Below are 137,656 nucleotides of genomic sequence, written 5' to 3'. Positions count from 1 at the left end.
GCAAGAATTCTGACCCGTGGTCTGGAGGCTTTGCGTGCATCCAAAGCGCAGCGCCCAGAGGAGCTGTGTGCGCTTAGGAAACGGGCTAAGGATTAATGGGATCCTCCCAGCCCCTTGCCCCCCGCAGCACAGATGCTAAGTCAATAGCTGGCTTAACACCCTCTCGCCCTTTCCCTCAGAGCAGTGATGGTAGGCATCTCACTTCCTGTTAACTCAGAGAGTGTTTGTCAGGTGTGGGTTAAATATGCTACGCAAGTAGTTTTTATTCTTGGGTTTGGAAAATAACTGAGCCCCTTTGAGCCGATCTTGGGTGTTTTCAGAGATGCCGGAGATAGAATGTCTAGATTCTTACTTTCCAGGTTGGCTATCAGTTACATAAAGTTAAAATGCTGTCTTAGTGCTTAAATGCATAGAGAAAGGACTGGACAGGTAGACACCAAACTAAAAAGGGAGACATCTGGGGGAAGGGATTGGGGGTCGGGAAGAGCATGGAAAAGAGAATAGTTGTGTTTTCATGTCTATATTTTTTTTAATTTTTTTAAATATGTGTTTATTGATTTTTAGAGAGAGAGGAAGGGAGAAGGATAGAGAGATAGGAACATCAATGAGAGAAACATCACCAATTGGGTGCCTCCTGCATGCCCCCTACTGGGGATCGAGCCCGCAACCCAGGCATGTGCCCTGACCCGGAATCGAACCCGTGACCTCTTGAGTCACACCAGCTGGGCCACGCCTATATTCTGTATAATAAGAAGTTAAAACAAATTCTATTCTAGTCACAAGCATGTTTGCTGTTATTGCCCAAACAGCAGAAATAACCCAAATCCTTATGTTCACTTAGAGTTTGTCATACCCTGCCTTTTTAAAGCACTTTTCAATAGAAAACTTCTTGCAAGTGTATGTTAATTTCACTAATAACCTGCCTGCTTGCTGGTTTATAATGGCACAGTCCTTCCTGGCACCCTGAGTCCCATGGCCCATGTGTGGGCACACCTGTTCCCAGTGCTGCCAGGTTAGGAATCCTGGTAGTGTTTGGTGAATAGGGAGGCGTTTTCTGGATGAGGTTGGGAAGCATGAAGCACCCACACTCACTAGAGAGAGCCCCTCTAGAATGAGAAATGCCCGCGTCCCCACACATAGCCTCGTCCTGGTCAGCCCCGCCCAGTACCTTCTTGCCAGAATGACCATTCCACTTGCCGATTCACCAGATGACCGCCTCCGCTACCTTCCCTACCGAACCGGCTAAAGTCCAAAATTAACTCCAGGTCCTTGACTAAGGTTCAGTTTAGACCAAAAACAAACAACAACAACAAAAAAAAAGCCATTTAAAAGGGAATTCATCTTGATTTCACTTTTCTCTTGTTTTATTTGATAAACTAAATCGTTCCTTCTTCAGTGGCTAGGGACAGATGTTTTCCTGTGTTTTGTTGAGTATTAAACATTGCACAGAGCTTGACCTTCTTCCAGCTCAGAGACTTAGCTTGTTAACATTGGATACTGGCTCTGCCACAGAGTAAACTAAAATACTTCAGATCATTTTTGAAAATGAAGCAAGACCCAAAGGAAGAAATACTCTGAATCCAGAATGAGGTTGTCTGAAGATAGCTAGCGTGTTATTAATTCTTCATGACCTTTTTATCACAAGGTTAGAGTCAGCTACTGCAAAGACCTATAAGGAGATTTTCTGGCTAACGCGCAGCATGTGGGTTAAAGCAGAGAGGTAAAAATGCCACACGCCCTCAGTGTTACACCGCAGTGGGGCAGGCACTGGGCAGGGCGCTGAACCTGGACCCGTTTTATTTCTGTTTCCTATGCCTGGAGGGTACTTGGGGTTGCATTTTGCTGGTGGGTCTATAGTTTCCCTTCAAGTTTATGAACATTTCAATCACTAAAAAACAAATAAAAAATACTGTGGTTCCACTATAGCTCTGAAATATACTTATGTACCATAGTGAATCTCAGGCAAAATGTGATTCCAGGGAAATGAGCCTGCATAGTTAGAGTGGCTGTTATAATTAAACATTCATTTCTGTGTAGTCCATTTTAACAATAGCAATAACCATTATATATGTGCCAGGCAGAATGCAGGCATTTACCGCAGTTATAGCAGATAACCACAGCCTTTCATGATAGGTATTATCACCCCAGCTTACAGCCTGGAAAGAGACAGAGCTGATCGTCAAACCCAGGTTTATCTGGTTCCCAAGTCTCGGCCCTCATAATGGCCATTCAGACAATGGCACAGAATTTGGTAAAACTTCAGTTGCAAACTACAAAATTCCATGATGCACTGGACCAGGCATCTAAATGTTTGGCTTCAGGAAATTAACATGTGGAAAAAAAACAACAACTGTGGTACAGCTACACCATGGAATACTATGCTGCTGTAAAAAAGAAGGAATTCTTACCATTTGCAACAGCATGGATGGGACTGGAGAGCATTATGCTGAGCGAAATAAGCCAGTCAGAGAGAGATAAATACCACATGATCTCACTCATTTGTGGGATATAATGAACATCATAAACTGATGAACAAAAATAGATCCAGAGTCATAGAAGCATCAAACAGACTGTCCAAGCTATGAGGGAAGGCAGGGGGTGAGGGGGTAAGAGATCAACCACAGGACTTGTATGCATGCATATGAGTGTAACCAATGGACACAGACAGTAGGGGGGTGAGGGCATGTGCTGGGGGCTGGGGGTGGCCGGGGAGAGGTCAATGGGGGAAAAAGGGAGACTTGTGTAATACTTTAAACAATAAAGAATTTAAAATAAATAAATTGGTTTGGTTTCCTTTTTAACCTCATTAACATAGTACAATACAGTATTAAGAGGATGGGTGTGTCTTTTATATCAGGGTAATACTCATTAACATAGTACAATACGGCAATAAGAGGATGGGTTTGTCTTTTATATCAGGGTAATAATCATTTTTTTTTTCTTTAGCCACCAGCTAAATACCTCCTCCCCGAGGTGACGGTGCTTGACTATGGGAAGAAATGTGTGGTCATTGATTTAGATGAAACGTTGGTACACAGCTCATTCAAGGTGAGTCAACATAAAGACCACACGTATGGTGGTTAGTGTGTGACGTCATGTTCGTGAAGAAATCCCAAGAACAGTTGTTTATTAACTCAGGTGAACAGTAACTCAGGGAGTTGAATATTAACATCATTGGTGTGGCGGGGGGGATGCTGGGCTGCCAGGATCCCTGAGACCCATTCCTATGTATGAGATTGGACTTTCCAGCACTTGAACCCTCAGAAGTGCTTCTCAGGAGGCACAAGGCAGGCGGTGCACCGATGCCCCAGGACACTGCTGTGTATTTGTCAGGGTAACCAGAGGGCCATATGTGTTACCGGGAGGGGCAGGGCGGAGGGGGAGGGGGGCACGGTCCGAGCAACCTGCTCTCCTGGAAGCTTTCCCAGACCCGTGTTTGAAAGATGTCCAACGCTGAAGATGACTTCCAGAGTGACGGCATCTGAACAGATTCCGCCCTTTACCAGTATCTTGACCATTTTCATAACAAGAGGTTGCTAGGGATTTGAGAAGCTTCACAGCTAAATGAGTGTCCACCTGCATGACTTTTCCCCTGAAGGGCTCGAGGCTTCTGTGATGTCAAGGTGAGCATCAGATAGTCCATAATTTTAAAAATATATATATTTTTTTTTTTATTGATTTCAGAGAGGAAGGGAGAGGGAGAGAGAGATAGAAACATCAATGATGACAGAGAATCACTAATCGGCTGCCTCCTGCACTCCCCACGTTGGGGATCGAGCCTGCAATCCAGGAATATGCCCTGACCGGGAATTGAACTGTGACCTCCTGGTTCAAAGGCCGATGCTCATCCACAGAGCCACACCGGCCTGGCTGGTAGTCTACATCTTATCACCTCCCTCACTCCCTAGGTCCCCGTCAGAGTAAGAGCAAAACTTAATTACAGATTACCAGAGGACCTCCGTGCGGAGCAGCTGTAATTACACTATTGAGATAATTAACCATTTTCCATTTTTTTTAAAAAGGAATACATTATTTCAAAGAGGCCAATGATGAAAAGGTTTGGAAATAGGGGATTGGTGTGCTGGGGGAAAAAGCGGTGTTTAGGGTCCTGGTCCTGTTTGCCTTGGGGTATTTCTGGCATCGCTGGCCAGTTAGACCACGTTCCTCTATGTAGTGCATCCCAAGACGCCCCTACTTCCCATGGAGGCCCCATCCATGACGGGGCATGTGTCTCACGTGAACCAGCATTCCTTGATGGTGTGTGGGAAGCGGAAGAGCCATCAAATCTGCCTGCAGACCTTCATGCCAACATTTTTTTCCTTCGCCTGCTCTCACTAAACAGGCCTTCCTTGACAGGTCAAGGCCAGGTGCTCACCTTTGAGTCCTTTGGGAGAGCGGAGGAGAGGCACGCTTGCCTTTAGCACTGACACATGGCCGTCTGGCCACTGGGGCGGGTGGTACCACCCACAACCTCGAGGGCCCTCCCAGGATTGAACCAAGGGCTACCGTGGCCTGTGGCCCAGCTCAGCCCGGAATGGCACTGGCAGCCTTCGTCCCCTCCCCCACGAGCAAGTTGCTCAGAGCTTTTTCCAAGTCCCTCTGGAGAAAGGGAAGCCCTTTAGGGTAGGGGTCGGTAGCTGTCACAGCATAGACAGCTGCCCCCCAAGCAACTCTGGGAGTGCAGGCAACCCGGGCCAGACCGCTCAAGGTTGCTGGGGGCTCCTGGCTCCACAGGCGGGGCCTCCAGGGCCTGCTCGCAGGGCATTCATAGGCCACTGAATGGGGACAGCATCTTCTCATTTCTTCTTGCCTGGCCTGCCTACATTTGCAACAGAATCGTCTTTATTGTGTGGTGTTTTTACCATTCTGGGCATTTCAGAACCCTTTGAGAATTGGAAAGCTGTGAGCCTCTCTCCTTGAACATGTACAACACATAAGCGTGGCCTTGGCACCCATGGTCTCCTCCACACCATCATGTGCTGGGATCAAGGGCGGGTGCCTTCTCTGAGCTGGGGGATTTTTTTTTTCTTTCAGTATACTCTGTGGAATATGATTTCACCATCCAATGCCTTGTCAGGGTTTCTCTCCTCGGCCCCATTTTGCTTTTTAGCATGATTCCGTATTTTAGTAGCGAAATGATCTCAGTTGTGAACTCGTCCGTGGCCTCCCAGCCATAGGAGTGAATAAACTGTTATCTCAAGCCTCAGGTGCTCTGCAGCGTGCTTAGTAATGGTTGTATTTTCCACGTTTCTTCAGTTTACATAGCAAAGGAGAATGTGTACAGCAATGGCCTTCAAGGCAGACCCCAGGTCAGAGTCTGACCAGAGATTCTGTACCCAAACCCCTGCCCAGGGGCCACCCCGCCCCTTCTCCCTCCCTCCCTGACTCTCCTGCTCGTCCCAAGGGTTTGCTCCCTGATGATTCTCCTGGGCCTGTTCATTGGACTCGTTTTCCACCTGATTTGAGGATTTCCATTTAGAATTCTTTGTGAGTCCGTCGTTGGGAACATAGCGGCTAGCTGAAGAATCAGAGTTGAATGTTAAATGGCATTAATATTGGCAGCCTTATCTGAAATATCCCGCAGTTTGTGAGTGTGACCTAGACCAGAGCAGGCGAGGGTGGCCTGAAATCCCTGGTGCTCAGGACTGGATGGAGCCATGGACACTTGTCACAGTAGCTATGGAAGAGAGGGGGAACTGGGGTCCAGAGAGAGCCTGCCCGAGGTCGTGCTGTGTGGCCTCTAGCTTCACCCACACGAGTCCTTGGCCCTGCTTTGTGTCCATGGGCTGAGCATCTCCTGCCCGTCATTGGGCAGCTGGCCTTGTGGGCCCAGTATTCATTATCGCCCCCAAAGTAGCCCTGTCCTCTGGGACCATTGGAGTCTCATCGCCTCCCCCTGGTGGCCAACGGTGGTTCCCTATTATCCGGGCTTCAGACCAGAGCTGAGCTTCTGAGCCCCATTCCCTAACCAGGCTGCCCCACCCTTTGTGGTTGAGGCAAAGGCACGTGATGAAGAAGTTGGACCGAGATGCTGAAAATGTAACGATATTCTGGAAAAAAAATAATAATACGCTTTCCTGCTTGTGCTTACTTTAAGGAACCCAGGCGCGCTCCAACACCCTTCTGGACTGTTTTTCCCAATAATAAACACATGGGTCCAGGCAAGCGCTTTTCTCGCTAAAATTTTCCGTTTTATTTCGCCCTTTGAGACGTATTAATGGCGGTTTCTTTTCTCTCTAGCCTATTAGCAATGCTGATTTTATTGTTCCGGTTGAAATCGATGGAACGATACATCAGGTAAGAAATCAAAGCTAAAATCTGAGTTTCAATGAGCATGTTTTAGTAATTACATTTCTGCTGGACTTTCTTTAACGTCCCACTTCAGTGATAATCTTATTACTGAATCAGAAGGAAGCAAGCTTTGTAAAGTAGATACAATGGTATCCTGCTCTTCTTCTTTTCACTCATAAATGTGTTGTGTCCTGCGTTTGTAAGGGAAATTATAAATATTAGATGTGGTGGCAAGGTCAAATTGTTCTTTGATTTGATGCAGACATTTAGACGTTTCCGTGCCCCCCGCTCGTCTCGCTTGATCGTCTAATTAATTAACTTCCTCTTGTAATTGCTTTCTCTGGCTGAGTCTCCGTTTCCCCATGACTAGCAAGTGACAGGAAAAGGCCACACAGCAGCCACTTGCGGTGGATTCTCTGGAAAAGGTGTCCGTTTCCCATGCCGGCCATCCAGCCTGATCTTGTCGCTCCGACACCATGTTCTCCAGAATCTTTAGCAAAAACCCAACCCAAGAGAAAGGGCGAAGGGTGTGAGTTTGGGATCAGTGGGCGGCGTTGCATAGAGAGCCTAGTCCAGGCGTCCTCAAACTGCGGGCCACATGCGGCCCGCCGAGGACATTTATCCGGCCCGCCGGGTGCCGCTGCCTGTCCTGCTTAGCAGCCGACTCGTCCCGGGCCCGCAGTGCGCATAGGAATTTGTTCATAGTTTTTTTTTAAACTATAGTCCGGCCCTCCAACGGTCTGAGGGACAGTGAACTGGCCCCCTGTTTAAAAAGTTTGAGGACCCCTGGGTCAGTTGGCTTGCATCTTTGTCCTGATTTTTTCTCCTTATCTGCATGAAGCTCCTCCGGGAAAAGCTTCATTTATGAACATATTGGAAACATTGTAGGAAAAGTAGCTTGGAAGGCTGCAGAGCCTTTGTGGGGGTTCCCACAGGGGTGATCTGACCATCTATCTTCCTGTCATCCCTGCGGTCTTAAAGTGGGAGTTTCTGGCCTGATAGTTCACATCCCAGGAAGCGATATCTCCCTCCCCCCCCCCCACCCTCTCTCTCTCCCTCTCTCTCTCTCTCTCTCTCTCTCTCTCTCTCTCTCTCTCTCTCTCTCTCTCTTTAACCCATAACAGGACGTGTCTCCTTAGCAATGCCCGTAGTCTCTGGTCCTTGAGTGGAGGGTGTCGGAACTGCCAAGGCCCTGGGAATCCGCTGATCCAGCCACCACATGTCCAGATGGGGAAACCGAGCCTCAGCCAGAGAAAGTGTTGCCTCAAGGGCATACAACGTAAAGATTTAAAATGAGACTCTTCCCCTGACACTGCAGTCCCTTTCCTGCCTGCCAGGAGGCCCTGCCAGGAAGCCGCCCCGGGAGAAGGCAGCCTTGTCCCCAGCATCTCCACACTTCATGCTTTTAAAAGCCATCCGGGGAGCCAAAACAGCAGGCCCTTGGGCATTTAACATTTGCAAAAGCATCCACTGAATTAACTTAGCATCTGAGAAGCAGTTAAGGCTTCTGCACTTATTATCTTGGCTCATGTTACAAAGTAATGAGCCGAAGGTGAGGCTGCCCACTGGCATGGCAAGAATGAGGAGAGAAATTAATGCCTCGTGACTGTGAGCGTGACCCTCGGGGCCTGACCTGCTATGGCCAGACCCTTCTAGAAGGAGCCAGCCCAGCTCCCCCAGCCTCCCTCCAGACGGTTCTGAGACCCCAGGGCACCGGGACGGGGTTCAAACACTCTCTGTCCTGAGGGAAGGAAGCCACAGGCGCCAGGAGGAGGACCAAAGCCCGGGCGAGGCCGTGGCCTCGTTCAAGTAATCCAGGATAGGCTGTGCAGGTCCCGATGGGCCTATTCTCGGTTACTTGCACGGGGACGCGGGCCTGGACACCGGCATCCGGGCCCCGGACCCTCCTCTCTGCCGGAGGCACCAACACCAGAGTTCCCAAAGCAGTCTCCTGCCCTTTGCCGGTAGCGAAGCTTGCTTTCCAAGCGGCCTTCCCAGGGAGACTGAGGACCCCGGGCCACGCCATTCCCTGCACCAAGAGGCTCCGGGGCAAAGAGAGTCCCTGGAGCTGCTGCAGCCACTGGCTCCGCCCTCAGCCCCCACCCCCCCAGCCTCCCAGCTCCGCAGACCCCTCACCGCACCCTCGGCCACAGACCCATGCTCGCTTTACTCTTTCGATCGGCCACGAGTTTCCCACCAAGTCCTGGCTCTATAGAATTTCTGTGTGCCCCAGCCAGGGTGGCTCAGTGGTTGAGCGTCAACCTATGAACCAGGAGGTCATGGTTCGATTCCCAGTCGGGGGATATTCCCGGGTTGCAGGCTCGATCCCCAGTAGGGGGCGTGCAGGAGGCGGATGATCAGTTATTCTCTCTCATCATGGATGTTTCTATCTCCCTCTCCCTTCCTCTCTGAAAGCAATAAAAATATATTTTTTTAAAAAAGAATTCCTGTGTGGTACAGAGCCCCCTGTCTCCCCTCTGTTCCTCCTCTTGTAGGATGTCCAACCTGCTCCATCTGCCGAAATTCAGGGCCCCGCATACTCGCTCCCACCTGTCTCTCACACTTCGTCTTCGGCCACTTCTCCTAGCCCCCATCTCCCTTCTTTGATGGTTGTTGCTGGAGGCCTGGTCACGCAGGGCACTGGCCATTCTCTGACACCCCACATATTTCCAGCCCAGGTCTCATGCTTATTACTGTTTCCTCTGCTGGGAAGCTCGCTTTTCCTTGCTGGCCTGGTGAACTCCTATTCATCCGTCAAGGTCCAGGCCAAACATTACCTTTCTATGATTCCCTCCTCTTCAGAGGGCAACTGATTGTCCTTAATTTACGCCTCTGCTGTAACTCTTGTTGTGCATGCTTATCCTATCTAATAAAGAGGGAATATGCTAATTGACCCTCACGCCATCGCAAAGATGGTGGCACCCACAGCCAATAAGGAGGGGATATGCTAATTGACTGCCCCGCCCTCAAAGATGGCAGCACCCACAGCCAATAAGGAGGGAATATGCTAATTGACTGCTCCACCCTCAAAGATGGCAGTGCCCACAGCCAATAAGGAGGGAATACGCTAATTGACTGCCATGCCCTCAAAGATGGTAATGCCCACAGCCACAAGATGGTGGCGCCTAGTCCCCTCAGCCCCGCCAGGGCAGCAGGCGTGCGGCAAGGCCAGGCCAGCCCCCAGGCGGGCGTGGCCACTCCGCGCACCTGTCTCTGGAGTCCCCCAAACCCCTCAGCCCCACAGCTGCCCAGGGCCAGCCCGAGGCGCAGGCAAGCCTCAGATGGTGGCTGCCCAGCCGCCCAGGGCCGCCCGAGGCTCAGGAAACCAGGGCCGGCGAGGCTTGTGCTGCCGGCAGTGGCAGCAGCAGAAGTGTGATGGGGCGTCGCCTTCCCCTGATCGCCAGGTCACCTCCCGCCCCTGAGGGCTCCCAGACTGTGAGAGGGGGCAGGCTGGGCTAAGGAACGCCCCCCTCCAGTGCATGAATTTTCATGCACCGGGCCTCTAGTTTTGGTATATTTTTGTGTGTGTCTGCTCTAGACTGTGAGCTCTTTAAGGGCCAGGCCTGGGTGTTACTCATCTTTGTAACTGCTTCAGGCTGAGCACAGCACCGAGGCTCAGTGAACACAAGCTGAATTGAATTTTAACAAGTCTGATTTATTTTAGGGACGTGGCTAATTTCGAATGGAATTTATTCAGGTTTTAATTAGTTCTTCCCTCCTCCTACCTCCTCTATCTTTGCTCACCAGCGTTGCCTTCCCGACCATCTCCCTGTTTCCTCAGATTTGTTCAGGCCCCCAGTCAGGAGCACGGGGCCCCGCCCTTCTAGAAAACGCTTTGCTCCCTCTGCTGGGTGCCCCCCCCCCCCCCCCGATGGCCCGTGTCTGGGGCCTGGGATTTGGCTGCTTCACATCCCCCGAACCACTCATTTCTGTTCCAAGCCCAAGCGCAGGGCCTTTGTGGTGTCCACGGTGCCGTCCCAAGCCCACAGGGAAGGCACCTCCTTCACAGGCCTTCCCAGCGAGGAGGTGTTCCCATCGGAGGACCTGCTGGGCCAGGCCTGGACTCCAAAGGATGCCCCGCACCATGGCCTGGGTCCACACATAGGCTCACCCAGAGTGTGTGCCCAGAAACACAGTGAAATGAATGACTTGTTTCTCACAAACAGGGCATGGCCCTTCCATTCCCTGGGTCTGAAAATCCCAGGCCCTCGGGTCCCTGCTCAGCCTTCCTTTCCCCCTTGGGGGGTGTGGGACAGGGGGACGCCAGACTCAGACCCGGAGCCCAATCTGAGTGTGTGTCTGGCGTGAAGTGCCACACCAGAGTACGAGCCCCTCATAAGATCTGGACCTTCATCCGGCTCATAGACCCCGCAGGCAGGAGGCAGGTCATTTTAGGAACCCTCCCTGCACTGGCGTTTGGACCCGGGCCATCCCCAGTGCCTGCTCTAACGCCGCTCGCGGCTTCCTGCCGTTGCAGGTGTACGTGCTAAAGCGGCCGCACGTGGACGAGTTCCTCCAGAGGATGGGCCAGCTCTTCGAGTGCGTGCTCTTCACTGCCAGCCTGGCCAAGGTGCGTCCTGCCCCAGCCCTGAGCTCCCAGCCCCTCCACCCCTACCCCTGTCTATCCAACAGCCCTTTGGTAAGGTGGGGGAAACTGTTTCTATGGTGACACATTCCCACCCCACATGGGATGGATGCAGGCTCTGTGCACAGTGCCAGCCTGAAAGGCTTCTGGGTTACCATGGTGACAGGGAGCACTCAGAACAAATGCTCCATGAAGTTGCTGCACGCAGCCGCCTGCAGCTGGTTGTCCACAGAACAGGAAATCACAAATGTGTCCAGCGTAACCCAGAAGGGTGTCTGCATCTCACCTGTTCCCTGGCAACCACATGCTAAGGGCTCAGGCCTCTGTGCCCTCGGGTGAGTTGCACGGGTCGGGGGGAGAGGTCAGTGGCTGGCACCCGCATGCCTGGGCCCAGTGAGAGTTCTGACTACGCTCATGAGGACTGTGACCTCAGGCAAGTTACTTGGCTTCTCGCCTCGGTTTCTATCATCAGGGATAATTTCATCTGCCTCGTGGGGTGGATCAAAGGAAGGCACGTGAAGGGCTTGATTCATATCCAGCAAGTACTCACGGATACCTGCTGTGTTCGTATGCTCCGCTGGGCACTGTCACGTGGCACGTGCTCCGGTGTCATTGTTTGTTATCATATTTGTCATGATGATAAAGTAGTCCACATGTTTTGGCCCTGTAGCTTGGTATGCATCTCTGACCCAGCGTCTACATTGGCTCTGAGCAAACAGTGCTTTCTTTGCCCTCCCCCACTGTTCAAGGGGATTATCGGGTTCACGGGACCCTGAGATGGTTTAGTCTACCTTTTAGCAGGTGCGCTGAGGCGCCTGTGCTTGTGGGACAGACAGGCAGGCCCCCGCTCCTCAGAGAAGATCCTTCTGTGGCCATCTCTCAAACCTTGACTCTGGGCCAACACCATTCTTTTCTTAAATTATGTATATGTGTGTGTGTGTGAATATATATATTATTGATTTCAGAGAGAGGAAGGGAAAGAGGGAGAGAGACAGAAACATCAATGATGAGAGAGAATCCTGGATCAGTTGCCTTCTGCATGCCCCCTACTGGGGGTCAAGCCTGCAACCCAGGCATGTGCCCTGACCGGGAATCGAACTGTGACCTCCTGGTTCATAGGTTGATGCTCAACCACTGAGCCACACCGGCTGGGCAACACCATCCATTTCTTGGTGGCACCACCGGTGTCTCCATGGGCACCTCAGGGACCCCGAGTGGCCTCAAAGATGAGCTTTGTGGAGCCCAAGTTAGCCATGCGCCCATCTCAGACCAACTCTGAGGACTCACATGCAGTTGCCTCCCCAGGTCCTGCACCCGGATGGCTCCCTTCTCCGCAGGCTGGGGTCTCTGACTCCAGGTTCCCAGACGGGCTGCTTTGCCTGCCTGGGCGATCCTGGCTTGGGCCATCTCTCTGTCATGGCCAAGGTGAGAGAGAATCTTGCAGGCTTGTTGCCAGTCCTTAAAGCATGAGCCGGCAGAACCAGAATCCAAAATCTGGGCCTTACTCTTGTGCGCTGCACTGAGAACGTAGCCTCGGGAAGACGTCATCTTCCCAATGTGCACGCTTTCCGATGAATGCTACCGAGTCTGACTGTGGTACAGGCTCTCCTGCCAGGGCCCTGGGTGCTGAGGGCCCCCAGTGATAACCAAAGAAACAATGAACAGGAAGATGGCTCCGGTGACGGTGGACTGAGGGCTGCTTTTTCTTGGGCAAAATTGAAAGTGCTCCTCCTTGGCATTGTCCCCAGCACCCGCTTCCACATCCTTGTTTCGTCTCTTTTTCCTGGACAGCTCCCACCTGTCCCTCCATCTGTCTCTCCACCTTCTCCCGCTGCTACTCCAGCCTGGCGCGGCCTCCCAGCCTCTTTCCTCCCTGATGCCCAAGCTGTGCTGACAGGTGGACGCTCCCCAGCGCTTGGCTCTGGACTCAGCTCCCAGCCGACACCATTGGTGCAGTGACCTCCTGGCCTCCCGCCCGAGGGCCAACAGGAACCCTGAGCTGCCTGGCAGAGCCCTTCAGCGTCTGCATCCTCATCTTCGTTTCCTCCACTCGCTCAGTCCCCCTCCACTCACTCAGTCCCCCAACAAATATTTACGTAATACCTACTGTGTGCCCAGCACTGTAGTAGGCCCTGGGCGACAGCAGAGAGCTAGAGATGGCATCCCAGGCCTCAGAAAGCTTACCTTCCCCCAGCCCATCTCCAAGGCCTGAGGTCCTAGGCCTGGACACGCCCTTGAAAGGTGCATGCCGTGACCAGTGTCCGTGATTGTGAGGACGGCCATCATCTTCTCCACGTGGAGTGAGCTCCCTAGGACCCGCCCACGTGCCGCGTGGCTGCCTCCCAGCAGAAAGCCGCAGTGCCCTGAGCGCTCGCCCCCGTGTCAGCAGGAAGTGCAGCTGCTCCTGGACTCGGCCTCCCTCACGAGGTCCCTGGAGAGAGAGGCTGGTCACGGCATCGGAGCTGCTGCCTGTGGCCCTGCAGCGCTGCTGTTGGCTGCTCTGCACTCGGGCTGCGTGCCTTCCCTGCTGGCCTTCCCAGCACCGCCAGCCTCGGTTACTTTCTACCTCCGGGGCCGTCGCTGGGCCCCTGGTGACACCTGGCTGTGCCCCGCACCCGTGTCTGGTGCCGAGGCCTGGCCTCACATTGGGGTGGGAACTGCCACTCTTGCCTCCAGCTCCAGCCACTCCGTCTGGCCCAGTCTTTTAGATATCTCCACTTACGAAGATTTTCCCTCGGGGACGACCCCTTTATGTCTTGATCCATTTCAGCCAGTTGGGGAAAACTGCCCAGGCAGTGAGAGAGGGCCAGGCAAGGTGATCCCCAGCTGTGGGCGGGGCTCAGACTCCCTTCTATCAACTCCTGGTAAATGGAAGTGGGTGTTTGGGCCCCATCCTGAGACAGTCAGGGGCTGGGCAGGCCAATTGCCCAGAGCACCTCTAGGGGGCAGTGTGGCTTCATGCCACAAAAGCCCAATTAAAAGTCAGCTCAAAAATAAATAAATATATACACTGAGTGGCCAGATTATTAGGATCTCTGAACGCATAATAATCTGGCCACTCAGTATATATATATATATATATATATATATATATATATATATATATATATATATATATATATATATATATTAGAGTCCTGGTGCATGAATTCGTGCATGGGTGGGGTCTGGCCAGCCTGGTCAGTGGGAGGGGACATGGGCGGTTGGCCAGCCTGCCTGCTGGTCAAACTCCTGGTCGAGGGGACAATTTGCATATTAGCCTTTTATTATATAGGATATACACTGAGTGGCCAGATTATTATGCATTCAGAGATCATCATAATCTGGCCACTCAGTGTATACACTAGTACATACATACATCCATAAACGTCAGCTTATTCGTTGTTCACAGCTGAAACTAGTACTTACCGAGCCCCAGCCACGGGGTCGGCACTCTGCAAGGTGCAAGGTAAACACAACATTGAACAGAAAATAAAGCAATCCTACTGGTGATAAGCTCTGTGAGGAATAGAGCAGTATCTGCGAGGAAGATGCAGGAGGACCCTAAGGGGGTGGTGAGGGACGAGGCCTGAGAAACGAGGGTGCGGGAGAGGCTCCCGCAGAGAGCTGGGGAGAGACGGTTCCAGGCAGAGGGAGCACTGGTTCTGTGTTCAGTGATGCGAGGTGGGGCGGAGAGGTCGCAGAAGTCACGCAGCTGCAGGCTTGACGGGCCGGCGGTGAGGAGTGCGGGCCTTATTGCAAGTGGGTGGCTGGAAGGGAGGCCAAGGGGAAGAGGAGGCCACCCCAGGCGAGATTAGAGGACTGGGTGAGGGCCGTGACCCTGTAGTAGAAGGGCCGGGAGATTGACAAGAACTCCTGATGGAGTGGGTAAGGGAAGAACCCAGGGTGTCTTACACGCACCGAGGAAATAACCAGGATCCTGAAACTTACTGGTGTAAATCCCTCTGGAGAAAAGTAGGCTGCATCTCGCTGCGGTAGGTCAGGGTTTCTGGGCTCTCGGGCGCCAGCCTTCATTGCGACACCTGCCTTCCAGTATGCAGACCCCGTGGCTGACCTGCTGGACCGCTGGGGTGTGTTCCGGGCCCGGCTCTTCAGAGAATCCTGTGTTTTCCATCGAGGGAACTACGTGAAAGACCTGAGCCGCCTGGGACGGGAGCTGAGCAAAGTGATCATCGTGGACAATTCTCCAGCTTCGTACATCTTCCACCCTGAGAACGCAGTAAGTAGCTCCGGGAGGAAGGACGCAGGGCTCCGTCGGAGCTCTGTCTTTTTTTCTTTTTTTTTTCCTTTTTTATGTATTTTATTGATCGAGCCCGCAACCTGGCCATGTGCCCTGACCGGAATCGAACCGTGACCTCCTGGTTCAGAGGTCGATGCTTAACCACAATTGGCACAGCTGTCCCGTTCGGCTCCTATGCAAGGTCTCTTGGCCTTTCCCTTGGTGAAATCCCAACTCTGCCACTTAGCCACTGCATGACATTGACCCGGTGATTTAACCTCCATGGGGACGACAGGAATGCTGATCTCCTAGGATTATTGGAGGATTCATCGTGACAATACGTGCAAAGCACTTACCACGGTGCTGGCGATGGGTGAGCGCTCAGTGAGCCTGTATCTTAGCCTCTTTGGGACAGTTCCTGAGAAGGGCTCTGTCTGTCACGAACCTCCTGCAGCTGGCTGCTGCCTCGGACTTAGGGCCCCTGTAGACTCAGAAGGCCCGGGTGACATCTTCAACAGAAGTAGCTCTTAAACAGGAATGAATAAAACACCTTAATAAGGTCTCCCAAGGCTGCCAGGCTTTACTGCCTCGCAATGATGTGTAAAACGTGTACAATGGGAGCGTGTCCTACAGAAAACTCCCTGGAGCGTGCAGCTCTCCTGTGGACTCCCTCGGTGCAGCACGACTCTCAGAACAAGACACCTCCCAGGCCCTGCGTGTCCAGAGAGGAGAGGTCAGCCCGGCCTCTCAGACTCAACAGAACTTGGCTGCTCCGCTTATAATGTGAAAATGAGTTCAAACCAGATTCAGTTAGGGTGTAATCATCCTTTTAATCAACCTTCAAAACTTATTATATTTCGACATGTTCATTGTAATGAGTCAATCAAATTCAACATAATTCATTTTAGGCCTCTAACAGAGAAGGATCGCTTTTTAATGTAATCACCATTCAGTGATCCCATCTGACAAACTGAACAGTTTCTCCCACCTCATGTCCAGACTGCATCCATGGACTCCCAGTTATCTCGAAATGCTTTCTTAGGTTTGGTTTGAATCAGAATCCAAACAAGACATTTGCTTAGTAGGTCACTTCTTTTTTTTTTTTTTTTAATATATTTTATTGATTTTTTTACAGAGAGGAAGGGAGAGCGATAGAGAGTTAGAAACATCGATGAGAGAGAAACACCGATCAGCTGCCTCCTGCACACCTCCTACTGGGGATGTGCCCACAACCAAGGTACGTGCCCTTGACCGGAATCGAACCTGGGACCTTTCAGTCCACAGGCCGACGCTCTAGCCACTGAGCCAAACCGGTTAGGGCGCTTAGTAGGTCTCTTAATTCTTGCATAACCTTAACAGCATGTCTTCCCCTCCCCCTTCAATGTCTTCATGCCTTTAGTTTGTTGAGGAAATTCTGGCTACTTGTCTCGTAGAAATTTCCTACATTCTGGATTTGCCTGATTGCACCTCATGGTGGTGGTTGATAGGTTTTCGCAGCCGGTATCTTTTCTTTTCTTTCTTAATATGTTTTTAATGATTTCAGAGAGAGGAAGGGAGAGGGAGAGAGAGAGAAACATCAATGATAAGAGAGAATCATTGATCGGCTGCCTCCTGCACACCCCACACTGGGGATCCAGACGCAAGCAACCCGGGCATGTGCACTGACCAGGAATCAAACCGTGGCCTCTTAGTTCATAGGTCAGCGCTCAACCACTGAGCCACGCCAGCCGGGCAGTATATTTTCTTTAACACAAAGTTAGATCACTACTTCTTAATTAAACTCAGGTTCAATTTTCCTTTTCCCCCCAAGACTATGTCATAGGCGGTATTGTGTGCCTTTGGGGTATCACCTCAGGAGACATAGAATCTCAGGTTGTCCCACTTTTAAAGATTTTTAATTGATCTTTGGATTCAGGTGGTGTTCGCCGGATTTGTCCATTTTAAAATTCCCCAACAACCTTTTGTCCTAAAAATATAAGCAGCCGTTGATCACGGCCTACACCAGGGGTGGGCAAACTTTTTGACTCGAGGGCCACAATGGGTTCTTAAACTGGACCGGAGGGCCAGAACAAAAGCATGGATGGAGTGTTTGTGTGAACTAATATAAATTCAAAGTAAAGGAGCGGAGGGGAGAGCAAGAGAACCGGATAGAACAGCCGGATCCGGCCCGCGGGCCGTAGTTTGCCCGCGGCTGGCCTACACCCACTGCTTCATTAGGAATTGCAAAATGGGGATTTCTACACTTTATCATTCTTTCTGCATTTGTTGGCTGGGATTCTAATTTTTTTTTTAATTACACTTGCCCTTATTGACTGCTTCAGTACCCTAAAGTTCAGTTTGGATGTTTGGATAGGGAAGGCAGGCTAAAATCTTGGTGCTTTGTCTTTAAGTCTACAATTTCAGAATAATGAGTTGGAGCTCTAGCAACTTCCAAAAGTAGCCAAGGATTTTTTGGTGGTGGTGGTACCATCGTGAACTCGTGGATTTTTTTATTGTTACAGTTTAATCCACTTATCATTCTTTTGTATGTTAAAGTATTCAGCTTTGGCTGGTAGCCACCCCTTCAAGTAACAATGGTCTTTGATAGCTTCCTGCTTTCTGGTGCAGCAGGATGTTCCGCACTCATCTTATCCATTTCTTGCTTCAGCCCTGAAATCCGCCATTTTTCTCGGGAGCCTGGTTCCTGTTAGTGGAGAGGGTATTTGGAGACCACAATGTGGCGGGGAGGGGGGGTTCTCATTGTTACTGGAATGTCCTTTGCTTCTAGTCCTTTCTACTGGACAGAGCTAACATATACATATTTTTGAAGTGCAAACGAAATCATAAATTCACCTGCATTTTTCCCAGTGTTTTCACCTCATTTCCTTTTTTGGTTTTTGTATTTGTCTCCTCTTAGGCTAAAACTCTTGATTCCTAAAGATACCCACATCATTAATATTTTATTTAGTTTCTAGTATATCCCTAATAATTTCAAAAGAGCAGTACTGATGTCATTGCTAATAGTAAGACAATTGGATACCTTGAGGGTTTGGGGGAGAAATGTACAGACAACACTACCTTCTGAAATTACTGGAAATAATTCTCTGTGTGATTATGGCACCAACGTTATACACACGTAGCGCTGAGGTACCAGGAGTTGGCTTGATGGGAAGAGTAGCAGGTAGCAAGGCTAGTTCTCACATGTCCTACATTCCAGCCACCCTTTCTGCAGCAGGAAAACAAAACGGGCAAAGGCGTGCAAGCTGGGTCCCCGGAACCCGCCTTCCTGAGCCACTGCCCCAGCCAGGTGGCTTTGGGTGAGGGCCGGGGAACAAACCAAACGATGATGGTGGTGCTGATGGCTAGATACCTGGCCTCCTTACCGAAGAGAATGTTCTGTTCGTAAGAAAACGGGCACCCAGTCCGGCTGGGAGCCGCCAGCCCGCGTGCAGGCCTGCTGCCCCCCGCGCCCTGTCTTCTAGGTGCCTGTGCAGTCCTGGTTCGATGACATGACGGACACGGAGCTGCTGGACCTCATCCCGTTCTTCGAGGGCCTGAGCCGGGAGGACGACGTGTACAGCATGCTGCACAGGCTCTGCGATAGGTAGCCCCGGCCGCCGGCCGCCGCCCCTGCGCACTTGGACCCCAGCCCTGGGGACCCGCCCGGCCTCCGCTCCCCGGGAGCCGAAGTGAGGACACGCCGTGCTCCGGGCCACGGGGTGAATGTGGCCATACCTACCTGTTTTATTTTTTAAAAACAGAAACAACTATTTTAAAATGAACTCTTTTAACGACTTTCATAAAGGGACATGCATTTTACTGGATTTGCTTTTCTTAAAACATACCAAAAAGGGAAAAAAGGAGAAAAAAAAAAAAAAAAGCTTGATATCCCTCAGACTTCCTTTCAACTGTCTTCCCTTCCCCGCAGACAACCTGTCTCCTTCTACCCCAGCTCGGAGCGGATGACCAACTCAGACTCTCCTTCCCCCAGGATGAAGTGCCTTTTTGAATGTTATTTTAAGCTGAGAGTTAATTTTTCTATACAGCATATTTCCAGACATCTCTTAGTCTTTTCTTATCTCAGATTCTCTAACAAGATAAAGAGGACAATTTTCTAGAACCTGGGGGGCGGGGGGAGAGGAGGCGAGGTACGGGAGTGAGTCCGGGAGACTGTGTCCCAGCAGGTGGCACGTGGCAGGGCCAGGCTCCTGGTGGGAATTTGTGTGACCGTGTCAGCGTCTCCGTTCACGGCGGACCCCGTGGGGGACGGGTCTGCAACCGTGTGGCCCCACACTTTGGGGAGCAGTCGATTGTCTTATATGATGATGATTTTGGATGGTGACAGATGGGTCTTGGGGGTCACATTTTTCCCTTGAAAAAGGGGCATCGTGTCACTCCCGCTTTCACACGACTGCCATCCTTCTACGTGCTTTGTTTTGTGTTTGTGCTGTTGTTTGGGGGTAGAGCAGTTCCCAGAAACCTCAAACCCTCGCATCTAAGAAAGAAAAAAAAAAATCTGTTTATTGATTTTTAAATCTTTCCTTTCCAAAAGCTGGATACACATGGAGCTGTTGGGGAATGTTCTTTGCTGCTACCGCGCTGCCACCAAATGGAATTGACCAGCGGCTGTTCCACTGTTCTTTGCCACTGTGCCTATGCTCAGAACCCGCTCACTGCTACGCCGCGCACTCAGCAGGGTTAGGAGCAGGTGTCCCGCCCCGTGGCAGGCTGCACCCACTGCACCCCGCCCCCGGCACCGGCCATGGGGATTCGGAAGGGTACAGAGAGGGCCAGCACACCCCCCAAGGCGGTGCTCATTCATGTATAACTGCAGCCAACACCCGATCCTGTGATGGGTGCCTCCTCTCTCTCGAGAACCCGTGGCGTCAGCCATCCACCACGCTGATGTGGCCCAAGGCCATCTCTTGGTCTTCTCTTCCGAAGCACAGCCTATCTCTGAGCCGGGGGTTGGGAGAGCCTGTCCGGATGTGGGGCTCACTGTCCTGAGTCAGGGAGAGGAGGGCCCCCTCCTCGTGCCGGGGCTCCCCCCGCAGCCTTTCCCAGTGAGATGTGTCAAGCAGTGCTGTGTTCCTCGTTTGACAACGAGTCTGTAACGTATGGCTCTTACAAGTCCATTACGAAGAACCCTCGCACATCGGCACCACTGCCTTAGTCCTCTCTGTGGGTTGGGCCTCCGCCAGAGTTCTGGTGGGGGCGACGACCGGCACCAACAAGACTGGAAATGGGGTGTCAGAGTCAAATTTCTTTTTTGCTGCCATTCACAAAATAAGGAAGCCAGCTGCCAATCACGTCCTCCCGACAGCACTTGGGTCTGTGGACTGCCCGGCTTTCCGAAGTAAGTGTTCAGGGGTAACCAGGTCTCCCAACATCCTGAGTATCCCAAACCCAGGAGCCCACGTGCCAGTTCAAACAGAAACACCCCCTGGCTAGGCGTGGCCACCGATGAGGACAGGGCCGTGGCAGAGCTGCCGTGCCGTACACCTTGATTCGGGAAACTCTCATTAAATGAACCCGCTGCCTTAAATGTCTTGAATGTTTCCGTCCAGCGTCTGTCCTGTGTTGAAATCCACACAGAACGCGGTCCTGAGGAGAGCCTTAGACCCTCCCCCGCGCCCCTCCGTTGTTGAGCATCACAAGGTTCTTGTTTGGGGGGGGCAGAGAGGACAAATCCTAGAATATTCCAGGGGAATAGAACCTAGAAATAGTGCCAGATGGAGTGGGGACACTTGGCAGGCATGAGCCAGACACTTCACCCAGTGGTTCCTGGAACCGTGCGTGCCGTGCACTGGCCCAGGGCGGAGCTGCCGAGGGTGGAGCCGGCTCCTGCCACGCGGACCCAGAACGTCTCGGGAGGCCCAGTCCACCCTCCGCGGGTTCTGGATTCTGTGCACCTTATTGGACCACACTCCAGAATCCCACTTTTATTTTAATCCTTGATTCCGCTTTATGTACATAATCAAAATAAATATCTATATCTATATATATTTTTAATCATCTACCTGTAAATGAAGCAATAGATTTCTAACGTAAGGCCAAGAAATGAGATGAATGTTTGGGGTTTATGTTTTCTAAGGTAAATACGGGTATTGTTTTTAATTATTACCTTTTATTAAATTGTGGGCTTTAAAAACTGAATTGAAACCGATTCGCTATTTCTCTGTGCCATATACTTCCCATGGTACCAAAAGATCCCTGACTCTTTAGCCAAAAGAGAAACCTGACCTCCTGAGTTCCCATGATTCCTCTGTACCAGGTCAAAATATAGTCTTCTGGACAAGTATTTTTTACACTAGGATCTGGGCCTGGATACCTTAGGTGGAGAACTCTGGCCCCTGTGATGCCATCTCTCTGGCCGGGCCTTGCGTGGAGGTGCTCAGGCATGGCTGAGGTTGTAACTGCTCTGTCTTCCATTGCTCTGTGATCCTACGTGTTGGTCTGTGGTTTCTCCCATTCGCTGTTTGTCAACAGTCCGTTTGAATCCTGGGAAAGAACACCACCCATCATGGCGGATAGTTGGTGGGGAAGCTCTTTGGATGTGGTGCCATTTCGATGAGATGACTTTGGAGGTGACGGGGACGCCCTCGTGACACTGACTGGTCACGGTTGCAGCATTCGAACTTTGGGTACATAAAAAAAGAAATCTGTTAAGTCTACAACCTGGCAACATGTTACAGCAACCCTGCATTGTAAGGATGGCTTTCTAATAAAACCCAGAACCACACAGCCCCGTGGTCAAACACTCGTGACGTTGTGCCTCTGCTTTTCACGGTGCTGTGATGGACAGCGGCATGCCAGGGCTGGAGGCGTGGACAGCTCGAAGCGCTCGCAGTTAGCGACCTGGGCAAGACCCGCTGGCTGCCTCTGTCCCTATTGTACTGTAACTTGATGGTGTCTGTTCCCACTCCATCCTCCAGGGATCTTCTCTCAGACTAACATCCTCCCCCCAGTTAGTGGAGATGCTGGTGTCTGGGTGGCCATGGTTTCTGGTGGGCATTTGAATGTAATGAGCAATCCAGCATTACTCGGGGAATACTACATGTGGAATGTGCACGTTTCAGGGGTGAGCCTTGTTAGTCAAGAGATTTGCAATGATTTCCTTCCTGCCTGCCAAAAATAAACACATAAAACTGCGCCCTCTTGTGGATGAACTGCTTCTCTACTGGTAGCGCCTCTCGTCACTTCATTCTTGATTCTCTACCCTCTGCCCAGCCTATGCCAGCACCTTGGGTCTCCTGGAGTATGGGAGCAGGACTGCGCAATCTCAGGAGCCCCGGACCACAGGAGGAGCTAGAAACGCATTCCGCCCAATATTAGGCCCCCTGCTTGTCAGAAGCAGTCTGGCTCACCGTCCTCCCACAAGGATTCCAGCCCTTTCCAAATGCAGCCCCCACCCCACCCCATGAGAGCCACAGGCACTGTGTGTGCCTAAACCCATAGCCCTTGGGTATCCTGGCTGAGATGCTGTGATTTCCATGTTCTTCGGTCTCTGTTCCGTCTGTCACAGGGATAGAGTTCTACCAGGCAAGTTACTCATCCCAAACAGCACAGGACTGTGCGTGTGTCAGCCCAGGGAGAACGTAATAGTTACCCAGAGACAAAGCCAACCCCCCCCTACAGCTAGCCTGTGCTACTGTACCCCCAAGGTGCCCTCTCCACCGCTACCCTGCCAGAGAGGTCACCCCAGTTCCCTCCCCTGGTTCTGGGCTCTGGCTGTGCCCCTATCCCTCTTCACTCCTTCGCTGTGCTCTCTTCGCCGCCTCTCCCCCTCTCTGGCATTGCCCCCACCCCCGACTGCTTCACACCTTTGCATGCAAGCAGACAGACAGATGGTTGACAACTGTGGCTGCCAGTGAAGCTACTTGGGACTTGGGCATACTGAGATTTCACCTCCTGATTTGTTTCTTTGTTTGAGCACTTACCACCAGTGTATGTTGCAGGACCAAGGAATGGGCTGGGGCCAGGGCGTTTTAACAGGCAGTAGAATCGAGGATCCGAGTCAGGTGTCCCCCGCCCCATACCCCGCCCGCGCTGCATGCTGCACGTGGGTCAAGATCTGCAGGATCTGCACCTGCAGGGACTTCAGAGCACCCTGGGCCTGGACGGCGTGGCCTGGAAGCCATCCCGTGGGTCACCAGGCAAGTCAGGGCTCAGAGCCACCAAACTAGCGTGGCCACAAGCCTAATCCCTGAGGCTAGCTCACGGGACCCTCGGGAGCAAGCTGTGGGCTCCAGAGTTTTCTGCCCCAAACTTCCATTACAGTGATTCTCGGCTCTGGCTGCCCAGGAGAACCACCTGAGGGCTCTCAAAAATCCAGGTCCCTCAAGTACCCTGATCACTTAACCCCAAACCTCAGGGCGTGTCCCTCAAAGATGCAGCCAGGGCAGAGAAAAAGGAAGGCACCTCCCCCACCCCCAGCTGTTCCCAGGCGGGACACCCAGGTACGTCAAAGAAGCTTTTCCAAGGCAGGCGTGGGGGGTAGGGGCAGCCCTCATAAGAGCCCCATGTGACTTACAGCTCCCTGCCTTTCCTCTGAGATGGGGAGCAGAATGGACACCTCCCCTCCACATTGGAGCAGCGGGTTGCACTGCCCCCAGGAACGGAACTGAGACTCTCCTGCCCGAGCCGTGTCTGGAGGGGGTGGGTGCACAGCTGAGCAGGGCCACACAGGTACCTCCGCAGCCGCGCCTTCTCCTTTGCAGGGACCTAGGACTAGTCTTGGGACAGAGGACTCGCCCTCGGAGTGGAGGCCCCGTGGGCTCAGCTCCACCTCAGGCCCTGGAGGTCCCCACAGCGCCCTCTGGGAGTCGCTCTCAGGCTGTGAGAGCCCTGGTGACCCTGTCACTGCCCCTCCGCAGCCTGCAGACAAAGGTGGGGGCCCACGCGGGCCCAAGGGTGCTCTCAAGGGCTTGGGGCCAGGGCGTGGAATCGAGGACCCGAGTCAAGGCGTCCCCGCCCCACATCCTGTCCGCGCTGCATGCTGCACGAGGGTCCAGATCTGCAGGATGTGCACCTGCCGGACTTCAGAGAACCCTGGGAATCAGACTGGCGGGAGCCTGGGGGCGGGGCCTGGAGGGCGGGGCCTGGAGGGCGGGGCCTGGAGGGCGGGGCCTGGGAGCCTGCCCCGCCCACGCCGGGCCACACTGGCGCTTTTGCCAATGTTAACCTTAGCGGGCCGGGCCTGGGAAGATTAGCCAGGAAGGAACAAAGTAGCGGGCGAGAGCCCTCAGAACCTGCCTGGCGAGGGTTGGGGTGGGCCGCGGGGGCCCCGGGTGGGAAGAGGTCAGTGGGACCAAGGGGGTCATGTCCCCGCCCCCCCCCCCGCCCAATCAGGAAGGAAAGAAGGGCAGCCCAGGATGTGGGAGCTATGTCATCTCTCTAAGGGCAAACCAGCCTCTCCCACGATGGATATCAGGGCTTCCTGGGAGGGCAGTGCCGGGCGTGGAGCCCACATTGGGGGTGGGGAGGACAGCAGAGATGTTACAGAGAGCGCTGCCACCTCCCCTGACCTCCTGAAGGGACCTGGGTCTCAGGGAGCCGGACTGCCGCCCCCCATCCCTCCAGCCTTGGTCCTGCTGCCTCCTAGTATTTGCTGGGGTGGCCTGGCCTCAGGGTCAGGGGTCAGGAGCCCCCCTGGGCTCTCAGGAGGGAAGTCGCAGTGCATTGCACATGCACATCTTGGCCCAGCGCAGGCCTCCATTCCCTGCTCTCTGGCCTCCAGCACCAGGGCCCTGGTGTGGCCTGGCCTGGGCCCCGCGGAAGGGTGGGCTCTCAGAGAGCTGGGTCAATATTTGTTGACTGACTCACCGATTGACCAAGTGTGAATGCCCAGCCCCCCAAGAGATGGGGTGTGTCCTGCGGGGCGGAAGCAGGGATTGAGTTTCAGCAGAGGGGGAGCGGTGGGCAGGGCCTGGACCCGTGCCAGGCCCAGCACTGCCCACAGGCAGGGCGAAGCTGCCAGGAGTTTCCAGCAGGTAGGTAGGCCTGGCAGGGAGGGGGCACGGGGCACAGCTGGGCAGGGGGCTTGGGAGAACTGGAGTGGATGGTTGAATCAGGGGTGTCCAGTGTGGGGGGCACAGGCTCAGGGTTGCCAAGGGGCTGGCAGAACTGGGAGGCAGAGAGGAGCCCAACACGTAAGAACACTGGTCGGGGCAGGGAGACCATGGCCGGAGCGACTGGCAGGGAAGAAAGTAGCAGTTGTACGTGGGTGAGGGTCTCTGTCACCCACAGAATCTGAATATCTGGGGACCCAGGCCCGGCCCTCCTTCCCTCCAGCAGGCAGCACCCCTCCCCCTTCCTTTCACCGGTATCTTAGGAGAGAAAGGGGCACCAGAGGAGGCAGTGGGTGGCTGGGTAGGGAGACGGGGTGCCAGGGAAAGGGGGGTGCTGGGGAAGGAAGGAAGTGTTTGGAGAAGGGAGCACCTGGGTGGGAGGGGAACCTAGGGGAGAGGAGGGAGCCAGCAGGGGGAGGAGCAGGGGAGGGAGGGTACATTGTGGGTGGAGGGGATATGGGAGGAGGCACCTGGAGAAGGAGGGGCCCTGGGGGTGGCAGAGGGGGATAAGGGGTACCCGAGGAGGAATTGGGCATCTGGGAGAGAAAAGGGGCCCTGGGTGGAGGGAGCCAGCCTCCAGGGAAAAGAAGGGGGCTCCCAGTCTAGGGAGAGGACATAGGCAGGGTCCCCCACTCAGGGGAGGTGTTGGAAGGGAGAGCCGTGGGGGAGAGAGGGATATATGTGGGTGGCAGGCCTCTGTGGAGAGGGCAGGGACCCCTGAGAGAGAAAGGGACCACCTGAGGGAAAGAGGAGGTGCTAGGGGAAAGAGGGGACCCCCATTCTTTGAGCATCCCTTCCTCCACCCCCCAGGACCCTTTGGAAGCCCCTGAACACAGGTGGTACTATGTGAGAGTTTGCCCCCCCAGGCTGGAACTGGATATTGGGGCACCCTCCCAGCCCCTCAGGCATGATGCTGTCCCCACCCAGTGAAATCAGCCCAGTCCCAACTTGCTGGCCACCAGTTTGACTTCCCTGTCCCACGTGGTGCCCACGGTGCCGAGGCCAGCCCGTCTTCCTGTCCCTCTGTCTGTCGCTGTTTCCCTCTCGCATGGCCCACAGCTCAGAGTTGGTGCCTCTGCTCACTGCCTGCTGGTGCCCTGGTCACTGTCGCTGGTCGCTGCTTCTGCCCCATCACCTCTGAATATCACTGTGCCTGTCACTTGGTGTCATCGCGTGTTTTCTGTTGCTTGGGACCCCCTTTCCATGGTCACCGTGTCTGCCGGTCACCCGTGTACAGGCCATCGGCTACAACAGCCGTTCTGGGTACAGTTAGAGCTCACGGGGACCTTCCTTCTCCACCCGCTCTCCCTCGGTGCAGTCACAGGCCACAGGTTTCATTCATTCAACAACCAGTTGCTGGGTGAGAGGCAGCTGGGAGCAGGCAGTAAACAAGACAAGCCCCTGGCCCCAGGAATCCATACCAACAGCCGATGTGGCCTCCAGAGTGTGTTCCAAGGGGCCAAGGGGTCCCAGGATTCAAGAAAACCTGCTTTCGCCCCTCTCCCTCCTCCCTTCTCCTTCCTCCCCTCCCCCTCCTCCCCTCCCCTTCCAGGGCCACCTTGGCCCTCTTGGAGAGGCTGGGTGTCCCCCAGGGTACTGCGAGCTCCCCAGGGCCTGCGCCCTGCCCTCGGGGCTGGCTTCGTTGCACCTGCCACGCCAAGCCTCGGCTTCTGTAACTCTGTATCTCTGCTCCGGCTGCTTCCCCTGGTCACGCAGGGCCAAGGGTGTCCCTCCCGCTGATAAGACCCGGTGGAGCGGGGCGGAGCGACTGGCAGGGACACCCATGAGTTCAGCCAGGGCCACTCGGAATGAGAAAGTCAGAAAGGAGCGACTTCTGGGTCTGGTGAGCAAAGCAGCAGAAAGAAGAAACGTTGCAGCTAGCAGGATTTAGGTTAGATGTAGAAAGAACTTCCACGGATGGAGGAATGAGCAAACCTCACACAGAGGTTTCCGGAAGAGTGGTGCCGGGGAGCCTGGGGTAGCGGAGAGTCACCTGCCGAGACGGAACAGGATTGAGAGCCCCGTTCTCCCCCAGGTACCTCTCGTTCCGCGCTTCTCTCTCCTGGAACCGCAGAGCACAAACTCAAGTGGCTGTTTGCAGGTTCTGTGCTTCTTACACGTTCAGTTCTGTTTTCAGGGTTAAGAGTGTCTGTGTCTGATTTGCCCAGCTGGCTCCCGTCCGCTAAGCCTGCGCTCGCCGCGGTCTGTCCGCGTCTGCAGAGCCCTGTGTGCAGAGTCTGTCCTGAGTTTGCAGAACATTTGTCTTGTCCGCGGAGCCTGTGTCTGTCTGTCCCGAGCCTATTTTCAGAGCCTTGTTTTCAGAACCTGGGTCTCCTTAGTGTGCCCCTGTCTCCCTGTGCACGAGACTGGCTTCCTGATGGCCGAAGCGGCTGTGCGCGTGCAGCCTGTCCCGTCCACAGAGCTTGTCTGGGGTCCTTGTCTGGGGCACGCCTTTCTGCCTAAAGACACTTCCTGTTGGCAAAGCGTGGCCTGTGTACCATACCTGTCCCTGTCGGAAGAACCTGTTTCCTCTGCAGTGAGTGTCTGTCTCTAGACCATGTCCGTCTTTGCGGTCTGTTTCTATTTCAGAGCCTGGTTCTGTCTCCAGAACCTGAGCCCTTCTGGTCCCGTCTGTGATGTTTTCCAAGGCCGCTGCCTGCGTTTCCCTGGATAGAAACGGCCTCTGCTTGCAGGACCTATTTCCTAGGAAGAGCTTCTCACGGTCGGGGTCGCTGTGTCCCTGTGGGAGCACCGTGACTTTCTGCAGAGCCTGTACCTGCCTGCACCCTTCGCTCCTAATCCCACGTGTCCACGTCAGCAGAGCCTATCTCCAGCACCCATCCCTTTCTAGAAAGCCTGTCCCTGTTTGCAGAACCTGGGCTCTCTACAGAGCCCAGCCGTGTTGTGAGAACTAGCCCGTGTCTGCGGCATCTGTGCTTGATCCCAAAGCTCATTTCCCTGCCGGCTGCTTTCAGCAAACCCCCGTCTCTGAAGGAACTTCTGCTGATACAGAGCCTGTCTGTTTGCAGAGCCTATGTGGGCTTCGCCAACCTCTCCCTATCTGCAAGGCCTGTCTCTAGAGGCCTGTGTCTGGGTCTTTTTTCAGAGCCTGGGTCTCATTGTCAAGTTCATGAATCTTTGCCCAGGCCCCTCCCATCTCCCTGGAGGCTGGCTTCCAGTCTGCATCTCCCCCCTTCACCCTCACCCTCCCACCCCTGCAGAGCCTGGCCATGCCTAAAGGGCCTTGGACTCAAGCGCCTGCTTCTGTCTGGGAAGCGTTTCTCTGACCGAAGATGCTGTGCCTGTTTGCAGACCTTAACTCTCCACCTCCCTGTCCATATCCGCAGGGTCTGTCTCTTACGTAGTCTGCCCCCCTGTCTTGAGGGTTTGTCCCCAGCCGCAGGCTGCAAAGCTCTCCAGACCTGCAGACCCTGTGGCTGTTTGCAGAGTCCTTTTGGGCATCCACAATCTTTGCTTGTTGGCAGCCTGAAAGAATTTCCCTGGGACGGTCCCTGGCTGCAGACCTCATTGTCGTTGGGAGAACCTGAGCCTATTGCATCCTGTTCTTCCTCCTGAGGAAGCTGTTGTCCGTGTGTGCAGAGCCTGTGCGTGTGTGCAGAGCCTTCTTCTGTCCGCATCGCCGCTCCCTCTCTGCAGGGCCCTGTCCCTTTGCCTTGCCTGTCCCCAATGGTCCGCAGAGCCTCTGCCTGGTTGCAGCGCTGTCCCTGTGTGCGGAGCATGTCGGTGTCTATAAGATTCAGTCTCATTTCAGGAGCCTGGCCCTGTTTGCAGAGCCTGTCCCTGCCTCAGACTCTGTTCTCACTAGCAGAGCCGTGACCTGTCTGCATAACCTGTCACTGTCCACTGCAGATCCTCTGTCTGGCTGTCTGGCTGTCTGGCTGTCTGGCTGTCTGGCTGTCTGCATAGCCTGTTTCTAACTCCGACTGTTTGCAGAGGATGTCCCTATGTCCAAAGCCTATCCCTGCCCACAGAGCTCAGTCCTGTTTCAAGGGCACAACCCACAGATGGCAAACCACGTCCCTGTTTGCCGAGCCTCTGTGTGGGCGTCTGCAGTCACTGTCCCGGCTCGCGGGCGTTTGTGGTTTATAGAGCCCTCCTGAGGACCGGCAGGTGAAGGGCTCCGGGGAAGGTGCTTCAGAGAGCTGTAGGCAGGGCAAGTCCTTGCTTGGAGGCCAGGGTCTGAGCACTCTGGCTCCGGTTTCCTTCCTCGCTCCTGTCTGGCCTAGGATGGACATCGGTAGCCTCCCCGACATCGAGAGCCACAGGGACCTCCACATCTGGATCCTTGAGGTGAGGGGCACGGCCGGCCAGCAGTGTTGCGCCACAGAATGGGTGTGATCTCCGGAACTAGGCTTCTCTGGGCCTCCACTCAGAGTCCCGCCCACCCCAGAGGGCCATGGGTATGTGTGTGTGTTGGGGGGTGGCGGGGGCGGGGGGTCTCCTGAGTTGTCACTAGGCATCTTCCTCTCCCAGGACCTGAAGTTGGTGCCCGTGCCCGAGGGGGCTTATGGGAACTTCTTCGAGGAACACTGCTACGTCGTCCTCCACGTGAGCACTGGGGAGCTGGGGAGCCTGTCCGAGGGGGTGGCAGGGCCCAGGTGAGGAGTCTGTTGGTGCAGAGTAAGCTCCGCCCTGGGTAGAGGCCTGCTAGAGTCCGTCTCACAAGGGGCTGCTGCCTCGGAGGCCCCTTAGCCGTCTCCTCCCCATTCTCGGTCCCCCGCCCACGCTCCCCAAGGCCCTTGGCACATCTTGGACCTTGACCTCAGTGTTCACTCATGCCTTAGCCCTCAGCCCCTCCCCCACCCTGGAACCTCAGCTCCTTCCCCACCCCACACACTCCTTGGCCCTAGACCCCCCAGAGCCTGAGGGCCACACAGGGGACACCCAAGGACCTGCACTACTGGATCGGAAAGAAGGCAGACGCAGAGGCGCAGGGCGCGGCAGGCATCTTCGTGCGGCACCTCCAGGAGACCCTGGGTAGCGCCACAGTGCAGCACCGAGAGGTGCAGGGCCACGAATCTGACTGTTTCTGCAGTTACTTCCGCCCAGGGGTCATGTGAGTTTAGTTAATGTCCATTATTGTGCACACGTTTTGGTGTGGACACATGTTTCTCATTCCTCTTCGGTGCACACCCAGGAGTGGACACCCATGTTCTGAGTTTGCTTTTGTGTTACTGTGCCCAGTGCAAACATGTCTTTTGCTGTAAATATGTGTTGAATTAATAGTTGCAATATATTAGGTTGAAGCATAGGAAATGGCCAATATTCGATCATTTCTGTTTTATACACTTGAACCTAATACATGCATATAGTGTATATATAAACACATACACACATGTGTACATGCACATGCAAGAAACATGCCACTTCTAAATATGTTCACCTACAGATGGGCATACCCACACACACTCATCAATACCTAAGTAAAATGTGGTAATTCATATATCATGTGTTATATAATTCCATTTATATGAAATGTCCACCTACATACATATATGTTGTTGCCTGAATTCCACACACTCACATCTATACTCACATGGATGAACAGATACATATTATGCCCCCACAGGTATACATGTATGTATGCATGCATGTGTCCACATGTTGACACATGGATAAACACATACACACTGTTGCCCCACATGTAGCCATGTGCTTGCACACATGGTCATATCTACTTGCACACATGTATTAAGCCCATGTGTATCCCCACTTGTGTGCATGCGTGTGCTCATGTCTGCACTCACTCCTGCACATGGCAGTGTATGGTCTCACATGGACCCCATTCCCTCCTCAGCTACAGGAAGGGAGGCCTAGCCTCTGCCCTCAAGCACGTGGAGACCAACATGTACAACATCCAGCGCCTGCTGCGCATCAAAGGGAGGAAGCACGTGTCAGCCACTGAGGTGAGGACACCAGAGATGCCACTGGACTTCTGGGTCAGCTCGGACTTCGTGTACTGAAGCGCAGGGACGTGCAGAGGGTGCCAGGGTATGGGGGAGGGGAACCATGGCTGTCATCATTCCCAGATGAGCTATCTTTTTTCTAAATTTATTCTTCAGTTGCAGTTGACGCACATATTATATTAGTTTCAGGTGTACAACATAGTGAGCAGACATGTATATAACTTACAAAGTGCTAAGGCCTATCTTGAATGAGGAGAGAGAAGGCAGAGCCAGGTTTTAGGCCCCGCCCCTGCCATGGCTGCTGTGATGCTCTGTTTCTTCATCATCTCGTGGCCACAGTAAGAAGCTGGGGTGGAAGAGGGGCGAGGCAGACAAGAGGGTGCACCTGGAAGGTCCTTCTAAGCAGTACAAGGGGAAGAAGCATGGTTTGGGGTGGGGGTGCACAGCCCCACACTCTCATACACGTTGTCCCTGTCACCCATAGGCACACACACTGTCTCCCACTGTTACCCCTGGGGCCACTCTAGTCTGTTGAGTGCCCTTACATCCATCTGTCTGAAAATTAATGGGAAATACTGATCCGGGTAGAACAGGACATTTTACTGCCATCTGACAGGAAGCTGGTATAATGAACATTCAGGTGTTGGATGTCTATGATGTGAATGAACCCGAGCTGTTATTGTCTACATGGTATGTGGCAGCCCTGTGACTCAAAGACAATCCCACACAGGCTCACACACTGCCCCCCACAGATTCAGGGGCCCACATCCCTGCTCATGCAGGGACACCATGCAGGCCCAGTCTTTGCCCGTTATCCTGGAATAACTGTTCACTCTCTGGGTGATAACTATGCTTACCCATAGATAACACACTGTTCCCCACACAGACACTGTCACCCATGAGCCCACACACTTGTTCATATTTTGTGTTCCCCACATATGTACATGTACATGTACACACATGGGTAAACATGCACACCCAAATTGTGTACATGTGTGTATATACAGCTACAGACATGCATTGAGTGGAAGTGTCATAGTCATGTCCACCCTGTGAAATGCAGCATTCCCTACAGCTACCCGTGCCTAGGGATGCACACAGCCACAGAGTGGCCCTCAGGGTGCCACATGGTTACACAGATGTATGCCTGCGCACCATAGTAGTAGTGTCATGGTCATACATACGTACAGTTGCACACAGCTTCATGTACACAAGTGGCATACCCGAGCTATGCTCACACAGGTAGAGCCGGGCCGGGGAACCCCCTCCACTCGGGTGCTGGAGGCCTGACACCCCGTCTCCCGCCCTGCCCTCCTGGCTCTGGCAGGTGGAGCTCTCCTGGGAAAGCTTTAATAAGGACGACATCTTCCTGCTGGACCTGGGCAAGGTGATGATCCAGTGGAATGGGCCCAAGAGCAGCATTTCCGAGAAGGCACGGGTCAGTGTCTGCCCTGGGAACAAAGGGGTGCAGGAGGTGGGGAGAGGGGTGGCCCTCCAGGGGTCCATTCTCCGGCCTGGCTCTCAGCTCCAACCTGAAAAGCAACTACTAGATGTGGACGGAGTTCAGACCCTGCACGGGTGGCACTTCTGGATGCCAGGAGAAGGGGACACGTTCCCCCAGCCTCTGGGAGTAGAGCGGTGACGGGAAGGCCCTGGGGTGCTGTCTGAGGGGTGAGGGGCATGCTGGGGAAGCCCTGACTGCCAGGTCCTCTCCCGCAGGCCCTGGCCCTGACCTGCAGCCTCCAGGACAGGGAGCGTGCTGGTCGTGCACAGATTGGTGTGGTGGACGATGAGGTCAAAGCCTCTGGCCTCATGGAGATCATGGAAGCCGTGCTGGGCCGCAGATTGAGCAGCCTGTATGCTGCCATTCCCAGCAGAAGTATTAACCAGCTGCAGAAGGCCCGCGTCCACCTTTACCAGTGAGCAGACCTTGGGGGTGGGCAGGGCGGGTAGCATAGGCCAGGCCTGCATGCCCACCGTTACAGCAATAGCACAGCGTCCCAGAAAGCCCTCCAGAAGAGGCTCATGGGCTTCTGGGGCAGGCCATGGGGGACCTTGGGCCAAACCTATACTCTTGCACAGCTGCCTTAGAGAAACCCATTGTACAGTCAGGGTGACTGAGGCCCCAAAAAAGCCAGGTAGCTGCCTAAGGCTCCACAGCTAGGCTGCAGTGAAATGAAGACTTCACCTCAAGGCTCCAGCTTCCATACATCTGCCTGGGGGTCGGGGGAGGGGGGAGGGGGGCTGAATATGGCTAGTGTGGAGCCAGGCTGAGCTGGAGGCTGAGCTGACCACATCTGGATGCCTGCCCTCCAGTGTCTACCAGAAGGATAAGGACCTGGTGATCCAGGAGTTGGCGACCCGCCTACTGACCCAAGACCTACTGCATGAGGAGGTGAGGCAGGCCTAGCCCCAGTCACCCTATCTGTCTCCACCTACCCCTCCGTCCCCTCTACCCAGCCTGGACCACCTTCTTACTGACTAGCCCCACTCTTGCTCCCAGGAGTGCTACATCCTGGACCATGGCGGCTGTAAGATCTACGTGTGGCAGGGACGCAGGTCCAACCACCAGGAGAAGATGATTTCCTTCAGCCAGGCTCTGGTGAGGCTGTGGGGGCCTGTCTCAGAGGGACAGAGCGCTGCCCTGGGTATTGGAGGGGAGGCAGCCCTTCCCTGCAGTCTGAGCCAGGAGACATCCATGTCCTGTCTGATGGAGGACATGGCCCTGCATGGATCTCAGCCTGGAGACAAACCTCCCTGTCTGAGGGAGGAGAGACAGCTTTGCCCAGTGGTCTGAAGGGGGCACAGGGCCCTCTCTAGGGAACTGGAGGCATGTGGTCTGCCCTGGGAGCCCCGATGTGGGAAGGGGGGTGGGGGGGCCAGTTAGCACCCAAGAAACCATGTGTCAAAGGACTATGTGGCCTTGCCTTGAGGTCTGAGGAGCCCAGGGTACTAGGCGCCCCCCCCCCCCAGCTCCTTTTCGAGGAGGGAAGACAGGCTCATGGCGGGGCCTTCCTGAGACCGGGACTAAGGGACACTGCGTGTCCTCAGAGACCTCGGAGAAGTCGCTAGCGGCAGAGCCAGCAGCTCCGAAAAGCGGGTCACGAGCTCGGTTAATGACTGCTGTCAGGGCTCGGCTGGCCCCGCAGCCTGAGCGGCAGGTCCCCACGGGTGGAGCGTGGGCAGCAGGGGGCCCGCGGACATGGATGTCTCCTGGCTCCCGCCCCAGGGCTTCATCCAGGCCAAGGGCTACCCCACCTACACCAACGTGGAGGTGCTGAACCAGGGCTCCGAGTCCGCCGCCTTCAAGCAGCTCTTCCGGACCTGGTCTGAGGAGCCGCACAGGAACAAGAACCTGGGACTGATCCGTGAGTGGGAGGGGCGGAACTGCGGGGGCGGGGCTATGGGCGGGGTTTGGGCGGGGCTTAAGGGCTTCATCCAGAGCCTTGGCAGGATGGGTGAGAGGGCAGTGCCTGTGGGCGTGGCCTGTGGGCGGGATGGGCGATGGGGCGGGGCCTGGGGCGGGGCTGTAGGGCGGCACCCAGAGCCTGGGCAGGATGGGTGAGGGGGCGTGGCCGGAGGAGGCTCTTGACCGATGGGTGGGTCAGGTGGAGGCCGATGAGGGGGCTTGCGGGGCCTGGACAGCGCAGCAGGTGCCTGTAACCCCCTGTGCCCCACCCTCAGGTAAATTGAATCAGGTAAAGCTGGACGTGGTCAAACTGCACAGCCAACCTGAGCTAGCCGCCCAACTCAGGATGGTGGACGATGGCTCTGGGAAGGTGGAGGTGAGGGGCACTGGCTTGGGGGGCTGCGAGGACAGGGGAAATGGGTACACAGCAGGGGGAAGGCTTTGTCTTCAGGTGAACAGTATGGCTGCTTAAAGCGACCCTGCTACTCTCAAATACACATCTACACACAAACAGGGACACTCAGGCACGTGGGTACATATGCATACACCCTCCCGACAGCACATTCATATCATGCCTAACCCATCACACATAGACATGGCCACTCGCTCACATAACACTCACAGTAAGCCTCGGACACCTACTTGTGCCCTTTTGGCATATGTATGACAGCCATACCTATGATAATATAGACATACATACACCTTGTAATTGCACTTAATCACAACCCAGTACACAATGGCAAGAATCAATTGCACAAATTCTACATCACACATGATTGGTCACATACAACCATGAGCCCACAGGGACACACCAACACAGGGACACAGTCCCATGATCAGTCATAGCCCCACACCCCCAGCCCCCAACACACAGTCACACACCGTCAGCCTCTTCTGCAAGAGGCAGGCGTCTGGATGCTCTGGTCGGAGGAACCGCCCCCAGTGGCAGCTGGCAGCTCTGTGTGGGCACAGGATGCCCAGGCACGGTTTCCTGCCATGTCTAGGTGGGCGCTGTTGGCCCCACCTTCAGGTGGGGAACACTGAAGCTCACTTAGGCTGACTGGGATCTGGCCAGGTTTGCCTGGTTCCAGAGCCCGGCCCACTACCCACAGGAACAAGCAATCACGCCGATAAGTGTGAGGAAGTGTATTCATTGCAGTCTTTGCACAGGCTTTGTGTTGTCAAGTGACCCTTGAAAAAGGGAATTTCTCCCAGAGCCCTAAGGCCTTGCTCCTGCCCAGCTCCCGCTGCCCTGGCCTGAGCAGCGAGCAGTTCTGCCAGGACCTGTCCACCCCTCACCCATGCTGTGGCTGATGGGGTCAGGCTGGGGGTGGTGTGGGGCAGGGGGCAGGTCAGCCATGGCAGCCTCTGGAGTCCTTACCACGTGTTTGTCCCAGGCACTGCATGCCGACTCAGAGTCCTGGCTGAGAACAGCCCGGCACAAATGTGGTGGGTCCCAGGGCCCCCCGGGGGAAAGGGTCACCTGCAGATCCTTGCACAAGCCCAGCACAGAGCATGGGGTGGGTGCAGAGTTGGGGGCGAGCCCCTTGCCTGCACAGACGAGGCTGAGAACCCCTTGGTCCCTGTTCCCCAGGTGTGGTGCATCCAGGACTTAGGCAGGCAGCCCGTGGACCCCAAGCTCCGTGGACAGCTTTGTGCAGGCAACTGCTACCTCGTCCTCTACACATACCAGAGGATGGGTCACATCCAGTACATCCTGTACCTGTGGCAGGTACGCAAGCCCCAGGGGGGGTGGCAGGCACCTCCCAGCCTCAGAGCTGAAGATCTGAGAATGGGCTGTAAGAGTTGCTTCAGGCCCTCCCCCGCACCCCTCCCCCCCACTCCCACCCCTGTCTGCAGAGCCACCAGGCCACCAAACAGGAGTTAGCAGCTCTGAACAGCAATGCCAAGGAGCTGGACCTCATGTACCATGGAGCCCTGGTGCAAGTGCATGTGACGATGGGCAACGAGCCCCCCCACTTCTTCGCCATCTTCCAGGGCCAGATGGTGGTCTTCCAGGTAGGACCCACCTTTGCTGCTGTGGCTTCTCCCCGGGCCGGTGACCCTTATATATATACATGCTATCCCTCTCCGGCCAGGGCCCAGTTGACCCCCACCCCCATTCTGGTTTCTTGGTGCTTGTCCAAGGCCCTGGAGCTCCAAGGGTGATCCCCGCCTAAGTTTCTCCCCGCCCTCCCTCCTGAGTCCTCAAAGCGAGCCACAAAGCAGGAGCACAGAGGAGGAAGTTTAAGTGACAGCCACGACCTTGCCTGCGGTCACACAGGGGGGACGCTGGTGCCCACTTTCTGCCTTCAAGCTGGGGGAATGATGTTAGGCCCTGACTCCTTGGAGACGGGGTGAGGGATCCATTTAGAAAGGCCTGGCTCTACCCTAGATAATGGACTCCTCACACTCCACACCCAGAGGATCCAGAAAAACAGTGGTGGCTTCAAGAAAAGGATCTCTGGGCCTCGAGGCAGTTTGTCCCCCGCTGGGTCGGGGCGGGTGGGGGGAGGCAGCCCCTGGGAGCCCTTGCCCAGCTGATGCCAACCCTCCTGCAGGGGAGCACCAGGCACAGTGGGAAGGGGCGGCCAGCATCCGCCACGAGGCTGTTCCATGTGCAAGGCACCGACAGCTACAACACCAGGACCGTGGAGGTGCCGGCCCGGGCCTCCGCCCTCAACTCCAGTGACATCTTCTTGCTGGACACAGCCAGCACCTGCTACCTCTGGTTTGGGAAGGTACCGCCAGCACTGACCACTCAGGCCCCGGGCAGTGGTGCCAGGCAGGGATGGGGCCACTCCACAGGGGATGCAGACTTCTGTCCAACCTTAGACCGGCCTGGAGGGGGTGGGGAGCGTGCGTCCCCTCTGGAACCTGAGGGAAGTTAGAAAGTGACAGCGGGGCCTGGGGCTGCACAGGTCAGAGCTAGGCTAGGCCGAGGCTGCCTCCCCTCCCTCCTGCCTGGAGTAGGGAGCCTACCCCTTCTCACGTCTCCTGGGAAAAGGAGGAGGCCTTTGCCAGAATGTTCTCTGATCTTCAGCCTAAACCAGTGGTCGGCAAACTCATTAGTCAACAGAGCGGCAAACCGCGGCTCGCGGTTTGCCGACCACTGGCCTAAACCATAAATGATCCCCAAGCCTGGGAGTCCCCAGCCCGTGCTCTGGACCCAGAGAGGGTCCCAAGTCCCTGTGATCCTGATCAGCTGGGGAGACAGAGGCCAGGAGGGGCAGGAAGGGCCAACCCTTGTTCACGCCTGCCCTCCCATCAGCCTAGGCGTCCTGTGACTCGGGCCCCTGTGAGTGGGCGGCTGTGGGGCTGGCGGTGAAGACCCTTCCCCTGCAGGGCCTGACCCAACTATTTGCCTGCCAGGGCTGCAGCGGGGACCAGCGGGAGATGGCGCGGAGGGTAGTCACTGTCATCTCTGAGAACGACGAGGACAAGGAAACGGTGCTGGAGGGTCAGGAGCCTCCCCACTTCTGGGAGGCCCTGGGAGGCCGGGCCCCCTACCCCAGCAACAAGAGGTGACAGGGTGGGGAGGAGGTGGTTCTACCCAGAGGATGCATCTGAGGCCCAGAGGGTGGACTAATTAAGGGTCACACATGGAGCTGGAGGAGCCAGACTAGAACTGAGGACTCTTGGCTCCCCACCCCAGGGGGTCCCAAGAGCACAGCCCCCTCGGCTTCTCTCCCCAGCCTTGGGGAACTTGCATCAGGAAGATGCAGGGCAGTGGTGCCCTCTGCTGGTTGAATGTGTGCCCTGCATGGTCCCAGTCCTAAACCACTGCTAGAAGACATTCCCCAATCCCACAGTCCCCGGGAGGGTGGGGCTGTGTGTGTGTGTGTGTGTGTGTGTGTGTGTGTGTGTGTGGTGTGCAAGGACAGTGTACATGTGTGGTGTGTAAGTACACAAGGGTGTGTATCGGGGAGGAGGGAGCTGAATCCTGGGCCCTTTGTATTGTCTGCAGGACCCGGTTTATGCACCTCAGTCCCCCAAGTCTCCTGAGCTCCTAAGTAGCACTGTCCCCCTCTCTCAGCAACTTCCCTCTTCCCACCTTGGGCCTGAGGCTGATCCCAGCCAGGGGGTGGGACCAGGGGCTCCTCTCTGCCAAGGACAGCAGGGCTCCGCCTCAGGCCACCCCACGAAGCCAGCGCCCCTTTCTGGTGCCCACTCCTGGGAAACTTCATGGCACAGCTTGTGCCACAGCTGGCTGGAGCTAGACAAATCACCCAGTCTGCTTTCCCCACTGGCAGACTGGGACACGAGGCCCAGAGAGGAGCGGGGCGGGTGGATCAGAGGGGGGCCAGCCCCTGGGGTAGGCATCCATCCCTGTGCTGAAGGCTAGCCCGCCCAGGCCGTACCCCTCACAGCCTGTGCCCACACTGGCCAGCCTCCCCGAGGACATCTCCGGCTTCCAGCCACGGCTATTTGAATGCTCCAGCCAGCATGACCACCTGGTCCTCATGGAAGTGGTGTTCTTCAGCCAGGAGGACCTGGACAAGTATGATGTCATGTTACTAGACGCCTGGCAAGAGGTGAGACGGCCACCTCCCTGGGGTGTGTCTGTATCTGTGTAACTGGGTGTGAGCGTGTCTTTGTGTGTTCCTTACCGTATGAATACATGTAAGGCTGCAGGTGAGTCTGTGCAACGGTGACACTGAGTGTGCGACTGTGTGACCAAGGGTGTGAGACCATGGATGACTATCACAGTCAGCCTTTGGGAGACTGTGACTGTGGTCTGGAACGTGTGTGCGATTGTGACTGGCTTTGTCGTTCTATGTAACTCTCTCTGCCTTCAAATGGTATATGGCTCCAGGTGACTGCCTGGGGCTGATGTGTGTCCATGTCAAGTGAGCAACTGTCAATTGAATGACTGACCATATGTGAATGTGAGATGCATTTGCCTTTGTGTGGAATGGCTATGTGGTCAAGTTACTGCCTGTAACTGGCCAGACCAGCCACAACTGAGACTATATGTGTATGAGGCCGATTGGCTGTGGGTGTGACTGAGTGACTGTATTTTTTTTCAGCATTTTTTTTATTGTTTAAAATATTACAAATAGTAGTAATTATGTCTCCTTTTTTTCCCCATTGACCTTCTCCCGGCCTCCCCTATCCCCCAGCACATGCCCTCACCCGCCCCCCGCCCGCCCCAGTGTCTTGTGTCCATTGGTTATGCTTATATGCATGCATACAAGTCCTTCGGTTGATCTCTTACCACACCGCCCCCCAACACTCCCCAGCCTTCCTGCTGTAATTTGACAGTCTGTTCGATGCTTCTCTGCCTCTGTACCTATCTTTTTGTTCATCAGGTTATAATGTTATTATCCCCAAATGAGTGAGATCATGTGGTATTTTTCTTTCACTGCCTGGCTTATTTCACTTAGCATAATGCTCTCCAGGTCCATCCATGCTGCTGCAAATGGTAAGAATTCCTTCTTTTTTACAGCAGCGTAGTATTCCATTGTGTAGATGTACCATAGTTTTCTAATCCACTCATCTGCTGATGGGCATTTAGGCTGTTTCCAAATCTTAGCTATGGTGAATTGTGCTGCTATGAACATAGGGGTGCATATATCCTTTCTGATTGGTATTTCTGTTTTCTTGGGATATATTCCTAGAAGTGGGATCACTGGGTCAAATGGCAGTTCCATTTTTAAATTTTTGAGGAAACGCCATACTATTTTCCACAGTGGCTGCACCAGTCTGCATTCCCACCAGCAGTGAAGAAGGGTTCCTTTTTCTCCGCATCCTCGCCAGCACTTGTCATTTGTTGATTTGTTGATGATAGCCATCCTGACAGGTGTGCGGTGGTACCGCATTGTTGCTCGGAGTGACTGTATTTGCGTGGCTGGGACATTTCTGTGCGGCTATATGCCATAGCGTTTTGGGCTCCCTGTGTTTTTCAGGCTGGATGTGTGCAACTGTGTAATCGAGTGCGATTGTTTTTATGCACGACTGTGTGTGACTATGGGTGACAGCGTGTGGCCGTGATTTGCCGTCTGACTGTGGCGATGGATGACTGTGTCTGTGTAGCTGTGATGCTGTGTGCATGTCGGTCACTGTCTATGACAGTCTGTGAATGTGGTGAGGCTTGTAGACCTCGCTGTCACTCCGAGCAAAGCCAAAGCCCCTGCTACAGCCCTGCACGGCCTGGCAACCCCACTCTCCCCGGGCTGCCCCCCTCGGCCGCGATGGCCTCCGTGCCGCTCCTCAGAGAGGCTGGGCGGGCTCAGGCCTTTGCACTGGTCCTTCCTTCCGGTTACACTGTCTCCCCAGACATACACATGACTTGCTCCCTCACCCTGGGGTCTTGATTCAAATGTCATCTTCTCACTAAGCCTCCCCCTGACTTTAATTTAAAATTACATTATTTCCACCATCCCCACACTTATATTCTTTCCCTGCCTTATTTTTCTCCTTCGGATCTATTACATAGTTTCCTGTCTCCCCCAGTAAAATGAAAGCTCTGGCAAGGGCAAGGATTTTTTTGTCGGTTTTTTTTTCTTCTCACGATGGAATCCCCTGGCCCCCCCATAGGTACTCAGTAAATATGTGTGGATTGAATGCATGTGTACACATATGCTTGTGACCTTCTGGAGTGTTTACGGGTGTGTGGACATGGCAGCCAACCTGCTGTGTGTCTGGTATGTGTTTGGGGGGCTCTGAGACCATCTGACGGACAGGGGTGGGAAGGATCGGTCAGCTCTGGCAGCCCCTCCCCCACCTCTGTGGCCCAGATCTTCCTGTGGCTGGGGGAGGCCGCAGCCAGGCCGAAGGAGGAGGCGGTGGCCTGGGGCCAGGAGTACCTGAGGACCCACCCTGCAGGGCGGAGCCAGACCACGCCCATCGTGCTGGTCAAGCAGGGCCATGAGCCTCCCACTTTCACTGGATGGTTCCTCGCGTGGGACCCCTACAAGTGGACCGAGAGTGAGGTCTGAACCCCCAGCCCCACCCTAATCCAGGGGAGGGGGGCTTGCCCTGTGCAGACTGAGAGGTGGCATTGCCCTGCCTGTGGGTTGGGAAGGCCGGGTCTTGTCCTCAGGCCCCCCTGGTGGCCTTCCCTCTCACCCCCACTCTGATTCTTGCCCCCAGAACAACCAGTCCCACAGGGAGCTGGTGGAGGGCAGCCTGGAAGTAGTGTCTGCTGTCGCTGAGATAACAGCAGTGAGTATGGGGGCCTCCCAGACCTCCCCGGGGGCTGCACTCAGTTGGCATGGTCCTGATGGGCAGAACGGGAAAGGGAGGAGCCAGCCCTGGAAGGTGGCGAGGGTTGCAGCTGGGGGCAAGAGGGCCAGTGGCCTCCCCGTGGGAGCCGACCCCCCATCTTCCCCAGCCTGAGTCCCCTCTATGGACAGGAGGTCAACAACTTCCGGCTGTCAAGATGGCCAAGCAACATCAGGACAGGCTCCTTGGCTCCACAGGCCCACAAGGGCCCCCAGGACAGGTCAGAAAAAGTGCTGGAGCTGGGCCCCAAGGTGGGTGGCAGCAGCACCAGCACCAGCACCAGCACCAGCACCAGCACCAACACCAGCACCAATAGCTACCACAGCAGCCCCAGACCCATGGCCAACGGGTGTCTGTCCCGCGAGCAGCTGATGCACCAGGCCGCCAAGGACCTGCCGGAGGGCGTGGACCCGGCCCAAAAGGAGGTAGGTGCCCGAGACCCCCCCTAAACTCACTGCACCAGCCCTAATACACCTAAAACTAAGCTGCAGGCGCCTAGGGTGACACCCCGAGGGTGGGCCGTGGCAGGCTGTCCAGGGAGTTGTGTGTTCCAGAGACAGCGACGGGCAGAGAGAGATTCTGGGCTCACAGGACAACCTTCCCTGGGTCCCCCTCCCCCGCCCCCACAGTTCTATCTCTCAGACTCTGAGTTCAAAGACGTCTTTGGGAAGTCCAAGGAGGAGTTCTACAGCATGGCCAAGTGGAAGCAGCAGCAGGAGAAAAAGCAGCTCGGCTTCTTCTGAACCCAGGCCCTGCTCCTGCCAGTGCCCTCCCAAGGCCGAGCCCCCGCGGGTAACTCCCCCAAGCGGACCTGAGCCCCCCTCCCCATCAATAAAAGCTCGTGGCCCTCACAGGTGTGGTGCGTGCGTTTTCACGTCTGGGTCACTCAGCGGGTCCGCCTCTGGGGAAAGGACCTGTGGGGCTGGCGGGGGTGGTCTCTCTGTACCCTCCTCCACGGAGGGGTTCGTTTCTTGTTGGGCCCTCCTGCCCAGCGGAACAGATAGTGCCCTCGGCACAGTGTGAGTGTGGGAAGGAGGAGAGTGAGGTGCTGGGTTCCAGGGCTCTGACACACACACACACACACACACACACACACACACGTGGGTGCACTTATAAGAATTTGCTCGCGTGCAGGTAAAGAGGCCAGGGAACTTAGTCTTAAGATTTTTATAAAAACCGTCAACCAAGGGCGGGCCAGAGGGAGGAGAGGGCTGCAGTGTTGTTCTTAACGGAGGTGAGGACAGATCCAGGGCCCAGGCCAGCGCCTAGGACCCGGGAGAGGCAGCAGCACAGACAGTGTGTTAGAGCTGAAGGCGGTGCAGGCCTCCAGCTCTGAGGGTGAAGCTGGGAGCAGCCGCACCCGCCCTGCCCTCGGCCATGGACAGAGGCCTGGCCCGCTCCCAAGCCTAGTCCTGCAGGGACACCTTCACAAAGAGGGTGGCAGATGGGTGCTGGTCTCCATTCTTGGACAAGAGGTGGACGTGGCGGTATCCTGGCAGGTGAGGGGGTGGGAAGGAGCACACAAGGAAAGTTCCAGTCACTCAGGCAGGATGCTGCAAGGGACAGCCACCCCCACCCAAGAGATGCCAGGCCCTGCCGCCCCCCACCTTGCCCTCCCCTCCCCTAGCCAGGGGTCCTCAAACTTTTTAAACAGGGGGCCAGTTCACTGTCCCTCAGACCGTTGGAGGGCCGGACTATAGTTAAAAAAAAAACAACTATGAACAAATTCCTATGCGCACTGCGGGCCCGGGACGAGTCGGCTGCTAAGCAGGACAGGCAGCGGCACCCGGCGGGCCGGATACATGTCCTCGGCGGGCCGCATGTGGCCTGTGGGCCGTAGTTTGAGGACCCCTGCTAGACAAACACTCACCCTGCTTGAGGCTGTTCAGGGGGATGGTGCTCTGGCCAATGAAGTCGTTCTTGGAGGAGGCGTCGTAGTCCTCCACCACGAAGCGCACGAGTGCCAGCTCAGGCACCGCCACCTCAAACTCAAACTCCGTGTCCCACCACGGGTTGAAACCTGGGGGCACAGGCGCTATGTCAGCAGCCGGGACACCAGCTGCAGCAGCCGGGCCCAGCCCCGCCTCGGCACGCACCGTTATTGGTGACCACTGCGGTCTGGCGGCTGGCCGTGTCCCGGCCCACGCCGTGGACCTCCACCGTCACCTTGGGGTCCACAATGGAATTCTTACTCTTGTTGACTTTCGGCAGCTGCTGTCCTGTGATGACCTAGGGAAGGTGGTGGGCATCAGGGATGGTACTGAGGGGGAAGGGTGGCCCGTGGGCTCCTGGCCCTTCTCTGGCTGGCCATACCCGGATGTTGAGCCGCTTCCGAGTCCACCAGGGCCCCTGAGCCAGGTTACGCGGGTTGAAGGTGGAGCTGGGGTCTCGCAGGAAGGCAGGCTTCAGCACGTACCCACAGGCCCCGTTGTCCTGGAAGCGGCCCTGATACACGTCCATCTCTGGTCCAGGAGTCTGGAAGTTCAAGGCCACTACAGGTAGGACAGAGCAGTCACAGGCTGTGGGTTGGCTTCAGCCTCCTCAGGGTACACTGAGGCCTGTGAGTCACGTGGTGAGGCAGAAGCAGGGGCCAGTATCGCTGCAAGGCCTCCTGCCCTCGGCACCAACCTCACAGCCCATTTCTGGTGCTGGGACTCAAAAGGACTACGATGCTAACGATGGGGCTTCAGGCACTGTCTCGCTGGTAAGGGGATGGTCCCAACGGAGGTCACCAGCTCCTAAGCCCACACACTCCTGCATCTGGCCCTGCCTAGGTCCCCTGGTCTCCTGCTCCCTGGCCCTCTGCACTGAAACCCTCAGCCCGGCCTCCTCCCGGGCCCAGCCAGTGCATACCGATCTGGCAGCCCCCATTCCACATCTCCACGGGGCTGTAGTTGGAGGAGTCGGTTCTCCACCCAGCAGGGTAGATCCTGCTCAGGTGATTCACGTTGTGGCGGACAAGGCTGTTTCCTGAGGCGGGTATGGGGTGGTCAGACATGGAGGCCTCAGGCGTGCCTGAGTCCCTCCCACCAGCTCCGCTGGTAACAGCTGGGAGTGCTAACTTTGTTCACAGGCAGGGGGTGGGGAGTGGGGGGGAGCCAGGTCGGCCCTGGCCAGCCCGGATAGTCAGACAGGGGCAGCACCCTCAGGGTGCAGGGCCGGGGCTCACCTGATTCTTGGAGCAGTCGGAGGACACGGTTCTCAGAGAAGGACGCCATCTCATAGAAAGCCTGCCCCGGGCTGCCAGGGCTGGAGAAGCCCCGGAAGTGGACGCTCTTACAGTAAATGACCATGTCAGAGAGCTCCTTCACTAGCCTGAGCTTGTCCTCCTGGGGGCCACGGGGAGGCCCGGGTTAGATTCAGAGGTGGGGGCAGGTGGACACTGAGAGAGCCAGAAACCCAGACACAGAGAGACAGAGAGAGGGAGACAGACACAGAGAGGGGGCAGAGGGTCTGAGTGGCAGCCACAGAGAATTGAGACAAGGCAACCATCCCACCCGGTGCTGGGGGGGGAGGATGGGGGAGGGACCAGGGATGCCCTCCCCCCACAGCTTCCCCTCGAACCTTGGGCTTGTGCTGCACTCGGCTCCTCACGGCCTCATCCTCCATCTCGGCTGCCTCATCCTCATCTGACACAACAATGGCCTCAGGGCCACCTTCCCCGCTGGGGGGCAGGAGTCCCCCTAGCTTCTTTCCCTTCAGCAAGATCTTCCCCTTCAGTTGCTACGGATGGAGGGGCAGCTGGTCAAGATCCAGCTGGCCTCCCAGCCAGTCTCCCTGCCCTCTTCTCTGGGCACCCCCATGCCCACTGTGCACCTCAGGGGATGGGAGGCTGGTGGTGGCCCATTCCAGCGGCCGGTCCAACAGCATGGAGCCCAGAGTAGTGCTCAGGTGTCGCGCCATCACGCGCTGCTGCTCCAGGCTGCAGTGGTTCTCCAGGGACAGGATGACGGGGTAGGGGGACGCCTGGCGGTCCAAGGCAGATTAGGAGGGATTGGCCACCCCTAGCCTTCCCCTCCTCCCCGCCCAGGGGTGTGGCCACCTTGAAGGCGTAGTCCCGAATGGCTCTGAGCACGTCGCAGAAGAGGATCTTGGAGGTGAAGGTGTAGCCGTGGTAAATGATGGGCTCCTGGTTGGGTCCGTCCCAGCAGTCCAGCTCCAGGCAGCGGCAGCCTTTGCACAGCGCCCTGTAGAGGGAGTGGCGCTAGGACCCCGCCCCCGCCGGAGCCCCGCCCCCGCCGGAGCCCCGCCCCCGCCGGAGCCCCGCCCCCGGCCTCCACGGGCTGCCCCACCGGATGTAGGCTTCGGTGCTGCTGGGCCCGGTGAGCTGGTCTTCCAGCAGGTAGGTGTTGTGCGAGGAGGACACCAGGTAGTGGCTGAGCGGCTGGCCCATGTCCTGGTAGACCCGCCGGTGCGCCAGGTTGAAGGCGCTGCCGTCGGCCGAGAGCAGGTACATGAGGAAGCCGTCCTTGGTCATCTGCCGCTGTGCTTTGGCTGGGAGGGAGGCGGGGCCCAGTCAGAGCCCTCCACCGGCCAGCCACCTCCTGGGGCCCTGTCTTCTCCTGTTCTGTCCCCCACACTGTGAGGCCCTTGAGGACAGCACTTCACCTCCCCTGGCTCTGTGCCTGCACACAGGAGCCCTCTCCAGGACAGGGCCGGGTCTCAAAGGTGGGCCCAGGATGGGCATCAAGAGGGAAGCAGGGACAGTGTTTGCTTTCCCAGCCTCCTCTCCCTCTTTCCTGGGAGAGGGCTCCTCAAAACCCCCTGAAGGAGGAACTGAGGCAGGTAGTGATCCTGTCTGCCATCTGCCTGCTTTCATGGGCCGGCAAATACTGGCCGGGTCCTGAGGCTGCCTGAGCACCCCCGTTCCTGCAGCTCCCTATTTTGGGCTGCAGTGTCCCCAGGGGTCTCCCAGCCTGGTGTGGCCCTCACCAGTCTCGTTGGGCTCGTAGCGCTCAATGAGGGAGAGGGCCAGTGCAGGCCCGGCCGCCTCCTCCCGCTGCTGGTGCTGCAGGAAGGTCACTAACTGATCCACGGACAGCCTCTGCCCTGAGCCTGCAGCCTCCTCGAAGGTGCGGTCGATCTCCTTCCGCTTGGTCAGCATCTTGTAGAAGGCCTCAATCTCCTCGTCCTCCAAGGAGTCTGTCTGGGAGTGGTCACATTCCTGCAAAGCCAGGACAGCCCCGTGGGCAGGCTCAGAGCTGGCCCTGGCCTAGGGCCGAGAACCCCACTGCCAGGGCTCCCTCCTGCCTCACCCTGAAGATCTTCCGGGCGTAGCTGTCGTCCACCTGGATGTTGAGCTCCTTCAGGAAGTTCTGCAGTTCCTTGAAGCTCATCTTGTTATCCTTGTTTTTGTCAGCTTTTCGCAAGCAGGAGTGAATCCAGCTGGGCAAGAAGTAAGGAAAGAACCCAGGCGCCCACGTACCCCCAGAGCCCCAGCCAGAGCCATGTTTCAAGCCCAACATCAACTCCTGGGCCCCGGCAGGCCGAGGCCACTGTATTAGTAGACACAGCTCCCTGCAGGCCCCACTTACTGGAATCCGAATCCCAGGGGCAAGGCCTGGTGGCCTCTTGAGTGGAAATGTTACATCCTAGTACGGGGTCTTTTTCCTATCCGCTGGCTTTGAACCCTTTCCAATTTTAAAAATATTTATTTTCTTTCTATAAAAGGATTTATTGTAGATAATCTAGCAAATAAAGAAAAATAAACAAATCCCCCCTAGCCTCAGGGATAACTCTGTTAATATTTCAAGCTATGTCCTCTCGTTTTCAGTGTATAACCGTTAGCCAACTTGACTAAAGCACTTGGGGCTTACTTTATAGGAAACAGCAAATGTCAAGCCACTGATCATGTTGTCGTGATGGGGCACTTAGCCCCCAGGTCTCTCTTACCTCTATCCTCTCTCCCCTCAGCCTTGACCTTGAGAAATAGATGATTTAAATGCCAGAGACTAGGTCTCCCACTGAAGCAGATGACCCCTCAGCCTCACAACTCCGTGCTGGTTACAGACGGGGGAGGAGGGGACATCGGGGGGCCGCATAGCTCTCTGGTGCTTGGGTCAGAGTGGACCAAAAACGGCTCCAGAGGCCTCCCCTGCTTCCCTTCTTCTAGGGACTGAATTGTGTTCCCCCAAAATGTGTGTATTGAAGCCCTAACTCACAATATGATGGTATTTGGAGCTGGGGTCTTGGGAGGTTTAGATGAGGTCATGAAGTGGGGCCCTCTTGATGGAATTAGTGTCCTTATAAGAAGAGACACCAGAAAACTTGCTCTCTCTCCCTCTCTCTCTCTCTCTCTCTCTGCCATCAGAGGACACAGTGGGAAAGAAGGCATCCATCTAGAAGCTAGGAGAACAGCTCTCACCAGAACCCAACCATGCTGGCCCCCTGATCTTGGACTTCCCACCTCCAGAACTGTGAGAAAAGGTATTTCTGTTGTTTAACCAAATCTGTGCTATTTTGGTATGATGGTCCGAGCCGGGCATCTTCCATTCCCAGGCTGACCTGGGGACCACCCCAGCCAGAATCGGCCACCAGAAGGATACTGCTGCAGCTTCTGCTGCTGGTCCATGGAGCCTGAGTGATGGATGATCTTGCGCAGACCCTGCACCCAGTGCTGGGCGTCAGCTGGTGATGAGGCGATGAGGTCTAGTGTTCTTCGCTGGTCTTTAAAGACAATGGAGAAGCAGCGGTCCTCGGGCACGTCACGGGCAAACTTCTCCAGGCCCTCCGTGCGGTGTCCCATCCGTACCTCCTGAATGTCCTCGATGGAGACTGTAAGGAGGCGATGGGGGCAGAGGGAAGCATGAGGTCACCCCCTGCCCCCGACATGGTGGAGGCCACAGAGGAAGGGACCACAGTTTAGAGACAGAGGTGGGGCTGGAGCTCAGACATTGATCCAGGGAGAAAGGAGCCGGCAGGAGGACAGACAGTGGCGGCGGAAGGAGGAAGGAAGGCAGAGACCGAGGTGGAGAAGGAATGTGAGACACAGCTGTAGTGGGCAGAGTGAACGCGAAGAGAGGGACTGACTGCAGGGTGGGCAGGCCTTGGGCCCCAGACCCCACTGTTTCTGTGCTGTAGGGAGCAAAGCCCTGGGAGAGGATTGGGGCAGAGCAAACCATTCTGGAGCTTGGGGCCTGTGACCGAGAGGAGGCCACACGCCCTCCTGATCAGACTGACTTTGGACCCGTTCTCCCCTCAGACAGTCGTGTGAGCCTCCAGCCCCCTCTCCTGACCATTCAGGAGGCGCGAGCCACCCTCAGCCAGCCCTGGCTTTGGGGTCTGGGGGCACAGAGGGAAAGGTACTGTGTCAGAGGGTAAAGAGGACCTTACCCCATTTGTGCTGTATGTGTCCAGAACTCAGGGGACCCCTGGGCCAGGAGGGTGCAGGAAGGCTCTGCCCTCCAGGATCCCAAGAGGCAGACTGGAGCATGCACACTGGGGGTCTGAGAGATGCCATCATTCTGCCCTTGGGAGCCAGGCCGAGGGCCCTGCAGCCTTCCAAGCTTCAGGGAGCAGCAAGGCCCTGCCTACCCTCCCTAACCCCCAATGTATCCTCCCTGATCTGGCTGGGAGCCAATCCCACCAGGCACTGTGCCTGCCCTCCCCCCATCCTGAGCCATCCACCTCCATCTGTCCTGGGTCCGAGACCAGCTCTAGCTGAAAGCCGCTTGTCCCCCCTGGTGCCCGCACACACCCGAGTGCCCCGGAGTCTCCTAGCCACCTGCAGGCCCCATGTGTGTGCCGTGGGCCCAGCCCGGACAGCAGGCTCTGGGAAGTGGAACACGTGAGCCATCTAAGGTTCAGGGGATATCCCTGCTTAATCCCTGTGCCCAGAGCCTCCTGCGCCCCACTAGGCCCCACACCAGCTGCCCCTGACCCAGGCTGGAGTGCAAACAGGAAGCCTGAGCCCTGGAGCTCCCGGGCCGGCACCCCCACCCGCACCAGAGAGAAAGTCCAGATGTCTCCACTGCTGATAATGCCCGTCTGCCCCTGGGAACCAGAGTGGGGTGGTGTGTGTGGGGGTGGAGGGGGGGCGCAGGGGACTAGTGGTGACAGAATCAGGGGAGACTTAGGGATCAGGGAGCAGAGGCAGAGAGAACCACTACTCCCTCACCGGGCCTCAGTTTCCCTGCGGATTGAGTACCGCTGAGGACAACAGTCTCACCCTCAGCAGGGAAGCAGCCAGCAGGCAAGCACAGCCTAAGGCCTGCCTCAGTGGCTCTGACATGGAAGGGAGCCCCTTGGGCCACTGTCCTCACCTGACCACACCCGACGCCCGACCCTGGACCTGTCACCCCTGCAGCCCCCTCACTCATGTCCCGTCCTCAGTCTCGCCCTGCTTCTTGCTCACACTGGGTCTCCTCCCTGGAATTCCATCCTGCCCTCTGCTTATCGCCATCCCAATGTGAGGGTCTCACCTCGCCAGGGCAGGTCTGGAAAGGCCTGAGTCTCTACTCCGCTGCCGCCCCCACGCACAGCCCCACCAGGTGGGAGGCACACACTGGGAACCATTCAGATGGACTGGCGGCTGGGCTCCCAGGAACCCCCAGGGCTCAGAGCGTAAGATGCCCCGTTCCCACGGTGCCGCCACCCACCAGCGTCTAGCGGGAAACTCCATATCAGGGCAGAGGCCTGTGAAGAAGCCTGGCTGGTGCCCCAGAGGCAAGGTCAGGGTCACTCCAGTGCTGAGTGGCAGACGTGCGTGGAGGGTGGTTTTCTGAGAGCGCTTCAGTCTCCATCCCCTCAGACCCTGCCCTGGCCCACAGCCCCAAGGCCCCAGCCCAGCTCCCCACATCTGTCCCTGCTCCTGTCCTGCCTCACCTCTGGCCCCTTAGGCCACAGGTCAGCAGGCCATACCTCCTTATGTTTCTGCCCAGTGTCCTGAGGCCCAGCAGACCCTTCCTGGGGTACCTTCTGTGGGCTGACCCGCCCCTTCCTCCTGTGACCCTCCTACTCCTACCTGGGGCCTGTCACCTGTGTATGACCTCATTCCCTATAGACCTGCCACTGTGCTGACCCTGCCTGTCCCCAAACGGCCATAGGCAGGTGAGTGGGTGAGGGATTTCCTGAGGTCTGGGCTGTGAGAAACCCAGCTGCTCTAGCCCGTATAGCAGCCACCAACCGCATGTGGTCATTTAAATAGAAATTCATTAAAATTCAACCAAGTGAAAAGTTCCATTCCTCAGTCACACCAGCCACATTTCAAGTGCTCAGTGACCAAGGTGGCTAGTGGCAACTGTGACAGACAGCACAGCTATAGGACATTCCCATCACCACAGTTCTCGGGACAGCCTTGGTCTGAGATTTTCCCACCAAGTAGAGGTGCAGCGTAGACCTCGCATTTGTCAAAGACTTTGGGGCATTCTGTGTTAAGCAGTCATCAGAGTTTCCCGCTAAGGCCTTGTAGGGGACACTCTCCATTTGCAGGCCTGTGCCTTGGGTTCCTGGGCCATTTCCGAAGCTTCTGGAAAGCCCTCGAACCCTTGCCCTTGAGGGAGCTACCCTGCTGAGGCCTCTCTGTTCATGTCCTAGCCGCACTCGGCCCCATCTCCCTGGTATGGTCCCAGTCCTAGGGAAGGGCTACCTCCTTCGGGCCCCACATCACATCCCAACCGGGCTTTATCTGCCCCAACTTTGGGCTGGCTTTGGCCTCGCCACACCTGGCGTCCAGTCCACCCAACTTCCCTGCTCCCCACAACTGCCTGGGCGGATACCTATGCGTTCACACAACACTGTCCAGCTCTCTCCCTCCTCGGAACCTGCTTTCCTCCCCCTGCGGTCATGGTTACGTGCCCCTAACCCCCAGAAGCCTTTAGCATCTCCATCTGTAGTCCTGGGTCCGTGACTGCGCTCTCCAGCCCAGTCCAGAACTCAATTTTCACTGCCTCCTACCCCAGACTCTGGCTAGCTGCAATGTCCCCATAACTGGTCCTGATCGCATGACAGACCTATGCCCCACCAGGCTGGGACTCAGTTTCCCTATCTGTGGTCCTGGTCCATGATGGAACTCCACCCCCAGCCAGCACCCGCGTCCCCATCCAAGCATGGGTTGCACACTCTGCCTCCTCCCGCACCGCCCCGGGGCACTCACACAGCTGGGACTCGGGGCTCCGCATGACCTTGCGGGACTCCTGCCAGATGGTCTTGCAGTCTTCCTGCAGCTTGTAGAAGCGCTCTCGCCGCCATGAGTTGGACTTCACCTTCAGGAGCTGGGTGCCCTTCAGCAGCGCCTGTAGGTCCTCGTCGTTCTGTAGGCCTAGGGGGCAGAGCTCGTAAGATGCCACCTCCGCCAGTGTCCCTGCTGTCCCAGACCCCACGCTGGCCACGCCCACTTCCAGACCCTCTAGGAGCCCACTTTTCCCCAGCCTCGTCCTCATCTCTCTGTTCACATCTCCCCCCTTCAGCCATGCTCCCCTGCCCTGCCTCCACCACGAAGTCATCTCTGAGCCAGCCGAGGCCATGCAAACCTTGGGTTGCCTATCCACTCAGGGCCACACTTCGTACACTGACCTGCACCCCCCCCCCCCCGCCACCAGCTGAGTGGACAAAGGGAGGGCAGCTAATCTAAGAACTCCTGGTCCCTGGGGAACCAGACACCGCCCCCCCAGGAAGTAGCCTGGCTCTGAAAGACGAGGTGGGTCCCTCCTGGTCACACGTAGGGGTCAGAGTGACCTGAAGGAAGCGGGACTAGAAGATCGGGCAGAGCAGGAAAGAAAAGGGGCAGACACCGATGGAAATGGATCCAGAGCATCTCACAGCCCAACAGCCTCCCAACTCCAGGGGCTATGGAATCACCTGTGCCTACGTCCAGGTCCCCCCACCCCACCCCCGACTAACTGTGTGACCTGGGCAAGTGGCCCCATGTTGCAGGGCCCCTGCTTTCCCGTCTGTAAACTGAGGGTAAATATAGCAGCCCCCTCAAAGGGAAGGGCTATGGTTAAACGAGATGATGCACGATTCTGGGAAGGCCCGGAGGTAAAGCAGTTGTAGTTCTTAGTGCCAACACTGTAGTTACTGTGGGGCCCTTGTGCCCATCCCTGCCACCCTCACCACTGCCATCGCCACCCCTGACTTGCACCTACTTGAGTGGGTCTTGATCCTGGCCCCAGAAGAGAGGAGCCCACTGCAGCCTGTGTTCATCCTGTTGGGGTGCCCCTGTCCCCCCACGCCCACCCCATCACTGAGTGTCCTGGGTCCAGGACGCCTCCGGGTGCAGCAGCCTTAAGTCACAGTGCAGCCCTTTCAGAAGCTGGGGCCAGGCCCAGCCCCACAGCGAGGACCAGAACCCTGGCTGCTTGGCACCCCCTTGCTGCTCTCAGAGACCCAGGCTGGCCTGAGGCATGGGCTCCCAAAGCTATGGTGCCCAAGCAAGAGGCACCAAAGGGATACTATGCCCCTCCCCAGGAGCCCTCGCCCCCAGCAGACCCTGTGCCAAGTGTGATCAAGGAGAGACCCCCAACCCTAATAACCTATCATTGTCATGTAGAGTGAGACCCATCTACAGCTGTGCCTGTCCATTTCACCCTATATCTGTACCTATAGATCTGTATCTGCATGTATCACCCTATATCTCTATCTATAGATCTGTATCTCTATCTATCTATATCTGTATTATCACCCTGGCCACATGCAGTCCAGCAGCCAGCTCCGTTCAGAGCCAGTTGGCCATGTCACCTCATGTCTGTCACCAATATTAAAAGTGTGTGGCTATAGCCATCTCTGTCCTCTGCTCCAGCAGGGAGCGTGTGCGTCCAGCCTGTGGGGCCTGTGCCTAGGCCTGTAGGGTTTTCTTTTCTGAGCCCAGATTCCCTGCCCCTCAGAGCCTCTCCCGCTGTGTCCTTACCTCCCCACTCCCTAGCCAGGCCCACACACCCACAGGACCCACAGAACTTTCTGGGCCACTTCCGTAAGCCCCCCGTCACCACATCCTCTTTCCCCTTGCCAGTCTCCTGCCTCCAGCGGGGACAAAGCTCAGGGCTAACTCCCGCCTCCCTATCGCTTTGGGCAACTCCCTTCCCAATCTGTGCCCCAGCTCCCCATCAGCACTGGGCGAGGACAGTGTTGGAGGAGGCGTCTCTGAGCCTTCTCAGAGGCCATCTTCTGATGTGACCTTCCCCCACCTTTGTCCCAAGTCTCTCCACCCCAGGAGACCCCTCTGCCTTGGTGGGAGCAGTTCCCCTTCGGCCCCAGGAGAAGCCCAGTGGAAGAGAAGGGGGTTCCATCCGGCAGGATGTCCTAAACTGCTGGTTGTGTCTGTGGAGCTCAAAACCAGAGGAAGGGAGGGGGAGCCCCCATGCTGCCAGAAGAGGCACCTCGGCCTCTGCCGGGGACCCCACGGTCCTTTCTGAGGCTGGAGTGCACCTGGGAGGGACACCGTACACTCCGTCCGCACCCACCCCCAAGCTGGGCACGCATGAGGACCAGCCCCTGCCCACAGCGCTGGATGGGACTGGGGGGGAGGGGGTGGGAAAGGAGAAGGTGAGCCCCACCCTCCAGCTCTGGAAAACACCGTGAGGAGATGACATGTTCATCCTGTCCCGGAGCCAGGCTGTGGCCCTGTCTGCAGTCAGGCAGAGATAAGCCCCCTGGCTGCCGACGTGACTTCCGGACACAGACCTCCCTCCCAAGGTGGGCGCTGATAACACTGCCCTCTGGGCCACTGGGCCACCTGGGCAGGCGCCCCCACCTCCGAGCCTCATGGAGGCCCTTTTGTTTCGGAGGCTCCTGGGCTGCCCGCCCCACCGCCCAGCAAGTGTGGGCACTCCTCACCCAGCCCCATTCACTTAGCTCTAGTGCCCTCTCCTGTGGGAGGGTGGGGGGAGAGGCCTCTGAGCTCAGGGGCCGCCCGCTGCACACAGCAAGGTGCCCAGGGGAGGGTGCTGTAGGCACCAATAGGAGGCTGAGGGGGGTGCCAGGAGTCCTGACCATGTACCTAGGGGGGTGCATAATGGAGACAAACTGGGCTTGGGACTCATAATAATACATGGCAATACTGAGATAAAGTCACACAGCGATGCACATTGTTACATGGACTCACACACAGCCACACAACACACAGTGCCTTATCATCATCATCATGATAATAATAGCATCCACCATAATAATGGTTAGTATTTGAATAAGATCCTGTTCTTAGCGCATGTATTTAACCTCCCTAACAACCCTATGAGGAGGCACTGTCACTATTCCCATTTCACAGATGAGGAAACTGAGGCTCAGGGAAGTTACATGGTGGAGTCAGGACTCAGAAGCCTGCCCACAGGGTCCATGATAGGAAACATTACCATATGCAGCCACCACACAGGAGTACACTGTCACCAGTAGTAATGTCAGAAAATCCACAAAACACACATCATAACGCAAAGTAATAGAACCACTCAGTCGCCTGGATCACCCACTGTCACATCTGCCACCCATAGTGCACACAGCATCACATTGGACCACACACTGTTGCAGATCATCTCAGGATTACAGTCATACCAGTTACGCATCAGGCCACATATCCGGTGGTGCCTCATAAATCTATAAACAGGGAGGGAGGGAGGGGTGACAAGGAGCAGGGAGGCTTAGAGGAGCTGGGGTATGTCAGGAGGAGGGGTAACCAATGGCCCCAGGACTCACCCCACATGCCACCCCTGCAAACACAGCCCCACAAAAGGTCACACACTCACAGGAATACTAAACAGGTCCAATCAAAGGAACATATAGTCTGCCTCCTGCCCCAGCTGCCGTCCCAGTCTCCACAGATCTCGGTGTTCCCTGCGACCCTTACCCAGCCTCTGCCCATTGAGCGCCGCCACCTTGAGGCTCTGCTCCTGCAGGTAGAGCTCTCTGGAGTGGCTCCGGCCCCGCAGAAATTGCATGATGCTCCGCAGTGGCCCCGCCGCCCGCCGAGCCTGGCCCGGGACAATGCACTAGTCTCCAGATGCCTAACAAGGCGGGAGCAGGGGCGGAGACCAGGAGGGGGCGGGGCTAGAACCCAGTTGGAGGGGCGGGGCCTCAGCCCTAGAGGCGGGGCGAGAGAGAAATCTGGGCTGAAAGGGGCGGGGCCGATAGCCCCTGGAGGTGGGGCGAGAGCGGAATCCAGGCGGAGAGAGGAGGAGCCAGAACCCAGGGGGCGGGGCGCCCCGGAGGAGGAGCCCGGTCCGGGAGGCGGAGTGGGACAAATCCATAATCCAGGAAGCGAATCAGTGACGAAAACCAGAAGCCAGAAAGTGGATCGAGGGCACAGCCAGAGCCAAAGAGGCGGGGACGGGGACGAGCCGGGCCCTGGGGGCGATGTGGAGGCTGAGCTAGACCCAGAAAGCTGATCCGGGACGAGTCAGGACCCAGGGGGCGAACCCGGGGCGGGGTCCTCACGGGAAGGCGGTGTTCCGCAGAGGGGCGGGGTCCGACCCGGGGGTGGAGCCTGAGCCTGGCTTCCAAACACCAGCTGGGGTCTCGGGGAGGAGGCTGAGGGGCAGCGTGCAGTCTAGCGGTGAACGGGATGGAGGCTGTGCCAGACAACCTAGCCAGCCAAGTATTTTACCAAAATTACTCAACGAATTCATTGTGACTCAGCTGGCTGTCGCCTCACTTGTGAACCTCAGTCAGGCCTGTTTCCTTCTGTTTCCCCACCTGAGTGGGTAATCTCCAAGGTTCGGAATGCGAAAGGAATTCTTGAAGAAAAAAAAAATGCTGATCTTAAATGAGTCCATTAACACAGGCTACTTTGATAAATACATGAGGACCACTGCCACTTTATACACACTGTGCTGCCAGGGTGCAGGGGAACAGTGGGGCCTTTCATTAAGTTACAACTTCTCTGTCATTCGCCCAGCAGTTGTTTATTGAGCCCCTACTGTGTGCCAAGGTCAGGACACCACCCCTGCCGGCCTGACTCACTCCTCTCTCGCTCCCCGCCTCTGAATAGTTCGCTTCCCTTCAGCTCCAGTCCCCAGCACTGGCAGTGAGTCACTGGCAAAGCCACTTACTAGCACAGGCAAGCACAGCGACGATAAACGGAAGCACCAGGTGACTTGCCTAAAGTCACTCCACAGAGAGTAAGTCATGGGAACGTGTTGTTGCAGATGAGCTGCAATATGGGCACAGACAAGTTGTTACTCATTTTGGAAAGGGGCGGGGAGCAGAGTGTAAGGGGAACCTCTGTTTGAGAGAAACCATGCAAGGGTTGTTAGCTGGAGGACCAATCATAGAATCACATCTCAATGTAATTTGCCTTTTGAATGATATCTTTTATGGTACATTTATTTTTTTTAAATGATTTTTTTTAAAATATATTTTATTGATTTTCTACAGAGAGGAAGGGAGAGGGATAGAGAGTTAGAAACATCGATAAGAGAGAAACATCGATCAGCTGCCTCCTGCACACCCCCCGCTGGGGATGTGCCCGCACCAAGGTACATGCCCTTGACCGGAATCGAACCTGGGACCCTTCAGTCCCCAGGCCGACGCTCTATCCACTGAGCCAAACCGGTTTCGGCCTTTTATGGTACATTTAAAAACAAGGTCCTGGGAAGGGCCTGCAGGCTTCACCTACTGCCAAAGTGGCCTATGGCACAAAAAAGTGACTGATCAGTGTGTGTCCGTGTAGTGTGAACAGAACTTTGAATCATAATTGAGGTGGATAGGGCGTTGGCCACCCCAACTTGCTATGATGGTTCTGAACCATTATCTCTTGGGGATAGTGGCTTTTTAGCCAACCTAGAGCTCCCATGCCCATTAGTGCCTCTAACTTCACACCTGTGAAATGGGTATTGCCATCCTGCGGATGAGAAAACAGGCCCAGAGAGGCAAGTGGATTTGCCCAGGGTCACAATATACGGCAAAGCTAGGACTGGAGCCCAGGTCTCCGGAGGCCAAGATGAAGCCAGGGTCTTCCTATATAGCTTGTCTTCCCCTTTTTAAAAATTTTAATCCTAACCCAAGGATATGTTTTTATTGATTTCAGAGAGAGAAAAATGGAGGGAGAGAGGAACAGAGAGAGAGAGAGAGAGAGAGAGAGAGAGAGAGAGGTGAGAAACATCAACCTGTTGCCTCTCGTACACACCCCACCCAGGGATCGAACCCGAAACCTAGGTGTTGCTTTGACCAGGAATCAAACCCACAACCTTTCGGTGTGTGGGACAGCACTCCAACCAATCGAGCCACCCGGCCAGGGCACCTGCTTCCACTTTTACAAATGCCACTTCTCCTGTGGGCAGGAGGGATTCGGTGTAGGAAACGTTGGTGGAGGCAGATGTGTTCAGCGAGGACAGGGCCCTGGAAGGTTGTGTCCTTTCAGGCACATCTGGGAACCTGCTCGAGACGCCAGTGCTGCCCTGGCCAGAATGGAGAGAGCAGAGGAAGTGAGCTAGGAGGAGATGGGGGGCCGGGAACTCCAGTCAGAGGGCCTCAGACTTGGGAAGGAGCCCCTGGATTCCTGAACCCAGTTCCGGTCACATTTTTTCCTGGCTAGGGATTGCCGTATGGTGTACCCTCATCTCCCAACGAACTAGGCAGCAACGCACAGGGCATGGTCACCTGGGGGAACCTGGCACAGGCTGGGTCCCAGGCACTGTTCTCACTGCCTTATAGGTGTCACCTCCTTCAATCCTCACAGCAGCCCTATGAGGTAGGTAGTATTCTCTTTTTTTATTATTAACTATATTTTATTGATGTTTTACAGAGAGGAAGGGAGAGGGATAGAGAGTTAGAAACATCGATGAGAGAGAAACATCGATCAGCTGCCTCCTGCACACCCCCCACTGGGGATGTGCCCGCGACCAAGGTACATGCCCTTGACCGGGATCGAACCTGGGACCCTTCAGTCTGCAGGCTGACGCTCTATCCACCGAGCCAAACCGGTTTTGGCGGTAGGTAGTATTCTTATCCCCCATTTTACAGATGAGGCACAATTAAGGGATTTGTCTTGATGAAAAAGCCAAGGAGTTTGCCCAGAATCCATGCAGGTCTACTACACTGCCTCTGCATGTATCTGGGGGTGAGGACAGAAGGGACATGTCATATCCAGGGAGGCAGGTCTCAAACAGGATGGGCCAGGGCGGCCAAGCCCGTGCCACAGGATTGGGAGGCCCTGGCTGAGCTTGCAGGCAGCCTCCTCTCCAGGGGAGACACGGGGGCTGCCTGGGGAGAGAGAGCGGACAAAGGCGTAGATGCCTGAGGTGGAGCCCATTCTGACATGGGCTGAGGCCGAAGCCGTGCCAGAGGCGACTGAGGGCTTTTAGGTGGTCTGGGTGTGAGGCAGGCGTGTGAGAAGTGGCAGTGAGCAGGGCGGACAGCACTAGACGAGCTAAGGGATGATGAGAGAGAAAGCAGAGGTCCCCAGCGTGGTCCTCTGAGCTGCCAGTCTCCCTTCCTGCCAGGCTGGCAGGAGCATTGGGGCACCTCTGGCCTGAGGAGAGAGGAGGGAGCACTGGAAGGAGTGGGGATCCCATGACACGAGGTTGCCTCGAGGAGCCCGGGCTACTGGTATGAGGGTAACAGCTCTGGGCATGGAGCCAGGTCTCTCTGGGCCACGGGGACCAGGTCTGGCCAACTAGGAAAGGAGACAGACTGGGACTGGCTGATAAGAACACCTCCGGGTCGGACAGCTGGTTGGGGGGTGGGGGGAGGCTCTGACTTTCCCTTTCCCAACTATTATCTCCAGGTCTGGTTTAGAGGATGGATAGTGGACAGGAAGTCTCTAACCCTAAGGGTACTAGGAGACTGAAGGAGGTATGGTTAAGCAGTGATTGGTGTGAGAGGGGCGGGGCTTGCTGAGCTGACTGACGGTGGGGTTGGGGGTGGGGACAAGTGGGTAAGCTCCCGAAGTGTAGGCGAGACCCCAGGCTGGAGCAAAAAGATGCCAGGTCCAGGTTGGGGGTCCCGTCCAGCCATAAGGCCCCCAGGTCCTGGGGTCGGGAGCCCGCGGCTGCTCTCCCTCCAGGAGGGACCGCGTTAGGGCAAGGAGCTGGCTCAGACTCCGTTCGGGGTCGGAGGAGACAGTTCGGCTGGACAAAGGGTGGAGGCTCAGGCATTTCCAGCTGAGACTTGGCCCTGTCCCGCCAGGAGGATGCGCAGATGGAGGAATAAGGCTGTCCCCCACCCGCGCCCGCAGCCTGGGCATCGCGGACTGACTGAGTTCTGCGCGGGGCAGTTAGGGCGCCACGGCCCGACCTCTGCCAGCCTTGCACACCTTCCCGCCCCACCTCCCCCCCCACCCCCCCACCCATCCCCCCACCCCGCCACACCCACGCGGCCTGAAGCGATCCAAGCACTCCAGGGCTTTGTGGAGCTTCTCCGAGCGCCCGGACGGGGCGGGGAGAACTCGGTTATTCGTGGATGCTGGTTCCTTCCCTCCTCGGCCCCTCCGTGCGCGCTGGACCACGGAGCCCCGCCTTCCGTGACCAGGGTGAGGGGGCGTCCCCAGGCTGGGGGGACCCGGGAAAAGTCTTCAGACCCGCGCCCCTACCCCGCCACCCCGGTTTAGATCTGGGGGACTGAACTGGAAACGCCCAGGGTCGAGCCTGGCAGTCCCACCCTAAGTCCTGGGCCGAGATTTTCCCGATGGGACCGGAGGGCCGAGGGCGGGCCAGGACGGGGCGGAGGGTGGATGGAGGACCCCGGGGTCTTCCTCCCGGAGCCGGGACGGCTTGCTGCGGGGTGGACCCTCGCAGGGACTCCCCAGCGCGCCAGCCAGGCACTCACCGTGCAGGGTCAGGAAGTCCCGGCCCGAGTCCATGCCCGACGCGCGGCGCCTCGGGGCGGGGGCAGCGCGGCGGGAGTGGGGCGCTGCGGGGCACACGCGCGCGGCGACGGCGCCGGCGGCCTCGGGTCCGAGCCGAGTGCGGTGGAGACTCGCAGGGACTGCGGTGGGAGGAGGCCGGGGGTGGGCCCGGGACACCGCCCCGCCCCCGCCAGCCCGCCTGTGCCCCCGCCCCTCCGGTCCACCAACCCGCGTCTCTCCCCGCCCCAGCCCGGGAGCGGGAGGGAGGGCCGAGGTAGGGGCTGGGAAGTCCGCCTAACCCTGGCCGCTGGAGGGGGGACGCGCCCCGGCCAGAAATAACCAGCTCCCTCCCGCTTCCTCCGCCGCTGCCACCCACAGCGGCCGGCCCTGTCATTACCGAGGGCGGCTCAGCCCCACGCCCTGCCCGCGGGCGCCTCCCTGGGCTCGAGGAGATGCGCCAAGGAATCTGGCGTCACCCTCGGGAAGGGACGGGACGGCGTCATGTCCGACGCCCAGCCAGATTGTGGACAGGGAGCTCCGCGTCCTGGCGTCTAGCCGCTGCTCCCCGCGGGTCTGCTTTCCCGTCTGCAAAACGGGGGCACGGCTTCCGAGGTCCTCAGAGAGGGTTCCTGGACCTTGTCCGGAGGAGGGCCCCCTCCCCGCCAGCTGGGGAGTTTCTAATCCCAGGAGCGCCTTTGGTGGGGGTTGTGTGGGGCGGGGGCGGGAAGCTCACAGCAAGGGAGTGCAAGGAGCTCACCTTTGAGACCCCCCCCCCACCCCAAACTCCTGGCAATCTGTGCAGCACAGTGGCTGACAGGTGTAGAGCCTGAGGTCCGGTGATATTCCCAGGCTCCATTCTTTGGATGGCCTCCCAAGAGGCTGTCTGTGGACCCCAGACACCCTCTTTACAGGGTACTTAGAGAACCCCCAGGGAAAGTCTGGGGATCCTGCTACCCATCGCCCTTTGGGAAGGCCCCTTGGGAGAGCTGGGCTAAGTGTGGGAGAGCCCCTGAGGGCCTCCCAGGATGGGAGTCTGGCAGAAGCCAGCTGGGCCCCTTCTGGAGAAGCCCTTCTTCCCAGCACAGCCAGCCTGAGTGGCCCTGTCTCTTGGTTCTGAGGGTGGGGAATGGGTCAGGACTTCAGGACTTTGGAGAGCCCCTCCCTCCACAGACCTCCCTCAAGCTTTTTACCCGGCATTCACTGTGGTTGTCCTGTCCCCCACCCCAGCCTGGCAGAGCCCTCCTGGATTTCCCTTCTGCGTGGGCCTCACTTTGGAGCCCGGCCTGGGGGTGGGGACGATGAGGGAGGGTTCTTTTCACTGCGCTCACCTCTCCTCTCCCACCTAAGATACACCCTTCTAGGCCTGCCCTCTGGGGGCCTCCTTGAGTTACCTCTAATGTCCTGGGGGGGGGGGGGGAGCAAGTCCCTCTATTCAGCAAATCAGGCCTCCTCAAGCCCTGCTCCTCTTCCCAGGCAAAGACCCAATGAAATTCTGACACCAGCGGTTGACTTGGCTTCATCTGAAGCATCGTTCCTATTTTTTCACATCACCTCCCAGTTCTGAGCCTCAAGCCCAAACCAGGGCATGATCTGGGACTGTCTCCTCGCCCTTTGCCCCAGATGCCCCTGGTGAGGGCTGCAGCCGGGCTCCTTCTTCCTTTGCACCCCCCCCCCCCCCCGTCCCCCTCACATAGGCCCTCTTTTGGCCTCTGGCCCAGACAGAGGAGCTAAGCCCCTCCCTGGCCAGGGTGGTTGGGCAGGATAGGCGTGGCCGGCTCAGAGTTGGCACATGCAACCGGGTTCTGCTAGGAGAGGGCTGGGCACAGCCTGCTGCTGCTCTGAGGGGTCAGCCCACACTCCAGCACTCTCCTCACCTCTCCTGTCTGCCTGCCTCTGTCTCTCCTACAGGCTGGGAGGCACTCTGCTTGTGTCTGCTGAGGAAAGCCTGTGTGGTGGCTATGCCTGTACCTGTGTGTGTGGAGGGACTAGAGGGCCCAGCAAGAGGCTTTGTACCCAACCACAAAGTTGCTGGATTCTGCTCCCTCAGCCTAAACTTGCCAGGTGCCTAAATTAGCCCCCCCCCCCCCCCCCCCGCCTCCCGGGCACCTCTCCCCTCTTGCCAAATCCCAGCTCTCAGCTACCTCTACAAGATGCCCCGAGATCCTGGTGACTCAGCAGGCTCAGCCGGGTGCACAGAGAGGTCATGCCTGCCCCAAGACTAGTTGCCTAATAGAGTTTTCAGGCATCTCCCCACCTCCCCAGCTGCCCATCCTGTCTTCAGGGTGTGTGTGAGGTGGGTTTGGGGGGAGGAGGCTCTGGGAAGACAGGACAGGTGAAACCTAGTGTCTGGGCCAATGACTGCCTCAAGTCACTTCCCTTGGCCCCTGGCCACTTTTGAATGCCAACTCTCAGGATGGTCAGGCTCCCCATGTTCTCAGGGCTGGCCCTGCCCAACACCTCCCCCCCAGATCAAACCTAGACAAGCTGGTGAGGTGGGTGTCCCCTCCTTGTCTTTGGGGCCCCAGACCCAGGGCATGGGGGGTGAGGGGCTGTTTAAACCTTGGCTCTGCTGTTTCCTGCTCTGAGACCCTGAGCAAGTCCCATCCCATCTTGCAGCTCTGCAGTCGGAATCAGCTAAAGTAACAGACGTTGAGTCCTGGTCTGAATAAATGCCTGCTGGGCAGACATGGACATGAATCCCCTCTTCCCACAGCTGCCCTCCTCCTGGCCTCCTCTACGGATCCCGCGGCTCTTGGCCCAAGAGTGTGCCCAACGCTTGCGAAGGCTGGAACACCCCATCTGAGCTCCCTCCAGAGGGTTCCAGACCCAAGTCTGGATGCTTTGGGAGGAAAAGTGAAGGCTGCCTCTCCCCAGGGAGTAGCTGTGGCGAAGTGAGGGCGCTCAGATCAAGTCAGGAAGAGACTACTGACTGTGCAAGGATCAGGATGCCACGCCAGACCACAAGGTTTCTGGGCCTGAGGGTAATCCCAGGTCGGTATGGGACAATTTGGAGTCACTTTTCTATAATTATATTTGTGGGATCTTATTGCATATTTATTTGTGAATGTAAATGTGGTTTTTTTCAATCCTCACCGGAGGACATGCTTGTTGATTTTAGAGAGAAGGGAAGAGAGAGAGAGAGAGAGAGAGAGAGAGATCAGTGTGAGCGAGAATCATTGACCAATTGCCTCCCATATGTACCCCGACCAGGGATCGAACCTGCAACCTAGGTATGTGCCCTGACTGGGAATTGAACCCACAACCCTTCAGTGTACAGGATGACGCTCCAACCAATTGAGCCACACCAGCCAGGGGTGTAACTATGATGTTTATTTCACGGTGGACTAAGTCCCAACACTCACTCCCACCCTGCCCCACTCCACAGGCAGAGTCCAGGGCTTGATGTGGGGGAACAGTCAGGGGCGTGGCCCTCAGACCCTCATCTGAGGCACGAGGCACAGCCTTGAGGGAGGAGGCACACTTAAGGAATGAGCAAACTGAAGAAGAACTGAAACTCCAGTTTGAAAACTATTCTGTTCTTTAATTTAGTCAACAGCTATTGATTGAGCACCTGCCCTGTACCAAGCACTGTTCTAGAGGCTTGGGAATCATCAGTAAAAAAATATACCAAAACCCCCGCCTCATGGAGCTTATATTCCAATGGAAAGAAGAGACGCTGTAAGAAACAAAAGAAGTAAACTGTTTAGTACATTAGGTATAAGGACAATTTAAAGAGTAAGGGGATTCAAGAATGGGAGAGGGTTAAAATTTAAACAGGTTGGCCAGGCTGGATCTTCTGGGGAAAGTGACATTTGAGCAAAGACTTGAAGGAGGTGAGAGTGGGCCATTCAGAGACCTCTGTGGTAGAGGATTCAGGGCACTGCCAAGACCCTGAGGCAAGTGGGTGTGGTGGTTGGAGGACTGGCAAGGAGACCCTGTGGCTGGAGCAGAGAGAGTGAGGAAGGAGGATCGTGGGGGAGGATAGAAGGGTAATGGGGCCCAGGTCCTGTTGGGCCTTCCAAGGACGTCCACTTGTACTTTGGGGGAAAATGGGAAGCACTTGGAAGGTTTCAAGCTGTGGAGGGACAGGACTGACTTGTTCTGAAAGCATCACTTTGGCTTCTGGAAGGAGAAGTATCATGGAGGGACAGGGCTGAAGCAGGGAGCCCCATGAAAAGGCACTTGCAGCGATTCAGGTGAGAGCGGATGGAGGCTCAGACCTCAGAGGGAGGCTGAAGGTCCTGAGAACTGGTAGGAGTCTGGATGCATTCTGATGGCAGAGCCGACAGGCGGGGGCTGTGAGAGAGAGAGGAGTCCAGGGTGACGCCAAGCTTTTGGCCATGGGAAGGCGGAGTTCCCGTAACAGAAACGGCGAAGGCCGAGGAGAGCAGGCGCTCTGTTTTGGACACATTAGGTTTGAGGGGCCTCCAAACACTCAGGTCTAGGTGTCAAGTTCAAGATGAATGTACAAGTCTGGAGTTTTGGAGGGAGTTGTGGGGTGGGATAAAATTCGGGATATGGCTCGAAGCATGTTTTCAATGTCCATCAACCCTCACAGAATGCTCGTTGAGTCTTCTCTGGGATAATCTTTCCGGAGGACAATTTGGCAATATTTCAAATATTTAAATGTGCATACCTTTGGCAAAGCAATTCTAATTCTAGGATATTATAATGTTATCTAATTCTAGGATGTTATATAATATAGAGGTATGATATTATATAGAGACTAGAGTCCCAGTGCACAGATTTGTGCACCGGTGGGGTCCCTCAGCCTGGCCTGTGCCCCTTACAATCTGGGGCCCCTTGGGGGATGTCAGACTGCCAGTTTTGGCCTGATCCTGCAAGGGATGTAGTAGTATGCAAAGCAGCAGGTGGCCGGGGAGGAGCCTGAGACTGGGCCGGGCGCCGGTCCTGGTCATCCCGGCCCCACTGCACCTGCTGCTGCCACTGCTCCGTAGCACTGCCACGGAGGCAGGAGAGGCTTGCGGTGGTCAACTGACCATCAGGGGGAAGCTCCTGCATTGAGCGTCTGTGCCCTGGTGGTCAGTGCACGTCATAGCGACCGGTCAAACGGTCGACTGGTCGCTTAGGGTTTTATATATATAGATATGATAGTGTCTCTATACTATATACAGAAACACTGTGTGCAAGGTAAAGTTCATTAGCAGGGACCTGGTTACATAACTTACATTCCAACATCAGGTTCCCTTGCATCTGTTTTTAAAAAAAACAACACAGTCTTCTGTGAGTTGATGTAGGACATAAGTGAAAAAAACAAATGGCTGTGTGTGTGTGTGTGTGTGTGTGTGTGTGTGTGTGTGTGTAATGTACAATATGATGTCATTGGTGCTTTTCAACAAATTTTTTAAAAACTATAGATATTGATATTTGTACAGGCAGGAAAAGTAGCTGGAAGGATGCAGAACTCATCCAGGGAAAGAGTTTGAGAAGAGGACACTTACTTTTATTCTTTATGCACTATTTTATTTTTTTACCAGGATGACTTATAACTTTTGAATCTTAAAAGTAAAACAATTAGAAAGGCCAAACAACGTGTGTGGGAACCCAGAGATAAACAAAGAAAAATTCTGGTGAGCAGCACAGGTTAGAAAGTGAAGAAGGCAGCTCGGGAAACTCCCTTTGTGCTGCTGAATCCCTCCCGGGGGAGGGGCTGCCAACTGGTGCAAAGGTTTGTTACTGTGCCTGGTTTGAACCATTCATTTGTTTGGTTGGTCAGAGAGCAAACAGATTGAATGCTGGGCACAGTGGAATCAGGGAGGAATCCAGCTTATCTGGCTGAGAGATACCAGGAGAAGAGGGAGAAGAGAGGAGACGGGGAAGCATAGAGGAAAGGGGAAAGCAAGGGAAGAGAGTGTGCCTTTAAGAGAGAATACTGTGCTGAAAGGTGGAGCAAGAGGAGGACAGAGGAGTGGCCATTGACATTGGAGGCATTGAAAGGTTGCTAGAGACATCAGCCTGGACAGAGCAGAGGGGACTGAAGCCAGAGGGTGGGAGGGACCGGAAAAGGGGGAGACCTCCCCGGCGGGGTCAGATTCCCTGTGACCTGCTCTGAGGCTGTTGAGGCAGGATGGAGAGGCCAAAAGTGATGGCAAGTACCCATTGCCCTGCCCTTCCCTAGGACGGGAAGGGAGCCAGGGAGCCTCCATAAGAAGGACTGCTCCTAACTACCAAGACCACTTGGTCTGGGTTGGCCCACTGCTGATATTAGAGCCCCCAGACTGTTCCAGTTCTCCGGCCACACACATCTGCCTTGTGCACCACTGGGGACCCTGCATGCGTGCAGACGATTGGACAAACCAGCCCACTTGCCCAAACTCCCTCCACCTCCCACCAAAGCTACCCCTTCGTGCAAACACCAGTGAGCAATGGGAGGAAGGACTTAGAGGCCTGCACAGGCCCTGTCAATGGCTCAGGATGTTCAGGCCAATAATTTTGGGGCATGTTACCTGGGCCTCGTGGTCTCCTCACTCTGTAGAGAAGGCTGCGACTGCAGGAAAGCCAGAGCAGGGGCCTCTCTCGGGCACATCATCAGCAGGGGCCCTAGACTGCCAGCTCTGAGGACAAAGTACCGGGAAGGACCCATGAGGGAGGTAGGCCCAGCCAAGAGAAGCGGAAGTGGGCCAGGTCTGTGGGCAAGCATCCTGGGCTCATCTCAGGAAGTGGGTTTCAGGCTGTAAGACTCACCCCAAGAGTAAAAGTGGTTGGTTGAGCAGAAGCCACGCTGTGCCAATGATGACAGTCCACGTGACGTCAAACTGCTGCCCTGGACAGGAGCAGCCGTCTTCCCGAACTTCTCATTGAACGGATCATATAGGTATCCACCAGGTTGCCCATACAGGATATGAGGGCGTCATTCCGGACCCCTCTTCTCTCTCACTCCCATCATCCACCAGCAAGTCTGGTCCATTCTACCTTGTGGGTCTACCTCTCATCAGTTCCACTCCTGACCTTCTCTTATGTCCTCCCGTGGGCCGTGTTCTCTCCCAACTTTTGCACGATGGGGACCTTCTGCAGGTTCTGCCCTTTTTCCTTCTCTCCTGGCTTACTCATCCGTACTTTTTCTTTACACTTAAAAAATTGAAGTAGAATTTATACGCAGTAAAATGTACCCTTTGCAGGGGTGGGCAAACTTTTTGACTCGAGGGCCACAATGGGTTCTTAAACTGGATCAGAGGGCCGGAACAAAAGCATGGATGGAGTGTTGGTGTGAACTAATATAAATTCAAAGTAAAGGAGCGGAGGGGAGAGCAAGAGAACCCTCCGCTCTTTCGGCTCCGCGGGCTGGATAGAACAGCCGAACGGGCCGGATCCGGCCCGCGGGCCGTAGTTTGCCCATGGCTGCTTTAGAGTGTACAGAGAGAGAGGAAGGACGAAAACTCGGGAGGGCTGGCAGCTGGAGGTTTGTGGTCCATGAGGTTTGACAAATCCATAGTTTTGTAACCACTACCGCAGTCAGGATAGATTTCATCACCCCCAGGGAAATTATTTCATGCTCCTTTGGAGCTCCCACTAATTCTTACCACCAGCACCTGACCACCACTGACCTCTTTTCTGTTCGCATTTTCCGTGTCCTATAAATGGAATCATTCAGTATGCATGGCCTGTTGGAATGTTGTTTTTTACCTAGCATGAAGCGTTTTGTGGATGAAAAGGGGCCACATGCTCACCTGACTAACTCAGGGAAGGTCTGTGCGGTGGCCTTGCAAGCTCAGAGACCTAAAGTAACCACAAAGGATGGTCTGAAATGAAAACTTTTTAAATTAAAAAAGCATTTTATAGTGGGTAGTCATGTCCTAGGCTGGTATCTTCCCTGACAAAGATCAACTTTGATCTTATCTGAGCCTATTGTGTTTTGCATCTCCGATAACATACCTTTGGAATGTCCGGGTAACTTGTAACTTCCCTCAGGGCACAAGCAATGCACCAGGGCGAAACCACAAGTTCCCTCATTGTTACTGTTATCGTGTTGACTGTTAACTATCCTTTGTGTAAAAGAAGCACGTGTCTATCACTTTACTTTTCATCCAATCCCAGAGATCCCCCCTTTGCCCTTTGCTTTCTCCTACCTCCTTAATCTATCACCAATGGATTTCATGTAACCCTCTTACATCTCCTCCTTTGATGATTCTTTATAAAAGTAGGTAAAAAAAAAACCTGCCATTCTCTGGAGCATTGTCTCAATACATTGAGATTCTGTTTCCCCGCAGGCAATCGTCAACAGTTTGGCTCAAATAAACGCACAAAAATTCTTTACAGGTTTGAATGTTTCTTAGGTTAGCAATGTGATAATTCATCTATGCTGTTGTGTATCAATAGTCTGTTTCCTCTGTATTGTTGAGATTATTCTATTAGATAGATGTACCAATTTATTGATTCCTTCACCAGTGGATGGGACATTTGGGTTTTTTTCCCAGTTGTTGGAGGATACGAATAAAGCTGCCTTAAACATTTGTACATGGGATTTTGTGTGCCCATAAGTTTTCACTTCACTTGGGGAAATCCCTAAGAGGGGGCTGCTGTATGGGTAACTTTATAAGAAACCACCAAACTGTTTTTCCAGAGCTGCCATACTAGTTTGCATTCCCATACGCTTCCCATCTCACCCGAACTAGGTTGGTTGGCTCATTTGTCTTTGATTTGTTGACTGATTGACTGATTTCATATTCTACTAAGTGTGTAGTGCTTTCACATTGTGCTTTTAATTTCCACTTCCTTGATGACTAATGGTGAGTCTACTCATTCTTTTAAATCTCTGCTTGGTCTTCACTTCTTCCAAACACCACTGTTCACACTCACTTTATAGGCCGATTAAGCTCCTGTCCTTTGTGGTTCCACGACCACCAACATTTCTCTCCAGCTTGGCCTGAACCCACTAAACTGTAATTGTTTTCCTGTTCCCACCTTGTTCACCACCCTGGTGTCTCGCTCTCTTAATTACACACACACACACACACACACACACACACACACACACACAGTGAGCTACCTGAGGAAGAAGCAGCATCTTACTTCCTTTGGTGTCTCCAGCTCCCAGCACAGACCTGAAACAGAATCTTTATACAGTCAATATTAAAAGAGCGAATTAATGATTGCTTAACACATTAGAGAATGGACGGATGAAGGTAGGTAGCTAGGAACAAGGTTTTGCAATCAGACTGTCCTGGCTGTGTCCATTAACCCTTTCTCCATTGAGTTCCACCCAGTGGTCGGCAAACTCATTCATCAACAGAGCCAAATATCAACAGGACAACCATTGAAATTTCTTTTGAGAGCCAAATTTTTTAAACTTAAACTTCTTCTAACGCCACTTCTTCAAAATAGACTCGCCCAGGCCGTGGTATTTTGTGGAAGAGCCACACTCAAGGGGCCAAAGAGCCGCATGTGGCTCGCGAGCCGCAGTTTGCCGACCATGGCACTAACCTTTTCTCCAATAAGCTCACCTGCATACAGGTGATGCTAATGATGAGCCTATTTATGACGATGACGACACCAACGACGCGGTTGGAAGAGGGAGGCAAAACGGAAAAGGCGGGGCCAGAAGCGGAAGTGCCGTTAGCGGCGTCTTAGTTGCCATGGAGCCCCGACAAGCTAGAGACCGCCACTCCTCCAAGTCTGGATCCTACGCGTTCGCGGGGGCAACGTGGACGAGAACCTCGTGCCTGTCGCGGATCTGCAGCCCCAGCCAGTCCGTCTGGCTGTCCTCCCTCGCTTACCCCGAGTCTTTCCATCACAGCTTCAGGAGTCGGCCCCGCCGCTTCTCGCTGCCCACGCTCCCACAGCTGCCCGAGCCGCAGCTGCTGCGCCTGCGCCCCACCTCTCTGCGCACCCAGGACATCTCGCACCTGCTCACCGGCGTCTTCCGGAACTTGTACACCGCCGAGGTGTTCGGCGAAGAAGTGAGCACAAGTTTGATCAAGGCCCGTGGCAGCGAGGATGAGGTCCACGAGGAGTTCGTGGATGAGCTGCAGCAGGTAACACGGGCCGGTGCTGGGGGCCCAGGACGCGCCCCCCAGAAAGCTGGGGCCCCCCCGCAGTATTCTCTGCTCGACAAGTGTGAGCACCTGCCGGCTGCCTGGCGCTGTTCCAGGCACCGGGGATGCAGCTGGGAAAGAGCCAAGTCCCTGCCGCATGTTCCCGACCTTCCAGGAACACTCACACACACAATTAGACAAATACATGCTACACACAAAAGGCCTAAATCTGTAACACCTACCTTCATTTCTCTGCGCGCTCACACACACACGTTATATACAGGCAGACCTCGGAGATAGTGCGGGTTTGGTTCCAGATCGCCGCAATAAATCGAGTGGTAATCTTTTTGCTGGTGGAAGGTCTTGCCTTCAATTAGTAAAAAACAAACAAACAAAAAAACACACCTGTGAGGTGCAATAAAGCGAATCATAATAAAACGAGGTATGCCTATATTTTATGACTAGGGCAGATCGCGGAATAATTGTTCCCTGGAGATAAAGCTAAAAGCCACTCCCCCTCCTGGGGATGTCTGCCTTTGTATCAGAAACCACGGTCTTAACCGGGGCATTCGTGCCCAGGTTTTAGGAGGCATGCCCAGTCTCTGGAACAGCAGCTCTACTTCCTCATCTGTGCAAACACAAAAGCAGCCAACCTGAGGCCTCTGCCGGGCTGACTGCTGACCACACTGCTCACGACTCCCTGAAGGGAGGCTCAGCTGAGAGCCCTCAAGCAGCCCAGGTGAACTCGGAAGGGCCGGCAGCTGGAGGCTGTGTGCTCCCTAAACCCCCAGCAGCTCAGGAGCAAGTCCTTTGAGTGGGGATCTGGGTGGCACAACCCTCTGCCTGCCACGTGGTGTGCCAACTTGTATCTGGAATTTCAGAATTTGGATGGCAGCTCTCTCTACTGTGAAGTCAGGAGACAGGTTTTCCAGCTGGCCTCTGTTCCTGACTTCCCTATGACACCTTTAAACCATTTTCCTCTGTAGGTCTCAGTTTTCACATATGTCAGGTGAGGCCCGATGGCCTCTCTAGATCTGTGACTGTTCTGTGCTTCCCAAGAAGCCCTGATGCCGGGGTGAGGTTGAGGAAAGCTATGTGATCTCACACTTCTGTGCATTTGATCACCCACCTGCCAGATTCGGAAGCTCTATAAGCAGAGGTTGGATGAGTTTGAAGTGTTGGAGAGACACGTCATTCAGGCCTGTGCACGGGCCATCGCGGAGAAAGAGCGGGCCATGCACCAGGCCAAAGTCCAGGACCTGGAGCCCATGATCAAGATGCCTCCAGGTGTGTATAAACAACTCCCAGGTGCTGTCACCCTGCCTCCCCAGCTGTGAGTGCTCGTATATTACCGTATTTGCTCTATTGCTCACTCTCTAGTCCAGCCGTGGGCAGACTACGGCCCGCGGGCCAGATCCGGCCCATTCGGCTGTTCTATCCGGCCCGCAGAGCTGAAAGAGCGGAGGGTTCTCTTGCTCTCCCCTCCGCTCCTTTACTTTGAATTTATATTAGTTCACACAAACACTCCATCCATGCTTTTGTTCCGGCCCTCCGGTCCAGTTTAAGAACCCATTGTGGCCCTGGAGTCAAAAGTTTGCCCACCCCTGCTCTAGTCATTACCTGAACATGTGGACAGCAAGTTGCAGACATGATGTTTCATTACCACAAAACACTCCAATGTGCATGTCTCCAACACAGGGGCACTCTCCTACATAACCAGCATACAACTCCCCAGGCCAAGAAATCAGCATCGGTGCAACATTAACCTCCAGTTCGCAGACCCCATTCACGTTTCTCAGCTGGTGGACAGTGGCTCTCTCTCCTCGCTGGTCAGGCATCCTGTCTAGGAAGTCGTGTTGCATATAATTGTCGTGTCTCTTTTATTGACTTTTCATTTGGTACAATTCCTTTATCTTTTCCTGTCTTTCATGGTATTGACGGCTTATTTTTCCCCAGTTTTTTTATTGTGGCAAAATGCACATAACATAACATAAAATTTACCTTCTTAGTCATTCTTAAGTGTATAGTTCAGTGGTTCATATAAATACATTGTAGCCCAGCTGGCATGGCTCAGTGGTTGAGCACAGACCTATGAACCAGGAGGTCACGGTTCAGTTCCCAGTCAGGGCACATGCCCAGGTTGTAGGCTCAATCTCCAGTGGGGAGCATGCAGGAGGCAGTGGATCAATGATTCTCTCTCATCATTGATGTTTCTCTCTCTCTCCCTCTCCCTTCCTCTGAAATCAATAAATACTGTGACATTCAAAAACAACTGGATACATGGGGGAAATTAAAATATGATTGCACACACCCAAGGAAAGGCTCAGAAAAGACCTGAGAAGACCTTAAGTTTACACCTCAGACTGACCCTCGGTACATAGAGCCTACAGGAATTTAAATCCACCGAGTTTGATGGTAATTTCTTAGTATTTCTCGGAGAGGCATTCTCGGGTTTCTCTAACATCTTGCTCCTCATCGAAGCTCCATCACCACACCACCAGCATTCACTGAAAACTCCTTCTTAATCAGCCACCTCGACGGTGGTGCTGTCTTTAATCAATGCATTTGTTAAATTGTGTTCTTTTTCCTGCAGACGTGTCCACAGTCTGCTTTTGCTGATTTCAACATTGTGGTGTTGTTTAACCTGTTCTTATGATCCCCCTATTGCCTGCAACTCAGTCATTAGTTCTAGAGGCTTAATGAGGTTTAGGTGCAATTCTGGGGGAGAGGAGCACCTGCCAGATTCGGAAGCTCTATAAGCAGTGTGCTATGTGCTTCCTTCAGGAGGTACGTGGTATCTGACGTCTCTCTCTCCATGACACTGGCAGCTTTTGCCTGGACCTGTTGTTTCCTCGGGGGCTGTAAATTGTAATAAAACTAGAGGTCCGGTGCATGAAATTTCATGCACTGGAGGGGGGGGGAGGGGAAGGGAGGCGGATCCCTCAGCCCAGCCTGCCCCCTCTCACAGTGCAGGAGCCCTCAGGGGCGGGAAGTGACCCGGCGTTCAGGGGAAGGCGACGCCCCATCACACCTCTGCTGCTGCCACTGCCGGCAGCGCAAGCCTCAGCTGGCCCTGGTTACCTGAGCCTCTGGCGGCCCTGGGTGGCTGGGCAGCTGCCATCTGAGGCTTGCCTGTGCCTCGGGCCGGCCCTGGGCAGCTGGGGGGCTGAGAGAACTGGGGGACTCCGGAGGCAGGCGTGCGGAGCTCCTGCTGCCCCGGTGGGGCTGAGGGAACTAGGCGCCGCCATCTTGTGGCTGTGGGCACTGCCATCTTTGAGGGCAGGGCAGTCAATTAGCATATTCCTTCCTTATTGGCTGTGGGTGCCGCTATCTTTGAGGGCAGGGCAGTCAATTAGCATATTCCTTCCTTATTGGCTGTGGGTGCCGCCATCTTTGAAGGGGGGCAGTCAATTAGCATATTCCCTCCTTATTGGCTGTGGGTGCTGCCATCTTTGAAGGGGGGCAGTCAATTAGCATATTTCCTCCTTATTGGCTGTGGATGCTGCTATCTTTGAGGAGGGACAATAAATTAGCATATTCCCTCCTTATTGGCTGTGGGTGCCGCCATCTTTGAGGGTGGGACAGTCAATTAGCATATTCCCTCCTATTGGCTGTGGGTGCCACCATCTTTGCGACAGTGTGAGGGTCAATTAGCATATTCCCTCTTTATTAGATAGGATGCTAATGGTACTGGAATACTTCCATAAAGAGAAACTTTTCAGCAACTACTTTGATTACCCCAAGATATGAGCAGAATTAATTCTTTCCCCTTATTGGCCAGTTTTTAAAATAATAAGTTGGTCCCCCTGGCAGCACCTTTCAAACATGACTGATGAGGTTTATTTAGTTTGTTTTCAGTACCATGGTGAACTCATGGATTTCATAACTACAGTTATATTTCTTATCCTTATTGATGCTCCAGCTGTCCCATCTTTGGCCAATTTGAACCTTTTCAAGTTGACCCCTAACTCTTGGACACATTGTTTTTGATGAGTTTCTTACCTTCTGGAATGGTCAGAAGGCTCATCTTGTGTGTTTATTGCCCCAGACCTAGAATCAGCCATTTCTCTAAGAAGCTCTGGTTCCCTTTATTTCCCCCAAAAAACTTTGATCTATCCTCCTGAATCCTGAAAGTCATTATTTTCCAGTGCAGTAGGCAGAAGGGACAGTGGTTTTAGGGTTGGAAGACCTGACATATTTGTGGCCTAGAGGGAGGGAGAAGTAGAAGATACAGTGGCTTAGGAAGGCATTACACTTACGGGATGCTCTTAGGGACCAGACGCTGCCCAAGATGCTTTGCATAGGTTATCCCCGTGGTCGGCAAACTGCAGCTCTCGAGCCACATGCGGCTCTTTGGCCCCTTGAGTGTGGCTCTTGCACAAAATACCACGGCCTGGGCGAGTCTATTTTGAAGAAGTGGCGTTAGAAGAAGTTTAAGTTTAAAAAATTTGGCTCTCCAAAGAAATTTCAATCGTTGTACTGTTGATATTTGGCTCTGTTGACTAATGAGTTTGCCGACCACTGGGTTATCCCAATGAATCTGTCCAGTGATTCTGTGAGGTAGATTTCTCTCCATTCCATTTTATAGGTGTAGGAACTCAACTCAGAGAGAGGATCAGATAACTTCCCCAAATCCCCACAGCTTAGAAGGGCTGGGACCCAGATTTGAAGAATCGTTGATCAGACATAATGTCACGCTTGGTTAGATATCTTCCTTTAGGGGGTGACTGAGCAGGAGGACCTGTCCTTTGTCAGGCCTGCCACCTCAGAGGCTCAGGGCCCAGTAGATAGTAAATACTCAGCACAGATTCCACATCTCCTCCTGTACCCGCTCCACCACAGCGGAGCCATGGAGCTGCCAGAATCCCTCCCTCAACCATGTGTTTAGGCAGAGATTTTTGGTAGCAGATTCTCAGGAGGTCTTATTAGTTGCCTGATAATCATCCCTGAGCCCGGGGAGGCAGTGTGTCCGTGTCTTTCCTAGGATTCTTTTGGCTAGAGATCAAAGGAGATTCAATAATTGGTTAGTTGTGTGTGTGTGTGTTTTTTAATGAAAGTGAAATAAAACATTGAGAACTGGGAAACAAAGATCAGTTAGAAGAACTTTTCAATGACCTTCATTTTTTTTTACTCCAGATAATATTGAGTCATAATCAGATATTTTCTGCTCGGGTTTCTGAGCCTTCTGCTGATAATGTTGTTGGTTTTTTTTATTTCAAAAGTAGTAGAAGTAGAGATCTTAATCCAGTTTCCTGAACATGCCTCTGGTCCCTTCTTCTCAGTGTGGGGCAAGGTGACCCAAGAAACTCTTTTTTTAATCCTCACCCAAGGATATGTTTTTATTCACTTTAGAGAGAGAGGAAGGGAGAAAGAGAGAAGAGAGAGAAAGAGAAACATTGATGTGAGAGAGAAACATTGATTGGTTACCCCCACCCCACTACTCTACGTGTGCCCCGACGGGGGATGGAATCTGCAACCTTTTGCTGTACCTGGATGATACTCCAACCAACCTACCCAGCCAGGGCCCAAAAACCTCTTTTAACTCAGGGGTCCTCAAACTTTTTAAACAGGGGGCCAGTTCACTGTCCCTCAGACCGTTGGAGGGCCGGACTATAGTTTAAAAAAAAAACTATGGCCCTGACCGGTTTGGCTCAGTGGATAGAGTGTCGGCCTGAGGACTGAAGGGTCCCGGGTTCGATTCCAGTCAAGGGCATGTACCTGGGTTGCAGGCACATCCCCAGTGGGAGGTGTGCAGAAGGCAGCTGATCGATGTTTCTCTCTCATCGATGTTTCTAACTATCTATCCTCTCCCTTTCCTCTCTGTAAGAAATCAATAAAATATATTAAAAAAACAAACAAACAAACAAAAAACTATGAACAAATTCCTATGCGCACTGCGGGCCCGGGACGAGTCGGCCGCTAAGCAGGACAGGCAGCGGCACCGGGCGGGCCGGATAAATGTCCTCGGCGGGCCGCATGTGGCCCACGGGCCGTAGTTTGAGGACCCCTGAACCCCTTAGATGATTGATAGAGAGGACATTCCCCCGAAACTTTCCTCGAGGCCCAGAGGCAGCCTTCCTCTGTTGGCTAATACAGCTGTCACCGGTGGGAAACATACACAAATGGCTCCCAGGCAGAGGGAGAAAGATCAGAATTCTGCAGAACATCTCACACTTTCATTCCCTTCCCTTGCTGGTGAATTTTCCACATCGTCTTGGGGGCCTGGATGATACCAACCCCTTACAGAGCCATGCTCAGGAGCATGGGGTCAGTGCAGGAGGCCCACCCTGCCCAGGTCGGGGAGGATGGCCACAAGATCAGTGCAGGGTTTTCCAAGGCTGACCTGGTACCTAATCCAGGCCCAACAAGGAGAGAGACTTTCCAAAGATTCAGATAAACAAACTGCTCCCTGCTTCGCAGACCCAACACCCAGCCACCCACGCCCCGGGGGAGGACTGTGGAGGCAACGGTATCAGAAGGGAGAGGGTACATCTCCTTGCCACGTGGTCTTTGCATTTTGTATGAAAGTTTGAACTCATGATGTTTCAAATACACCATCACCAAAGCCTTTGAGAACTGGGCTAGATTGTGTCAACTTGGCCTTGCTGCCACTCCCTGCTGAGGTCTCTGTGTTGAAAGGAGAGGCGGGGGGCGGGGGGTGCATTTCCCAGAATGTGCCTTTTCCCGATAGTGAGAGGCCCTTGGTGAGTTTTGCAAGGGAGGCCACTGTTCTCTGTTCTCAAGAAGCAGTAGCAGGCAGATGACTGAGCTGCCAGGAATTTCACAGTAGCTTCCAGGTGACTCCTCAAGAACCCCCAGCCTCAGGGCTGCTGGCTGAACTTGCTAATGACGGTTCCCTGACTTTCTCTCTCCCACTCCATAATCCCCTGCATTCAAACCAACCCTTAATACATCCCTTAATACATGATTCACGTAGAGTAATTTCTGTTTTCCTGATTGAACCCTGACTATTACAGTGACTAAGCCAAATCTCAAAATCCCCAAACAACATATGATGGGAGAAACATGTATTCTTCACTTGTCTCTCCTCTACCCTTGGTTATAGGACCCTCCAAAAGGGAGGCCATTTAAAATCACCGTGTTGGTTAATTTGAAAACTTCCAAATCTTCCACTCATCCTATCCCATAATATTTTAGCAATGTATTACTATACATGGTTTAAGTAATTTAGGAAAGCTTCTAGTGAAATATAAAAAGCCTTCACCCATGAATGTCACTTTACATTTGTCCAACCCCTTAGCATGTACAGCACCACGAGTGAGCCATAGTGTAAACTGTGGACCTTGGGTGATAATGATGTGTCAGTTGTAACAAATGCACCACTTTGGTGGCGGCCTCTGATAATGGGGAGGCTGTGTATGTGGGGGGTAGACAGAGTACATGGGAAATCTCTGTACGTTCTTCTCAGTTTTGCTGAGAACCTAAAACTTCTCTAAAAATAAAGTCCATTGGAAAAAATGCCCCACCTCACCTCTTTCAACCTCAGTCCATTTGCTAAAGGTGGCCATTTCTAGCTTTAATTCTTCTGTTCTCCTCTAAATAAGATGTCTTGACTACTATTTCTTGGCTCATCAACCATAAACATTAATCATTGACTCCCCACTCTGTTAAATGAGATTTTCTCTCTCAGGTGTCTATGGGTCAGCTGGGGGTTAGATGATCCACGCTGGACTTGGTCGGCTGGACCAGCTTCAAGCTGTGGGTCTGGCTGGACTTGGCTCCTTGCTACAGGTTGGGCTCAGGTCTGTTCCACGTGGATTCATGCTGGGGTCCAGGATGAAGGGGCAGGAGCTTTCCTCCTGGGCGGGGAAGCTCTTCTCATGATGCTGGCAAAGACACGAGAGGGAGAAAGCTCAGCTGTACAAGCACATTTCAAACCACAGGCGGCATCTCACCAGCACATCACATCCATCGTGTGCCCAAAGTCAAGGGCGAAGTGAGCTCCGTCTATAGTAGCAGGAGCCACACGGCAGAGGGTGTGGCTACGGAAGCAACGAAGCACCGTGGCCCTTTATTCACGCTACTGCACTTCTCTCCGTGCTATTTTTGTGATAGGCCTCTCCGTCAGCAACAGCATCTTAGCTCAAACCACATCACAACACAGCCTTGCCCAGTGGTTGTCCTCTTTTAAGTGGCTGGCAAACGTGCTGGTTTGTTTCTTAAATCTCAGAATTACCACGGGGTCCTGAGGAAGACTTTGGTTAGGCGGTTATGCTCAGAGGAGGAGGGAAGCTTGGGGGTAGCTTCTCCACCGTCCGTCTGGCTCGAACCACCCTTGACCTTGTTCCCTTCCGTTTAGTGAAGACTATCTTCAGATGGTGTGTGGACAACAAGTTGCTACAGAAGCATCATCTGATCTGCCCGAACGATTACTACAGCGATCCAGTGCCCTTTTCCTCTGCGCCTGCAGGTAACGCTTCTGCGCTCCCTCAGAGCCTCTGCCGTGGTCCCAGCGAAGCCCGTCAGTAGCAGGACCATCTTCGCTGCCCTTTCCTTGTTCGCACGGTTCTGCACCCCCTTTTTCTTTGATTTTGATAGTGACTACTGGGAGGGTCGGATCTGAGCATGCTACTTGACACATGCAAGGCAAAAGTCCCAACTCTTCAATGTGGAATAGGGTGCTCTTGTTCGCTGCTCGATGCCAAGAGGTAGAAAAAACGGTTAGAGATGTATTTGAATGAATCATAATACGAACATCAAATACAAAAACCTTGTGTATTTCAGTGAGACATAGATAGGCAAGGGAGCAAGTTCCTGATGGAGTCCGAGCATGGCCCTAGGGGTTTTCCCGTATCCCATACAGGACCAGAACACCTTTTGTCCCTTTGAGTATGGGAGGAAGGTTGGGGAGGAAGGCAGAGAAGGATGAGCGTGTGTGTGTGTGTGTGTGTGTGTGTGTGTGTGTGTGTGTGACACACAGAGAGGGGCGGGGGAGAGAGAAAGAGCGAGAGAGATATTGGGCTAGTTTCTTGTGATGTGGGAGGTATAATCTGAGAATGAATGGAGTGGGAACCTGGGTTGTGGGCTTAAGCAGGGAGGTAGTTTTGGGGGAGCCACTGTTTGGATTTTGTGGCCAAACATCAGGATGGCCTGCTGGTGGCAGGCTCAGAAGAAGAGCTCTCCAGCAGCCCTGGTCTGTGAGACTCTTTGCTGATCTCCGGGCTTTGGGGCTGAGAAGGCTTTTGAGGTGGAAGATTGGGATCCAGAGAGCTGAGCGTACTGCTGTGGGAAGAGTCCACAGACGGGCTGAGCTGCATAGAGATTTAAGGCCAGAAAGCGGTAGCAGAACCAAGCGTCGTGGGAGGCTAAGCCACTCAGTCCTTTCAAGTTGGTTGGACACCCACTCTCTGATGCAGATAAAGGAGGAGGGAGTTAACATGTATTGAGGACTTAGCAGGCATTGTGCTAAGCAATGTGCGGTGGTACCAGTTTCACTGCATTCTTGCTAGCAATGGATGTTCTCATTGAACCTTTAGGGGATGTTCTTAAAGGTATAAAAAGCCAATACAAACGTTGACTCCTGTGCGCGCTTTTGAGAAGCATGTTCTCCTATGGGGTATGTGAACATGCGTGTGTGGGTGACAGTGGCCTACTCATGTTCTACAATAGACATTTTACCACTCAAGTCCTAAGCCATCAAGGACATAAAACACGGTCCAGGAGTCACCTATACGCCGAAGAGCAAGTGCATCTGGTAGTAAATGTGAAAGTTGCAGGGGTCCTCAAACTTTTTAAACAGGGGGCCAGTTCACTGTCCCTCAGACCGTTGGAGGGCCGGACTATAGTTTAAAAAAAAAACTATGAACACATTCCTATGCGCACTGCGGGCCCGGGACGAGTCGGCTGCTAAGCAGGACAGGCAGCGGCACCCGGCGGGCCGGATACATGTCCTCGGCGGGCCACAGGTGGCCCGCGGGCCTTAGTTTGAGGACCCCTGGTTTTAGGGCAAAACATCGAGTGGTTTATTCAGTCACCGGAGAAATGTCCCGCCCCTCACCTTGGCGTGGTCACTCAGTTCGCTTCCTTGGTGCCACAGGCAACCGCGACCCTGGATATTTGAAACTGACCTTCAGTTGTGAGAAGCATTCCACCCCAAAGAAAGAGTGGACCAAGAAGCCCCAAGCTCCGTGCAGGAAGATTCCCAGGAAGCCTGAAGACGAGTCCGACTACACCATGGACAGCCTGACGTGGGACTCATCTTTAAAGGCCAGAGGCAGGACCACAGAAACTGCCAAGGTGAGAGCTGAAGCCTGTGCACAGGGCTGGGGCTGGGGGTGGGGTGGGAGAGGGGGAGGGGGAGCGGGGACAGGGAGATGATGAGGGGAAGGAGTTCCAGGGGCGCAGGATGCTGTGCTCAGTCCACAGCCGAGTAGAGGGGAGGGTCGGCCTTGGCCACCCGTGGGTCATGCGGTTGCCACGAGGCCAACACACACAGCCCTCGGGCTGGCGCTGACTCTGGACTCTGTCTGTGCCTCGAAGAAAGCAAGCCCACCCCAGAATAAGAGCTGGATGAACCACCTGCGTACGCCCCAGAGAAGACTGGAGCGGCTGCTCCTCGCCAAAATGGAGCGTCGGACCTGCTTCCTGAGAAACCCTCGCTTCTTCCCTCCTAACACGCCACGTGGAGGCAAGTCTCTCATCTTTCCTCCCAGGAAGCCGGAGGGAGAATTCCAGAGTGGAGAGCTGAGGTGTGTCTTTCCCCGACTCGCGTTCTCAGAAAATCTGACCCTAAGAATTTTCACAGCAGGCACTGCCTGACCCTTTAGCCAGGGCCACTGCCCTCTCTTCCCTTGGGCTGTCAAAGCAAAGAATGCCCACAGCCAGCCCAACCACAGCTGTCCGGTGTGAATGAAGCAAATTATACCTCCTTCCTTCCTTCCTTCCTTCCTTCATCTCTCTCTCTCTCTTCCTTCCTTCCTTCCTTCCTTCATTCCTTCCTTCCTTCCTTCCTTCCTCTCTCTCTCTTCCTTCCTTCCTTCCTTCCTTCCTTCCTTCATTCCTTCCTTCCTTCCTTCCTCTCTCTCTCTTCCTTCCTTCCTTCCTTCCTTCCTCCCTCCCTCCCTCCCTCCTTCCTCCCTTCCTTCCTTCCTTCCTTCCCTCCTTCCTTCCTTCCTTCCCTCCCTCCCTCCTCCCTTCCTTCCTTCCTTCCTTCCTTCCTTCCTTCCTTCCTTCCTTCCTTCCTCTCTCTCTCCCTTCCTTCCTTCCTTCCTTCCTTCCTTCCTTCCTTCCTTCCTTCCTTCCTTCTTTCCTTCCTTCCTTCCCTCCCTCCCTCCCTCCCTCTCTCCCTCCCTCCCTCCTTCCTTCCTTCCTTCCTTCCTTCCTTCCTTCCTTCCTTCCTTCCTTCCCTCCTTCCTTCCTTCCTTCCCTCCCTCCCTCCTCCCTCCCTCCCTCCCTCCCTTCCTTCCTTCCTTCCTTCCTTCCTTCCTTCCTTCCTCTCTCTCTCCCTTCCTTCCTTCCTTCCTTCCTTCCTTCCTTCCTTCCTTCCTTCCTTCCTTCCTCTCTCTCTTCCTTCCTTCCTTCCTTCCTTCCTCTCTCTTCCTTCCTTCTTCCCTCCCTCCCTCCCACCCTCCCTCCCTCCCTTCCTTCCTCCCTTCCTTCTTTTTTTTTGTCAGATCAACAAAACATCTTTTTTTGGTGTGCTGCAGTTTTAGTGATTAGTTTGTGTGTGCCCTGAGTTGAAAATTGCAGCTTTAGAGTAAAACCCCAGAAGGTCCGGTCTGGTCTGAAGGATCCTAGACTTTTGCAGGGGGACAGGGTATCATTATCGGAACAGAGCAGGGTTTCAGGGCTCCCCCTAGATGTGGCCTTTGGGTGTCCCCAGAGTCCTGCGTTTGTGCTTTTCTGACACGCCAGAGTCTTGAGGAAGAGGGCTCAGTGTTAGTCTGCTAACATCTGGACAGTCTGAGTCAAATGGGAGGAATCCCTACAGCCACGTGTCCTTCCATTGGGGTTCATGTGTCTTAGATAATGCAAATGTTTAAAATTTGATTAATCACAAATAATTAGTATAAATTGTAATTTTTCTTTAAGAGAGTGCCTTTAGCTATAATTGTCCTTAAGAAGGAAATGAGTTGCTTCGTGAGTTAATAATCTTAATGGGCTTAAAACTATTAACCTTTCTTTATTAGACATATTGGTGTTTAAGCATCCAGAGTTTTTCCCATGCATACTGAAAATGGAATAGGTAGCTATAAATAGTTTTACAAAGATTCACTGATGCAGTGAAATTATTTTGTAACCTGCTTTAACAGCAACGGAAACCAGCCCACGACATGTTGTGAATCTCTGTGCTGGCTCCGATGTATTTATTTTACATGAATCAGTCACTATATGGCATTTCATCACGTGGGTGAGACTGACAGCCTTCCTCCCCGCTTTGCCTGCCCGCAGCTCTGCTGATGTGCCGGTGTTCATCGCTAACCCACCCGTCGTATTTTTCACAGATTATGAAATTGGATCAGTTTATGAGGTAGAAATCTTATTTCTTGATATATCCTACTCCATCTGCTTCCTTATTTTTTAAAAAGCTTTTATTATGAAATTCTGAAACCATACACAAGACTAGGAAAAGACTATAATGAACCCCGTGTGCCCACCACCCAATAGCTCACTCCAGTCTGCAAATGTGGTTTCATCTATTACCCCACAATTTCCTCATGTGTGTGTGTGTGTGTGTCTGTCTGTTTGTGGGCACATTGGAGTATTTTAAACAAAAGCCTGGACATCATGTCATTCTCCAGTTAACACTTCAGTGTCTCTAACAGCTAAGAACTTAAAAAAAAATAACCATTATCACACCCAGCAATATTAATGATGGTTCCTTAATATCAACTAAAATCCACCCATGTCTGATTTTCCTCCATTTGTTTTGTTTTTAGAAAGTCAGTTTACAGTTGGTTTCTTTGAATCAGAATTCAAATATTACATCTGGTTAAAATATCTCTTATTTCTCCCTTCTTTTAATTTAATTTTAATGGATTTCAGAGAAAGGAGAGAAAGCGATAGAAACATCAATGATGAGAGAGAATCATTGATTTGCTGCCTCCTGCATACTCCACCTGGGGATCGAGCCCGTAACCCGGGCAATATAACCTGACCAGGAATCCAACCGTGACCTCCTGGTTCCTAAGTCGACGCTCAACCACTGAGCCACTCCAGCTGGGCAGATCCATTTTTTTTTTTTTTAAATTAGGGGTTACAAAATGGTGATTTCTAATTCTGTTATTCTTCTGTATTTGATTAGCTGTGATTCCCTGTTCTAAAAACAACTTTCCCTCTAACTTCTCTTCCTGTCCCCTCTTCCGTGTACTCTCGGTACCCCTTTAGGTGACTATTTCATGGGTTCTTCCATTGTTTAACCCCCTCTCCTCCTCACTGTCCTCTGCACCTTGTCCTTTTCACTTAACAGCATATCCAGTGATCCCTCCAAGAGCCGTAGATAGAGAATTTTCCTCCTCATTCCTCCTTCCTTTTTCCCAGTTTCCTTCTCACATTAGTGCTGGCCTCCCACCGCCCTGGGGAATCAGGTCAAGACCAGGTTGCCAGCTCTGCTCACCGGGTGCAAAGACACCGAGGCCTAATCACGACAATCCCTCCACATTCGCAGATTGTACTTGGCAGTCTAAAGAGGGCTACTTGCAAAGCCGTAATTCTGATATGTTAGTCCTATATGTGAAACGTTAAATCATGTCCCTTTCCTCTTGAACTTGTTAGTTATGTGTTATCTTTGGGACCTCCGTGTCTGGTTATCACATTTCAGAGACAGTTGGGGAAGTTGGCAAAGACTCAGAGAAAGGGAGATAAAATAATTTTCGTTGGGGAGCGATAGGGCGAAGGGGGAGCTGCCCGGGACCCTACGAAAGACAGTTCCACGCAGGGCTGGAGGGCGCCGGCTGCGGGCGCCTGTGGTGAGAGGAACCGACTGCTGGAGCAGTCCGCCCTCGGGCCCGGCCTTGCCTGCTGCACATCCCTTGCCGCTTGCTTAGCTGTCACTTGTCTGGAAGACCACGCTGCCCTCTCCTGACGGGATTAGATTTCCCTATTGCAGCCTCCTTTTGTACCATTGGCTCTTCCGTGGCACGGTTTTATTTTGACCTTTCCCACGAGGCTGTAAGTAAGCCCGACAAGGGCAAGACTTATTTCTAGGTGTGTGTTACCATCTCGTTATCGGTGCCTGCACACAGTAGGTCCTCAGCAAATAAGTGCCAACCGAATCCGTGAATAGTTGAATATGGGTCTGCCTCTCCATCTTGTCTACCCCTGCTAAGTAAGGTAAATCGAGAGCCAATGAAAGATGCCCTATTTTACTTTTAAAAATTGTGTGGTGTATGCGTGTGCGCGTGTGTGTATATGCGTGCGCGCGCGTGTGTGTATGCGTGTGCTTGTGTGTGTATGCATGTCTGTGTGTGTGTGCATGTGTGTATGCTGGTTGTCAGCAGAGAGCTGCAGCTGTGTATGGAGCACTGCCACGGCTTCTCCGGATGGCCTCGTCTTCCCCACAGAATGGCCACCTCAGGGTAATCGGACTGCACACGCAGCTCAAAGTAAATAGCAGAGCTTCTCGGTGAGTTTCCTAGCGAGCAAGATAGAGGTGGCATCACTTTTTATGACCTGACCTTAGAGGTGACCTTGAAGGAGCAGAGAAAACCATGACTTCCTCAGTTTGCTATAGGTTACAAATAAGTCGCTCAGGTCGGCCCAGACTCCCGGGGAAGATAACAGGATCTCCCCTCTCCCTGGGAGGGGTGTCCAAGAACTTGTGGACGAGTTTTTAAACGGCTCTACGGGAGCCCCGGCTGGTGTGGCTCAGTCGGTTGGAGTGTCATCCTGTGCACCGGGAGGTCAATTCCCATACCTGGGTTTCGGGGGCCATTCCTGGTCGGGACGGAGGCAACCTGTCGATGTATCTCTCTCACATCGATGCTCCTCTCTCTCTCCCCCTCGGTCCCTCTCTAAAATCAAATTTTTAAGAAAAGCTGCTACAGGTGATAGTTAATGGCCCGTGTCGCAGGCAAGCGGCCCGGACTGGAAGAGGCCCAAAGGCTCTAGAGGAGTTGACTTATGAGGTTGACGTTAAGAGTCCCTGACAGGTCTGGACGTCAAAACGAGTTATAAACGTGGAGATGTGTGCGATACATACCTTATAAAGAACAGTGCCCAGCACTTACGGACTCCTACAAATTAATAAGAAAGAGATGGACTATGTTACATGGCAAACTGGTAAAAGGCTATGAACTGACAGCTCACAGCAGAAGAAAACCAAATGGCAAATAACCCTACGAAAAGATGCTCACCGCCGTTAGTAGCAGAGTGAAAACGAAAACCACAATACGGGTCTCCCCACACTCGGGCCTGGTTCACCGACAGAGCAGTGCAATATGTTGTGCTGCCCACCATGGACTTAAATCAGCCGTGGGCAAACTACGGCCCGCGGGCCGGATCCGGCTGTTCTATCTGGTTCTCTTGCTCTCCCGTCCGCTCCTTTACTTTGAATTTATATTAGTTCACACAAACACTCCATCCATGCTTTTGTTCCGGCCCTCCGGTCCAGTTTAAGAACCCATGGTGGCCCTCGAGTCAAAAAGTTTGCCCACCCCTGGCTTAAATGCTGGTTTAGGAAGACATGCCCATGAATAAAACCGTGAAGACATACCTCAAATGTATGTCGCTGTTGTCTGGTCGGGGACCGGGGTGGGCCTTCATCAGTATTTTTATTTTTTTATTTTTTATTTTTTTTTAAATATATTTTATTGATATTTCACAGAGAGGAAGGGAGAGGGATAGAGAGCTAGAAACATCGATGAGAGAGAAACATCGATCAGCTGCCTCCTGCACACCTCCCACTGGGGATGTGCCCGCAACCAAGGTACATGCCCTTGACCGGAATCGAACCCGGGACCTTTCAGTCCGCAGGCCGACGCTCTATCCACTGAGCCAAACCGGTTTCGGCCATCAGTATTTTTAATGTTTATTTCTTAAGCTGGATGACTTTGGGCATGTTATAATCTCCACATTTCCCCCCCAGTGTAATATCTCATGAGACAGAAGCAAAGATGGATGCACGTATTGAGCGCCTCGTCTGTCTGTGCGAGGCACTGTGCAGGGTGCTGGTGGGGGTCAGGGTGTGTGACTTCCAGGCCTTGCCCTGAGGGGTCTCCCAATCTGAGCGAGGGCAGGAGAAGGCAGGGGCTGGGTGGGCTGAGTGAAGGCCCGAGGACGACCCTGGCACGTGGGTGCCGGTGGGAAGAAGGGGCCCCAAAGGATGTGTGGGGAAGAAGACAGTGAGTCAGGCGGGGTGGGCAGCGCTCAGCCCTGCTACCCACCAGCAGGGGAGTCCCTGAGCTTCGCTGTCTTCAGTGTAAAGCACTGTCTCCAGGGGGCTCCCACCTTCCCCGGTATAACGCGGCGGAAGCTTCACACGCGGTGGCTGTCCTTTTGAGCAGGGCCGAGACCAGGTCAGACTGTTTCTGCCTGCATGCTCAACCTTGTAGCTCATTTTTTCCAAAAAGGAAACAAAATAGAGAGACCAGCATCATGAATCCCCGCAGGCCCATCACTCAGCTCAGCCGTTGCCAACGCGTGGCCGAGCTGATGCACTGACACCCCTAGCCCAGGCCTCAGGCCACTCGCCCCTGCGCGCGGCTGTCTCAGAGCTGCCTTTGCCTCTGCACAGATGGTCATCTCCCTGCAGAACACCACCTCCACCAGCCGCTACCTGCGAGTCATCCCGCCCGCGACCCCGTACTTCTCTCTGGGATTGGGTGAGCATGGCAGGCCACTGTCCAGACTGCACCCAGTTCCGGGCCGTCGGGCCCTCCGGTGACTCCTGGTCTGTGTCCTGAGCTGAGCCAATGGCAGTCCCTGGGAGCCGCTCGCCCTCTGCTGGACACCTGCCTGCTGTTCCCTCCTGTGGGGTCTTGGAATCCTAACAGCTCCTTCTCCGATCACCTCCCTCCAGGCCCTTGTCCTGCCCTGCCCGCTCCCTTCGCGCTGTCACTTGCACCAGTACAAGCGTCCCATGTCACAATATGTTTCTCAAGAACAACTTGTCCTTATTCAGCTCGGGAATCTTAAAGAGCTCTCCGATGCCCACAAAAATACATGCTCAGCCATAGGGTCAGGCATGGCGTCACCTAACCCTTGTGGATGGGCCCTGTCCCTCTCCCCACCCTGGTATTTTGACCTGGGTCCCTGCCCCTGCAGCCTGACAGCCCCCCCCCCGCCCCCCCGCCCACACACACACACACACCTGGTGGCCTGGCCTTGGCCCGGAGGCATTATCACATCAGCCCAAGCCCTGGTCCCCCGATCCTCAGTTGTCGCTTTTGTCACCTTCAGGAATGTTTCCAGGAAACGGTGGAATGGTGGCTCCTGGAATGATCTGCCAGTACATTGTCCAGTTCTTCCCCGACTGCCTGGGAGACTTCGATGACTTTATTTTGGTTGAGACCCAGTCAGCCCACCCGCTCCTGATCCCCCTGCAGGCCCGGAGGCCGCCCCCAGTGCTGACGTGTGAGTGTGTGCCCTGTTCTTCCCCAACCCCCCCCCCCCCCCCGCTTCTCTCCCCCCCACCACCAGGGATTCAGTCAGGGTTGGCGAGTCCCTACAAGGACTGCTGGCTCCTGGGCCCTTAGTGGCAGCACACAGCTTGGCAGGGCCTTCTGGGTGCAAAGGAGGGACCTGCCAGCAGCGCCTACAGCCTCCCACTGCATCGGTCCCAGGATTGTCCCGCTTCCCAGTGGAGGCTGAGGGCATTAGCACAGCAGGGGAGGAGGCCGCAGCCCAGCGAACCCCAGCATGGGCTTCCCCGGCTGGAGGACACCCCTGAGCGGGCCTGGCCACACTGAGGCCCGGAAGGAGCCCTGAGCTTTGCGGGGGCCGGGGTGGGGAGGGTACTTCAGGAAAGCTGACTGTGGTGGGCTCCCTCCCTCACAAGCCTCTTCAGCTGGGTACAGGCTGGAAGCTGGGACTGTGACCCCAGCCCCCAGGGCCATGCAGTGGCCTGGCGGAGGCCTGAGTTCACAGTGGGTGCTGACCCTGCTGCTCTAGCCAGGAGTGGGAGCAGGGGTCAGGGTGCGTCCCCATCCGCCCTCTCTGATCGGGGTGCTGGGCGGGGGACCGTGCTCTGCACCCCGGCTGGGCCTCGGGAGGACAAGGGCAGCAGGCCCATTCCCCGGGACGGGCCCTTGAGCCTCTTTCCCCGCGGCTGCAGTGTCGCCGGTGCTGGACTGCGGTTACTGCCTCATTGGGGAGATGAAGGTGAGCACTTTCCTCTGCAAAAACGTGGGCTTCAGCGCCGCCAAGTTCTGTGTGATCCCCAAGAAGACCTGGCCGCCCACGAGTTTCAGGGTGAGTGATCACAGGTGCGGCCGGGCCAAGAGCAAACCCGTCAAAGGAAGTAACCGCGGGAGGGACTTGTGCACCCGCGGTGGCGAACACACAGAAGACGGGATTGTATAGTGACAGCCCCTCTCCCCCACCGCCACGTCCGAACGAGGGTCAGCGTGCATGGGGACCGGTGCTGTGGCTCTGGCTGTGCCACTCACATGCGCGTGACCCTGGGCAGGTTGTGTCACCTCCCGTGTCCTTCCAGGCCTGGCTCCCTGTCACTGATTGGCTCAGCCAGGCAGTCATTGTGGTAGCAAATGTTGGAATCACATCAGAGGTCGCAAATGAGCAGCTCTTCGGCTGCATTCTGGGGGCCCATTTGTCTGGCAAGGTGCGGAAGCACTCCTCTGGAGCCAACATTTACATGTCTCCGGGGGCGTTCACAGGCACACCAGCGTTTCCAGGGTCTTTGGGAAGCTTGGAAGACGGGCAGCCCTGGGCCAGGATTTCCCTTCTCTCCCGTGTGCTCAGCTCCGCCTGTCCCCGCCGCAGCCGGGCACGCACGCATCCTCGTGCTCACGGCGCTGCGTTAGTTACAGCGGAGAGAGTTCTCTGTGCCTGTGTCTCCGGCAAACAAGTGATGGATCCACGGGGCCACGTGTTCCAGAGACACATTTCACTCGTTTCTGTTACCTGCCAGGACCTGTAGGCGTGGGTTGGTGTCCCTGGCATGCTAAGGTGATTCCTGTGGAGGCACCTGGGCTGCCGACGGGATGGCAGCTGCCCTTGCGACTCAGGGGCTTACAGCCAGAGGAGGATCGGGGATGGAGGCAGACCGGGAAGCCGGCCCCGCCATGGAGGGCGCTGCAGGAGGGCAAGGACTGTGGTTTGGGAACGAACCTCCCGGGTGAGGCCGTGTCTCGCGCCTCCTGCTTTGTGTCTGAAACGCTTGTCAGTGGCCACCTTGTACCTCCCACCCGCAGTCAGCCCTGCGGCGTCCTCGACTTTAACCTTCAGAACCTCATCTGGTTTCTTCATTCGCAAGGGACTGGTTGATCTTTAAGATCCTTGCCATTGCTAAACAGATGTTTGGAGGAGAGAAGTGTGCCATCTGAACACTGGGTTTCACAGCTCCTCCCACAGCTGTTGGGTAACCTGCTTTTCTTTCAGGCTATCACAACCTCTGGCTTCGTTGAGCAACCTCCCTTTGGGATCATGCCTTCGGTGTTCGAGCTGGCTCCGGGCCAGGAGATACTAATGGAGGTAGGTGATTAGACCTGGGCATATATTTCCTCCTCCGAACGACTGGTCGTGGCTATTTCTTCAACGGCTTGCATGATTTCGTCGTCTCTGTGTTCTCAGGACCCAAATTCCCACTCCCACCCCAGGTCCCAGCCTTGGGGGTTTCTATGGAGGGGCATGTCCTTGCATTCTGTGGGGGGATGTCCCTTGACTGTCTTGTGGCCGCTCTCCCAAAGCAAGTGCAGAAAGCCCTAGCTTCTCCGCCGTGATACCTGAGCATTGCTTGTCCGCACTGTCAGCCTGGCAGTCACTTTCACCAGCATCCAAGCTGCTTCCAGGATCTTCCCATGCTTCTTCAGTCTCTTCTTGGACACCCCACCCCCCCTGCCCCGCTCCAAGGTGATACCTGGGTGATGACTGGCTTGGTTCTCTCTTTCCTGTTTCATCCTCAGTTATATCATCAGCAAGACTCACCTTCCTTAGGCGTTACTCTGAGCCTCTGCAGAAGCTCTCAGAGTCTGACCCCCCTGGCTGTGGGCTTCTCCATTCCAAACCGGCCCCTTTAAGTGCTCCCTTCTGCTCATCACACCTGCTCATGGGTGCCCCAGAAGAGCCTTTGAGAAATGGGATGCCTTCCTGTCCCTGTCTCCCTCCCCGACTCAGGGGCATAGTAGGGCTTTATCGGTCCTTGTCTACGGCTGAGAGGCGGGCTGGATCCTCTTGGCGTAGCCCAGGTCTTGTCAGAGCCTCACCATGGCTTTAAGGAACTGGGACTGGTCACCTCTGGCCAGGCCAGGATGCCCCCCTCATCCCATCTTCCTATGATCCCCAGGAAAAGGAAGAGGGACGCAGCAGGAGTCTGGGTGGGGGGGCGGTGAGGGAGTCAGGGGAGGGTTTTTTTTTTCCCCTTTGCATTCCTTATGTATTTTTTTAAATATATTTTTATTGATTTCAGAGAGGGAGAGAGAGATAGAAACATCAAGGATGAGAGAGAATCATTGATCGGCTGCCTCCTGTACACCCCCTACTGGGGATCAAGCTTGCATGTTCCCTGACCAGGAATGGAATCAAACGTGACCTCCTGGTTCATAGGTCGACGCTCAACCACTGAGCCACGCTGGCCTGGCTGCATTCCTATGTTTTGTTTACTGGTTGTTGGGGGGTCTTTTTGTTTTAAAATTTATTCATATTTCCAATTGAGAAGTAAATTCACACTTAAAAATTCCAAAGATACCAACAGATAAACAGTGAAATGCTCCCTTTCACCCCAGCTCCTCAGCCACCCAGAGGCCACACACTAACCAGGTTTCGGGGTGCGCTTCCTGAGACACGCGATGCCTAAGCAAGCAGAAACACACGTTCTTTCTTTCTTTTGTTTCCATTTCTCCTTCAGACAAATAGCTGCCCACTCTGTCCCCTGTTCTGTACTGTGTGTTTTCCACTTGATGGTGTCTCTGAGAAATCATCCTTACATTTTCATAGTTGCATAGTATTCCACTGTGTGAATGAACCACAATTCAGTTCAGCTGTTCCCTACTGATTGACTCTGAAGAATTTTTTTCTGATCTCTGGCTATTTTTGCACATAACTTACGCATACATCGTCAGTCTGGGCAAATAGCCTGCCTGCAGGATCCAGTCTTTGGAGTGGAGGTGCTGACTGGGGAGTCTCTGCTCATCACTGTGATACATGTTGACCAAATCCCCACCGTGTGGATGGTACCAATTATACTTCCAACAACAACATGTGAAGGTGTCTGTTTCTTCACATTCTTGCCAATACAGTACGCTACCCAAATATTTTTAACTGTGATCTTGGACATTTTTAGGGTGTTTTTTTTTTTTAATATGTTTTTCTTTATTTCAAAGAGAGGAAAGAAGAGGGAGAGAAAGATAGAAACATCCATGAGAGACATCAATCAGCTGCCTCCTGAGCGCCCCCTACTGGGGACCGAACCTGCAGTCCAGGCATGTGTCCTGACCAGGAACTGAACCGGGGACCTGGTGCGCTTAACCAACTGAGCCACACCAGCCGGGCTTGGACGTTTTAAAACACATACAACGTACTCACTTCCCAGCTTCCATGTGTGTGAGCTCTTGGCGAGCCTTACTGCATACGTTCCTCCACCTCTTCCAACCAATCCTCACCTCTCCCTGTAGATTACATTGAAGAAAATCAAGATATCATATCAGCATTGGTGAGAGCTAACGCCCTGCTCTTTGCCACGACGAAGAGTGAAAACCTCTTCTCCTGGGTGGTTTCCATTTACATTTTTTAAATATATTTTATTGATTTTTTACAGAGAGGAAGGGAGAGGGATAGAGAGTTAGAAACATGGATGAGAGAGAAACATCAATCAGCTGCCTCCTGCACACTCCCTACTGGGGATGTGCCCGCAACCAGGGTACATGCCCTTGACCGGAATCGAACCTGGGACCCTTCAGTCCACAGGCCGATGCTCTATCCACTGAGCCAAACCGGTCAGGGCTCATTTACATTTTGAATAAGGTTCAACATGTTGTCATTTGTGTGTTGGTCCCTGTGTTTGCTCTTCGTATCCCTTTGACATTACTCTGGGGTGGAGCGGCAGCTGAAACCCCTGGCCTTAGGTAGGAGGGGGGAGTGGCGGGGAGGGCAGCAAAAGTGGAGAGCAAAGACGGGGTGCGTGTCAGAGAAGAGGAGCCTGGAAGGCGGGGGGAAGCCCCTTACTGGGAGGTAACAGGGCACCATGTCTCCGCCAGGTCTGGTTTCTCCCAACGAGCTTTGGAAAGGCAGAGCAGACCTTCGTGATCATGTGCGACAACTGCCAGATAAGGGAGCTGGTGGCGTCAGGTGGGTTGTGTGTGCCCGGGGTGGGGTGGGTGGGGGTCCAGAAGCTGCCACTCTGGCATGGGCATGAGGGGACACTGTGAGGGCTGCTGCAGCCTCCATGCACCAGGGTCTAGTTTGGGGCCTCTCACTCTGGTCAGACCTCAGAGACCCAAGCCAGTGTGGCCTTCAGGACAGTCCCATGGAGCCTTCTAGTGAGAGACAGATGGAAACCTGGGTGAGATCTCTCATCGTTCACTTTGAAACTCGCCTTGATCTCCTTCTGGGGAGTTACCAGTGACTCTCATACAAGCAACCCAGATGCACCTCTAGGTTCCTGTAGGGTTAGAGGGGCATCCTGCTGAATTTCAGGATGCCCTTGTTCCTCCCCTTCTTCCATCCATCCATCCATCCATCCATCCATCCATCCATCCATCTATCCTTCCTTCCTTTCTCTCTCCCTCCCTCCCATCCATCTGTCCTTCCTTCCTTCCATCCAACCTTCCTTCCACCCAACCTTTCTGCCTTCCTTCTTTCCTTCCATCTGTCCATCATCTGTTTGTCCATCTGTCTGTCCATCCATCCATCCATCCATCCATCCATCCATCCATCCATCCATCCAGTTTCACTCAGTAAGCACTAATTGAGTGTCTGCAACGTGCTAGGTTATGAGAATCACCTCCTTTTGGTCTGTGAAGACGTGGGGACGTGAATCTACGTGTTAATGGCCCCCAATTCTCCTCTTGTGTACAATTCCCGGGGTCATGACCAAGTTGCCTGTGGATGGTGGCATGGGTCCTGCGGCAGCCTTTGGCCAGAGAGCCCTGACTTCAGCCCTAGCGAAACTTTGCTACCCTGTTTCGTCAGGAATGGGGCAGCTGGTTGCTTTGGAGCTGGTCTATATTTCTGGTGAGAAAAGTCAGCCGGAGCCTGGAGAGCTCATGGACTTAACAGCCCAGCACTTCATACGCTTTGAGCCTGAAAACCTTCAGTCCACAGCGAGGAGACAGCTGCTCATTAGGAATGCTACGTGAGTGACCCCTATGCTCAGCCCCCCGGCACACACCCCTTCTCCTTCCTCACCAGGCCCCGAGAGTCAGTGAGGCAGCAGGTCCCTTCCAGGGGCCAGGGAGCAGTCTGGGCACAGAATGGAAGGATCCAGCTTTGCTGCCCATCACGATAGCTACTAGCTACATGTGGCTATTTCAGTGGAAATCAATGAGCGTTCAAGAAAGTTAAAAACTCATTCTTGCCCTAGCTGGTTTGGCTCAATGGATAGAGCATTGGCCTATGGACTGAAGGGTACCAGGTTCGACTCCAGCCAAGGGCACATGCCTGGGTTGCAGGCTCAATCCCCAATAGGGGGCGTGCAGGGGCAGCTGATCAATGATTCCCTCTCATCATTGTGATGTTTCTATCTCTCTTTTCCTCTCCCTTCCTCTCTGAAATCAATAAAAATATATATTTTAAAAAAACGCAACTCACTTCTACAGTGACACCAGCCACATTTTGGTACTCCGCCACACTGGTAGCTGGTGGCCCATACTGGACAGTGCAGATAGATTTCTACCGCCGCAGGAAGCTACACGGGGCAGCGTTGATCATCCAGGACCATCCTCAGCCAGGAGCGGGGCCCCAGAGCGTTCCTGCCCACCCAGGAGGGGGAGCAGTCCCAGTCCCAGGGTCAGACAGACCGGCCCGTGGGTTCAGTGCTCACTGCCATGGCACCAGGACAGGCCTCACGGAGCCTCCCAGTCAGGCTGCCTGGTGACCCAGCCCGGCCTCACACAGGCTTCTGTCACCCAGCTGCCATCCTCCCGCTGACAGCTGCCGCCAGCAGCACCCCGAGTCCCGCCCCTCCCACGACCATGGAGTTGTCACCGCTCCTGGCAGCCAGTGGGCACATGTCTTTCCGGCCAGAGCGGTCCTGGGAGGCCATAGCTGGAGAGGTGCGGGGCGGGGTGGGGGTCGATGTGGCAACTCTCGTGTGGTGGGAGACACTGAAGACGCTTTCCTGAGACCTGGGGGCGTCCAGAGCCCCGCAGTTCAATGGTTGGAGCATGACTCCCTGTGTGTGCCATTTCCCGAGTCCCTGGGGCCCTAACCTCCTGCTGCTGGGGGTGGGGAGAGGGGGCTCTTTTAGGGGGCCTCCAGCTTGGACTCCCTTACCCACGTGCTGCCCCTTTCTGACTCCTCTACGGGAAGGGCCTGAGGCTGACCTGGGACCCGCTGTCCATGCCCTCACAGGCACGTGGAGCTGGCCTTCCACTGGCAGATCATGATGCCCAACCTGCAGGCCCTGATGCCTGGAGAGACCTACAGCCCGGACAGGATCAAGTGCCATCCCGACAGGGACACGGCCTTCGCCATGACCCCCGAGAGGGGCATCCTTACCCCCTACGCAGACCACGAGTTCATCCTGAGCTTTTCCCCTCACCAGGTGACGTGATCGGTCACCCATGAGGGGGTCATGGTATTGGCACCCTCTGGGCATGCCCTCCGGGGACGTCGAAGCTGCCGCGGGGCCTGGCCGGGTCCCCAGCGTCCTGGGGGGCTGACACTTGCTGAGAGGGGGCCGGAGGGGGTGCGGTGTCAGGATGAAGGCGCGCCTCTTGCCTGGTCCTGCTCTGCACACACCTCGTCTGCAGCCAGACCCTGGCCTCCATCCCTCAGTCTGGGTTCTCTGATATGAGCTCCGTCAAGGGCATCCCCATCCTTGTGGACCCCCCAGCAGCCCCCAGAGAGCGAGAGGCGCAGGTCCCCGAGGGCGAGGTTAACAGCTCCCGGGTGAGAGGGCATGAGCACTGGGCGTGAAGGCGGGCGCTCAGGGACCCGTTGGTGAGGTCAGCAGGTCTGCCTTTCAGCCCAGCATCCAGCCGCCTCACTGCCTGTCCTGGGAGGGGGTGGTGCCGGGGACACACTATTGGGGTCTGGAGAGCCTTTTCTCCCTGCCCCTCAGACTCAGCTGGGCCCGGGGCGGGGGGGGGGGGAGCGCCACACTCACAGCCACCCCTCTTCCCTCGGTGGTGGGAGCCCACAGGGAAGCAGCACCCTCCTGGGGCAGGCAGGCTGGCATGCGGTTGGGTTCCAGGGCGCTGTGTTTGTCTCGCAGCTGAAGGATTTTCACAGCGTTTTCCAGATGGTGATAGAGGAAGTCCCAGAGCTCGAGGGGTGAGCAGGGCCCGGGCCCTGGACGAGGGGAGGGGAGTGGGGCCCGCCTTCCCCGTGGGGCTGTGAGGGAGGGTAACGGGAAGGGGTGAAGGAGCCACCTGCCTCCCCTCCCCTCACCCCCCCCCCCCCCCCGTTTGCCTGGCCCTGGCACCTAGGCCTGGTGTGGGCTCCGCACGCAGGGAGCAGAGCCCGCTGGACTCTGTGAGAGCTCAGGCCCCCCTTGGAGCTGGGCCCCGGGCCCATTGTTACCACTGGGCAGCCAGGCTGGTGGCCCTGGGTGGTGGGGGGAAGGGTGTGCCCCGTGGTGGGCATTGCTACCAGCGCCCCCCAAGGGGTCTGCAGCCAGCGTCCTGTGGAGATCCCTGGCTGGGCGCTCCGCTGTGGTCCCCGGAGGCAGCGGGCAGGTGGCCCTGGCCCAGGCCGTAGGCTGAGTTGCTGTTGCAGCCACAGGCATCCATCACCGTTTCAGGGCACTGACTGACGGGCCTGATTTTAGGGGGCTTGGGAGCTGCGGGCAGGCGATCGATTGCTTTTCACAAGACCAAACACGTGGGGCAGAAGCGGGCCGGGCGGGCTCCCAGCTCCCGGTTCTCTGTGTTCAGCTCCGACCTGGAAAACCCCTCCTACACCGTGAGCGACGTGATCGTCCTGGAGATCGAGGTTAAAGGCTCGGTGGAACCTTTCCAGATCCTCCTGGAGCCGTACGCCCTCATCATCCCCGGGGAGAACTACATCGGCCTGAACGTGAAGAAGGACTTTAAGGTAGGACACAGCTCTCCCCGCCGCAGCCGGCCCAGGTGGCGCTGCCCCGCGCAGGTGTGAGGGGAATGTGCTGGAGGCGTGGACGGCGGCCGCCTCCCACCTCACCCAGGATGGGCCCCGGGGCCCCGGGACCACCTGCGTTTGCACGGATGCTGGGCTGGGCGCGCCTGTCCCTTTACCAGCTTCCCAGCATCCTCCAAGCGACAGGACTATGGAGCCCCTTCCCGTGTTCATGGGTCCTTGGCAGGATCTGGCGCCCACAAACCCTGCGGTGTGGGGTCGGTGCTGTTGGAGTGAGCTGGGAGGGTGTCCCTCCACAGGCCCAGATTGGACGGTCGGTCGGGGTGTGTCTTTCAGATGTGGAACAACAGCAAGTCCCGCATCAGGTACATGTGGGGGAAGATCTGCGACTGCCACATCATCGAAGTGGAGCCCTGCGCGGGGACCATCGGTACTGCGGAGGGCGTGACCCGCCCGGGGCTGGGGGCAGGAGGCCTGAGTGCGGGGCCTGTGCGGGTTCAGGGTGTCCCGTGATCAGCCCCGGCAGCAGCCCGGCACCCCTGGGCGAGAAGTCAGCGAAAGCCAGACACCCAGGTGCCCGGGAACCTGCCCCTGCTCCCTTTCTCAGCTCTCCCTTTCGCCCTCCCCCAGCGTCCAGCGAGGTTGAGGACTTTGAGTTGAAGTTCACCGGGGGTGTCCCCGGCCCCACAAGCCAGGACCTGCTGTGTGAAATCAAAGACTCACCCTGGCCAGTGGTGCTACACATCGAAGCCACGTTTAAGGTGCGGCTGGGGGGCGGGGCGGGGCGGCGGGGCGGGCCAGAAGGGCGTGGGGGGTGGAGGGTGGAGGGGGCACAGGGGTAGGGCACAGCCCACTCCCGGTGATGGGCCCATGTGTCTCAGGGGCCGGCCCTCGTCATCAGCGTCTCAGCCCTGCAGTTCGGGTTGCTGCGCCTGGGGCAGAAGGCCACGAAGTGCATCCGCATCCAGAACACCAGCCCGCTCCCGGCCACGTGGCACATGCGGGAGAGCTCGGTCTGCCTGGAGGAGAGGCGGGAGGATGTGAGTGGGGGCTGATGGGCCTGTGCCCTCTTGGAGCTGTGGGTCTGGGGCTGGGCCTTCAGAGGGCTGAGGCTGGGAGAGGAGACGCCGCCTGGTGACTTCTGCCTGGCTGTGGCCCCGGTTCTGCCCATCTCTGAGGCAGGCGGGTCCTTTGTACCACAGCACTTAACCCCAAACCGGATTTTCCTGTTACTTGCTCTGCCGTCTGATGCAGAAACAGGACCCGGGTTTCTCCCTGGGTCCGAGCAGAGTCAGGAAGATAATAGGGAGCTGGCTGGGCAGGAAGCTCCCCAGGCCTCCAGGGAGGGGCGGGCGGGGCGGGCTCACCCCCAGGTTCCCAACTTCTGCCGCAGGGAGAGTGCCTGCAGTTTGAATACCTGCCACCAGGTGGTGCTTGTGCTTGGGCTCCTCCGCCCAACGGAAAGGCTCCGAGAAAAGAGAACTCGATGCGTTTCCACTCAAATAGCCCTTTTCTTTTTACTATAAAATAAGAAAATACTAACGGTGGCCAAGTATTGTCTTCCCCACCTTCAAACTGTGGCATCACACTTGACCGTATGGTGCGCGATCCAGAAGACGACCAAGTCACGGTGCTTGTTACGCCCCAGCGGCAGTCAGCGGTGATCCATCCACTCTTCTTTTTAAAAATATATATTTTTATTGATTTCCGACAGGAAGGGGGAGAGAGAGAGAGAGAGAGAGAGAGAGATCTATGATGAGAAGGAATCATTGATCGCTGCCTCCTGTATGCCCCCTCCTGGGGACTGAGCCTGCCTGCAACCGGGAATTGAACTGTGACCTCCTGGTTCATGGGCCGATGCTCAGCCACTGAGCCACACTGGCCGGGCCTCGGCCACCGGCACTCTGCACCCACAGTGGCAGCAGATCCCTGGGGGCTGCCTCAGGCCGTCGCTGCCCCGGTGAGTGAGCTCCTGGCCCGGTCTGCTCGGTGAAGGCACCTTCCTCGGACTGCTTCCTGCCGAGGCCCCGGTCTTGCGTGTCCACTTGCCCTCCCGGGCAGGAGGCCGCCCACTTTCCCTTCCACGTTCAGAAGCCGAGGAAAGGTAGCCACAGCCACACAAGCAGCGTGGCTGCTAACGTGTTCCCTTCCTCCAGGACTTCCCCTTTCCGCCCGAAAGCCGCCCTCCTTCCCCCCCACGGCCTTGCTCCTCTCGGTGGGCACCCTGGGACGCAGCAGCTGTGCCCTTCGCATGGAGTCACCGCAGCCTTGCCAGGTGTCCTGTTAGGAGGCTTGGAGTCAGCACTGCCCCTCGGGGGTGCACTGGCCCCCCTGCTTGGACTGTGAAACACAGACGCTGGGGCCGGGACTGGGGGCAGGGCGGTGTCAGCATCGAGACAGGAACCCTTTTCTTCTGTGAAACCTGACACAGAAGCCCGAGGCCTAGAATAAAGATGACTTCTCTGGGCCCAGAGACCCCCTTGGCAGGCACCCCCGCCCCGCCCCGCCCCTTCTCGCTTCTGAGGAGCCGGTGGGATTTCCCAGAGCACAGCTGGGAACTCCTGAACCACAGCCAACCTCCTCACTTGATAGAGGAGAGACAGGGACAGGCTCACGTGGCTCATGGGTGGCGGAATCCCAAGAGATCCAGTTCTCCAGCTCCGGGTCTTTGTTTGTCTCCCACCGAGAAGAGTAACTTACATGTTAGAATTGGAATAATGGTCCGTGGATAGCATGTTAAAACACATTGCGGACGGATCACGAGAATCCTCGTGTTTTCCTATGACACAGTGTTTTACCAAGTATCATACTTTAAAAAGATATTAGCTGGTAAGAACACGTAATGCATAACTTCGAAATGCAATGGGTACTTAATTTTAAGGCGTGCCTTTAACGTCTATGTAAAACGTTTTCTGTACTCGTCCAATAGAAACGTATCGGGCCTCTGGGTAAAGCTCGCCCTGAAACTGGGCCGCCATCTGCTGAGCTTTACATCACCATCGCGGCTGGTGGGAGCCCTGCCTCTGCGTCCTCCGCACTTTGTTCTTTCGGCTCTCAAACCAGCGTTGAGATTTGGGGGTCAGTTAGGTGTGCTCAGTCAGGGGACCCCGAAACTCAGTTCGAGAGTACAGCCACTCCCCAGGACTCCAAGGGAGACGTGTGTGAGGGACAGAACCAAAGACAGCAAAGGGCTCTTTCCTTACCAGTGGCGCTCAGGCCCCCAGCTCCAGGCAGGGCACCCAAGCCACTCTTTCTGAGTTAGGCCTCGGAACCCCGGGGTGACGGCCAGCCCCTGCCTCCCACCAGGGCCAGGGCGGGAACTTCGGAAGCCAGAGAGCCCAGGGCCCAAGGCAGCCCGCCTGGCAGCCTGGGTGGGAGGCAGGGGTGGGACTGGGCCGGCCAGGCCCGTGGGGGTGGACAGGCTGCCCTCCAGGCAGGTGCCCTGTGCTCACAGTCTCGGTCTCATGGAAGGAAGAGACCAAAGAGGAACAACCTGCCTCCTGGGTGTGACATTTCAACGTCCAGTGATAGCCTACTAGCCAGTCCGACTGGTGCATTTTATCTCAGTCAAGGCAGGAAGAAGAGGTAGAGAGCCCTGAGCCTTTCCCGTCCCCTCTCCCTTTGTCTGTGCGGGGAGGCGGTGGACCTGCCTGAGGAATGGAGAGTACAGGCCTGGGGGCTGGGGCTGGGGGGTTGGGGAACCTATGGCTGCACGGAAGCTCACCCCTCCCCCAGTTTGGTGACTTGGTGTCTTTCCTTCCTTAAAGCCATCAGGGTCTTGACCCTGCCTGCCCAGTGGGGCTGGGTAGATCTCAGCCACCGCACCTGCCCCAGCACGGTCCCCTTACCCTCCCCCCGGCCCCCTCCCCCTCTGCCTTTTACCCCTCAGATCTTGGCCGGTGCCTGGGGTCCTCCTCCTTGACTTGGAGACCCAGTCTTTGTCCTCTGAGTCCTAAAACTCTCGCGCAGCTGTGCTCCCCCTCCCGCCTGCCTCCCGTATCCTGCGTGGCTCTTGGAAGAGCTGGGGGCAGCGTGGGGTGACCCTGGTTGGGCATGGCCAGCCCCAGGTTCTGCAGTTCCAAGTGATCGCACTCCTCATCCCTCCGGGTTGACCTCCCCATCAGGTGTCTCCTTTCGACATTGAGCCCTCCGGCGGCCAGGTGCACCCTCTGGGGGAGTGCAGGGTGCACATCACCTTGGAGGCCCGTCAGGCCCAGTGTCTGCAGACCGTCCTGGTGCTGGAGGTGGTGAACGGGCCCTGGAGGTAAGGGGGGGGGGCCCTCACAACACACTTTCTGCGTAATCCCAGCAGATTCACGTATGTTACGTGTAATTTTTATCTGTAGACATTTCAGAATTTAAAGGTGTTAATACATGTTTATTCTATAAAATTTGGAAATTACAGAACATGCCCATTCTGGTAAAGTATGTGCCTACCCCGTGACCCAGCATTAGCCCTTCTAGATTAACCCCCGGAGAGACTTACGCATGTGCAGCGGCAGCCGTGTGCTCATATGGGAATTCTCAGGGCCCGACTGTTCATAATAGCAAAAAACTGGAAACAATCAATATTCAGCAGGAGAACGTACACAAAATAGTCGTGGCGTATTTAAATGAGTGAGTGCCATTGGTTCTGGGAGGAACACACTGAAGGTTTCAAAGGTTATTAGTGACATTCCCCCCTCCCTCCCTCCCTCCCTTCCTTCTTTCCTTCCAGAAAATTCCTTAAATATGTAAAAATGGAATCGTATAATGAGCCCCCATGTCCCCAGCACCTGCCTTCGTAATTATCCAATCACTGCAAATATTGTGTCATCTACACCCTCAGCCAAATTATTTTGAAGCGTAATATTCGTTTCCTTAAGCTACCTGTTGGAAATCTTCTGTAATAAGCTGAGTAGTAGTGGTACACAAGTGTTCTTATTTTTTAAACGGAATGTATTTACACTGTTTTATAGTCAATTCTGCGTGTGTTTCGTTACAAAAACATTTAAATGCTCATTTTAAATCTCTATGGATCCTCCAAAAATGCTGTGCCATTTTATACTTCTACTCACAGTCTGTGAGGCTGCCCACTGACCCTCACTGTCACAGCCACAGACAGTAACTCATTTTTTCTTCTTTGACCATCTGATGGGGGAGTAAGTACCAGCAGTGTCTTGTTCCAATGTGCTTTCCCCTGATCACAGCGCAGGTCTGAGTGTGAGTCTTTTCCTCTCGGGCCCTGCACGGCACCCTGAGGGCCTTGACTGTGAATGAAGGTTAAGTCTGTCTCCTCATCAGGGTGAATGCCTTTAAGTCTTTGTGTATTTCCTTTCCTTTTCGATCGCTGATCTTTCTTCTTAAAGGACCGTGTGTTCATCAGAATTTTACAGGTGCAGGTGATGGAAACACGGATGCAACCAAGTTAGGCAACAAAGGGGAGCGTGAGACTGGGCAGCCCCAACCCGCTGATGGCAGGGGCTCCAGCCTTTGCCCTGTTGGGAGGGGCCCTTGGCCACTCTGCCCTGAGGCAGGGGTCCACTCAGAACTCCAAGCTCACACACTCCCAGCCTAACCTCAGTGAGAGATGAAACTGGCTTTCTCTGGAGGTGGGCTCTGATTGGTTCTCTTGGGGTCACGTGCCCACCCCCTCGTGCCCGGGGAGGGTCTGTCTCAGAAGAAGACTTGGTGGATCTCTACTGCATGAATTTAACCATTTTTCTCATGTTTTCCGCTTAGTGTTTTTGCTTCTTGTTCAGGGAGATGGCCTTGGCCTTGCATCTTACTAATTTGGTAGACGCCCTTCTTCGGACAGCCATGTTTTGAAATCTCAAGCTTTTTTGTTCTTGGATCGTTTGCTTTTTTTATATATATATAGTAATGTTATTATCTTATGGATGCAGCAGTCTCTTCCATTTCCCCAAGGAACTGGATTTTTGTTTCCTCAGATTTTGGTTTAGAATCATCCTTCGCTAGTCTTTCTTCTATGCCCAGTCATCCTTGGCTGCCCATTGGTGGTTTTAAATGGAAGAGGAAGTCGCTTTGCGTAAGGAGCTAATGATGTAAGTTTCCTCTGCGTCAGCGGGTGTCGGTGTGTGCTGAGAGCACCCCTCTTCCAAGGAGTGCCCGTGAGAACCCTCAGGGGACAGAGCCACCTGACCCCGTGAGAGGAAGGGGCCTTGTCAAAGGGGTTACACAGGCCGAGTCACACAGCAGGGGACGCCCACACCCACCAGCTACACACGTCATTCCCTTCATTCGTAAATGGGCACGAAGGACGAGGATCTAGCTGCCTGGTTGCTTTCCCTCCATGACAGTCGAAAGGCCCAAGGTTACTGCAGGGTCTGCCCCACCCCCCCACCCCTCTGGGGGCATAAATCCTGCTGCAGCCCAGTCTTCTGTGTGTCTGTGAGCTCAGGGCTTGGGGCCCTGGACTGGCTGACGAATCCTCCACAGTCCTTCCCACCACCCCCCCACCCCCGGCCTCCTCCCTGCCGCCCAGCTGTTTCCCACATTCATTCTGCAAGGCCTTCTCCCCCAGGGGTCTTAAGTAGTAGTTTTGTTCTGCTCTGTTTTATTAACTGATCTGATCACATCCTTCTTTTATTTCTTTTTTTCTCATTAGAATAGCATTGCATTTATTTCCTTATTAAATGTTTATTTTTACATATAGTGTGTGATGTATTATAATACTAGGGTCCCTCGGCCTGGCCTGCACCCTCTCGCAATCGGGGACCCCTCGGGAGAGGTCGGAGAGCTGGCTTCGGCCTGATCCCCGCAAGCCAGCCGAGGACCCCACCAGTGCAGAATCCATGCACCGGGCCTCTAGTATGCATATAAGATCTTTGGTTAATCTCTTCCCGCCCTCTACCCTCCCCCCTTCCCTCTGAGATTCATCCGTCTGTTCCATGTTTCCATGCCTATGGTTTCCACTCCTGCGCTGAGCGTCTGCCCCCTGGTGGTCAGTGCATGTCATAGCTACCAGCCAATCAGCCGGTCGGCCAGTCACTTAGGCTTTTATATATATAGATATAGATAATGTAATGGTGCAGATCTAACAGTTGCTGACCCACTCTCCATCCTTCTCTCTCCTCTCCACATCCTCAATATTAGTTACTCTCTGTCTTTCAATGATAGTCACCCCAGTGTGTGTGAAGTGATATTTCATGAGGATTTGATTTGCATTTTCCTGGTGGCAAGTGATGTTTAGCATCTTTTATGTGCATATTGGCCATTTGTATATCCTCTTTGGAGAACTATCTATTGAGATCTTCACCCTTTTTAAAAATATACATATATCGGGTTGTCTTTTTATTGTTGGTGGTGCATATCCCTCACCCACAGCACACTATCGTGATTACTGTAGATATAAAGTAAGTCTTAGCATCCAGTAGAGTGATTTTCTATTTTATTGCTCTTTCAAAAAATTGTTTTAGTCACTCTGTGTCTTTTGTCTTTCCATATACATTTTATAATCAGCTTGTTTATATCTACAAGATCCTTGCTGGGAGTTTGATAAGAAATGTGTTAAACCTGTACATCAATTTGGGGAGAACTGACACTTTTACTATGTCGACTCTCCCCATCCATGAACACACATGTCCCTCCATTTATTAATTTCTTTCATCCATGTTTTGTTGTGTTTGGCACACAAATCCTTTACATGTTTTATTAGATTTATACCTCAGTTTTTCCATTTCTGGAGTAATTTTAAGTTTCTGTTTCCACATGTTCACTGTTGACATATAAAGGTGTGATTGATTTCTTTATGTTGATTTTGTACCCTGTAACCTGGCTGCCTCGTTAGTTCTAGGAGCTTTTAAGAAATAGGTTCCTTGGGATTTTCTGCATAGACCATCATGTCTTTTGCAAATAGGGACAGCTTTCTTTCTTTCTTTCTGATCAATATGCCTTTTGTTTCCTCGTGTGCCAGCTACCTCCCTGTGTACGCCGAGGTGCAGGAGCCCTGCGTGTACCTTCAGAGCAGCCAGGTGGTGGTCAGCAACCTCTACCTGGGCGTGCCCACGAAGGCAGACATCGCACTCATCAATGGCACGCTCCTGCCCACCCGGTTCCACTGGGGCAAAGTGAGTGAGCGCTCAGCACTGGAGGCCCCTGGGGAGGGAGACGCTGCCCCTCCGGCACCCCCAGAGCAGATGCTCAGCCTCCCCTCCACAGCCTGCCCTCAGCCCACAGTGCCCAGAAAAGCTGGGCCCCTCGAAGGAGCAGCACATCTGGTCTGGCTTTTCCTTGATTCGCCTTCAGGGACGTCCAGTTCCCTGCCTGAGGAGTCTCAGGTGCACACAGCTAGACCGCCGGCCCGTGACTGGTCCACGCAGCTGTGGGAGCCCCGATGAGGCACTGTCCACGGGCTGGCTGGAGCCTGCTCTGCCTGCCAGGGGACAGGGGCCACATTCCTGTGCCTCAGAGGCAGCTGCTCTCTGCTCCCCATCACCCTGGCCCTCCAGGGCAGCTTATGTAGTCCAGGCCACCCTTGGCAAGTCCATCTGCGGGGGAAGGAGAAGAGAAGGGACCTGGGGTTCATCCCCACCAGTAAGCACTTGGCCATCCCGTCCTGCTATGGCCCGCCCCCCCACCGTCTGCACCTCCAGCAGAGCTGCCGAGCACCCTGTCCAGACCCCTGATCCATCCTGGGAGTCTAGCACCTGACAGCGGGCCCACCCTTGTGTCCGCCAGCTCCTGGGGCACCAAGCAAGCTCCTGCAAAGCAAAAGTCTCCCCCAGACGTGGCACACTGGGCCCCGGTGAGGAGCTCCAGCTCAGCCTGGAGCTGACCACGCATACCCAGGTGAGCGGGGATGGGGGGGCCGAGGGGCTGGAGGGCACCCGGCGGCTGTCTGCACCTGTGCCGCAGGGAGGCGGGCCTCAGGCCCACGCCTGGTCTTGGGAAGTAGGGAAGAGATTTCTTGTATTTGGGTCCCCATTCCTCTTAGGCCTGTTCTTTAGGGACATGAGGTCAGAAAGCTTGCAGCAGGCCTGAAATGGATGCGCCCTGAAACCCACTGGCCACATCTCGCCTCTGGCCCAACTTCAGCCCTCCCAGGCTGCTCTCTGTGGCCACAGGCGGGCCTGTCTTTCCAGTTTGCCCCGGGCCTACAGCAGAGCTGTGCTCACGGCAGGCCCTGTGCTGGTGTTGCTGGGAGGCTGACTGGCAGCCAGGTTCCTCCTAAGAAGGACACAGCTTCACCGGGCTGGTGTGGCTCAGTGGTTGAGCATCGACCCATGAACCAGGAGGTCACGGTTGATTCCATTCCCGGTCAGGACACATGCCCAGCTTGCCCGCTTGATCCCCAGTAGGGGGCATGCAGGAGGCAGCTGATCAACGATTCTCTCTCATCGATGTTTCTATCTCTCTCTCTCTCCTCTCCCTTCCTCTCTCTGAAATTAATTAAAAGACAAACCACATATTAAAAAGCGGGACACAGCTTTTTCCTGTGCCGAGGCCCACAGGAAAGCCATCAGGGTGGCCTATGAAGAGGAAACTTCTTCCTTCAGAGACGTGCAGACCCAGGCTGCACTTCCTCACGGGCTCACAAGGGGGCAGTGGCCTGTCTTACCCAGCTGAGCCTGAGCTCTAGGGGACACTGATGCGCCCAGGCCTGGCCCGGAGCGGACCCTGGCAGGAAGCGTTTGACTTCTGCGGTAGCAGTGTCATCAGAATAAACGTGTCGCTTCTGCAGACATCCGCTTGCAGGGTCTCCTTTCATGTGGGCACGTCCAGATACTCGGAGCAGACACAGCCAGGAGCCCTGAGGAAGGGCCAGGCCTCCTGGGCGCAGGGTGTGGGCTGAGGCGGGGCCTGTGGCTGGTGGCTCATGGAGGGGCTAGGGAGCCTCTCACAGACATGGGCCTGGGCCGACGTCACGGCCTCCGTGTGCAGCGCCTCCCGCAGCCACCACCTGCTCTGGGAGGGACTTCGGAGCCCAGGCCTCCGTGTGCAGCACCTCCCGCAGCCACCGCCTGCTCTGGGAAGGACTTCGGAGCCCAGCCCTCCGTGTGCAGCACCTCCCGCAGCCACCGCCTGCTCTGGGAAGGACTTCGGAGCCCAGGCCTCCGTGTGCAGCACCTCCCCCAGCCACCGCCTGCTCTGGGAAGGACTTCGGAGCCCAGGCCACCGTGCTCATGTGCCCCCGGTGGGCTCTGTTACAGGACGAGCTGACCGATCTGGCCCTCCCTTGTACCGTGTCAGGCATGAAGGAGCCACTGGTTCTGGGCATTTCTGGGAAACCCCAGGGACTGCAAGTGAGCATCACCATCTCTACGGAGGGCGCCAAGAGAAGGTGAGCCCGGGGCTGGGCCGGGGCCTGAGTGCTGAGGCGACCATGTGAAGGAGCAGCATTGCCCCCTGGTGCCAGCCTCCTCCCAGCTGGTCCCTACAGCCAGGACGGGGCTCCCTAACCACCTCTGTGGAGACAGATCCCTCTACCCCATCCTCGCCCTCTCTGGGGTCTTCCCGTCCCCTCCCCCCACCGCTGGAGGCATGGCGTCCAGGCAGGTAGGAGATGGCAGGGGCGCTCTCCGCATGAGGCTCAGCAACTGGGAGACAAGCCAGGCCGCCCCGGGCCAGGGAGAGTTGGTGAAATTTGAGGCCTCCCTTGGCATCCTAGGCTGACAAGAAGATGTCTGTGGGGTGGCAGCTTGACGAGGTGGGAGTGTGAGGGTGAAGCCTGGTTGCTAGACAGCGCTCGCGCCCCCTCCCACGGTGGCTCACTGGGCAGGGCCAAGGGCGGCGTGTAACCTGGTGCCCATGGGCGCGGGGCAGTGTTCCCAGCACAGAGCCAGGCCACCAGGAGGAGCTCCGCCTGGACTTCGGCTCCACAGTGCCACTGAGGACCTGCGTGGATCGCCAGCTCATCCTGACCAACCGCTCCCCGATCCAGACCACTTTCACCCTCAAGTTCAATTACTTCGGGAGCCCTCAGAAACGCCTGAGCCAAAAGCCCAGCGTGTAAGTCTGGTTTCGTTCAGGGGGTGGGCAGTCCCCGGGGAGGAGGCGGCCGGGTGGAGTGTGCCCCGATGGGCCTCCGTGAGGCTGGTGGCCGCGGGGAGCGGGAGGCCGTGCTTTCACAGGTAGACATGGGGAAACGCAGAGAGGAGATGGTTTCTGCCGCCCAGCTCCCAGACCCGGAGAGGGCCTGTGCAGAGGCTGGGACTGTGGCCCCTTCTCCTCAGCCTGGCCTGCCTGCTGCGTGGAGGGCTTCTGGTTCAGGCCAGTGAGGGAGGGAGAAGTTACTGGAGGCGGAGGGAACTGGGTGGGCAGAGACGTGGCAGTGAGGCATCCTGCAAATCTGTAACGTGAAATCAGCCACGAAGCATTTACGCCGCAGCAATTGGCAGTTGACCAGCGCACCGCTGCAAACACCTCTCCACCAAATCGCCTAACGCAGGGGAGCCCAACTTTAAAACCACCGCTGCAGCCCTGACCGGTGTGGCTCAGTGGATAGAGCGTCGGCCTGCGGACTGAAAGGTCCCAGGTTCGATTCCGGTCAAGGGCATGTACCTTGGTTGCGGGCACATCCCCAGTAGGGGGTGTGCAGGAGGCAGCTGATTGATGTTGCTCTCTCATCGATGTTTCTAACTCTCTATCCCTCTCTCTTCCTCTCTGTAAAAAATCAATAAAATATATTTTTTTAAAAAAAACCCCACCGCTGCAGATGGCGGGGTGCCGCTGGCAGTTTCTAAAACATTAACTCCCACACTCCAGAAGAATTAGTGTGTGCTCGATGCTGGACAGATGTCAGCAGGAAAGACTGGAAACGGGGGCCTTTGCAGAAAGCTGCGCAAGCGATGGGGAGTCGGCGCTGGGCTCATATCCAGGGGTCACCAAGGCACAGAAACTGGGCCAGGGGTGCCTACCCCAGAGCCCTACCGAGTTTCTGGGGAGGCAGCCCCTGGGGCTGTGGGGCGGCAGGAGTGTAGCTGGAGCGAAGACCAGAGAAGGAGGTGAAGAAGAGACCTGACCGGCTCTCCCCTGGAAAGCTGGTCGCCAGGGGAGGTGGCTCAGGTCTGAGAAAGGGTCTGGATGGCTTGATGCTATTTCTGTGTCCTCCTGGTAAAGCCCCGACGTGTCTCCTGCCCTGCTGAAGACGGCTCGGATTCGCCAGCAGTTGGCCAAGCGAGAGCAGCTGGGTAAGAGCTCCAAGGGGCAGGCGCTGAGCCCAGGCCTGGCCAGAGCGGGATTGCCCTCGGCTTCCTGACCATCTCAGTGTCTTTTTTGTTTTAATATATTTTTATTGATTTCAGAGAGGAAGGGAGAGAAAGAGAGAGAAACATCAATGATGAGAGAGAATCATTGATCGGCTGCCTCCTGCATGCCCCCTGCTGGGGGTCAAGCCTGCAACCTGGGCATGTGCCCTTGACCGGAATTGAACCTGGGACCCTTCAGTCCACAGGCTGACGCTCTATCCACTGAGCCACACCGGCTAGGGCTCCATGTCTTTTTTAGCAAGGTCCCTGAGATAGCTGTGGCCCCCCACCTGACAGCAGCCCTCTTTTGAGTGAGGCCATCTCCTTGTTAGGGCATTAGGCTTGGGCACAGGCCCAGGATTTGATTTGGGATGGGTGGTGGCTCAGAAGGAAGGGCTCCCCTGGGGGCTGGCCCCTGGACTCTGGGACCCCAGAAGGAGGGTCTGTTTTGCTGGACCAGGGAGAGACTGGGGAGGCTTGTCTGGTACAGTGTTTTGCTAACACCTGAGGGTTTGGACCTCATAGCCCCCCTCCCTGGGGTCCTGAATCCCCTTCCCTGGTTCCTCCCCAGAGTTCATGGAAAACATGTTGTCTCACGGGAAAGGAGCATCCTTCTTCCCCCACGTTTCCCAGGGCATGCTGGACGCCCACCAGCAGCTCCGCATCGACATCACAGCCTGTGCGAACATGTGGGGCGAGTACTGGGACAGCCTCATCTGCAAGGTACGGGCTTGCAGGCGGGTCACGGCCTGGGGGACGGGGAACCTGACCCCGGCCCTCGCCTCCAGGCTCTCTCTTCCCCAACACGTGGCCCCTTTGACTCTCAGATCTCACGGAGAAGAAACCCTTGGCGGGGGGGGGGGGGGAGCCTTTGTTAATACACGGACAAATAACTTGGTGCCGGGTTATTTCCTTCTCAGCATCATTTATAAATGGAGAGTTGCGGGGGGGGGGGGGGGGGGAAACAACCTAAGCATGCCTGTCTGTCAGTCCAAGATTTGATTAAAATGTGGGCTCCATCCATCTGATGGAATTCTGAACAACCCTTATATGATGCTGTAAACCTTCGTTAGTAAAATTACATGTCATGCCGAAACCGGTTTGGCTCAACGGATAGAGCGTCGGCCTGCGGACTGAAGGGTCCCGGGTTCGATTCCGGTCAAGGGCATGTACCTTGGTTGCGGGCACATCTCCAGTGGGAGGTGTGCAGGAGGCAGCTGAACGATGTTTCTCTCTCATCGATGTTTCTAGCTCTCTATCCCTCTCCCTTCCTCTCTGTAAAAAATCAATAAAATATATTTTTAAAAAAATTACATGTCATGAAAAGAGATGTTCAAAAGAGAAGCCGTATGCTTCTCATGTCTATCTGTTTCATGTACACAAAAGAAGTCTATCCAGACAGTTGTACATGAAAATGTTGACAGTGAGTCATGCTGGGGGTGATTATCATACTGTATTTTTAAAACATTTTTAATAGATTTTTATTGATTTTGGAGAGGGAGGGAGAGGGAGAGAGAGATAGGAGCATCAATGATGAGAGAGCATCATTGATCGGCTGCCTGCAACCTGGGTGTGTGCCCTTGACCAGAATCAAACCCAGGACCCTTCAGTCACAGGCCGATGCTCTATCCACTGAGTCAAACCGACTAGGGCAAATTAAAAACATTTATTTTTTATTAGCAGAGAGAAATAATAGTTATTTTCATTTAAAAGATACAGACATCTGATGAAAGGGGCTGTAAGAGGTGAAAGATGGCCAGGCTGGGAGTCCAGTGCAGGTCGGGGGAGGGGAGGAGGGCTGGGCGGGCGGGACAGCAGAGGGACAGGCAGGGAACTGGCCTTGGGGTGTCTAGTGAGCATCCACCAGGGAGGAGTGAGGCCAGGCCCTGCTGGGCCCAGCCGCGGAGGCCCTGGGCTGGCTGGAGAAGGAAAGGCTTTGCACTGAAGGGACTGGGGAGCCAGGGGAGACGGTGGCAGCTGGCGACAAGGGACGGAGGATTGGCGTGTGTTTGCAGGTGGGAGACCTGCCGCCCTCGGTCATCCCGGTGCACATGGTGGTGGTGGGCTGCCCCATCAGCTCTCTGAGGACCAACTACACCGCTGAGCAGTTGCAGAAGGAGCCTGTCCTCAGGTGCTCACGCCGCCTCATTCTCCACCCCCGTAGAGGCCCTCTGGCCTCCAGCCTGGGCTGCTTTCTTCTTGCTTTTCGACTGGCCCTGGGACACTTGGTGCCACCCAGCAAGAAGGCCCAGGACAGGGTTGCCCTGGAGGGGCGAGGCCTCAGGGGACAGGGCTGTTACCTGCCCAACTCAAACGGCTTGTGGGTAGTAATGAATAGTCGTCACTGTGGCCTCAAGTCCGCGTGACCAGGGACCCCCATACCAACTGAGGTGGGATGTGTGGTCAGTGTAGTTGTAGGGAGAGGGGAGGGGTGTTCCTGGGGCAGTGAGCAGCCCTGGGTCAAGTTCACCAGGTCATAGTTCACCAGGCACTGCATGGTCTTGGTGAGCCCAGGGTGAAGACAGACCACTGTGGGGCCTCGTCCCTGCCTGCTCCACGCCAGCTCCCCGTGTGCTGCGTGGGGCTGTGCTGAGCCTCGCCTCCTGCCTCCAGGTTCAGCACGCAGGTCTCTGGAGGAGAGACAGTCACCCGTGTCCTTCGCCTGCATAACTCCAGCCCCTGTGGTGAGGCGCTCAGGAGAGAAAATGGGGTTCTCGTGATAGTTTGTGCGGTGTGGTGGGCCAGGCTGGGAGGGAAGACGGCTGGGAGAAGCTGGATAGAGCAGGAGGGGATAAACCTGTAGTTTTTTTTTAAATCCTGGAAACACTGCCCGCAAGTGGCAGGAGAGAGGAAGCGAGGCCCCACATCAAGTGGGGTAACAGGCAGCCTCGGAGGGGCTCAGGGAGGCGGGGCGTGGGAAGATACACCTGCCTTGTCCCTCCTCCTCACCCCCCGCCCCACACCTGCCCCAGACATCCGCCTGGACTGGGAGACCTACGCTCCGGAGGAGAAGGAGGACCAGCTGCTGGAGCTGCTGGTGTTTTACGGGCCCCCTTTCCCGCTGCGGGACCAAGACGGAAACGAAGTCCTGTGCCCCGAGACCCAGGAGAGCAGCAGCTCCTCCCAGTCCCCAAGTGTCTCTAACGAGTCGCTGTCCAGCCCGGAAGTGGCCCATTCTGTGAGCAAAGTTGGGGGGGAAGGCTAGGGCTGGCCGCCCAGGGCGGGGTGGAGGGGCCAGTGGGCCTGGAGCCTGTGTGAGCCTCAGCAACATCTTGACGACAGGCCGAGAGCAGCGCCAGCGCCAGCGCCAGCGCCAGGGCCGCGCAGATCATCTCGGTGGTCCTGCAGGAGCACGAGGGGGTGCCCTCGGACCAGCTGTACCGCATCAGCCCCAAGCAGGTGGTGAGTTGGGGCTGGGCTGGGAGCTGCCTCGGAAAGCGCCCGCTGGCCAGACAGTGGCACCAAGCAGCGCTGAGCCTGGGCGCCCGTGCCAGGTGGTCCCTGCAGGGGGCAGCAGCGCCATCTCCATCTCCTTCACGCCCATGGTCCTGGGCCCCCACGTCCTGCACAAGGTGGAGTGTGTTGGCTACGCCCTGGGCTTCATGAGCTTGGACAGCAAGGTGAGCCCTCCTGGCCTGGGGTGGGGCCACAGCCGCCGCCTGCTCAGCCCAGCGACCGCCAGTGACCGGGCCTGGGCTCGTAGGTGGAAAGGGAGCTTCCAGGGAGGCGGCGGCGCCTGCAGGACTTTGCCGTGGGACCCCTGAGGCTGGACCTGCAGGGCTTCGTGAGGCCCGCACAGTGAGTCCGCTGGGCCCGGCCTCCCTTCCGTCCCCCTGGGGAGCACCCTTACCCGGCCCTGGTGGGGACCAGACAGGGTTCTGGGAGCAAGACCCTGGAAGTGGGAGGGGGAGGGAGGAGCAGCCAGCAGGTGAGCCCAGGTAAAGGCTGGCCAGGCAGAGTGGGGGGCTGCCAGGAGGCCCCAGAGGCCCAGCCTGGCCCCGCCATGCCTGTTGCTGGCAGGCTGAGCGTGGAGCGAGACTACGGCGGCGGCATGCAATTCCGGCTCCAGGCCAGTGACCTCATCCCCGAGCAGCCCTGTGCTGGGGTGAGTGTGCTGCCCCCTCACATGTCCCTGAAGGCCCTTCTGAGGCACAGCACCCCCACCCCACCCCACCCCAGAGCCGTGGGCCTGAGGCCAGGGGAGATGCATCCTAGCCTCCCCCTCTGTGCCCACCCAGGTGCTGAGTGAGCTGGTGACCACCCACCACCTGAAGCTGACCAACACCACAGACATCCCGCACTACTTCTGGCTCCTGGTCTCCAGGCCCTTCTCCGTGTCCCAAGATGGAGCTGGCCGCGCCCACAGAGCTCCTGGCGCTGGCTGGGAGCAGGAGTGTGAGGAGGGGTCGGCCGCAGCCGGCAGGCAGCTGGTGCTCCACCCGCAGGAGAACATGCTGGTCAGTGGAGGGTCCTGGGTCCTCAGCCTTGCTGGGCACACTCCTCTGGGCAGAGTCACCTTCCTCTCTCATACATGCACCCATGTGTGCAGACAACTCACCTCACACGTTTGTACGCAGACACGAACACACAGACATTTGTATCCAAACCACACGTTTGACCCCTCAGCCCATGCCCTGGGCACCCAGGAGCGCACTCCCACTAGACACTCCACTTCCAGCAAACACGGGCCCTCTGCACAGATGGCTCACACATGTAGGAAGGACCAGGCATACCAGTGTGAACACAACCCAAGTCCCAGGCAAGCAGACCCTCTCAGTCCCTCTGCCAGCACCCCGGTCAAGGCCGAGCATTCCCACCAGCACCTCCACTCTGCACTCAGCCTCTCCCTTCTCACGTGCCCTCACGCAGGTGAGTTCACAGTTTGATTGCCGTCTGCCCAGGTCCGAAGTGACTGTCCCTCTTCTGTGACAGTAGAACCCTGGATTTGCAGAATTGGGAGGCGGGGTGGTCCTGGGAATGCCGGGCGGTGGGAACCACAGATGGCTGCCTCCTTCCGTTTCTGAGGCACGTGGAACGAGGACAGGTCACAGGCCACCTGAGCGGTTGTGTGTGTGCACCCCATCTTCACTGTGGGCTCCCAGGTGTGTGCAGCCAGCCAGGCTGGGTGCCCCGCCCTCTCTCCCCACCCCGTCCTGCTTCAGAGGCCCCCTCCTCCTGTCCCCTGAGCGGCTGGGCCCTCACCCACCTCACTCTGCACTCTCCTGGGTCATCTCAACCACATCCAGAGCTTCAGGGAGAAGCTATCCCTTTCCAAATGTGTTCTTCGGGGTGGATGTCACGAGTGTCGGCCACGTGCTGCACTGCCCGTCTGAGTCCTGACCTCAATGCCCTCCCACACGCCACCGGTCCAAACCGAATTCCCCGCCTCCCTGCACCCAGCCCTGCCCACGGCGCGCCTCCTCTCAGCGGTGGGTTGTATCTCAGCGAGTGTCACCCGCCCTAGCGGGCTCTGAGCAGCCACCAGCCCTGCTGCTGCCCTCTCCTCCGCCTCCCAGCACGCCGCCCTTCCCTTCATCCCACACCCATGTCTTGGTCTAGGACAGTGGATTCCGAGCCGGGCGACCCACCGGTGGCCTTTAGAAAGCTCGTTAGAAACAGACCCCAGGCCCGGCTGCAGAGATGAGAAAGAACCTGTGCTTTTAACACGTGCCTCAGTTCGTTCTGATGGCTGGGCCCAAGGAACGCACGTCAAGCCCCACCCTGCTGGGCCCATGGTGCACCTTGGCCCCCTCAAGTCCTCTCACCCGCTCGAGCTCCCTCGGCCCACCTTCCCGCAGCAGCCAGTGCCTCTGAGGAAGGCAAAGCTGAACGGGACGGCCCGTTTAAAACCCATCAGAGGCTCCTCCCTGTCCTCAGGAGAAAGACAGGCCTCGCCTAGGACGGTTTGCCGTCGTCTCCCCTCTGGCCCCTCCGCTCCTAGGGGCAGGCACAGCCTCATCCGGGTAGTGAGGGGTGCTGGGCCCAGAGCAGGGCAGATAGTGTCTGTGGGACGCATGCGTCTGACGGGGCTCTGGGTGGGGGTGGGGAGCGCACGGCTGGGCTCTTTGCTGGGCAGGGCCGGGTCGGCCGGAGCTCTGCAGGCTGTGCTGTCACCGCCCTGTGGGGCCCGCAGGGGCCGTGGGAGGGAGGGCCGGACAGAAGCTGCCACCTGCCACCTGCCTTCAGCAGCCTCAGGTGACGGCTGGATCTTGTCTGTCAGGTGGACGTGTCCTTCTCGCTCTCCCTGGAGCTGCTCTCCTACCAGAAGCTCCCGGTGGACCAGATGCTGCCCGGCGTGGACATTCGGCAGAGCGGGAGTGGAGAGAAGGAGATGGTGTTCACCCAGAATCTGCTCCTGGAGTACGCCAACCAGACCACGCAGGTGAGTCCCAGGCCTGCCCCACTCTGTTCCGGGGGGGTCAGAGGAAGACAAACCCTGACAGGGCCCTCAGAAATAAGAGGAGCCCTTACTGCGGGCCCAGCCTGTCTCGGAAGAGGCCTTGCCCTGGAGAGAGGAGGGTCACTCCTCCTTACTTGTCTTAGGAGCTCAGAGCCAGGTGAGGTGCTATAAAGGGAAAAGTCAGGGAAGGCTTCCTGCAGGAGGTGGCATGTAAAGCCTCCCATTTAATTACTGTTTAATGAAAAGGGAACCACAGCCCTGACCCGTTTGGCTCAGTGGATAGAGCGTCGGCCTGCGGACTCAAGAGTCCCGGGTTCGATTCCGGTCAAGGGCATGTACCTTGGTTGCGGGCACATCCCCAGTAGGGGGTGTGCAGGAGGCAGCTGATGGATGTTTCTCTCTCATTGATATTTCTAACTCTCTATCCCTCTCCTTTCCTCTCTCTGTAAAAAATCAATAAAATATATTTAAAAAAAGAAAAGGGAACCACATTAAAAGTCAGGCCGAGGGAATGGCCTGATGGGTGGGAGTAGTGAGCACCTGAGGGACAGATGCTCGGGCTCGTCGGGGGCTGAGCACCAGGGTGAGTACCACAGGCCTGGTTCTGTGGACTGTGACAGATCACGGGCTGTGGTGTGGCGCCGAGCTGGAGGGGCCCAGGCAGGTAGAAGCCCCTGAGAAATGTGAAGGGATGGTCTGGCCTGAGAGGTGGACTCCAGAGAGGCCAGAAGGATTTGAGCGCGGGAGCCAGGGGCAGGGGAGGCCAAGGTGAGGAGGTGGGTTGGCAGTGCCTGAGGGTGAAGTGGTGGCAGAGGGGCTGTCAGGAGCTAGGGCACTCAGCACAGGCGGGGCCCGATGTCAAGGGAAAGGGGGAGATGGCCTAGGGCCCAAGGAAAACAGGGCTGGGCCTTGGAGCCCCCGTGGGAGCAGGGAGGAAGGCAGGACAGCACCCGACCAGGGAGCAGAAGGCACAGAGCTTGATCAGGGCAAGGGTGGCAGGGGGAGCAGATGGCGCCTTCCTCTGTGCAGAAGCCCACCAGCAGCTCCGGGCTTTAGATACAGCGCCGGCCCCTCCCACCTCCCCGTACTGCCTGTGTGCTCCTCAGAAGCGTCAGTACTTGGGGTCAGCAGGGCTCGTGTGTCCCTTAGACGCTGGCTCAGAGCCCACCAGGAGTGGGCAAAGTCACCTGGTCCCCACCAAGTTAACGGCTCTGTCCCCATAGGTGGTGCCCCTGCAGGCCACTGTGGCTGTGCCCGAGCTGCAGCTCTCCACCAGCTGGGTAGATTTTGGGACCTGCTTTGTGAACCAGGAGCGAGTCCGGGAAATCTACCTGATGAACCTGAGTGGCTGCCGGAGCTACTGGACCGTGCTGATGGGTATGCCATGCTGTCCTTCCTGCCCACTGCTCCCCTGTGCAGCTGGGCCAGGCCCCCAGGAAGGTGGCTGACACCACCTGGGATTTCTGCAGGGATGGGACTTCCTGGGGCAGCGCATGTAGCCGCCTGCCACGTATGTGCTCCCTTCCCCGCGGTGCAGGCCAGGAGCTGGACAAGGAGCCTGCGGCATTCAGGGTCTTCCCGAGCACTGGACTGCTGGAGGCACGATCTGTCAACGCGCCTCCCACCTCCATCATCCTGCAGGTTCTCTTCACCGCCAGGTACGGCCCCTCCCGGCCCCCGACACTGCCCAAAGCCCAAACTCCCTCCTCACCTCAGCCCCCTGCGGCCCACAGGAGCAGTGAGCTGTATGAGGCCACGCTGGTGGTGGAAGGCGTGCTCTGCGAGAAGGCCTGCACCCTGCGGCTCCGGGGCCGAGGCTCTTACGATGAGAGATTTGTGCCACCCTACCAGCTCTGAGGCACCGCCCTCAGAGCCACCGCACCCCTCAGCCCGCTTTGGAAATAAACGTGGCCCAGAGCTAAGGACAGGTCTGCTGTGCAGGGCGCACGCTGGAGGACCTCTGAGCAGCCCTTGGATGGAGGGTGCTGGTCTCAGCTCAGGTCCTGCATGTCCGTCCTCTGAGGCCGCCGCACCATGCAGACTGGTGGTTAAGAATCAGTACTCAGACTGAGCCGAGGCAAGACCACCACGGTAAGAAGCTGACATACATTTACTGTGTCTATTGCACTCCTCATCCAAAGGTCCCTTCCCCAGGAATTACATGGAGGCCTTGTGGCCTGGGTGACCCAGTACCTCACCCACTCCTGTACTGTGTCCTCAGTGGTCACGTTTTCCAAATTAGCTGAAGTGCCTCGATTTGCCCACTGCCGCCACAACCACCACGCCGGATTGTCCCACGTGGCGTCGCTCCTGTAGTGTTGCTTTCTTGCCTCCAACGGAGTGGGCAGCGCCTCACTCAGTTTCCCGGGTACTCAAAGACAGCAGCCGCTCCCATTCCGGTGCCAATGCACATGGACACCACCCCATATGCCCTGTGGAAGGGACACCGTGTTGGCTGGGTGAGGACAGAAGCCCCACCAAGCTCTCTCCAGACCAGGCAGAGCTGGGTAGACCAAGGCCTTCATGGGCACAGAGGATGGAAGCTGTGGGTATGGAATTCCCTGACTGCCCACCTAGGCACACACATGGCAGGTGTTTGCTGCAGGCCGGGGTCCCCTTCACAGCGGCCTCTCATGGAAAACGGGGGTCACAGCCCTGTGTCCTATTTCGGAGTGTGTGCAAGTATACTTCCCCCTACTCCCCTCGGGTGCCCAGCGTGGGGATCCCCCGTGACATCCCCATGGAGAGTCGGCCTTACCTCTTCCCACGGCGCTTCAGCTCGTTGAGCAGCGTAATGACTTGTCGAGCCCCAGTGCAGCCCAGTGGGTGGCCCAAGGCGACCGCACCCCCCAGAGGGTTCACCTTCTCAGGGGGCAGTCCTAGCTTCTCCACACAGTAGACAGCCTGAGAGGAGGCAGACCATCAGCTCTCACTCCCTCCCGTCCCCTGCACCCCTGGCTCCGACTGGGCTGCCGAGGGCCCAGGCAATGTGGAGAAGCAGAGGCTCACCTGGCTGGCAAAGGCCTCATTGATCTCAAAGATGTCCACGTCGTGCACCGACAGCCCTGCAGGCAAGGGGGAAAGACCTAAGCTGACCCAGCGGCCCCTGACCTTTACAGGACTCTCAGTCTCGCGAGGTCCCACCCCATCCCTGGCCTTAGGCTGCCTGGTGTGTCTGTCTCTGTTCCAGATGAAGGAGTGGGTCCCAGCTGTGTGGTCAGGAAGGGCTCTGGCAGGGGTGCTAGGCTGTCCCACCTTCACTCTGCAGCACCCACAGGACCACCGCCCTCCGGCAACAGCACGAGAGGCAGAAGTGGGATCCAGACCTAGGGCATGGAGGAGCCGCCTACCTGCTTTTTTCAAAGCTTCAGGGATGGCATAGGCAGGTCCAATGCCCATGATGTCAGGCGGGACCCCAACCACTGCATAGGACCTCAGGACCCCAAGAATGGGAAGGCCCAACTCTTCCGCCTTGGACCTCCGGGCCAGCAGGATGGCAGCTGCCCCATCGCTCACTTGGCTAGAGTTTCCTAGAAGCAAACCATAGGGGTAAGGAGGCCTCAGAGCAGGTCTAAGGGGGCCCAGGCCCCCCACGCCCACCCCACCTGGTGGCGCCAGGCTCCCAGAGTCCATCCAGCACGGGCGTGCCCCGGCCCAGTCTCACCAGCAGTGGTGGAGCCGCCCTTCTTGAAGGCAGGCTTCAGTTTGGCCAGGCCCTCCAGGGTGGTGTTGGGGCGGATACCCTCATCCTGGGCCACGGTGATCCTCCTCTCGGTGCCCTTGTCATCGTGGACCGTGGTGGTCACAGGCACAATCTCAGCTTGGAAACAGCCCTTGCTCTGGGCTCTGGCTGCCCTGCCGTGCGGAGCACCATGGACAGTGAGGTTCCCCTCCTGCCTGGGGTCCCTCTGCTGCCTCCACGTCCTCCCCACTGGGGCCGACACCCAGCTCAGACTGGAAATGCTGGGACACCCCCGCCTTGGGGGAGCTCTGAGGGACTGGTGTGGGTTTCCCACTGCCCCAACCTGGGCCTGGGAGGCCCAAGGCCTTATGGGCCCTTCTTTACCACTGACCTCAGATCTTGGCCAATCCCAACCTCAAAGGGAAGAAAATGGGGTGGGGGCGCCCCGTTTAGTCGGACAGCCATGAGGGACTGAGCCTGCTCGGCTTTCTGTGCCAAAGCGAGGATGGAGCCCCAGGGATATCTGTGCTGGATTCTGCCAACTTTTCTGTTTGATCAGAAAGGCTCAGTTTCATCTGTCCCCTATTTTAGGATCATGCTTACAATCACAGGCAAAATGTAAGCGCCCAGGGCATTCCCCTGGGAGAAATCCACAGCTCTCACCAAATTCTCACGTGATTATTGACGCCAAGTGGCTAAGAACCAGTGCCTCAGAGAAGCCCGCCTGGCCAGATACTGCTCCCTCCCTTTGCTGTCCTCTCCCTAGGCAGCTGGGGTCTGCCAGCTTCAGCCTGCCCCCTGCCCAGAGCCCCAAGTCCTGGGGTTCTTCTGATGTCATCCCCAGCCCCTGCCTCAGGAAGCTGCCCCAGATGCAGGAGTGGTCCAGAAGCTGGGATGCCCAGGTCCCCAGCAATGCTGGCCCCACACTCAGGCCATCCAGAGGAGCCTGTGGCTACCATGTCTAATCCCCAAACCACAGCAGTTAGAGAAGAGTCCTGGCCCTCATTACACACACCCCCCCCCCAATGAACAGATGGGGAAACTGAGGCCCAGTAGGAAGAAGACACTCAGGGTGAACAGACAATAGTAGGATGTGGAAGTGCTAAGAATGCACACTGCCCCTGGCTCTTGCCCCCTCTCCCTCCTGCAAGGCACGAGACGTGGAAACCACTCGCTGCCCTGTAGCTGGTCTATGGACAGCCTCACCTGAGACCACTGAGGTCAGCTCTTAAACGCGCCACCCCACACAGCACTCACTTTTGCTGGGAAGCCAGTGCAAAGGAATCCTGCTTCTCCCGTGAAATGCCAAACCGCTCGGCTACATTCTCCGAGGTTATCCTGGAAGACAAACAGCACAGTGGGTGAGTCTGGCGGCCTGGGACTGGCCAGGCGGTGGAACTCGGCACCGGGAGGACAGGAAGGCCAGTCCGTGGCACAGAGACGGTAATGAAGACTCAGGGAGGGTAGGGGCACAGACAGGGAGTCACCCAGATCCTAAGAAGCTCGAACACCAGAGACCAGAAGAGAAGAGGGGCAGACGAGGGCCCGGGAGGGGGCACTACTGGGGGCTCTTGGCCGGGTCCTCCTCCGCCTCAGGAAAATGGCTTCCATGTGGGAGATGAGAACTCCCACGGCCCCTCGGGGAAGATCACACCCAAGCTTCCTGCTCACTGTAGGTGGAGCCCACCTTCACCCTGGGAACCCAGAGCCACAGGGAGGCCTTCTGGCCTGGGCTTCTGGCTTTAGGGGCTTCTCTTGGAGATATGGCCACTGGGTGTGGAGGCAGCCCGTGCACTGCCCTCTCTGAACTGCAAGTGGGGCCAGGATTCCCTGCCCACGGACTCTGAGTGGCCCAGCAGCTCTGACACTGGCAGCAGAGCGAATGTGCGGCAAACAACACGCTTTCCATGTTGCATCTGCTGGGCCCAAGTTCCTTCACCAGCGTGTCCAGTAACCAAAGCTTCCTGGCTGAGGAATTTTCCATGGCATTGGGTGCAGCTGCATCATCCCTCGTGTGACTGAACCCCCAGGGAGGGAGGGACAGGGCCATATTTGGAAACCCAGAGGCACAGAGAGGGCCTGAGGGTGCAGGAAAGGGCAGCATCGAGTCCCATCCCGAGTCCCTGCAGAGCAGACCAAGCCTGAAGCAGGCCAGGGTTGGCAGCACCTGCTCCAGGCCAGGCCCCTGCTCCAGGCCAGGCAGGGAGCTGAGGCACACGGCGCACGGCTACAGGTGAACACTCACCCCATGGGAATCAGGCAATCCCTGGCCTTCTCCTTCTCCACCAAGCGTGAAGTAATATTTCCAGGGTTCCCTCTGTCAGCCAGGGACATAGACTCCACTCTGAGGAGGAGGAGGAGGAGGAGGAGGAGGAGGAGAAAGAGGGGATCATTAGGACTCAGCCAAGGATCCCGGTGCATCTGCCGAGTGCTGGGAAGTAGGGAGCCCCGGGACACAGCCAATGAGCCAGAGCGGGGTGGGGGACAGAGCACCGCATGGTCCACCCTCACGGCAGGATTATGCTTCCCTGACTTAGCCGCTCCCCTGGCTTGGGCTAGTGTCGGCCACAGAGGGGAAAACGTCCAACAAGGCCAGGGCTCTGTCCTCAAGGATCAGATTCAGAGGAGAGAAGAGACAAAAATTTTACAAGATGCAGGCCAAAGAGTGATGTGACCTGCATGGCTGAGGAAGTGCTGGGAGCCGAGAGGAAGTGAGATCAGTTTATTGTGGTGAAAAGGGCTTTGAGGAGGTGGGGGAACACGAGGCTTCAAGGGTTAACACATAACCCTGACGGAATGCTTCTCTGTGCCCAGCACTATTCTAAAGTCCTTCCAGGTCTTACGTACTCGGAACAGACTCAGTCACACAGATGCCTTAGAGCGTTAGCTGTTGTTAATTTAATCTCATCAACTTCACAGGGTGGAGGTGGCCATCCCCATTTTACAGACGAGGACACTGAGGCCCGGAGAGCTTGTTCGTGGTCCTTTAGCCGGGATCCGAATTTAGGCGGGCTGGCCTCAGAGCCCACTCCTAACTAGGATGTTCTGGGACACTCCTCATGATCGCAGCCTACAGGGACAGTCAGCCTGTGACACGGGGGACAGTCCTGGCTCAGACCTTAATACCCTAGTAACAAGGTCTTAACCTGCTTGGGGGCCTCAGATGTGTCTAAGAAACTCACGAAGCTCCAGCCTTCTCCCCAGTTACCCCCACTCCTCCCTCCTGCAGTAAGATAGAGGGACATGAGGTTGATCCGAGGGCAGACTGGACAGTGGCCCTTTCCTGGCCAAAGTCTCTGTGCTGCGACCTTTGGTTTTATTTCCAGTTGCAGACACAGGGCAATACAACCCAGCTCCAGTGGGCACAGCCCTGAAAAGGCCCAGCAATGCTCCACTGAAGAAACGCTATCCACGGGGACTGAAAGGGGCCACTCGCCACCCCCTCCCCACCAGGCCTGCCAAAGCCCTCGCTTGGCCTGCCCTCCCAGCACCAGATGCCCACCAAGCCTGGGCCCTACACCCTGTCCCTCCAAGGAGACACTGCCCAGTACAACTTCTGCAACTCCATAAGCTGCAGCCAAAGATGGAGCCACCGCGGACAGTGACCAAACCACCACAGATCTGACTGTGCCCCTCAGAACCCAGGAGGCAGCCAGAAGTTGCCGCCTTGGTTCCAGGGTGGAGGACAAGGAGACAGCCTCAGAAAGTGGATAAACCAGTTACAGAGTAGGCAGCTGTCCCTGGCTTTAGGGAAGCAAAACTGCAACTTCTCCCTCAGCAGCATCGTGAATGAACAAGGGCCGTGGGAGGAAACCGAGAGCTTCCAGCCTGCCAGGCTCCAAGAAAGAAAGCTTTGAAAAGCCCACTTCCTTTCCCCGTTAGTGCCGAGAGGTGCGAACAATTCCTGAGCAGCCAGAGCTGAGGGCTACTTCTAAGCAGAATTTGTAGGAACCCTCTCCCAGGCAGCTGCCCAAGGGGGAAAACCCTGAAATCATGGGCCTCTCTGAACTCAGGAGATGAATATTAGTCTATTGTTACAAGCTGGTTAATAAGCTCTGGCGGAAAGAAATTCTTACCCACAAGCCATGCCAATGTCATAAGACCCATTTCTGATGCCACCTGCAACAAAAGCATTTCATAAACATCCTTCAACAGAGTCGTCCTGCTCTGGGAACAGGGGGGCCTCTCCCCACCTGGTCTCTTCGTGGGCTCCAGCCTCAGACTGGGAAAGCCCAGGAATGTCCAGAAAAGCCTGGGGGAAGGGCAGGGGGCTCTCCTCCTCTTTCCGGGATGAGAGTCCTCTCAGACATCCTCATTGCTTGCCCAGTAGATAGTGACTCAGCTGACCCAAATTCACAGAGCCAGGGCCAAGGCCAGGCTGTGGCCATGGGCACCCACCCAGTCACAACTTACCGGCGATGTTGGCCACTGCCTGGAGCCCGGAAGAACACTGTCTATTGACAGCGGTCAAGGGCACCGTCTCTGGGATGTCACTGAAACAGAAGGTGAGGCCACAGTCAGCCAGATCCCTCCTGGGCAGACACCATCTCTTGTTCCCAGGGCCGTACAAGCACATGCTCCCCGCGCCCCCACCCTGTGATTCTCTTCCATCAAGGCCAAGCAGGGCCAAAGGCAAGGGAAGGCTCGTTAGGCCACAGGGATCCTCCTTTCCCTTGGAAGATTAAAAAAATGAAAGCTATCGTAGATCTTCTTCTCCCAAAGAACGGAGAAAAAGAAAGTATGAGGCCAGAAACCATCTCTGCTCCTCAGCCTTAGGAGCCACCACGTGGCTAACCTTTCTGTTCCCCTTCTCTCTGGAAAGCCTGCTCCCAGCTGGTCGAAGATCCTGATGGGTGCCAGATGTTCTAACACTTCCTGTTCTGGTGGGTTCCTCCAGGCTCCCAGCCTGGTCCCTGCCCTGGAAGCCGGTGGGGCTGCCCCTCCTCATGTAACCTGCCCTGGGGAAATCACCAGACCCTCCCCAGATCCATGGGCTAAACTGTAGGGGTGTCAAAGCACTCTGGTGATTCTGGTGTGCAGACAGTCTCCTAGGTCCCCTAACGCTCTAGTTACCATCCCTTCACCCAACCCAAGTGTACACTAGACATCTACTCAGTACAAGCTACCACCTGAGGGGTGCTGACATGCTCATAATAGAGTGCCCTAGAGCCGTGGTTGGCAAACTTCGGCTCGCGAGCCACATGCGGCTCTTTGGCCCCTTGAGTGTGGCTCTTCCACAAAATACCACGGCCTGGGCGAGTCTATTTTGAAGAAGTGGCGTTAGAAAAAGTTTAAGTTTAAAAAATTTGGCTTTCAAAAGAAATGTCAATTGTTGTACTGTTGATATTTGGCTCTGTTGACGAATGAGTTTGCCGACCACTGCCCTAGAGGATGCCGGACCAACACAGAAAATGAATCAATTAGCAGAGACAGAAACAACAGAGCAAGATGGGAAAGAACATCACAAGGAAGCACACGGCTAGCTACGGGAGAGGTCCTCATTTTAAGCCTGGGAGCTCAGGGAAGTCCTGCAAATGGGGAGACTGGGCAGAGTTTAGCCAGGGCAGAGGGGAGGCAGGGACAGCACTGCAAGGGGACAGAACGACCAGCATAGGGAGTAGGAGGCAGACAGGCTGGCTGAAAGGGGGAGGGAAGGCCAGTCAGCAGCTGGGAGATAAGGCTGGAAGGTAAGTCTGGAGCCAGATCCTGGGAGTCCTTGAACTCCAGCCTAAGCAGCCGGAACCTCTTCTAGTCCCTAGAGCAGCCTTGGGCAAACTACGGCCCGCGGGCCGGATCCGGCTGTTCTATCCGGTTCTCTTGCTCTCCCCTCCGCTCCTTTACTTTGAATTTATATTAGTTCACGCAAACACTCCATCCATGTTTTTGTTCCGGCCCTCCGGTCCAGTTTAAGAACCCATTGTGGCCCTCGAGTCAAAAAGTTTGCCCACCCCTGCCCTAGAGGTTTGGTCAGTGATCCTGTTCCTTCACCAGCCAATGTTCCCCTTATTTCTTCTCTAAGCAGTTGGCGTACATAGCTAAGTGGGTCTTAAATCTACACGTGAAAGTAACGTAAGCACTCCTCCTCTGTCTTGGGACAGCAAGAAGCGAAGGGCAAGATTACCAGGGCCCCTCCCGGGCCACCCCTCGCCTAGGGCTCTGCCTTGTCCCCAAGTCTCTACCCATGGGATACGCCTGAAGGTCCCCACTTGCTCAACTGGCAAAAAAGCTGAGCGTCACTCTTCAGCGTACCTGCTTGGTTACTGACCTAGCGAAGGAGGACAGAGTCCAAACAGTACTTACAAACATTGACTTTGGCTAAAATTCAGGTCACAGAGATCTTTTGCTACAGACCCACAGGCCCTGTTTGCCTTGGCCCCGTGGCAGGTGGCGCATCTCCCTTCAAAGTAGAGGAAAGGTAGGGTTCTCACAAGCCCGGTGCCGAGGACCCTGGCTGCCTCCAGATCTGGTGCCCAACCTGATTCTCTCCCATCCACAAGGTGAGTTCCCCAAAGCCTGAGCCCACTCGAGAGTCAACATGGCCAACCCAGAGCTAGAACTGGAAGTTTACCTTAGAAACTGGGCGATTCGGGCCATGACTGCCCCGGCCCCTGGCTGAAGCACATTTCCTGTGGACAACAAATTCAACTTATTCAGTGCCCGGTGGTGGCTGGGGCACTGAGGTACATGTGTGAATACCGGATAGGGAACATTACAGATCTTTCTTCAGAAACAGGCTCCCTTGAGGCTCTGAAATTTCAATGTGTGGAGCTGGGGGAGCAAGCGATATAGCAGCTCTTCCTGGTCATACACTAGACACAGTCCCTGAGGGTCCCAAGCTCCCTCACCCCCTCTTTCCACATCAGCACACAATGGGCAGGCTGCCTGCCTTTCAGGGTGTCATGCAAAGGAAAGAACGCAATGCAAAGCTTGATGTCAAACAAACTGGTTCTGTCAGTTAGGGAAATGGGGTTCTGAAAACGCACACCTCCCCCAGGTGCCCTCTGCCAATCCCTACTGTCACTCTGTAGGTGGAACAGTGATTTCCAACCTAGGGGTGGCGGCCTCCACAGCGTTTAATGAGGCTCTCACCACACGATGTTATGTTTTGAGGCTAGAAGAGCAGAGGTGGGGGGGAAGGGTTGACCAAAGTTCAGGCAGCTCTGGATTCAGATCCAAAGCTCTGCTGCAAATTCCCAGGCCTCAGTTTCTCCATTTGTAGGTGAGGAACTGGACTAGACTGTTTTTGGCACTCCCGCCATTCTGTTGTAGCAGAGACCTGATATCGGGACCAGGAAGAATCCTATAGTTTTCTGTCTCCTAGGATATCCTCAAAACCCTGTGCCAAGTGTCCTGGCGTTGGAATGTCTGTCACTTGACAGCCTTGCTTCCTACCACTTAATCCGCTGAAGGTGCTTGGAGGGCCAAGCAAGTGCCTGGAGGCGGGGGCGAAGTCCAGCCCTAAAAAGACAAACTCTTCTTCGGGAGGGCGGACTTTCCTCTCTGGGAAAACACCAGGACCGTGCCTGGGGTGGTGAAGTGTTTGAGGACTTGAGCGGGATGGGAGGGCGAAGAGCGCCGAGCCCAGGGCCAGGGTAGCGAGCTCACCCACGCAGATGTCTCCCAGTTGGGTCGGGCTCAGCTTGACGTCCTGGAGAACCGCGGTCATGACGGCCGAGAGCAGCTCGTCGGGGGTGGTGTCCTGCAGCGGGAAGCATGGCCGCGGTGACCCCGTGACCTGCGCTACCCGCCCCCCTTTCCCACCCCAGGGAGGCACAGCTGTCACCGCTGGGGCGCGGAGCCACCTCCGGCGCCGAGGGGAACCGAGTGGAGGAGTCGGACCCCGGTTCGCCTCTTGCCGCCATCTCACACCCGCGCCCGGAACCAGGGCCTCACCTTGAAGCCGCCGCGGTTCCCTCGGCCGATGGCCGTGCGCCGCCCGTGCACCACCACCACGTCCTCGGGCGAGGCGCGCCGAGGGCCGCCCCAGCACGGCGCGGCCTGCAGCGCAGGCTTCGAGCCCGAGTCGGGCCGGCCGTTCAGGTGGCCCAGCACCACCTGCAGTCTCTGCATCGCGCAGCTCGGCTCGTAGGCCCCCCAACCCAGCCCGGTACAGAGGGCCGGAACCTAAACACGGTCGCCAGCAAAATCGCGAAACCGAACCTTTGCCCTCCAAGCCTAAACACCGCCCACCGCCCACCGCCCTGCGGGATGGACACGCCCTTCCCCCCAAAGTCCCGCCCAACCCCGCCGTAGCCAACCAGAAGGCGAGTCTGCCTTAAGGCCCGCCCCCGCCGCAACGAAACCACCTATAACAGGTCACAGCCACCGCCAAAAGCGTCTTTCCACTCAAAGCCCCGCCTGCGGTAGCCCCGCTCACAAATGCGGACGAAAAGCTGCTTGCCAGACCTGCGGCGGGGCTCCAGCAGCCCTCTTGGTAACGAGAAAAAAAGCCCCGCCGCGGCCAGGCTCCCTTCCCTTACTACCCAGGCCACGGCCCGCCGCCAGGGCTTCTTGCTCGGGATGGAGGCCCGGAATCTGATCCCTCTTCCCTGTTCCTGGTCACCTCCGCTGTCTCCTGGGTCCCAGCACCTAAACAATTCTGAGCCGCCCCAGAGCCCTACCCCCACGTGTCTGGGATTCTCCTGGGAAGTCTTTCGAGAAGACTGAGGAATTTGGGACTGTGAGGCGGCCAGAGAATGGATTTTACAAAGGTGCGGAGATGTGACAAGCTCCTATCTGGAGAGAGAGCACCATACACGTATTTAAATTACCAATTTTACAGTCATTTGGGATGATTTGATTGGTGCCCACCAAACCACTTGGCTGGGGTCTCCACCAAGGCAGGAATCCGTGGTGCCTGCAACATGCTTGATACCTAGTCAGTGATCCATAAATGCCTATGGAATGAACGAATGGATGAATGGACGAATGACCCAGAGCTCCTCAGGTCAGGGCTGAGTCTCCCCCAACCCTCAAAATTCTGGGGCATAACAAAAACTATGTTATATTTTTTGCCCGTCTGACAAAAGGTATATTGTAATAATTTTGATTCATTCACCCCGGGCGGCTCTTGCTGTGTTGACTGTTGTCTTTGGTTGGTTGGTTGTTGTTTTACAATCTAGTGAAAAAGAGGTCAGCGCCCCCTATTGAATAGTCAGGTCTTGCATGTTTTAAAAATTCTTAGGGCACAGCAGCGTGCTTCCGGCGGCGCACGGCTGAAAATTGCTGCCCTAGGGAGTAGTACTGTTTCCCCCAGACACCAAAGGCCAGGGCGCCCTGTTACCCCAACCCCCAACCCGGGAGGGTGGGATTATGCCCCCCACCTTTCAAGGGCAGGGCCTCAGACTCCAGAAGGCGGTATGGGTTTCCCACCTCTACCTCTGAGAGGACAGCCCAGGACTCCCCACACTCCTTTGGACAGGATTCCCAAGAGATGGAGACACACAACCCTTGTCTCCTTCCCAGCACCCTCGAGGGCAGGGCCGCGCGAACCCTTCAGAGCCCCAATTGGAAAGATATGACTCCACCAGATCCCAAAGAGCAAGGCCCCCTTTTTGTACAAACCCCGAAGGAGGATCAGCATTCCCCTCACCCCATCCCCCGCCCCGCACCAGGACACCGGGCACAGGTCGGTGGGCGTCCCCAGAGCTCAAAAGGCAGGTACTCAGTTTCCTCATCTTACATCCAGGGTCCCCCAAGGGCAGGGGCGGGGCGCCCCCGCCTCTGCACAGCTGCGGATGCTCCAGGGTAGGGCGGCGCTTCTCGGAAAGGGAAACCTGCGGGGCGGGGCCGGGGAGCCGGGACCGGAAAGGCAGGAGGAAGTGCGGACCCGAGATCCGACTCCACTGTGCGGAAACTTCAGGGCTGCCCGCCATGGCTGCAGCGGACCCCAGCGCGGGGTCCGCGCCCCTCGCCCCCTCCACGTCCTCCCTGCCCCTGGCCGCGCTCAACGTGCGGGTGCGGCGCCGCCTGTCGCTGTTCCTGAACGTGCGCACACAGGTGGCGGCCGACTGGAGCGCGCTGGCGGAGGAGATGGGCTTCGAGTATTTGGAGATCCGGCACATGGAGACGCACGCCGACCCCACGGGCAAACTGCTGGACGACTGGCAGGGCCGCCCCGGCTCCTCGGTGGGCGGGCTGCTCCGGCTGCTCGCCAAGCTGGGCCGCGACGACGTGCTGCTGGAACTGGGGCCCAGCATCGGTGAGGACGCGCCGCGGCCGGTCTCCCCCGGGGGATCAGGGAGCTGCCCTTCACCGGCCTCAGCAAACAGTCTCCCCCCGCGAGGCCCTCGTTTCCTGGGGGGTAGAGAGGGGAGAACTGTGTGGGACCTGCAGAGGGAGAACTGTGTGGGACCAGTTCCCTCTTTCAATACCGAGGATGAGAGAGACCAGAGAAAGGAGGTGGAGGCCCGCGGAGAACGAAGGGAAACACCTAAGGCGAAGGCTTTCGTGTAGGACCAGGGGTCAGAATCCGGGTCCTCTTTGCGGGTGTCTGGGCTGCTTCAGGTAGAGCAACAGGGCAGGGGAGGGACTGAACGCTGACAGTCTTGGACGCTTCAGGTCCCTAAGGAAATGCGCCGCCTCCTGCACAGGCACGGGGATGGTTGCCCCTTGCTTGGAGCCTCTGCCCTCACTGCACATAACCACGGTCTCCTGAGCCCTTCTTGCGTGCCCAGCCCCCTGTTCGCATTAGCTGTGGATTCTAGAAGAAACAGACCGGGGGTTCCATTCCCAGGAGCCCTGGGAAAGGGTGTCAGGGCAAAAGGACAGAAAGATACAAACCTGACCTTGATGACTTCCCAGATGGACATACCATTGACATCCCTCTGGGATGGTCAGAGCCAGATGGGAGCTCAGCTTTCCAGAGCTGTCAAACCGTGGGTGACACCAGTGGACTGGGGAAAACCTAGCGCGCCACATGGCCAGGGTTGTGGGACGGGGTGGATCCTGACGGTGGGTGGTGTGGCATGGGCACCCCGGGGGAGCCTGCCACGCTCTTTCTCGTCCTCACAGAGGAGGATTGCCAAAAGTACATTCTGAAGCAACAGCAGGAGGAGTCTGAGAAGCCCTTACAGGTGGCCGCTGTCGACAGCAGCGTCCCCCGGACAGCAGAGCTGGCGGGCATCACCACACTGGACGACCCCATGGGTAAGGGCCCAGTACGTCTCCCCTGATCCAGGTGGGGCAGGTGGGCCATAGGACATGGTGGTGTGTAGAGCATGACTGTTGAAAGCAGGTGAACTGTGGCACTTTGGGCAAGTCACTTAAGCTCTCTGAGCCTGATTCTTCACCTGAGAAATGGGAAGAATAAGAATAGCCCTGCCCTAACCGGTTTGCTCAGTGGATAGAGCATCGGCCTGCGGACTGAAGGGTCCCAGGTTCGATTCCGGTCAAGGGCATGTACCTTGGTTGCGGGCACATCCCCAGTGGGGGGATGTGCAGGAGGCAGCTGATCGGTGTTTCTCTCTCATCCATGTTTCTGACTCTCTATCTCTCTCCCTTCCTCTCTGTAAAAAATCAATAAAATATATTAAAAAAAAAAAAAAAGAATAGTCCTGCCTCTTGGTGGGTATGAAACTCTCATGAAATTATGTATCTGTCTCACGGTGAACCCAGAGCGGGGGGGGGGGGGGGGGGCGGGATGCTCATCTTTCCTCTCCTGGGGACAGCACCTTTTCTGAGTCGTGTCGTCACAGGGTTGGTGTGGGGTCCAGGACCAGGGTCACCTAGGCTGGGGTCTCCTGGCTGGCCTTCTCCCCAGCCTTCCACAGAGCTCTGACCATTATCCTTATTCTCTGCACCCAGGGCAAATGCCTGAGCGATTCGATGCCTTTATCTGCTACTGCTCCAGCGACATCCAGTTTGTACAAGAGATGATCCAGCAGCTGGAACAGACCAACTACCGGCTGAAGTTGTGTGTGTCCGACAGGGATGTCCTGCCTGGCACCTGTGTCTGGTCTATTGCCAGTGAGCTCATTGAGAAGAGGTTGGCTAGGTGGCCAGGGGGAGAGCGGGTGGGTGCACAAAGCCCCGCCCAGGGGCCCAGAGGCTGGGATTTTCCCAGCTGGGCCGTCCCTCGGGTTGCCACAGTGCCTCCGCTCCTCCCTAGGTGCCGCCGGATGGTGGTAGTTGTCTCCGATGATTACCTGCAAAGCAAGGAATGTGACTTCCAGACTAAGTTTGCCCTCAGCCTCTCTCCAGGTAAGCTCAGTCCTTCCCTTGCCACAGAAGAGTGGGCGGGTGGGGCCCCAGGATGCCAGCCTTCCTTCACCGAGGACCGTGGATGCCAGACCGAGGAACTCTGCACACCTGAGTGCCTTTTGTGTGGGTGAATGTGTGCCAGGGATGCTTCGTTGAGGGAGGGCTGTTGTGTTAATCCCTGGTCTGGGGACTGGCCCCACCCCACTGTGGGATGAGGGCCTGGTGCCAGCTCTGCGCCCCTTGGCTTGCAGGCGCCCATCAGAAGCGACTGATCCCCGTCAAGTACAAGGCAATGAAGAAAGAGTTCCCGAGCATCCTGCGGTTCATCACTGTCTGTGACTACACCAACCCCTGCACCAAGTCCTGGTTCTGGACTCGCCTCGCCAAAGCCCTGGCTCTGCCCTGAAGACTGCCCTGGTACCCTGGGTGTACGTGTGTCTGTCTGCCTGTACATGTACTTCTGCCCCTGCCTCCCACAGCGGCTGTAGGGGGATTCCTTGAGATGCCAACTCCACAGGCACATCTGCAGCCACTGTACACTTCTGGACATCGCATCGCATGTCCTGCGTGGGACCAGCGGCTGCCAGTGGATGTGCCACCTGGGACTAAGAGCTGCCATCTCTGACCCATCCACACACCTTAGACCTCAGGTTCTCCGCCTGGTAACTCAGTAGGGTGGGGAGAACAGGCAGTAGCTTTGTTCGAATCACTGTGGGAAATGGTGGGGCCTTGTTCTGGGTCTCCTGGGGCAGCCAGATCTTGGCTGGGAGAGAGCTGGCTGCTGGGGCCATATGCTGGTTACTGCCAGGGCAGTTGCTTCCACAATGGTGCCTACTCGTTGCCCACCTCACACCCCACTTCCTCCTGCCCCACGGGGTAGATACTGGCCAAGCACAGAGATCCCACCTTTGAGCCTGATTCCCCCGTGGGTTCACCTCTCTCTGCCTCTTGGATTCCTCCCAGCCTCTTCCCACCTTCAGTGTGACAAGTCCTCTGAGCGGTTAGGGCTGCTTTCACTTCAACCCATCCAGGTGCCTGTGGTCACACTCCCACCTCTGCCTGGCACGGGATGGGACCCATCAAGTTTGGGTTCTGAGGCTGGATCACCATGGTGGGAGAAGCAAGGAACCTTCCTCCTGGGGCCGCCCACAGAGAGCTTGCCCACCAGCTTTTTGTACCTTGATTGCCTTACAGAGTTGCTTGCTGGAACCCGTTTACAAACCATGGCCAAACAAGAGCCTCCTGCCCCAGAGCTTGTGGGCACATGGACATACACACATACATGCAAACACACACATCATTTTCCCCACTTCATTGAAACCAGCCTCTGAACAGGACCAAATATGCCAGTATTTACGTACTCAGAGAAGCACAGAGCAGGGAAGGGAGCTGCTTGACCTCACACAGCAAGCCAGCAGCAGACGGCTGTTTTCCTTCTCCCTCTCCAGGGAATTTGTACAGTACTTAATCTTAAGCTCTCCTTTGGGGAGAAAATACCATGGTCTCAGGTCTCTGATCCCAGGACCCTAAATCTAATAGAAAATGCGTGTCTTTGTTCCCCCTCCAGCATGGCTGGTGTGGGGTACCTTCCCTTGGGGTCTGGGGAGGGCCTGAAGGCCCCTCTCTGCATGATCATGATGAAGCCCTTAGCTTCATGTACCTATCCCCGCTTTGATTCTGGGGAGTATTTTTTAAAGATTTCCAGGAAGTATTTCACACCTGTTTTGTATGCGTTGCGAGAAGTTCAGAGAGAGCTGAGAAATGTCTGTGTCATTTCTCCTGTATCCTGGGTTTATAATAAAGAGTTTTCTATTTTGGGAACAGCAGGTTTCATTTGTGTCTGGAAGGCGTTTGGAAGCAGTAACCTGGGATAAGGCTTTCCTGGGTGAGAGAAACTGGCCCCTTGGGTAGATTCCTGTGGGTTTGGCATGCGTTTCCTGAAGGCTGGACCCCCTCCTCCTAGGTCCCAGGCCTCAGGGGGGCTGCAGGCAGAACCAGGAACAGCAGTCTCAGCGCCAGATGCTGGGAGACTGTTTGCCTCCACCATGCTCCTGGGTCCTGGCCCAGCCAGTGGGTAGGGGCTGCTCTTCTGGGTTCTCCAAGGAGAGTCGGAGAACAACCCCCTTCCAGCCACAGATCTCGGGAGAAACTCGGTTGTCATCAATAATGGTCATCCATGGCATATCTACGTCACCCCTAAAGATGTTGCTCTAAGTAGAAGATCACTTTTTCACTGTTCACTCAAGAACATTTGGAAAATGTACAGGAAAAAAATCACCCATAATCCTAATCCCAGAGATAACTCTAGTGATCTTTTCCAGTGCCCAGACATCAGCGGCCATAGCTTTTCTCTCAGTGAGCCGTGTTACCATGACTCCTGGATGCTGAAGGCTCCCCAGCCTTACTTTGCCCTCAGGGACTCCTAGGAAGGCCCCACGTGTTCCGGGCAGCTCTGGGCTAGGACCTTCCTCTCCAGTGTTCCCTAGGGAGCAGAGCCACAGTGCACAGTGTGGTTCTGGCGGTGCCCCCAGGATTTACCTTGTGCCACTCATGGTGAGGGAGACAGTATTTGGGTGGTGGGTGGGGGTCTCTGAGTAACACCAGTGCATCATGGGAAAAGCCTCTGTTCTCTCAGGCCAGGCTGGTGACTCAAATGTGCTCACCACACCCCTTTCACCTTCCTTCCTCCAGTGTCCACCTCCACATAGGTGGCTTCCCAGATACCCAGAAAGCTTCCTTTCTTAATTTTGGTTTAGTCTTCTAGGAACCTTGATTTCTCTGGATTAGACAATAAAACATTAATACAGTGTGATTTTGTTGGACCCTGGTTCAAGCAGACCAATTATAAAAAGATCTTTTTTTTTTTTCATATGTCTGATCAATATCCAGAATATTATATAGATGACTATATATAACTCAAAACCAAACAACCCAATTAAAAAATGGACTAGGGACCTGAATAGACATTGCTCCAAAGAAGATACACAAATGACTAGGAAGTATATAAAAAAAATGTTCAACATCACTAACCATTAAGAAGTAGTGTCAGAGGAAACCTGCTAAAACAGAAGATAAGTAAGATCCATAGTCTCATAACATAGTACTCAAAGTGTCCAGGATTGAAAATCACTCCTTATGCCAAGAACCTGGAAAATCTCAACTTGAGTGACAGAGACAATCAACAGATAAAACACCAAGATGATACAGACATTGAAATGACCTGACAAGGATTTTAAAGCAGCCAGGGTAAAAATGCTTCAATGAGCAATTACAAACATACTTGAAACAAATGAGGGAAAAAAATAGTCTTAGCAGAGGAATACAAGAGATGAAGAACTAAATTGAAATTTTAGAACTGAAAACAAACAAAAACCACCTGAAATACAAAGCTCACTGGATAGAAAGGACAGAGGAAAGAATCAATGAACTTGAAGACTGAATAATATAAATCACCCAAACTAAACTACAGAGAGAGAATAGGCTGAAAAAAATTAATAGAGTCTCAGGAATATGTAGGACTATAAGAAAAGATCTAATATTTGTGTCACTGGAGTTCTAAAAGAAGAGAAGAAGGTGGAGCTTAAAAAAGTATTCAAATAAATAAGGCTGAAAATTTTCCAAATATGGCAGACATAAACCCACAGACCCAAGAATCTGATCAAATCCAAACTAGGGTAACCCAAAGAAATCCATGCCAAGATACATCATAGTCAAACCTCTGAAAATGAAGACAAAGAGAAAATCTTGAAAGCAGCCAGAGAAAAATTACACCTTCCCTAGCATGAAAAAAAAAACACATCTAAATTATATCAAATATCTCATCAGAAGGAAGTGGCACAGCATTTTTGAAGCACTCCAAGAAAAAATTGTCAACTCAAAATCCTATATCGAGTGAAAATCAGGAAGAAGAAATCAAGACAGCCCTGGCCAGGTAGCTCAGTTGGTTAGAGCATCATCCCAATACACCAAGGTTGTGGGTTCGATCCCTGGTCAGGGCACATTCAAGAATCAACCAACAAATGCATATATACGTGGAACAACAAATCGAGGTCTCTCAAAAAAAAAAAAAAAAAAAAAGATCAAGACATTCTCAGAATTAGAAAAACTACTGAGAATTTATCAACAGTAGACCTACCCTTAAAAAAGAGCTAAAGGAAAATTTTGAAACAGAATATAAATGGTTTTTAAAAGAATCTTGGAACATCAAGGAGGAAGAACAAGAGAGTAAAAAATAAGTTAACACAATATGCTTCACTTCTCTTGAGTTTTCTAAATGATGCCTGTTGATTTAAGCAGAAGATTCGGGTGGTTGTGTGCAGGAGAGATTAGGGAAGTTGACAAGCACAGTGGTCATTTCTGCCTCCAGCACTTTCGCAAAGGAAACCGAGAAATGATGTGACTGCTGCCTGGGAGAAGGAACTCCGCAGTCCCCACGATTTCCTCTTTCCTCAAAAGATCAAAGCCCCTGAGGTCCTGCACCCTCAGACAGTTTATGTAGATAACAATAGTTAAGATAGTCATAAAAAATTTTTTTTAAAAAAAGATAGTCATAAATATGGGAGAGGGAAGGGACTTAGAGGGAAGAAAGGTTTCTATACTTTACTAAAACTGGTAATGTCGAGACAAGCAGAACTAGATAAGTTATATACAAACAATGTTACACCTAGAGCACCTACTAAATATCTGTAGATTTATTCTCTAAACATTATAGGTAAATCAAAATGGAATTCTATGTGAAATTACCAAAATTATAGAATGGAGAATAGACTAGTGATTGTTAGGAGTTAGGGATGGTGGAGGGGGGGGGCCGGGTTGTGGGGTGTGTTATGAAGAGGTAGGGGAGGTGTTGTAATAGTTCTGTATCTCCATTGTAGTGGTGGTTAGATCTACACAGGTTATAAAAATGGCAAAGAACTGTACAGACACATTGTACCAATGTCAAGTTCCTTGTTTTGATATTGTACTATAGTTACAGAAGATATATCCATTGTGGGAAATTGTGGGAAATGTCCCATCATTATGCCTGCAACTTGCTGTGAATAATTATCTCAAGACTAGAGGCCCGGTGCATGACATTCGTGCACTGGGGAGGGAGGGTCTCTCAGCTCGGCCTGCGCACTTTCGCAGTCTGGGAGCCCTCGGGGGGTGTTCAACTGACAGCTTAGGCCCGCTCCTGCTCCTGTGAGCCGTGAGCCCAGCTTCTGGCTGAGCAGTGCTCCCCCTATGGCAGTGCACTGATTACCAGGGGGCAGCTCCTGCATCGAGCATCTGCCCCCTGGTGGTCAGTGTGCATCATAGCGACCGGTCGTTCCACCATTCGGTTGATTTGCATATCACCCTTTAATTATATAGGGTAATGTTTTTAAAGAATTTAACATAAAAATGAAGTAAAAACCAGAGCCCGTGGATGCTTATGCAATGGTTAAAGCTTAATTTTCCAATTTATCCCCCCAGTTTTATTGAGATATAATTAACACGCAGCACTATATAAGTTTAAGCTGTAGAGCATAATGACTTTACTTACATATATTGTGAAATAATTACCACTAGTTAACATCCATCATCACATACAGATACAAAAGAAAGAGAGAGAGAGAGAGAGAGAGAGAGAGAGAGAGAGAGAGAAGAAAAAATAATTGTTTTGCCCTAATGAGAACTCTTAGAATCTCCTCTCAACAACTTTCAAACACATCATGCAGCAGGGTTAATGATAGTCATCATGTTCTACATTACATCCCCAACACTTATTTATCTCATAACTGAAAGTTTGTACCTTCTAACCACCTTCATTCAATCCCTCCACTTCCCACCCACATCTCTTTTTCTGAGTTTTATTTTTGTTTAGATTCCACATATAAGTGAGATCATTCTATGTCTGACTTATTTCACTTAGCATGTTTTCAAGATCTATACAATTGGCAGGATTGCCTTTTTTTAATGGCTGAATAATATTCCATTGTATAAACAGCTGGCCCTCCACATCTGTGGGTTCCTCTTCTTTGAATTCAACCGCAGATCAAAAAAATACAATTAAAAAATGTTACACTGTTGCTGACGTGTGCTATACAGTTAGGCCTACAATGGTTGTGTCAGGACCAAATATGTACAGTCTTTTTTTTTCTTGTCATTATTCCCAAACAATATAGTATGTATAACAACTATTTACAGAGCATTTGCATTGCATTAGGTATCATAAGTAATCTAGAGGTGACTTGAAATACATGATAGGATGTGTGTAGGTTATTTGCAAATGCTATGCCATGTTATATAAGGGACTTGAACATCTGGATTTTGGTGTCTGTGTGTGTGTGTGTCTGTGTGTGTGTGTGTGTGTGTGTGTGTGTGTGTCCTGGAACCCATCCCCTGTGGACACTGAGGGATGACTCTATATATCACAGCTTCTTTATCCATACATCTATTGCTGA

General features: G+C 55.3%; 6 protein-coding genes across 12 annotated transcripts in view; 4 read left to right on the top strand and 2 right to left on the bottom strand.

Annotated features, from left to right (window-relative positions):
- Positions 1 to 22,226, top strand: part of CTDSPL (CTD small phosphatase like) — a 111,557-nt gene extending 89,331 nt beyond the window's left edge. The window contains exons 4-9 of one of the 4 annotated variants that reach the window (XM_080675664.1): positions 2,947 to 3,048; positions 6,241 to 6,297; positions 10,769 to 10,861; positions 14,910 to 15,095; positions 18,557 to 18,678; positions 19,627 to 22,226. In XM_080675664.1, coding sequence (XP_080531790.1) covers positions 2,947 to 3,048; positions 6,241 to 6,297; positions 10,769 to 10,861; positions 14,910 to 15,095; positions 18,557 to 18,678; positions 19,627 to 19,693 — 627 coding nt within the window. In that variant the 3' untranslated portion in view covers positions 19,694 to 22,226. Of the gene's footprint in view, positions 1 to 2,946; positions 3,049 to 3,222; positions 3,624 to 6,240; positions 6,298 to 10,768; positions 10,862 to 14,909; positions 15,096 to 18,556; positions 19,572 to 19,626 lie in introns of those variants that run through there. The other 3 variants (XM_080675667.1, XM_080675665.1, XM_080675666.1) reach the window with 3 other exon arrangements.
- VILL (villin like) lies at positions 14,968 to 42,560 on the top strand. The gene is made up of 20 exons (XM_080675671.1): positions 14,968 to 15,095; positions 29,392 to 29,455; positions 29,639 to 29,713; positions 30,016 to 30,221; positions 30,963 to 31,071; positions 32,399 to 32,509; positions 32,791 to 32,990; positions 33,388 to 33,466; positions 33,575 to 33,673; positions 34,301 to 34,439; positions 34,756 to 34,856; positions 36,075 to 36,212; positions 36,341 to 36,499; positions 37,042 to 37,221; positions 37,853 to 38,004; positions 38,871 to 39,015; positions 41,221 to 41,415; positions 41,576 to 41,647; positions 41,839 to 42,132; positions 42,337 to 42,560. The coding sequence occupies exons 2-20, from the start codon at positions 29,393 to 29,395 to the stop codon at positions 42,448 to 42,450; spliced, it is 2,631 nt and encodes an 876-aa protein (XP_080531797.1). The 5' UTR covers positions 14,968 to 15,095; position 29,392; the 3' UTR covers positions 42,451 to 42,560.
- Positions 42,561 to 42,860: 300 nt separating this feature from the next.
- Positions 42,861 to 60,557, bottom strand: PLCD1 (phospholipase C delta 1). 3 transcript variants are annotated; one of them, XM_080673917.1, is made up of 15 exons: positions 60,398 to 60,557; positions 51,801 to 51,965; positions 48,253 to 48,481; positions 46,963 to 47,092; positions 46,640 to 46,871; positions 46,000 to 46,201; positions 45,750 to 45,894; positions 45,524 to 45,673; positions 45,272 to 45,430; positions 44,877 to 45,036; positions 44,561 to 44,677; positions 44,021 to 44,199; positions 43,804 to 43,936; positions 43,578 to 43,727; positions 42,861 to 43,199 (listed from the first exon to the last, which is right to left on the bottom strand). In XM_080673917.1, the coding sequence occupies exons 1-15, from the start codon at positions 60,429 to 60,431 to the stop codon at positions 43,114 to 43,116; spliced, it is 2,271 nt and encodes a 756-aa protein (XP_080530043.1). In that variant the 5' UTR covers positions 60,432 to 60,557; the 3' UTR covers positions 42,861 to 43,113. The 3 variants fall into 3 exon arrangements, 2 of the variants coding, with proteins under 2 accessions (XP_080530043.1, XP_080530042.1); XM_080673916.1 differs by lacking the exon at positions 60,398 to 60,557 and adding an exon at positions 55,482 to 55,596; XR_013960885.1 differs by lacking the exon at positions 60,398 to 60,557 and adding an exon at positions 55,482 to 55,596 and having other exon boundaries at positions 42,862 to 43,199; positions 44,021 to 44,182.
- A 9,452-nt stretch (positions 60,558 to 70,009) lies between these two features.
- Positions 70,010 to 117,268, top strand: DLEC1 (DLEC1 cilia and flagella associated protein; the record flags this gene model as incomplete). Its single annotated transcript, XM_080674300.1, has 37 exons — positions 70,010 to 70,408; positions 71,545 to 71,695; positions 78,729 to 78,839; positions 80,466 to 80,665; positions 80,909 to 81,117; positions 82,820 to 82,898; positions 87,102 to 87,189; positions 87,767 to 87,940; positions 88,641 to 88,777; positions 89,927 to 90,019; positions 92,740 to 92,830; positions 93,674 to 93,836; positions 95,054 to 95,246; positions 95,919 to 95,977; positions 96,580 to 96,739; positions 97,097 to 97,190; positions 97,391 to 97,521; positions 97,642 to 97,800; positions 100,885 to 101,024; positions 104,676 to 104,829; positions 105,440 to 105,550; positions 106,912 to 107,042; positions 107,525 to 107,710; positions 108,821 to 108,891; positions 109,520 to 109,671; positions 110,964 to 111,079; positions 111,562 to 111,632; positions 111,921 to 112,126; positions 112,231 to 112,350; positions 112,443 to 112,568; positions 112,652 to 112,746; positions 112,969 to 113,053; positions 113,187 to 113,405; positions 115,169 to 115,330; positions 116,572 to 116,725; positions 116,886 to 117,006; positions 117,082 to 117,268. 37 exons carry the CDS (start codon positions 70,010 to 70,012, stop codon positions 117,203 to 117,205), a joined length of 5,235 nt encoding a protein of 1,744 aa, XP_080530426.1. The 3' UTR covers positions 117,206 to 117,268.
- A 175-nt stretch (positions 117,269 to 117,443) lies between these two features.
- Positions 117,444 to 127,258, bottom strand: ACAA1 (acetyl-CoA acyltransferase 1). Of its 2 annotated transcripts, XM_080675722.1 has the most exons (12): positions 126,924 to 127,258; positions 126,636 to 126,729; positions 125,599 to 125,656; positions 123,444 to 123,523; positions 123,107 to 123,149; positions 121,276 to 121,374; positions 120,288 to 120,368; positions 119,013 to 119,203; positions 118,699 to 118,878; positions 118,358 to 118,413; positions 118,107 to 118,252; positions 117,444 to 117,780 (listed from the first exon to the last, which is right to left on the bottom strand). In XM_080675722.1, the coding sequence occupies exons 1-12, from the start codon at positions 127,098 to 127,100 to the stop codon at positions 117,705 to 117,707; spliced, it is 1,281 nt and encodes a 426-aa protein (XP_080531848.1). In that variant the 5' UTR covers positions 127,101 to 127,258; the 3' UTR covers positions 117,444 to 117,704. The 2 variants fall into 2 exon arrangements, with proteins under 2 accessions (XP_080531848.1, XP_080531849.1); XM_080675723.1 differs by lacking the exon at positions 123,107 to 123,149.
- A 454-nt stretch (positions 127,259 to 127,712) lies between these two features.
- Positions 127,713 to 133,050, top strand: MYD88 (MYD88 innate immune signal transduction adaptor). The gene is made up of 5 exons (XM_080675724.1): positions 127,713 to 129,231; positions 130,044 to 130,178; positions 130,836 to 131,016; positions 131,140 to 131,231; positions 131,483 to 133,050. Exons 1-5 carry the CDS (start codon positions 128,904 to 128,906, stop codon positions 131,635 to 131,637), a joined length of 891 nt encoding a protein of 296 aa, XP_080531850.1. The 5' UTR covers positions 127,713 to 128,903; the 3' UTR covers positions 131,638 to 133,050.
- The last annotated feature ends 4,606 nt before the right edge of the window (positions 133,051 to 137,656 follow it).

The sequence above is a fragment of the Plecotus auritus genome, assembly GCF_963455305.1.
Source record: "Plecotus auritus genome assembly, chromosome: 6".
NCBI lineage: Eukaryota > Metazoa > Chordata > Mammalia > Chiroptera > Vespertilionidae > Plecotus > Plecotus auritus.
The sequence above is the reverse complement of the archived record's forward strand: the minus strand, read 5'-3'. Positions and strand labels throughout refer to the sequence as shown.

What these genes read in the sequence shown, in the direction of transcription:
- VILL (XM_080675671.1), top strand. Translation starts at nt 29,393, where the DNA reads ATGGACATCGGTAGCCTCCCCGACATCGAGAGCCACAGGGACCTCCAC. An exon ending in ATGGCTCTGGGAAGGTGGAG is followed by an intron (nt 34,857 to 36,074) that starts GTGAGGGGCACT and finishes CCTGTTCCCCAG; the next exon opens with GTGTGGTGCATCCAGGACTT. An exon ending in GCTACCTCTGGTTTGGGAAG is followed by an intron (nt 37,222 to 37,852) that starts GTACCGCCAGCA and finishes TTTGCCTGCCAG; the next exon opens with GGCTGCAGCGGGGACCAGCG.
- PLCD1 (XM_080673916.1), bottom strand. Translation starts at nt 55,572, where the DNA reads ATGCAATTTCTGCGGGGCCGGAGCCACTCCAGAGAGCTCTACCTGCAG. An exon ending in CAGCAGCAGAAGCTGCAGCA is followed by an intron (nt 47,093 to 48,252) that starts GTATCCTTCTGG and finishes CTTCTTGCCCAG; the next exon opens with CTGGATTCACTCCTGCTTGC. An exon ending in TTCGGGACTACGCCTTCAAG is followed by an intron (nt 45,674 to 45,749) that starts GTGGCCACACCC and finishes TTGGACCGCCAG; the next exon opens with GCGTCCCCCTACCCCGTCAT.
- ACAA1 (XM_080675722.1), bottom strand. Translation starts at nt 127,100, where the DNA reads ATGCAGAGACTGCAGGTGGTGCTGGGCCACCTGAACGGCCGGCCCGAC. An exon ending in GGCAGTGGCCAACATCGCCG is followed by an intron (nt 123,150 to 123,443) that starts GTAAGTTGTGAC and finishes CTTTTGTTGCAG; the next exon opens with GTGGCATCAGAAATGGGTCT. An exon ending in GGGCGGCTCCACCACTGCTG is followed by an intron (nt 118,879 to 119,012) that starts GTGAGACTGGGC and finishes GTTTGCTTCTAG; the next exon opens with GAAACTCTAGCCAAGTGAGC.
- MYD88 (XM_080675724.1), top strand. Translation starts at nt 128,904, where the DNA reads ATGGCTGCAGCGGACCCCAGCGCGGGGTCCGCGCCCCTCGCCCCCTCC. An exon ending in GGAACTGGGGCCCAGCATCG is followed by an intron (nt 129,232 to 130,043) that starts GTGAGGACGCGC and finishes TCGTCCTCACAG; the next exon opens with AGGAGGATTGCCAAAAGTAC. An exon ending in AGTGAGCTCATTGAGAAGAG is followed by an intron (nt 131,017 to 131,139) that starts GTTGGCTAGGTG and finishes GCTCCTCCCTAG; the next exon opens with GTGCCGCCGGATGGTGGTAG.